At 34.6% G+C, this 144,179-nt stretch overlaps 3 protein-coding genes, 2 long non-coding RNA genes and 1 pseudogene across 10 annotated transcripts; 4 read left to right on the plus strand and 2 right to left on the minus strand.

The window, feature by feature from the left end:
- Positions 1-3,427: 3,427 nt before the first annotated feature.
- Positions 3,428-62,746, plus strand: qsm (Zona pelucida superfamily protein qsm). Of its 6 annotated transcripts, XM_070107795.1 has the most exons (8): positions 3,428-3,826; positions 30,881-30,889; positions 32,624-32,721; positions 60,205-60,431; positions 60,854-61,026; positions 61,102-61,332; positions 61,404-61,702; positions 61,767-62,746. In XM_070107795.1, exons 1-8 carry the CDS (start codon positions 3,648-3,650, stop codon positions 62,021-62,023), a joined length of 1,473 nt encoding a protein of 490 aa, XP_069963896.1. In that variant the 5' UTR covers positions 3,428-3,647; the 3' UTR covers positions 62,024-62,746. The 6 variants fall into 6 exon arrangements, with proteins under 6 accessions (XP_069963896.1, XP_036218137.2, XP_036218135.2 ...); XM_036362244.2 differs by lacking the exons at positions 3,428-3,826; positions 30,881-30,889 and adding an exon at positions 31,757-31,897 and having other exon boundaries at positions 32,611-32,721; XM_036362242.2 differs by lacking the exons at positions 3,428-3,826; positions 30,881-30,889 and adding an exon at positions 31,775-31,903 and having other exon boundaries at positions 32,611-32,721.
- Positions 19,921-21,399, minus strand: LOC138856895 (uncharacterized; annotated as a pseudogene).
- A 22,799-nt stretch (positions 62,747-85,545) lies between the features above and the next one.
- Mgat1 (alpha-1,3-mannosyl-glycoprotein 2-beta-N-acetylglucosaminyltransferase) lies at positions 85,546-89,259 on the plus strand. The gene is made up of 8 exons (XM_014241962.3): positions 85,546-86,194; positions 86,575-87,291; positions 87,359-87,639; positions 87,702-87,851; positions 87,964-88,068; positions 88,156-88,246; positions 88,310-88,480; positions 88,561-89,259. The coding sequence occupies exons 2-8, from the start codon at positions 86,752-86,754 to the stop codon at positions 88,672-88,674; spliced, it is 1,452 nt and encodes a 483-aa protein (XP_014097437.1). The 5' UTR covers positions 85,546-86,194; positions 86,575-86,751; the 3' UTR covers positions 88,675-89,259.
- A 121-nt stretch (positions 89,260-89,380) lies between these two features.
- lms (lateral muscles scarcer) lies at positions 89,381-102,400 on the minus strand. The gene is made up of 3 exons (XM_014241963.3): positions 101,982-102,400; positions 90,566-90,714; positions 89,381-90,504 (listed from the first exon to the last, which is right to left on the minus strand). The coding sequence occupies exons 1-3, from the start codon at positions 102,274-102,276 to the stop codon at positions 89,668-89,670; spliced, it is 1,281 nt and encodes a 426-aa protein (XP_014097438.1). The 5' UTR covers positions 102,277-102,400; the 3' UTR covers positions 89,381-89,667.
- Positions 94,021-95,635, plus strand: LOC118680806 (uncharacterized). Its single transcript, XR_004976398.2, has 2 exons — positions 94,021-95,261; positions 95,343-95,635. It is a non-coding gene; the product is annotated as an uncharacterized lncRNA (long non-coding RNA).
- On the plus strand, positions 101,273-102,257 carry LOC118680807 (uncharacterized). Its single transcript, XR_004976399.2, has 2 exons — positions 101,273-101,825; positions 101,918-102,257. It is a non-coding gene; the product is annotated as an uncharacterized lncRNA (long non-coding RNA).
- Positions 102,401-144,179: the final 41,779 nt, after the last annotated feature.

A 144,179-nucleotide genomic window follows, 5' to 3' on the forward strand; every position in this document is an offset into this window, starting at 1 on the left:
TGGTGAAACACGCTCATCGTATTTTGTTAAGTTTTGACAATTCACACGCTGGTCCGTAGTTGGACCTTCTCTATATTTTTCATTCTCTGCTTATACAATAGTAGAAATAGGCAATGGTAATGGAAATACAAATATAATTAAAATATAATTGCTCATATTTATTATGGTCCAATTTTCTTTTGGTCACCTTACCATTAACTCAGGGTAACCAGAAACAACACAGAGTACTAATAATAAAGACCCTTACGAAAACTGCCCTAGAATTTCAGGGCATAGCTGTCCCGTCAGGCGATGTCGAGCTCGAAATATTTGATATATACATCCCCCCAGTTACATGTTGCCCAACAGGATATCACCCGAACATAGATGCGTTACTTCGTGATGAAAACCATTTGGTGCTAGGCGACTTTAACGCGCATCACGATCTTTGGCATTCCTGCCTGTCAAACGATCGTAGGGGGATGGAGCTGGCGGAACAGATAGACGATTCGACATTCTGCACAATGAATGACGAAGCCCCCACCAGAATTATGGGCACCTGTAATAGCTCGCCAGATATTACCATCGCTAGCGGTGGTCTGATAAATAGCATAACCTGGCGACCTATGCTAACTCTCGCATCAGACCATCTGCCCATAATTATCTCGATCGAGAAACCTCCTGACTTTATTTCTGTGGACAACCGCACTTATGTTAACTTTAACAAAGCTAACTGGTTCGGCTTCACAGAAATTACTGAGAGCACCTTCAAGGCACTACCCATTCCTACGGATGTCATCGTTGGCGAGCGTCAATTCCGCAAGGTGATCGCTGCTGCTACTGCTCGCTTCATACCGGCTGGAAGAATTGCGGAACTCCGCCCTAATTTCCCAGCCGAAGCAGCTGTACTAGCAAACGAGCGCGACACCTTACTCCATGCCGATCCCTGTGATCCCCGAATAAGGGATCTCAATTTGGAGATTCGGCAATTGGTAAATCATCATAAGCGGACAAAATAGATAGAGCACCTGAAGTCCTGCAACCTCTCCACCGGTGAGAGTAAGCTTTGGACTACTGTCAAGGCCCTGTTAAATCCGAGAAGACATGACGATCGGGTTGAAATTCAATTCGATGGCCATGCCTCCTCGGACCCGAAGAAGTGCGCGAGCTATTTCAGCCGACAATTTACACTGCACCCTTCGACTGACAAGGCCAAACGACGTGTTACCCGACGGCTGCGCAAAATGCCAAAAGACTGCGCACCACTTACTTTCACCGATGGGGAGGTTCAGAGTGTCATCAAAAAGGCGAAATCGTCTAAATCCATTGGCCCTGACGGAATAAGCATGCTGATGCTAAAACTCCTAGGCCCAATGGCAGTAAATTATCTCACCAAGGTCCTCAACCTGTCGATATCCACTCTTCAAATACCCGATGTGTGGAAAGTCGGAAGAGTGGTCCCACTACTGAAACCTGGGAAACCCGCCAACAAAGGGGAGTCTTATCGCCCGAAAACTCTCCTTTCCCCAGTAGTGAAGACACTTGAGGCCTTGTTACTCCCGTCATTCACTCACCACCTGAGCCTAGCAGATCATCAGCATGGCTTCTGAAAAGTGCACAGTACCTCCACAGCACTTAGCGTCATAAACACCCAGATAGTTCATGGCCTGAACCAGAAGCCACCTTGCGAGAGGACGATCCTCGTAGCGTTGGATTTGTCAAAAGCTTTTAACACAGTCAATCACAGAACGCTACTTGAGGACCTAGAACAATCAACGCTCCCTCCAGGACTGAAGCGGTGGACTATGAACTACCTGAGCGGTCGGCATTCATCCGTACTGTTTCGAGGTCAAAACTCCAAACTTAGGAAAATTTAACAGGGGGTTCCGCAGGGCGGTGTCCTCTCCCCACTACTGTTTAATTTTTATATTTCGAAACTCCCCCAGCCACCAGCGGGAATCGCTTTCTCGCTTCTTCTCTGCAAGGAACCTAACATTCTCTCCCACTAAATCCACAGCGACTATCTTCACAAATTGGACGAAGGAGTACAAACTGGACCTGAACATTTCAGTCGATGGCACAAAAATTCCGACAGTCAATAACCCTAAGATTTTAGGCGTCACTTTGGACAGTCTGTGCTCTTTCACTCCTCACATGACCGCGATAACTGCCAAAGTACAGAGCCGTAACAAAATCCTCAAGTCGCTTGCCGGCAGCTCTTGGGGAAAAGACAAAGAAACGTTGTTGGCAACATACAAGGCAATCGGCCGGCCGGTCCTAAATTACGCAGCCCCAATATGGTCGCCTGGATGCAGTGACACGCAGAAGAAGAAGCTTCAGACCTGATCATGGGATGCCTCTTGATGTCTCCAATCGAGCACCTACATATTGAGGCCCGTATGCTTCAGGTTAAGGAACACAACGAACTCCTCTCCAAGCAGTTTCTACTGGGGTGTTTTCGTAGAAACCACCCCTGTAGTCGCCTACCTGTAGCGGAGCCGCCTCCTAGGAACATCAAGAGGTCTTTCCTTGATTACGGCGACGACATTAGACAGTACGCCGACCGGACTTCGGACGCAACGAACTTCAGACAGGCTTTGACCGCCATTCACAGTGGAGCCATCAACACCTTCACAGACTCCCTCTCAGTGAATAGCGTAATAGGAGTCAAACCACCACCCATAGCAGACGTAGAGCTCGAGTTGCCTCGCGAAACCAGAGTGACCCTCGCGCAACTTCGTTCTGGATACTGTAGCAGGTTAAACTCCTTCCCGAACTAGACCCCGACATACCAAACTCATGTCCTGTGGCAATGAGTCTCCGCATGACACTAACCACCTCTTTGCATGCCCAACAAACCCCACTCATCTAACACCCTTCTCCCTATGGTCCGACGCCGTCGAAACAGCTCGTTTCCAGGGCCTCCCGTTAGATGACCTCGACGACAACGAATCTGGAATTTATCACCCAAACGGGGACTAGGTAACCGTTACAACAACAACAACAACCCTTACGAAAGGAGAAATTTGGGCATTCGTCGTATCCATTGCATGAAAATCTCTCTTCTCTGCTATCACGGATTTTAATAAAATTAAGTACTTGATTATAGTACCATAACGTTTCTATCACATTTATAAAAAATTAACTTTACGTGCGCTAACCATTTTACAACTGCGGATGGAGATTTTCGCTGTTTACTAGTAAGGTAGTGCTGGAAATAAAGAAATGTAACATGTTTAAAACTTATACGAAGGAAATTATATATTTGGTACAAAATTTTAAATGAATGTTTATTAAAAAATGTCAAATTTAAATGTTCTTAACCTAAAAAGTTTTTTTTTAATCTGCAAAGATTTATATTAGAGGGCTTGTTTTCATCATGTAGACATCTTGTTAAGACAAAACAATTTGAATGAACGCAAACAACAAATCGCATGCTTTGTTGCTGCTTTTGTGGAACCTGTAATTGGTCCACAAAACGAGCGATTGTGAGACATTGCATTTGAATTTGTGTATGAAATTTTAATTTGCAATTTTACAAATATTAATATCTTGATTGTTAAACTATATCTAGTTAAACTTATTGAAAGTGTGGAAATCCCAACTGTGAAAATAGTTATCGATACTATAATAAAATTTACGTAAAAGAAAAGAGTGAATAAATTACGATGGATGATTATAAGATGGTGGAAAACTTCCAGTTGAAAGCCAAACAACAGGATAATGTATCACCACGTGCTACTGAAGATGTTGATTTGGAGGAAAAGCATTCACAGTTGAGGGGATTTGCAGAAAAGTTGAGAGCGGAATACCATGAAGCTTACCGCCAAATGACTGGAGAGTTGAGGTTAGAATCGTTTTTTTTCGAAATTAGTAAACAAACAAATTAGTGTAAAAGCGTTTTTATCAAAATAATCGGAGCCGTTTTTCGGCCGTGGGTTGTCGTAATGTGTTGTTTTGTATATCATATTGCACAATCCCCGGCCTGAAAATAACGCCGTGATTCAGCAACTGTAAATGAGACTTATGTGTAGTTATATAGTTGATTGAATATATCGTTAGGGAGATTTGAAATGACAATTTTATAGTGTTGACAAATTTTCAGGGTTCACATTTTCCCATGTTTTATCAATTTTACACTTATATTATTAAATAATATTTCCACTAACACGTCACTAAATAGTTTTTACACATTTATTTGAACACATATAGTGCACAAATAGTTTTAAATCGTTATACAAGTTTTCTTAAATTTTACTTATTTTAAGAAGGAATTAAGGGGGGTGCTATACTAATGCTAAAACCCAGCCTATTTAGCTATGATTGAAATTATTACCTGGATATTAGTACGGATATAAGTACGTTAAATCCAAACGCGATCTTTGACCCGTACGTAAACCCTTGTAAAATATGATGTTTGCCGATTCACATGAAATATATCATTAATTGGCAATGAACAGGTTTTGAAATTACTGTTGGTTAGAGACCTCGTTTCAGAATTTTGTACTATCTGAAATATTTTAGACACATGGATGTTTAAAGTCAAATATGATATTTTATTAATGACACAAATTCCTTTTTATATAGGCCTTCACACTTAAAAGGGTTCGCTGAAGTGCTAATGAAGCATCAAAAGCATGTGGTACAAAATCAAGATGAATTAATCTGTGAAATGAGAGAACAGTTGATGAAATCCCTGAAAAATTCTTTATATCGATTTTGGAATGAATATGATGTTACGGATCGAGTAGCTGAATTGGAAATGTTAAAAGAGCAATGCCAAAAATTCAAAGGAAGCTCATGGTACACGCACATTATTATTTTTTCGGTTTTTGTACTATTGCCCATTTCAGGAATGTCCGTCTAATGAATCCTTTACAGAGAACTTTGCCGTTACGAATGCGCTTTAAGGAAGCCAGATTACATTACCTAGAAAAACAACTGAATTATCAAAATGAACAATTAAAGGTATTGCTGATAAACAAACCATAATTTGACAATACCGGTAAAAAAAGAGGAAATCATAATCTGAAAAATTGCTTTCCGAGTAAGAATATGGCTTATTAAATAAATTTATAACTTTTGATTTAAGCATAACAAACTAAAAGTCTACTACAAAGCAAAATTTTTTTTAAACTATTTAATAGCTGAGCTATTGAATTTTTTAATAATTAGCTTAAGAATATGAATCCAAAAGGGAAGTTTGACTAAACAGACTACAAAATAATAATTTTTTTACGTTTTTTTTTTTTGCTTAGAATTTGAAGTAAATATAATAACGAAAATTTTATTTTTAAAACATTTTATTGCAATTCCAAAAACAAATTAACGACGAAGATTATTATTTTCCTTGTGTGGATAGACGCCTGGAAAGAAGTTATAGTATTCTATTAGCTGGTATATAATGTTCGGGTGCGTTTGAACTCAAGCTTTCTAATTTTTTTTTTTATTTCCTTTCTGAATTTCAGAGTTTAATGGCGGTGAATTGTAGAGAACGGTCTCGGGTTTGCAACATGGAACAGCAAAGAAAATCGATGTTAGTGACTTTAGTACGATACACTAAAGATATCGAGAAGAGAAAGTTGCTTGGCAAGCAAATAACAACCCATTTAATGTTTAATACTGATTAAGATTTTGTTTTAAAATAAAGATAATAATGAATTATTTTTAGAGTTTCTGTTATTTACAGTTTCTGCAGCCATTTTAATTGCTGAAGCCCAGTGTATTATAGGGCTAGAATTTAGAATAACAACCCCCGAATTCGTAAAATAGGTATGTAAATATAGAGGAGGTTCTCCAGATTAAGATACATTTGGTTGCCGCTGACTTATGGTTTTTGAGATATTTGCATTTAAGATTCAAAAATTCAACTAAGTGCTTTGATTTATAATGGATTTATTACTTATATTTGTAACTTTTATATCCACTAGCACTTCACAAATTAGTCCCGACAAATTTGTTTTATTCAATAGTGAAAAACTAACTTTATTATCATTCAATATTAGACTTTGGTTCAAATCCATAAAATAACATGCATGGGGTTGCATAAAGTCATCTGATACCATCCCAGAGATAAAATTTAATGTCTCTGGCGTATTTAGTACTTGATTTATCGCGCTTTTAATAGTTTTTAATAGTACCGTTATATGGGGAGTAGGCGGAGTTGCCACCCGATTTCAGCCATTTCCACACTGCCGATAGAGATGCAAAAACCATTTGTTCTCAGTTAATTTTATTATTATAGCTAGAGCGGCTTAGGAGATATGCACATTAAACCTATTAGGGGCGGGACCACGCCCACTTAGAAAAAAATTTAACTGCAGATGCCCCTCTCTAATGTGATCCTCTGTACCAAATAACAGGCTTGTATCTTATTGCAGAGCTTGGTTATGGCAATTTATTTGTTTTTGATTAATGTCGTTTTGTGGGCGTGGCAGTGGTCCGATTACGCTCATCATACCAACCGTCTCATGGTACCAACAGACATGTCTACCAAGTTTCATAAAGATATCTCAATTTTTACTCAAGTTAGAGCTTGCACGGACGGACGGATGGACGGACGGACAGACAGTCACCCGGATTTCAACTCGTCTCTTCATCCTGATCATTTATATATACATAACCCTATATCTAACTCGATTAGTTTTAGGTGATACAAATAACCGTTAGGTGAACAAAACTATTATACTCTGTAGCAACAGGTTGCGAGAGTAAAAAAACAAAAAAATAGGATTATACTGTCAATACAAAATTCATAATCGTGTGATGAGAACGCAAACTCGTTTAGAATTTCCTTTTTCTTGGTAAATCCCAGTGTTGGATTTGGCAGGGAATTATTTCAAGCGCCGCCGAAGGCCACCAATGTAAAAAGGAGATTCTATTCTAAAATTTATCTGATTTATAGTTGCCGTTATGCTTGCGTTGAATACTATAACAGAACTTTTCTTTGCGAAAGTCCTCAGAAGGTAGCAACAATATACAATTAGTTATATTAATGCATGACAATGTAACTTCTTAAATAATACATATCTCACAATACAAACCAAAATTAGTAAAAGTATTTTTTTGGAAATCAATTTTTGTAAATCATTCACTTGGAAACGTAAAATTCGGTAACTATAGGCACCTACACTTGACTTCTTTTAATGTACAAAAAATAGCGACAATATTGGTAAATATGTACTTAATGACCCCCACTTCGTAGGGGGTTGGGGTTGTAAGGGGTGACACAATTAAGTGTCCTTTTTATGAATTCGAAGGAATTACCCGTCGGTCACCCCTTAAAAAGAAGTTATGTAGATTACAAATCCGTGAGCGGAAAGTGAATTTTTTCAATAATTTATGTATATTTTTCAATATTTATTTACACACTTTGCACATATCACATATTCAAGTCACTTAGTTGTTGTTGTTGTTGTAGCGGCAAAATTCTGTAGAATTCAGATCTCTTAGCTGTAATTACCAGTTCAGTGTGTTAAACATTTTCTTATGAAAAAAATATACTGAAGAAATGTAATAGTCAAAATTTCTTTTGTGCCGCGTTTTTATGGAATGAATGAATATCGGAGATCGTCGAACTCCTTTCCGCACTGGCGGCCTTCGGCCGCGCTTCAAAAAAATAACCCTGGTCGGTCAAAAACCGGGGTGTTTATAATTCAATCGCGTCAAACTCCTTTCTGCACTGGCGGCCTTCGGCCGCGCTTCAAAAAAATAACCCTGGTCGGTCCAAAACCGGGGTGTTCATAATTCAATTGCGTCAAACTCCTTTCTGCACAAACAGCAGCGAAAAGGTTTTCACGAAATTTTAACCCTTCATATAATTTTTTTGAAGGGTGGCCGACGGCTAAATCCACTGAAATTGTATTTCACAGACTCCCTTCACATACCATCTGCAACCCCAACCCCCTCCGAAGTGGGGGTCATTAAGTACAAAATTACCGAAAATAATGTTGATCGCAATATTAACGATCCTTTGTATATAATTTATTGGTACTAATTATCTGTATAACCAAATTTCCATATTCATTGCGCAGCATAAATTTTAAATTCATGCAACTGAACTGAGAATCTATAAGAAAATATATTTTATTTGTCATTTGATTGAAAAATTTCCTAAAAATGTAAAATAAAGTTGTCCTTTAAATACTTTGTAAAAAGTGGTTTATAAATTTCTCCCGCTTTATAATGTCTACTAATTTATTAACTTGATTCAATAAATATAAATGCGAGAGCTTTTGGCACTTCCAATATTTATTTCAATGTTTTTTGAAAGAGAAAGTAATGTTAAAGAAATTAGCTATTTTATATATTTTGATGACAAAAAATATATACATTTATACTAGAAGATCCGGTCGTGCGTTGCTGTGGCTATGATATACAGAGTACAGGAGAGAGGGGGGAAAATCGGTGTCCGAAAATCTCATGGGAGCCCAGTGCTTTACAACAATTTTTGGCAAATTTTTTCTCCAACAATCCAGTACAATTGTTCCCATTATGAATTACTATATTTTAAATTTTTTGTTAAAACTATGCTTCTCAGCAGTCATCATCAATTGAAACATAAAATTTGTTTGTGTTACTTATGTATGTCTCGAGCACATGTAAACAAAAAATATGCTTATGGTAAAATTAAATTTATTTTTTCTCAAAATAAATAAAATATAATCAAGGGTGTCCAAGATAGATTTGTTGTAATTCCAGATGACGGAACATCGAAAAATATAACTTCGAAAAAGAAAAAAAAACAACATACAATGTGCGAAATACTATAAATAGACACAACGAATATTCCTAAATAAAAAATCGTTGCACATACCTAATTAGATTTATGTTTTCAATTTCTATGATATGACAAATCTAATAATAATGAAAAGCCTTCTGAATTAAAAAGCTGTTCTACCGGTAAAAACCGAAGATTTTATAATAAAATAAACATTTAATAGACTATTTTTCCAACTTATGTATGTGCGTTGCGTACCATTCCTTACCCAAATATAAGATTTTCGACCTTCCAGTTCACTTTATATGGTATATATCGGTCAATATGGTTGATATTTTAATGGCATGACGCAAACGTGTTACCTTAGAGACACCTATGTAATAAATAACTATTGTAATTATTTCCATCATTCTGGTACTTACATTTTCACCCGAGTTAAGCAATCCATCTAAGCTATCGATAATATCGAACCAATGAACTTTGGGATATACTTGTACATGGGAGGTACATACATACACTTATAGGAAGTATAAAAATGTATGTTTACGCATATCTTGGATAAGCTCATAAATGCACACGGTAATATGTTTTAACCGCAAACAGTTAGTAACACCAACCTGTTCAATGAATTGAAATACCTACAATCGTCTGCCCACATTTCCATAACAGACCGCGCCGAACCGTTAACAGTTTTTTTCAGTTTATTATACTTGCATATGTACATATGGTACATATGTATTTACACTGATTATTCACTCGCAGATTCCATAACACATGTAAATATGTATGTACACGGTGTATCAAAAAGCGCAACCGTGGAGATTGCCTAGAAATGTGTGGTAACTATTTAATCTGTTCGTGGATGAGTGAACACCATGTTACGTTTCCAGGCCACTGGTCGAACTGCTCTTGTTGCAGTCTACTTGTGCGTTACCGTGATGATTTTTCTAATGTGCACCGCAAAGTTTAATATACATATGTAGGTATGTGTACGTGCATGTCTATTTGAGTATTTTTAAAAAAAATCTATAAAGAAATGTTCTCTTTCCATGCAATGCCTATTTTTATACTCTCGCAACCTGTTGCTACAGAGTATAATAGTTTTGTTCACCTAACGGTTGTTTGTATCACCTAAAACTAATCGAGTTAGATATAGGGTTATGTATATATAAATGATCAGGATGAAGAGACGAGTTGAAATCCGGGTGACTGTCTGTCCGTCCATCCGTCCGTCCGTCCGTCCGTGCAAGCTCTAACTTGAGTAAAAATTGAGAAATCTTTATGAAACTTGGTAGACATGTTTCTTGGTACCGTGAGACGGTTGGTATTGCAGATGGGCGTAATCGGATCACTGCCACGCCCACAAAACGCCATTAATCAAAACCAAATAACTTTCCATAACTAAGCTCCGCAATAAGATACAAGACTGTTATTTGGTGCACAGGATCACATTAGGGAGGGGCATCTGCAGTTAAAACTTTTTTTTAAAAGTGGGCGTGGTCCCGCCTCTAATAGGTTTAATGTGCATATCTCCTAAACCGCTAATGCTATAATAACAAAATTCACTAGAAGCAAATGTTTTTAGCACTTCTATTGACGGTGTGAAAATAGTTGAAATCGGGTGGCAACTCCGCCCACTCCCCATATAACGGTACTGTTAAAAACTACTAAAAGCGCGATAAATCAAGCACTAAACACGCCAGAGACATTAAATTTTATCTCTGAGATCGTATAAGATGACTTTATAGGAACCGCGTTCAAAATTAGACAGTGGGCGTGGCACAGCCCACTTTTAGGTGAAAACCCATATCTTGAGATCTGCTTAAGCGATTTCAACCAAATTCGGTGCGTAACGTTCTTTTCATGTTTCTATGTCATAGTGCGAAAATGGGCGAAATCGGATTACAACCACGCCTATTTTCCATATGACACCATTTTAAATACCACTTGATTCTTTCACCTTCCACTATGCAAATCAAGCAACAATGATTATATCGACGTAAAACTTTGCGTGAATAATACGTTTAAAGTATGCCACCTTGTGGCCAAAAATTGTCTAAATCGAACCAAAACTGTTTAAGCCCCTAAGTACTAAATATGTGGACCCCAGTGCCTATAGTTAACCTTCTACCGAAAATATCAGTCAATCCACAAAGAAATCTCAAACGAGTATACTATTTGACTTTGCGAGAGTATAAAATGTTCGGTTACATCCGAACTTAGCCCTTCCTTACTTGTTATTTATAATATTATATGCATGTATTTTAAGTAACCCAGCTACTCATAGTTCCACATCCTGTCGTAAAGTCTATGTAAACAAGTAAGGAAGGATTAAATTCGAGTGTAACAGAATTTTATACTCTCGCAATTTGAAAAGATCAAAAGCGGGGAAATACTTTCATGTGTTGAAAAAGTTTATATTAAACAAGTAAGCAAGGGCTAAGTTCGGATGTAACCGAACATTTTATACTCTCGCAAAGTCAAATGGTATACTCGTTTGAGATTTCTTTGTGGATTAGCTGATATTTTCGGTAGAAGGTCAACTATAGGCACTGGGGTCCACATATTTAGTACTTAGGGGCTTGAACAGTTTTGGTTCGATTTAGACAATTTTTGGTCACAAGGTGGATATAATCATTGTTGCTTGATATGCATAGTGGAAAGTGAAAGTATCAGATGGAATTTAAAATGGTGTGATATGGGAAGTAGGCGTGGTTGTAGTCCGATTTTTTTTTTCGCACCATAACATAGAAATATGAGAAGAATGTTACGTACCGAATTTGGTTGAAATCGGTTAAGCAGATTTCAAGATATGGGGTTTCACCTAAAAGTGGGCTGTGCCACGCCCACTGTATAATTTTGAACGCGGTTCCTATAAAGTCATCTCATACCATCCCAGAGATAAAATTTAATGTCTCTGGCGTGTTTAGTGCTTGATTTATCGCGCTTTTAGTAGTTTTTAACAGTACCGTTATATGGGGAGTGGGCGGAGTTGCCACCCGATTTCAACTATTTTCACACTGTGGGTAGAGGTTCTAAAAAAATTTGCTTCCAATGAATTTTGTTATTATAACATTAGCGGTTTAGGAGATATGCACATTAAACCTATTAGAGGCGGGACCACGCCTACTTTTTAAAAAAAATTTTAACTGCAGATGCCTCTCCCTAATATAATCCTGTGTACCAAATAACAGTCTTGTATCTTATTGCGGAGCTTAGTTATGGAAAGTTATTTGGTTTTGATTAATGGCGTTTTGTGGGCGTGGCAGTGATCCGATTACGCCCATCTGCAATACCAACCGTCTCACGGTACCAAGAAACATGTCTACCAAGTTTCATAAAGATATCTCAATTTTTACTCAAGTTAGAGCTTGCACGGACAGACGGACGGACGGACAGACAGTCACCCGGAATTCAAATCGTCTCTTCATCCTGATCATTTATATATATATATAACCCTATATCTAACTCGATTAGTTTTAGGTGATACAAACAACCGTTAGGTGAACAAAACTATTATACTCTGTAGCAACAGGTTGCAAGAGTATAAAAATGTTGCGAAATAACTCAAAATGCATTATTCGAAGAAATAAGAATATTAATATTAATATCAACATTAAATCACTCAAATGAGATATATGTATGTATGGGATATAAACTCAATCAAAAGGGCCAAATGTAATATATGGGGTATATGAGAAAAACGTCAACCAAAGAATGGGAATCGTAATTTATCTCTGGACTAATGACAATCATTATATCATATATTATTAAATTACGAAATATAATAATCAGAAAGAGATGTTCTTTGAATTCAATAAGAAACCTCACAGATTGACCAATGTAAAGTCTAGCGGTATATGAAGACAAGGGAAAGTATTACCTCGATTTCATCCATTTTAGGCAAGTTATTAGAAAGTGATTATTTTCCCAGATTCTAAAAGCAGGTGCTTCATGTCACAGAATGGACAATATGCAGAAAAGGCTATACCCATGTTGAGTAGGTGCTTCTTAAGCCTGGCCTGTATAAGTTGCCATCAGTAGCAGGAATTTATCCCTGTTGAAACCCTATGAGGTTATAACCTCCCAGCAACATATTTGACTGACGCAGGCCTGTACTTAGCTGCCGGTATCTATCTCCCTATCTCTGTCCTCACTCTTCTCCTTTGCAACCGCTTGTTCATGATGTGGGGACTCCCCGCCGAAAAGGGTTCTGGTCCCACCATCTTGGAAACCACTGTGAAACGGGTAAGTTCGTCAGCTAGATTATTCCCGGCTACACATTTGGGGCTGGCACCCAAATAAGTTGATATTTGCTTAGCCCTACTACTTCTGCTGTCATGTGGAATGTATGCAGGCAAGTCTTTGCAGTTTCAAGAGGTGAAAATGCCTACTAAATCTGTTGCAAAACAACCAAATTTTCTTATTGTCAAAAACGTTGGGTTTTATTTCACTTCACATTTGAAAAAATATATACATACATACAAATACCATAAACCTTAGAAGTTACATGAAGGGGTCCGAACAAGGACAAGCCGAAATTCTCTCCTCCTTCAACTCCATTCTTGACAACTTGGATCACTGCGTCGCAGAGGCTACTCGTAACGGCTTTTTCCCTGCTCACATACCGGCTAGGGATATGTGTATAGGGAGGAGTCGCTGGAGAAGAGTCGAAGTGAACGTTTTCACGCATGGGTCAAGGTTAGGAAGGAAAATTGGGTGCCTGGTCATAGCGGAATCGCTGGCAACTGCAAATGCCAATGAGCTAACCAAAGGGGGTACCCTTGACCCACACACATCGGAATGGCACCGCGTTGAATCTCCGTTGGCGTCTACCTTTTGGTCTATGGTAGAACACAGGAGATACTCTGAACTACTTGCCCTTAGCAAAGTTAATCTTTCCGAAATCGCTTTGTTGATTTGTAAATCACAACTTCCATTATATTGGAGTTTTAGGTACCACAACCTATCGGCGTTTCAAGCAGTCCAAGTGAGATCTCTGTTAGGATCGACCCTTCTTTTTCTTTAGGCCAATTTAATATTTTTGACCAGTCCCTACGAAATTTTTCCTTTGAAGGTCAGGCGAGCATTCATCAAAACAAAGCCAAGTTGTTAATTGACATGTCGCAATTGTTTAAGTTGTCATTTACCGGACGTCGATATCATTTTGTTCACTCACTGTGGAACTATACATAAGAAACCAGTTGAAAAGTATAATATTATTTAAAGTAAAATTAAATTGTGTACTCGCCCATGACCCTATTTATATTTCTTTTCATGCATGAAGTTCAAGAAATGCGCGAATATATCTAATTCTTGACGCTTTCCATCTTTATTTGACAGTTTTAACGTATAGAACTAATGGCCAAACCTGGTTAAGAGACACTTCAGGGAACCATGAGGTTTTTCGTTTGGACATTATAAGTTGTTGTAAGAGCTGTACTGTTCGTTGCAAATGATATTTATGAACTGCAGTGAGCATGACAAATAAGTTAAACAATTAAATTTTTTTTTTTTGAATTTACAAGAAAACAACATAGTTCCTGATTTCTGAAAGAATGAGTCATACATAGGAAAATGTCGCTTATAAAGGTAATTACAAAAGATGAGAGTTATAGAGGGGAAAAACCACTGTTACTTATGGAGGTTTTTGTTTCTTACTCATAGAGAGTTTTGAGAAGTCAAAGTTCGGGACCTGAGAATTATTCTCACTTGTAGAGTTTTCTCGCTTACCCAGTTCACTTACTTGCCTATGTATGGTAGTTAGATCTCTCATTTTCTACATAAGTGCTTTCGTGGCTTTAATCAAGGTCACTTCTACATACTTATTCCATCGAAGGGTGGAGTTCAGTGTTAGGCCTATGGTCGTTTTATACCGGTTGATATTTAGTCCAACAATATTGCAAAGTTTCTTTGCCAGACCTAAACTTCAATAATCAATTTAGCCGAGCGTCATTCGCATCACTCATTGTGAACCTCAGCGCCCTCGATCTTATCTCATTGTATTACATATATACAGGTTTTTGCATATCTTTCGGCATAACGAAAGTAAGACTAATCGGCCTAAAAGATTTTGCTAGTAAATAGTCCTTCCTTCCTACTTTAGGTATAAAAAATACGATACTGCTCTTTCTCACTTTGTAGAAATACTGGAGAGATACCGTTCGCTACCGGTCTTATGTTTTCTGAAGGAAGCTGGTGTCTATTTATTAAAGTCTGCAGTGATAAAACGTTATCACAGAATTTCCTAAGGTAATTTTTTTGGCTACCTTGCCTATCGGCCGGGGTTGTGGTCATCGGTCGGGGCTTCTGATTGTTGTTACTGCTCATTGCCACGAAAGCGGTATTCGTGTCTTTCGACTTTTCTGTGACAGAAGATACTAGTTACAGCTAGCGCTGCAAAGCAATCAATGGGATTATCGATAGTATTATTTTCGTCTCACTATCGATAGTTTATTTTGACTATCGATGGTTTATGCCTTAACTAGACTTACGAACAATTTTCAGAAAATTGCAAACTTTCACTTAATATAGCTACATAACGATATAGTCTGGTAATTCCAGATGTGAAGCCTAATTTTGAATAACATGGTAGCCTTAAAATCGTCTTTTCATTCAAATTTGTAAGTAAAGACATTTTTAAAATACCAGGAGTATTCAGACAAGCTTTGATAATTTGTTAGTCGTTATTCGGTAGTTTTATACGAGCATTTTGTTTTTGTAAATTTACGGACTATCGTTCTACCGAGTAACGAAGTTCCAGCCTGGTAAGTTTGATAATTTTTTCGTTACTTGGTAACATTAAATCAGCTGTTTGTTTTGCGTCGTAGCCTAAAAAGTTAATTTGATTTATTGCGAAAAAATACATTTTCTACTCAGTACAATATAATTTTGAAGAATTTTTCAAAAATAAGAATTTAATAAAATTTAATCAGCTGTTTTGGAGCAAAATATACCACACTACTGAGATAGAGCGAAAAGTATGTGCACAGTTAAGTGTTTTAACGAAGTATCAACTATCGAATTACCAGATTAACATGTTCGGTCTGAATACCCCTGTGTTTCGATTCGCTGAACTGCAAACTGCTGCATATTATTTCAGATATGATATTTGTCATTGTTAACGCCTTAATGAACAGACTCTTTCTCGCGAACTCTCCAACAGCCCCACTATCAGATCAAATTTCAAAAATAATTGATATGGCTTGTTAAGGCTATTTACTTGGTCGTTGCGAGGCACCAAAATTAATCTTCCATGGATCCACTGATGGTTGTTGAAATTGACTTTAATTTCATTGAAGATGCTGTTTACAACATCATCAACGATTCCATCAAGTTGCAAAAATTATCTGGGAATGTTAATGAGTAATTGCCTAGCGTATTCATGAACTTTCCTTCTCCAATTTTGAAAATGATGATGATTCGCCAACATTTAGTTAAACGTGCATATTTGTGGGCAGTGTCAATTTTTCAACCCATTTCCATAAATAGTAGTAATAGTGTTGATTTTAGACATGCATTTATTTCATCTGCGGCGGTTCCTCTCTGAATTACAGAGAGAATTTGATGGAAATCTTCCATTATTATCAACAATGCTCCTTCCATTGTTTTTTCTTTTCCTCGAAAATCTTGCTACTAAAGCTTTTTTGTTGACCATCGTATATTCGTCCCAGATAATAATTTTTCATGTTTTAAAATTTTGTCTTTGACCCGAGTATGTTATATAGTTATCGAATGTTGCAAATTGGAGCATCATGTTCAAACAATTCAATGGTAATTTAAGCGCTGAGTACGAATTTCTCCTTATTTTTGAAAGAGTGGTTGTAATTCCAGATGACGCAACAGCAAGTGCAACATTGTTTTTTTCCTTATTATATTTTCAAGTATAAGGTTGAGAAGAAAATTTTTACCAGTTCTTTCTGGTGCATCAAGGAAGAAAATACCGTCTTTATGATGTGTAATTCGATTTGCTATGCATTCGAATACTCCTTTTTGTTTTTCTGTTATAAGTGTTTTTTTTTCTCATTCTCGTCTCGCGTACAAAATCAGTATATACAATATAATGTGTATCAAAGCCTTGTTATGAATAATATCAGACACTTGCATGATGATTGTTAGCATCTTTCCCGACTGTTGCAGAGAACTTTCACTCATGGAATCACGATATTTCTCTCCACAAAGTGCCAGAATCAGATTAATTACGGGTCGTTAAAATAATAGCAAATAGAAAACGAATAGATGAATTTGGTAGGGCATTGATGTTGTTAAAGTTTCTGACAAAGCTCTATCCCATTGTTGATAATCTGACATACTTGCCAAAGCTCTGGTTCGACAGTCAAAAGTTTCGAATAATATAGGTCTTTTCACAACCTGCAAAAGCATCCTTAAGAAAACACTCGGTGTTGATGGGATGCACTGTGTCTAATCGGCCAAGCACATCACTTTTCTTTGCAGTTGTGCCATACACTTCAGCACTGCTTTCTTCGGAGAACTCCACGTATGTATAATATTGGAGATCATCTGCATATACAAATTACCTTGCGAATGCGTCTTCTGTGCATATTTAATAAAAAAGCCGTAAGGGTGGTATTCGGAGGATTAGATGCTAAAAGGCTGAAAAAATTTTTCGAGTTTCATCATAAAACATGCCTATGACACACTAATGAACGTTTAGAATGAGTATACACAATTTCAAGACTTTTCATTAAGTATTTTAAGCGAGATGATCGGACGACGTAACAGAGGTATGTCTGTATATATTTATAGTTATGTTGATCAGCGTGACAAGCTGAGTCGATTTCATGTCCAAAATTTAGTTCTTCAGTTTTGAGATAGCAATCTCAAATTTTGAAGACGTCATTTTCTACCTAAGAAGATGCTCATTTGCCGGAAACACCGATATCGAACACTATATAGCTGCCATACACACTGATCAATCAAAATCAAGAAAAAGATCTTTTTTATTTATTAAATGACTTTATTCGACTTGAAGGTTCACACCCCATTGCAAGAACTAGCAAAACTTTTTTCCGTTTTCAGATATATGGTAGTTGTTATACAAAAATTACATTGTAAATAACACCAAATATTTCAAAAGAAACAAAGAAAAGCGTTGATTTACGTCGTTGAAATTCATCGCTTTCTTATAGAATATTAGGTCTGTTTCTGAAGTACTAGTAGGTGCTAGCTATCAGGAAGATAAATAATGCTAAAATTGACAAGAAAGTTAGGAACATTAAATAAGCAGAAATTAGCAAGGAAATTTCTAAAGATCGTTTTTCATCTTAACCACATCAATATCTATTAAAAATTATTAAAATTAACAAAATCAAGGCAAATGCGCTAAATATCGTTTATCTATACATACATAGGTACATGTACATATTTAACAAGTGTTTCTTCATACATATAGTATAGCAGCTAATTTCTAACAGCTCGCTCAGCTTCTTACGCGATCACCTTGTGCTCCCATCTGCTAGTTTTTTGGGTTAAAGAACGTTTTTCCAGCAGAAACTTGCGTGCCCATTGTAGCTTGGCGTTCGAAAATAAACCTATAAAATCACAATCAGGTGGACTTGATTAAAAATTTTAAACAACCGTGTAATTTATTTAATGATTATTAACAAAAGTTTCCATTTTTATACTCTCGCAACATGTTGTTCCAGCGTAGCAATAGGTTTGTTCATCTAACGGTTGTTTTGTAGAATAAATTATCAGGATGACGAGACCGGTTGAAATCCGTGTGATTGTCTATTCGTCCGCCCGGTTGTGCATGCTGTAACTTTAAAATAAGGTAAGATATCTTGATGAAACTTGGTAGACATTTTTCTTGGCACCATAGGAAGTTCGGTACTGTAGATGAGCGGAATCGGATCACTGCCAAGCCGACCAAACGCTATTAATCGAAAACTTATAAAGTGCCATAACTAAATCGCAAATAATGATACAAAACTGTAACTTTCTACATGTAAATTGTATTATAGAGGACACCTGTGATTTGAAATTTTTTAAAAAGTGGGCATGGTTACCCCAAACAGGTTTAATGCACATATCTTCCAAACCACTGAAGCTATGGGTGTGGTGAAATCAAGTCCCAAAGACAATATTGGAACAAAACTTTGTACAAAGAGTGTCTTTGGAGCATGGCATCTTACTTCAAAACTTGTCGAAATCGTACCATAACTTTTCGAAGTAAATTTCTGAGGTACATAACTGAAATTCAGAGTAACTTTTCCTAGCCGCCATCTATCTCTCGTATATACCTGTCAATATTTGGGTTGTCTTAATGAAGATCAAAGAGCGCTTCTTTCTAGTAACATAAATTTAATACTTCCCTTCGCCCCCATATACGTATTATAAAGGCATTTCGGGTATATCGCAATGCCAAAAATTGATAAAATCGGGTAAATAATAAACCAGTCAATATGTAAGATACTTAAGCAATATTATGTGAACGTATAATGCCATGTTCCGATCGACGCTTAATCACGAGATACGCTATACAAAAATTACACTTTTTGATCTCGTTACCGACAAACAAACAAAAAAAATTTAAACAAACAAATAAATTTAAAACAATGCATCTGAATTCATCTGCCAATCGACTTCCTAACTGAAAAAAATTCATCTAAATATTATTCCATTAAATGGATAATATTTAAAACCAGACGACTTTTATAACAAAGTTTGACATTAAAATTTTTTCTTTTAATAAATATTAAACGATGTTAATTCTTTAATGTCTAAAACAGCTCTTTTATAAATCTCCAATGGCAGTGAAACGGTTTAGATTAGTGAATAGGTTCTGCGGTCTTACTTGTGAGAGACTTGTGTACCATTTATCGAAGGAAGCTACCATGGAGGGATTTTGTATTTCCTTGTGAATACAAGGAGATTCTCTTTCGCCGGATTTTCCGTTATTAAGACGGCAATGTCCTCTGCATATGACACTATCTTTGAGGCTTTGTCGTCGAAGTTCCTTAACTGTTTATTTCCAACTAATGTCCATAGAAGTGGAGATAGCACTCCATTCTGCGGAGTTACGCTCTTTTCAAACTCTTCATGTGAGTTATAGATGCAAGGTCTAAGTCCCTTGATCAATAGTATCGGCTTGTAGAGATCCCAGTTTGTGTTTCTGGTATTTGTCCAAACCTCGTATTTGATCCTTGCTTCCGATCTAATGGAGAAGTAGATGTACCTATGGTCAGAGAGTGACGGTGGTCTTAGCACTTTCCAGCTGTGTCCCATTGCATATCTACAAGTATGTCTAGAACGTTTCTGGAGGTGAGTCCTATAAAGGAAGGTTCCTCATCTCGATTAGCTACCTTTACTACTAACCACTTTATAAAAAAAGAAATGAATAGTGACTCACCTCTCTGATTAATGCCGGAGCTGCTCCAAATCATATGATCGGAGTTAGCGTCAGCGCCCACCACTATTGCCTGCTTCCTTCTGCTGGATATAGCAGCAGGCCTTTGGAGCTCTGCCGTTTGTGCCTTGCAATCTTGTGACATATAGCAGGATGCAAGGAGTAAAGGCTCACCTTGACACCCTTTACTGCGTAATATGAAATATAGATTTTTCTTCTGAGATCTACCTCCAATTTTTGTTTTTGTTGCTGTCGGCGAGGTGGCGCTTCTTAAGGCGAAGGAACACGTTTCCAACGCTGTACACCATCTTCCCGAAACTCGCGTACATAATATCCTCTGTCGCCTTATTGATCTGGAGGATGTAGCCTCCATCTTAATTTACTGATTTCGCTACGCTTGACATTTTCCATTCGCTAGTCGGCTCGTCCGGATTCTGTCGTTGTAGTAGACGCAGCGCATGCTCCGGGTCCACCACGCGAGGTATGATAACTTTTGCCTTGGGCACCGATGCCTTCGGCTGCGGTCCACCACCAGTTTTGCATCTTTGCATAGGTTTGGAAGCGTTTTGCCCACTTCACTTATCCATGTCAGCGTCAGGTCGTCGTTACACTTCAGCATTTTGCCTCCGCTAAGCCATCCTGCTCCATCAAATGACGAAAATGTTTCACAATCTCATTGTCTGCCGCCGCTGCCTTGGACGTTGTCGGTTTGGCGTCCGCGTGCTTGACGTCTAGCTTCTCGGCTACGTCCCTTCCTCTTTTTCAAAGGTGCTTTAGGTTCGCCCTCCGTCGAATGCTGCCTCTTTTCAGCGATATGCTTTTCAATGTTATTCGCAAACAATGAATCCGAGGCATTACACCAGTTATGAGTAGCGAAGTCTGCCCGGTAATTTTTCACCTCCTCTCTGGCCGAGCCAACCGTTTCACTTCTTCTTCTTTCAAGTTAGACTCGCCTTCGAGTCAGTAATATATCCCGCACCTTGTACAGCGCTTTTGCTTTCAACCCTTCCTTGCTTGGCTTCTTCCGGGGCCCTCTCTTGTTGCCAGAGTTGAAACTCTCGGTCACCTGCTCAGGACAACGTCGAAGTTTTTCTTCCTTTGCCGTGTTTATGCTCACAACTATTTCTTGCTCCCAGTCTTCATGGACTGGGGCACCCGTGCGCATTAGAGCTGGGTAGGCAGTGGTACTGTAACCTGCTCCCGTTGTAGTGGAGGTGTGGCCGCTGGCGACACAGCTTAAAGGATCGTTGTGCCCACCAGTGGTAAAAACCTCGTCTCCCACCGACACTTAAACTGATATCTCAGTCCGCGTCTTACCGTTGTTGACATTCATGTTGAGTTTTTAAATTCTTTGGTTTCTACCCCTACCGTTAAATACCTACCACCAGGTACCTCATCAGCAATGGCCGTTATATTCACCCGCTCCTGAGGTTGCATATAAAGCAGTGCACCATAAGGAGATGATACATCAGACTTCGCTAGGTGCCGCCTGCCTGCAATATCGTGACTCAGCTGGACCAGAGCAAGCTTAAAACCATGACATTGAAAGCAGCAACACCATGACATTGTAAGAGCTCTTAGCTATAAAAGGAATTTTTGCCTACTATATACATATATACTATAGTTTGATGCAGAAAATGTGTAAAATCGGATTACAAATTATACCAGCTCCCACACATATAATAATTTTATAATCTAGCAAAATGTTGCAAGTATAATAGTTTTGTTTAGCGAACTGTTGTTTGTATCACATAAGAATAATGAAGCAAGATATAGGGTTATGTATATGTACATATATAAATGATCAAGATGACGAGACGAGTAGAAATCCGGGGTGTGTCTGTTCGTCCGTCCGCTTGTCAGTGTAAGGTGTAACTTGGGTAAAAATTAAGATACTGTAACGAAACTTTGTACACGTGTTCCATGGACGTAATCGGACTACTGCCATGCCCACAACACGCCATTAATAGAAAACTTATAAAATGCCATAACTAAGCACTAAATTAAGATATAAAATGTAATTTGGAACAGGGTATTGCAGTAGCAAGGGGCACCTGTGGGCTAAAATTTTTGAAAAAATGGGTGTGACCCCGGCCTCTAATAGGTTTAATGTGAATATCTTCTAAGCCACTAAAGTTGCAAAACATAAGTTCTTTTAGACAAATTTTTTAAGAACCCCTACCAACAGTGTGAAAATGGATGAAATCGGATTATGGCCCTGCCTCGGTTTTGTTAAAAACGACTAAAAGGGCGATTAATCAATAACTAAATGCTTTATAGCCGAGCCTTTATAAGAGCTAGGGTCAAAATAAGACGATGCGCGTGGCACCGCCCACATTTAAGTGAAATACATGAATATATCTCGGGACCTACTTAACCGATTTTAACAAAGTTTGGCATGTAATATTATGCTGACATTGCTACAATACAGTGTCAAAATAGCCAAAATCAGACAAAAACCATGCCTACTTCCCATATAACACAATTTTAAGTTCCATCTGTATTTTTTACTTTCCAGTATATAAACTAAGAACGATCTATGTATCCGGGTAAAACTTTGCACAAAAAGTACCCTCAAGATATTTCATCTTACGCCCAAATAGTCGAAATCAGACTATAACTTTTAAAGAACCCTGACAACAAATATGTGTTTCCCAGTACGTTTGGCTGACTTTTTGCCAAACATATAAACATATTGGTCAATCTGTGAGAGACATATATTATTGCAATTCGGAGAGAGTCTCTTTCTGATAAAAGTATGGCTATGTCAAAAATGGATTGAATCGGGTCAATACTCCCCTTAGCTCACATAAAGATTTTCGAACTTCCAGTTGACTTTATACCACATATATCGGCCAAAGTAGAAGTTATTTCAATGAAATTGAGAGAGCATGTTTTTCTAATAACAGTGTATCTTTCTACCTAAAATGGTATAAAATCGGGCTAAAACTTGCCTCAGCCCCATAAAACTGATTTTCAGGATTTTGAAACGTCCAGCTGATTTTACTCCATATATGTATGTTCAAATTTATATATTTATAAAATTACTTGAAAATAAGTTCTCAAGTCTACCTGTGCAATGTCAAAAATTAATGCAATTCATCCATCCATCTTCCATTTCTCTGCCCCAATAATGATTTCCGACTTTCCACCTGACTTTAAACCGTTTATATTGGTCAAAATGTGTGATATGTTAATGAAATTAAGTGAACACGTTTTCTTAAAAGTTATCAAATTATATTAATGATTTGGCGCTCTATATGAATATAATGAATTCCGATTCTTTGGTTGACGTTTTTCACATTAAATTTAGCCTCTTCTATTAAGTTTATGTTAGATATAAGTAAGTAAATGTAGTACTAAAACTACGGGAGTCTATAATTTAAGATTCTGCGAGTGGCATAAACCATTTTCCATAATTCATTATTGTAATTTTTTGTTTTTTAATGAGTGTCAGATTCCTATTTTCAAAATTCTTAAATTAATAAATGAATTTAAAACTCAAAAGCGGGGTTTATGTATTCAGATTTGGTTAAAGAGTCACGCCCTTGTTTTGAGATTCACTATATAAAATACGATTTATCTGCTAACTAATGATGAATAATTTAAAAACATTATCATTACAACAACCGTACCATTACATGGACCATCCGAACAAGTTGCTTAGAGTATATTTGTTTAGTAAATCTAATGATAGAATTAAGTTATAATAATGAAGATATGTGCATATACGTTTGTTTATGTAAAATATGTAGTTCAAAAATATTTTAGAAAGTAACTTCTCTATTTTCTCGACGTACATTTGTTAGATTGCATATAAAAGAAAAATTAATTACTATATAAATACGAGTTCATAATACATATATCTCAATATCACTTGAATATAAAAGTAATTAGTGACCAAATATGAGTATGAACGAGTAAATTCGGTAATTATTTTATAATGGCTAATTTGAAGATAAAAACAAGAATACACGTTAAATTCGGTAGCACCGGAGCTAAATACCCTTCGCTAATAAAATAGTTTTCCGTACGATAACTTGATTTTGATTGGTACGAAACTTATGAGTCCAATTTGAATAATTTATTTAGCGTTACCTTGGAAAATATTCTGTGCCAAATTTCGTAAAGCTTTCTTGCCAATAGTTGACTTTTTGACTGAAACTCTATTTTTAATATATATTTATATTATATATAATTTTGCGCTAATTATTTTCGGAAGGGTGGAAACAAACACTTTCAAACTTTACAGAAACAATCTGAAAATTTTGTACAAAATCGGTTTTGGGAGCTTCTATAATAGGAAGCATGTATAATACATGTTGCTTCAGAGTATAATGGTTTTGTTCACCCCACGGTTGTTTGTAATACCTATGTAAACTAATCAAGATAGTTCTAGAGTTATATTTATATAAATGATTAGGATGGGGAGTTGAGTTGAATTTCGGATGACTATCTGTCCTATCAGGTTTAATGTACATATTTCACAAATTATATGGGTTATATCGACCAAACTTGCTAAGGAGGAGTTCTTTTGACCTCTCATTATACAGTTTGAAAATGGTTGAAATCGGAAGATAACCCACTGTTTAACATTACTTATGTCACTGTGTAAACATGGACGAAATTGGGCAACAACAACGCGTACTTCCGTCTATCCTATATATAAAAATTTTAAATTCCATGTGATTCTTCTACTTTACAGTATATAAATTGAGAGTCAATGGTATTATAGAAATAAAACTTTGCTCACAAATTGTATTTAAAGTGTGTGATTTCACGTCTGAAAATAGTCGAAATAAGACCATAACTTATTAAGTCTCCAAGTATAAGTGTGGACCTCAATATTATTGTCGAACGAAAGTTGTCAAAGTTATATAGAGGAAGGTAAGGTGGAAACATTTAGGCATTTTCTCCTCCATTATCCAGCCTTAGCAAGACTGAGGTTGAAACATTAAGACTTCCTTCGGCAAAGCAAGAGACATAAACGAAACTCGTTTTTTTTTTATCGAAAATATCGATCAATATGTAAGGCATCTAATAAAAGCCAGAGAGTATATTTTCCTGAAAATAATATATCGTAAGGCCGAAAATCAATAGCATTGGTTCAATACTTCACTTAGCCTCCGTACACCGACAGAAAGATTTTCGAACTATCTTAAAGAAATTTAGGAAGCGTCGGCCTCTAATAACAGAGTATTCTTGTGCCTAAAATAGATAAATTTAGGCCAATAATAACCACTGTCCCTATATACCTAATATACGAATTTCAAACTACCGGTGGAATTAATAGCATACGAACATAGGTATATCTGTCAATAAGTAAAATGTCTTAACAAAATTACTGGATAAAGTAGAACTTCATTCTGAAAATATGTGTGTCGTCTTATAATGAAATTAAGTAGATTTCTGAAATAAAATGTGATTTAGTGTTGAATACGAATTAAATTGGTCTGGACCTTGATCTAAACCTCATATCTTTCTAGTTGGAACCAAAGGTCACGAAAAAGTCATTAATCGTGGCTCTATATCGTTCTCCATTTACTGTAAAATTATGGCCGGCTTCATTTTTGAAAAAGTATGGAATCACTGGTCCACTCTGCCCAAACAGTGACTTTTTGAGAAAGTAACGGCATGTCAACAATGGGTTGTGGATTGTCATCACTCCATTTGCGAAAAATTTGTTTATTAACGTACCCATTCAACCAAAAGTGAGCTTCGTCGCTGAGCAAAATTTTTTTGTGAAATGGGGATCGGTAGCTGTCTCGCTTTGGCCCATTCACCGAACGTGCGACGCGCTTAATGGTCGCTCGGCTTCAATTCTTGCACGAGTTGAATTTTATAAGCCCGCAAAGCAAGATCCTTCCGCAAAATCTTCCATAAAGTGGTTGGGCACAGCTCCAACTCATTCGGATCTTCTTCGACATCGAAATAACATTGACAGCCGCAGACTAATTCTGAAAATAGCATTGCCGCATTGAAAACCACACGTCTAAATAAACACTCTTTATATATATACACTGTATGTATTGACATACTTGTATGTATCGACTTATAACACACATATTTATAGTGATAAAGCGTTAATCATTGAATGACGCATTATATTATGGTCAAAGTGAATCGTCGATTCAACCGCCTGAAAAGAAGAATTTGTGCTTTGCCATTTTGTCATATTAGCACAACGGAATCTTTTTGCCCCTTCACTTAAATGAATTTATCATTATTTAACATTTACAATGGATGACGTGATTTGCATATCTGAAACGTATGAAATTGTTTGTGGTTTAATACTCGCATGCATACATTCACACATACGTTTGCATGTCAGTGCTTGAAACTTTGGCCCGGCGGAGATTTGGTGCCAAGTTGACGGCGTTATGCCCCTTTGCGGTGGACTGTAAAAATCGGGAAGGTTTAAACAAATAAAATATAATTCCCTAAATCAGAATTTGCATTTCAACAAAACAAAGTAAATACTCGTATATGTGTATATGAGGTACACATGTGCAAATACATATAAATTACATCAGCAGACATTGATATCAAAATAAAACAGTATATAAAATCTCCCTGGTCAGCGGCAACTATCTTCCAATACTTGAAAATCGGTCATATATATCTTTAGATTTCATAAACTTATATTTCCTTAAATGGCCAATTTGTGAGATATTTCAAAAAATCAGGTAAATATATTATGTGAGTATGTGAGTTATCTTATATTAATTTCCCTAAAAATAGATAATACCAGGTCATATCGTCCTCTAGATCACATTTCAAAAACAATTGAACGAACTATTTGGCAGCCTTGTCAGGTATATATCGGTCAGTCCACGTCCTAGCTAATATTAACAGGCCGACTTTAAGTATATATCTCGAACAATAAGTATTGCAATCACAGATTTCACAAATGTCTAAACATATCGAAATATTTCATAGGGTGTAAAAATTTGGCTACGTCAGAAAGTCGCTCTTCCCTACATATTACATTTTATACTCTTGCAACATGTTGCTACAAAGTATAATAGTTTTGTGCATCTAACGGTTGCTTGTATCACTAATATAACTAATTAATTAATAGATATATATAAAGGGTTATATATATAAACCTGATCAGGATGACGAGACAAGCTGAGGACTGTTAACTCGGCAGAATTCTACCGCTACAACAATAACAACAACGAGACGAAAACCTATAAAAGGACCTAACTAAAACTAAATTAAGATATAAACCTGTAATTGGGTACAGGGAATTGCATTGGCGAGGCGCACCTTTGGTTGAAAAAAAGAGTGGGCGTGTCATCGCCTCGTAATAAGTTTAATGTATATATTTCCTAAACCTTTCGAGCAATGATCCACGTTTGCACAGAATAAATATTTTTGAATCTTCCTTCGATAGTCTGAAAATTGAGGAAATCTGATAATAACCCCGCCCACTCTCCATATAATGGTTTTGTTAAAAACTACTAAAAGTGCAATAAATCAAAAAATAAATGCGTCAGAGACTTTAAATTTTACAACTGGGATGGTACTTTGCGGTTTTATAGGAGTCGATATCAAAATTGGTCGGTGGGAGCGGCACCGCGCACATTTAGGTGAAATTACATATAGCACAATTTTAAATTCCATATGATTGTTTCACTTTCCAGTAGACAAGTTAAAAACTAATCAATGTATCCGGATAAAACTTTGCACAAATAGTGACTTTGAGGTCTACCATCTCATCAATTGTCAAAATCGGACCATAACTGTTCAAGCTCTCAGTTACCGAAACTGGTTGCCTGGTGCAAACTTTTTACTGGTCTGTTTCTGATAACAGTACTTTAACTGAACGTATAATATTGGTTATATAATAGTTTAATGCCGAAAATATGTGAATTTATAAAATTGTTTCAAAATATGATCTAAAGTATACCCAGCAATGTCAAAATTAATTCAATCAGCCCATCCCTTTCACTGTCCCCAATATAGCTTATATAAAATTTTCTACCTGACAAAATGTGTGATACTTTAATAAAATTAAATGAACACAATTTCTTAAAAATTGTTTGAGAATATGAATGAAATTGGTCTAGACCTAGACCTTATATCCCTAAAATATTGATTTGCGATCCTCTGGTTCACGTTTTAAGATCAACGTATTATATTAAATTTAGCTTCTTCAGTTGAGTTTATATTCCACATATCTCATTTAAAGATGAGTTTAATACAATTTTCGTTGACGCGAAATAAAATATAGTAATAAAACTAAGTGAGTCTGTGACCTATAGTATAATTTAATAAAATACCAAATCGTATTGTAATCTATTTACGATTTCGTCGAATAATAAATGTTGAATTGTTTCGCTACATTTTTTTTTATACAAAGTTTTCCTAACACCTTAAGGTATTTTCCCTGCTTTGATCCTTTCAAGTTGCAAGAGCATAAAATGTTCGGTTACAGCCGAACTTAGCCCTACGTTAATTTATGTATTTGTTTTTGTAAATATTTACCCATAAGGTGTTGTTGCGTTCCATTTTATCACACATATGTTTGCATGTTTGTGAATGAATAGACCTTATGACATTACTTGACTAACTGACCATACCACTGTCGATCCATTAACCCTTAGTTGAACACTACGGCAGCTGTTTCACTGGCCTCGGTGGAGATACTGTTGGCTGTGAATAGCCAACTGGAAAAGAACTGAAGTAGTGAGATGAAATTCCAATTGAAAACTACCGTTGTATCTAGAAGAGATAAAAAGAACAATAAACACAATGCGCTGATTCGTCTTTTGTTGTAATCATCCACGTAATATATTCAACCTGTGATCGCTAAATGTCAAATTTGCATGCAACTTCATAATACTACACACATACTAAAATATGTATATTAAAATTATAAAATGAAAGATAATATGTGTCGATTTTCTTTTTCTGCCTTTTCCAAAAGTGTTAAATTTAATTTTTTTTAAACATCGGTGTGATAAAAAGCGTGACTGTTTACAAACTTATTTATATAAAAACAGGTAACATGGCTATCTTGTAATCTGCGATTATATTGAAAATGGCTGTCATTCAGAGAAAAATTGTTTAATGGTTATTAGGCGAAGTTATGGAAGCTTTCTGACCATTCTTTGTATCAAATTACCATATATGATTGTTACTTACCCAGTTTAATACACACGTCTTACATAAGCCCGATATCAATGATAAAGTTATAAGCGAATATGAGAACGTAGCAGCATATAAGGCTGACAGATCTAATTAGTTGTCATTTAATCTAGCTATACTAAGGGAAAAATTTAATTCTGATGCATAATTTGATATATCCGATAAATGGCAACTAGAAAAGATATGGACCGTTGTTTACATTTTTTAAGTTATTAAGATTAGTATTTCCATTAATATATATGAAACATTTATGACGTTTAAGTTCTTATTGGTAAAAAAATTTACCGTTCAATGTTTATGTAACATTTTGTCAAAAGTTTAATTTTGCCTTCCGAGATAACAGTCTTGTGGATAATATTTGTGTATTAGTGTAATTTGTAATAAAAATGTTACAGTCCAAATGAAATAACAAATTTTAGAATTTCCAATTTTAATAGCAGTTATTAGGCGCATTCAATGCAAGTACATCCGTGCCAAGTATATATAATAAATATAATATATGTATATATAAAGGTCCGATAGAACTCAGTCGAAAGTCAAAGTCAAAACGAACTGTCTAACCTAGTTTTTAAGCGTTTCATATAGCGTCTGTGGTAAACAAAAAATTGGCTACCGTATCGGGTGCTTTTAACGGTTTTTAAACTGCAATTCATTATGCAATTTGTTGGTGCGACTGTCATCGCAGAAACTGGAGCACGCGACATTTAGGTACATATTTATTTATGCATGTATATACATATGTACTGTTTGTACACGTCCCATCAGAAAAGACTTTTTATCTTTTAATCGACATTATATTTTCGAAAATTTTGATAAATTTAGTCGATATGAATCAGTATTTTTTTTATCACGTAAAAATTAAGTTATCATTTACATTTGATTTTGTTCGTATGTGGAACCTTAACTAAATGAAAATGAAAACATACATACATCTATTAGAAACCATATAGAAAATATATAATGTAAAGTCTAATGATTTTTTAAAGTAGATGCCTTTATGTTTAACATGTTCAAAATAGTTCGGCTGCTATGTACTATTTGGATCTATATGTAATTAATTAATTATAATTGTGTTGCCTCGGGGGGTATATGAATATTTGTATATGAGAACGTCCAAGCGATCGTGAGAAATTTACATTTTCATCAAAACGCGTTGCACGTGATGTACCGTTGGGTGTGCGCGCGCAAAATGTGCTGCATGGATGACAAGGTGGTGAATCGTCGTTGTTCAGTAATAGGAGATTTGTGCTGCAACTTACCGGTGGACAATGTCTCATTACACAGTGATATGTATGTGCATACGTACGTACTTACTACTTATATGGGCGATCCGAGCGCATCGAAAGCGGCGCGCTGTAATTGGCGATGCATTTTTTTACAGCTGATGTTAACAGTTCTGCGCAAATTAGCTAGAATACATATATACTCTCGATTCAACACCGTGCTAAGTCTGCATAGGTATTCATATTCCCGTTGTTAACCGCTTTTCTGTTGCCAGTTTGTTGTATGCTTCATCTCATAATATCAAACACTTAACACACGGCCAAACATTAAATGTAATGATCGCACATTAGTGTCATAATTAATCAGTTATATTTAGCCTTTATTGTCTAAAAATATTATGACATAAAATTGCAGATGGCTTTATTTAAATGTAGCATTTATTTATTTCGTATTTGTAGCGCGTAAATGTTTTGTATGTCCGAGGAGTGCCTACAAATGAACTAGATGTATAAAGTTATTATACACTTGTATTTAGGGGTGCCTCTCTAGAGATGAATAAGCCTAGACTAGTGAATTGCCATACTATTCCACTTTCCCAGTGATTTCCGTGGACTAAATTAGGGCTAATGTGATTGCGAATTAAGAAGCTATTTCCATAATTTATTGGAAAAATTTGGAAATATCATCTGATCTATACTTATGTTATTGTTTTTAAATTACAATAAAACCGTCCTACCGATTTAGACGATTACTTCCTAACTTGCTAATAGTCATAGACAATAGCCTCATTTACTCTCCCTACTTCGCGGAAGTTCTTATTATTTTTCTCAACGAGCTACGACAAAGCATATCTAACCTCAGAGAATCCAATATAAGAAATATATTTAAATATTTATTTTGATTGCTAGAAGATAATCATCATAATCGATGATGGTCTTTTATGAATTAAGTGGTCTTAAAAAATGCAATTATATTTTATTTAAAGGAATCGTCTAAGGCTCAAACTTTTATAACGATTGGGTAAACAATAGGCAATGATTGAAGTTATTTTATGACATTTGATATTTGTAAGCTAAGAAAAATTAGATGAAAAAATTTACTTAAAATCTGATACACACATACAGTTATTATTCCACTAAAGTTAAGCAAACTTGTTAATAACAGAGCGAGTTTTCTCACGGGGTATTTTCGAATGGTTACACCAAAAGTAAATGTATGTGATCTGTGATGCATGTGTGTGTCTATTGTTTGTATGCCAACTTGTTTGCGATCTATAGACCAGACCTGATAGCGTTGGTAGCTAGACCTGGCAGATTGTGTGCGGCTAGGACGGCGGTTTCGGTTAGTGAGTGCCGGTTCCGCAACTGAGTATCTTGTGGCGCGAAACATTCAGTTTGCATTAAGCCAGAGAGCCGGTTGGACGCGTTTGTTAGTTTCTACGAGCCTTCAGTGTACGTGTACGTTAGCATTACTTTTGTTTTTATTTGGCTTTTATGTATATTCGGCTGTCTATTTAAGTGTTCGCATGTTTGTTAGCTCATGAACGTCGTAGTTTTAGGTGTGTGTGATCTCCAGCTGTCTACTGGTGCAATCCGCCTTGTATGCCCGAGCGTGTTCCTTGTATTTCTTATTCGGATACAATTTAGTGAAAACTAAAACATTGAATACAATACTCAATTCGCCTAGTATTTTGTAATATCCGCAAAGTCTTAGTTTGAATTTATAATAACCACGCACAACTCATCTATTATACGGGTCTCTATATTATACTGTTTGAATATTGAATTGCATATTTATAGAAATATGTATGTGTGTGTATGTGCTTATTAAATATTGACGTAATTCGGTAGAGGCTTGCGAGTAGTTTCGGTAGTTTCAATGAATGTCCAGTGAAGCTAAAAGTGATGAATTCAAAGTGTAATTACAGTTTATTTCTAAAATTTGTGATAATTTCGAGGTTGCACCACTGCGGTACACAAAATGATAAAAGCCCTGTGAACAGTTAACGGCTGCGTGCGCTGTGAAAATATACACATACGCTCGCGAATATGCGGTTTAGTTTAGCAAAGCTCTCGTTCACATATTTGTAAAATACATTTCCATATTTTCTTCTTTAAAATTAGTAATTTCTCAATGATTTTTAAAAAGGGATTTCTGGTTGCAGCGTTTATAATTTCCAACTATAAAATGATCGGCAATAGAGTTTGGAGAGCTTTAAGTCGTGCCTGCTTCATTGGAATCGTGATATCATCATGTGGACTGGCTCAAGCAAAAGGTGAGCAATCAAATAGACTCGAAGTAGCTTTAGATGCGTTTATGGTGGAACTTGTTTTCGGTTTTTACTGCTTTCTTCATTTAAGTGTGGCGCGGTTATCATTATTTGCTCGATTTTGGAGCGCACGTAAAAAAATTTGTATCGGTGAAGGAGTTTCGCTGGCAAATAGTTTGGGTATATTCTTAATCGCCGAACAAATAGTGCATTTAATTTTTAAAAATTTCGTGATGTCTTTAGATAAAATATACATACACGAAAAAAATTCCAATACATGTGTATATTACTGAAATACTATATTAGAAATAATATTTAAGCTTTAAAAAAGAAATGTGAGGCATGGTTATAGATAACGCGACTGCTATGGATATCAATTTTATCCACCTAATTTATAATTGAAAAAATTAAAAAAGTGCAACACCAGTAGTTGTAATCCTTATTAAAAGAATGAACAATATATTTGGACTGTTTTTTTAGATATGCTTTTTTGGAGGTATTATATAGATAAGGTAGAAAGATACATAACCAAACATATATGTTTTTTATATAAATTTCCAAATCTTAATAAGAATATAACCTTTTTACAGAAGTAAATTATGCAATTATAATTAATACAGTTTAACGATTCCGTACGACATTGATATTAATGTTTTTTTTGCTCAATTTCATAGTAATTTAATTTTTTAACATTTTATATGTGTCCAAATGCCCAGAAACCAAAATTTCAAATAATTAAAAAGGATGGAGCGGTAACAATTTTCAAAACCCCATACAACCACTCCCTTGCACTACACCAATTTTAATTTCGTATTTCATTTTCAAATAAATCTAGAATTTGCTCGTGAGAGCATGAGAAATGTGCGACATTGTCCGAATTGCAATGCCACTTCAACAACTGCATATATTCACACAAAACTTAGGGTGGAGTTGGCAGACGTAAAACTTGTTTCGCAGTCTACACACTACGCAAAGTCTTGTTACTTGAAAATTACTCGCTGGAAACTCGTAGATCTACTAATACGCTTACCGCACATTCAAATCCTTATATGGAAACTCTTATTAATAATGTTCATGTGCACACCATATACTCACACACCCTTCTATACACATATATATGCATGGTGTGTGCGCTATACTCACATAAAATATATACATATATGTGCATATCTGCGATATCTGTATGCATTTGTACATTTGTGTTATTGTTGTTACACACTCCAACGCCACATGATGTCATAACTCAAAACGCAAAAACAGAAGAAGTGAAAAAGCATTAAAGTTGTCTGAAAAACTTGACCTCGTTATTTTCCTGACTCTCTGTCGCTGGCTTAATTTGTTTAGTGGAATCGATATTCCGCATTCAGGCACCATACAGATAATTTACAAGCAACGCAATTTGGGTTGACAACGACGACCGTAAGAACATTGACGAGCTGAAAATTTCCTTGTGGGCGCAGCGAATCGGTAACATTACACTCCATTCAATTACACAAATTATTTATATATACATACATACACATGTAAACATATCGTATGTATATATTCATGTGTCTGTCATTCAAGTTGCCAGCGAGCAATGCAAACTAAACAAATGATTTACGCGACGAACCTGACTGAAAAAGAACACCGACTAAACATCAACATACAGCGTAACAAGGCCTTGAGAGTGCTATATTTATACATATTCACTTAAATGCGCTGAGTAGTTCTGTACGCCGTAATTTTTATATCCATAAATAATCATTACCTTTGTGATGTTTACAAGTATATTATGGCTCCAACATCTTTAGCTTAGAATTATTCAGCGTTGAGCATCATAAACGAAAATAAAACGCTACAAAACGTAAATAAAAAATTATCAATGTAAAATCAAGTTATTTATTGATACATACCTACGCGAATTCATGAAGGTATATGTGTAAAAGTGTACTTAAAATAAGCACGGCCGCGCAAAGAACGAAGAGTAGAAGAGATCTCACGAATTAATTAAAATCGCAAATTTTTGTTTTTGCTTGCGTGAGTGGTTGAGAAAGCCACAGCAACGGACTATTTTGCCAAAAGCACCTAAGAAATTACTTGCACAAGCATACTTAAGCTACAACTGCCTACTTAAGTAGACTACTCATCGACAGGCTGTGTGGGCGAACTTGTGCTGGCAAAGGTTGTTGTCTAAAGATAAATGCGGATAAAGCGAATTGAATTGCTTGAAAGTTATAATGACAACCGTGCCGAATGTGTGTTGGCGAAACCAGTCACAGCCGTGTCTGGAGCCAATGACTATGATGATGACTTTGGGAAATCGCAATGGTTGGGGAATTGTGTGTGATTGCTAGAGTAAATAGCCAGTATATGCACATGGGCAAGTTGCGGAAAGAAACTAAGTTAGCTATTATGTTGGGATGGTTTGGAATATATCCATATTATATACATATAAGAAAAGTACCAAGTGATTACTGTGTACTTTTGCCAACAAGTAGGATGCTTCTTTTACCAGTGACCTAGTCTCTCGAATAAAAAATATATATTGTTCTTTCAGGAATAGGCTTAAGAGTAATTTTCTTAGGTTTACTTAGTTCCATGGAATTAGTTTTTGAACAAATTGGCCAGGAATTGCGTTATACTCAAGGTCATGTGAAGAATGTGTGTACGAAATTCGGTGGATTTAAAAAATCAAAATTTTATGAAATCTTACCAGTTATGTAACCGTATTTTGCTAAGAAACAAATATTTTTAATCGACTTATAGTATTCGCTGACGTCTCATCACTTTGAATATCACTCTATAAATTAACTGTACTTTTTTGTGGTCTATAATATTTTATAAGGATGTAATGTGACAAAACTTATGGAAAGGTTACTGAGGTAATAAATGTTAACGAAGAGTGTATTTGACTTAAATCAAAGCGGTGATCAGCTGAACTATTGGGAATGAGCTCTGAAAAAGTTGACCAAAAGTAAGGAAAATTTAAGAGTATTTAAGAGAATAGTAGCTTTTCGTTTACGCTCGGCGAGATTCGCTTTAATTGACGACTAATTGGGTCGCAACTTAATTTTTTTGTCTTCTACCAAACTAGTCTTTATAATTACGAAAGAGTACTGAGAATTTTTGTTATAAAATGCTAGTCAAGCTGAACAGCCTTTGGTTTAAAAATTTTGAGCTTCATATATCATTATCGAAGTAGCCAATGGTAATAATTATATGCGAATCCCAAAAAATACTGGTTAAACAATCTGTCCGATTTTTGTGTTTCGGCTCTTGAGAAATGTCTTCGAACTTTCATCGGGCAACAACCATTATGGTGTATATATGTTTTATCCATTATCACAAATCAGCACGGGTAGTCAAATTCAGCAAACCAATTGACTATATTTAAGAAATATTAGATGACATGCCATGAAAAAAGAGTATTTGAGTTAAGGAGAGTACTCGTAGCTAAGTACAGTACAAAGTATTTCCGAGCAGCTGAGATCGCCTGATCGTAATGCTCACTATAATGAATAAAACAAAGCAAGCCTTTTCGAAATTATTTCTTTAATGAAATCTTTAATTATTAATTATCTTTTATCCGTCATTTTTTTGCGTGCAGTTGATTCCTTAGGGAACTTATTTTTTACAATTAAAAATCTGTTAAATTTTAAAACTCGAGTTGTATTAGATTATTGAAAAAATGTAAGGAAGGAATAAGTTCCGAACATTTTATGTTCTTGCAACAGGCAAAGATAAAAGCTGGAGAAATACCTTCAAGTGTTTCCAAAACAGTAACTGGATTACAATAAAATTTCTTTCTTATTAACTTATATCATTGGTCATAGACTCACATAGCTTCATTATAACATTTTGCATGTCCAATTCCATTCTGGGCTAATGAAAATCATTATATATCTTGTAGTATATGAAAGCTAGAGTAATTCGAGGATCGATATCGCACACTTTAGGCATTAAAGTATAGTATATTTAATATTATAACTTCAATTAATTTTGCTAAGATATCTTACATATTGACCGATATATACGGTATAAAGCCAACCGGAAGTTTAAAAGTCTTATATTATTTTAGTCAATTCTCTTATATAATATATGGTAAGGTATATGGAGGCTAGGGAGTATTTTGACCCGATTTTATTCAGTTGTGGTATTACGACATATCATTACCAGAAAGAGATACTCTGTGAATTTCATTTCATGACCAATATATAAGGTATACATTTAAGCGGATGTTTGAAAATTCGTATGTTGGGTATATGGGGACCCCTGATATCCTGTCACTAAGATTGCTTACATATTGGCCGATATATGCGATATAAACTGATAACTTTATTGAAGTGCACTGTACTGTACTGATTTGTATACTGTAAAGTAAAGAATTTAATGGAATTTTAAAGATTGTTATATAGGAAGTGGCGTGGTTGTCATCCGATATCGTCCATTTACACAGTGTAAGAAAGAATGGTTTTATAAAGCCCTTTCCTGACATCTTGGCTGTGAAATTTAATGCTCATAGCGTATTTATGCAGTGAGTTATCGCCGATCGCTCAATACCGACCTCCCTTGGGTGCTAACATATGTAGCAAGTTTTATCTAAATATGTTAATTTTTACTCAAGTTAGAGCTTGCACGTACAGACGGACAGACAGTCACCCGGATTAAAACTTGTTTCATCATCCTGATCATTTACGAGTATATAAACTCTTCATACATTGTATCTATCTCGATCTGTTTTAGATGATACGAACAACCGTTAGATGAACAAAACTATTATACTCTGTAGCAACATGTTGAGAGGGTATAAAAATGAAAGCAAGTTAAACTCTCTTTAATTTTAGATACTATTGTAAAGATTCAATAATGTTTTTCATATATCAAAACATTATTGAATCTGCCCACAACTATTGTTGTTGTGAACTTTTAACTAAATAAATAAATTGAATTGCAAGTACTCTGTACAGTTGCAATACTTTCTAATGCTAAACATCCTGTAAACAAACTTCAAAGCAACTAAAACTAAACCTTATGATCAGAAATCAAATTTGTATTGGCATATTTTTCGAGCAACAATTCGTGCATACAAATCGATCGAAGTTCATGCCGAAAAAAGGATGAATGTGTTACCTCTTTGCAAGTTGTAGAAAAAAATCTTCAAATCAACTTGTGGCATTTACTGGTACTAATATGATAATACCCAGTTGGTCCGAAACGTGCTCAGTCACCTAAAGCTTTCAATAGAAATAGAGTAACTACGCCGTTATCGTGCTCCTTACAGCTGGACATTGGACAGATTTTCAACCCATCGCTGACACTGCGCAAGTGGTTTTGAGTTGCGGCGGCCAATGTTCTTATGTTCTGACGCTTCGCTTAGTTTTATTTTAGTTGCCAGAAGTCAATTGCAATTAAGAGGCGGTGATGTGATTGCCTCCAAGAACTTAACGTGTACAAATCTATTTGTGTACTTATGTGAGTATGTATGTAAGTACTTGGCTTGAGGAGTGCTTGGATCGTGATACTCAAATTTAAAAAAGGCAACAAGAACGAAAAACTACACCGAAAAAATTTTTGAATCCGCACTTTCTACAGAGCAATCAACGTACCTAACCGTGTCTAGCCGCAGGCAAGGCATCTCACATTTTTCCTACTTTCTTCACACCGAACGAGTAAAGCTATCAAAATAAGTGCACATACATGGGAGTATGTTGAAGTATTTGTGACTTTAACTTAACCGAGCCATTCGGCACAGCACATGCGATTAGAGTTTAGCTTATCATTTTAAATATTTCTATTTTTTCCGAAACAAAAAAGGTACATGCGTACAGTATATTTCTGTGCCTAGCGTGGTGCTGTTTGCTTGGCGGGCTGCACGCCGATACTACACATTGGACATGCGAAATCTTTTGTGGCTCGATCTATGCTAGTAAAAGCTCTTTATCTTAGAAAAATATACGATATTAAGAGATCGGCTCTTTTTGACTTTAGAAATGAAATTATAAAAACAAATTTCGCATTTTAATTCGGGAAATAGGCCTAGCGCTTCCTTCACTAAATTATAAGATAAGTCATGAAATATGTACTCTTTGCGTTAACGCCCAAAATATAATATATAAGTTTAATAAAGTCAGTTTAAGCGTATACTGAAATCGCCACAATGAATACATTTTAATATGTACAAAGCAATATTTTTTTTAGCCATGGCTCTTTCCGTTTTAAATCATTGCTCAAGATTTCTCTGAAAATACTGCACGAAGCGCAACTTTGGTTAATGGTGAGCACTACAGAAATATAATGAACGATTTTTCGTATTCGGAAAAAACGGCATGAATTGCGATTGCCTTGACAATTCTCAGATATATTTATTGGATAAGTAAAAAATGGGCGGCGTCATATCCACAATTCACTGCTATTATGTTCGTCCTACTTTTCCAATTAAACTTGTACTTTTAGTGGCATTGAAGCATAACGGTATATGGCTATTAAATATTTGGTAAGAAAAAAGGATTGAACCGATTTTATAAAATATTTATTGGTAAGATAAGTGCGATATTTTGATAAAATAAAGAAACAAGATGATTCGGTATCAAAAGATTATTTAATTACTGTACCAATTCACCTAGACAATACTTAATCAAATAAACGAAGTAACTTAATTAGGAGCTTACACAGAATGGAAATGAGAATACTGGGCGTGTTTCACGCTCTACGTCTATGATTTTTTATACCCTGAACAGTGTCACGAAGTTTGTAACACCAAGAAGGAAACGTCTGAGACCCTATAACATATATACATCATTGATGAACATGATGAACTTAGTTTATTTAGCCATGTTTGACAGTCTGTCCGTCCGTCCGTCTGTATATATGCAACCTAGTCCCTCAGTTTTTAAGCTATCGATCTGAAATTTTGCACCTGTCGTTTTCTTACTAAGAAGCTGCTCATTTGTCGGAACGGACCACTATAGCACATAGCTGCCATACAAACTGAACTGAAGCAAATACTTGTATTGGAAACTTTTTTATTTGACGGAATATCTTCACGAAATTTGGCACGAGTTCGAGTAATTTCCGAAGAAATTGTTCCGATCGGATCACTATAGTATATAGCTGTCATACAAACTCAACGATCGGGATTAAGTGCTTGTATGGAAAACTCTTTTATTTGACGAGATATCTTATCTTATTTTATTTAAGAAAATAATGCAATCTCCAAAAAAATTGTACAAATCGGATGACTATAACATATAGCTACCATATTAACTGAACGATCGGAGTAAAGTGCTTGCATGGAAAACTTTTTTATTTGACGAGGCATCTTCACGAAATTAGATCGGAATCAAGTAATTGTAAGGAACTTTGTATCTGTGAAGAGTATTATTGCTTCGAAGTTAACGTTTTTTCTTGTTTTAACGATTACTTACTTTGAAATAATATAGGTAAATTGGATGTGCGCCTAAAATTTCGAATTATCTAACCAAACATTATTTAGTTTGCTCATTTCTAATCGATTTTTTTTTCTTTCCTATCAACACGCAGAGGTTTAACAAAAGGTCGCTAAGATTCTCTCAACATGTACAGTCTTCTCCCAAAATTCTGTGTGTCCTATTTGATACCGAATGTCTGACAGATGTAGGGCACTACAGTTTTCGCTGTTACAGTGGAACTTAAATATTGATTTCTTTAAGTCAGACTCATATTAAAAATATTTATTTATATATTTTTTATATTTATTTATTTTATATATATTTATATATTTTAGTGCTCAGCATTCAAAGCTTTATGAAATAGAAATAGAGAATGACAAATTTAAGTACAAAAAGAACCTATAACCTACAGGCGAATATACACTTATGCATAAAGCAATATACTCGTAGAATACATAATTGGCGCATAATTTAATTTAATTGGTAAGACACAAGTTGCTGCTTGCTCTTCTGTTCGTCGCTGCCGTTTGTGGTGTAGTTCGATATGAAAATAATGCTCTCCTCTGAATTTAAAAAACAATTGCATAAAATTTAAAAGACACACACACATACCTAGATGAAAGGTTACCGCAAGACTTCATTTGAAAACAGAATTAGTAGTAGATTAGTAGTCCTTTTGCCATTATACAATATTTCAACCACCTATTATTGTAATTCAGGTGGATTCCCTATTTTTAGAGGGCATGGCAAAAAGAACATTAAAAGAAGAGAAAACGTCGCAGCCGAAGTTATAATACCCTTTACAGGTGGATTTTTTTAATAACTACTATATGTATGACTACATTTGAAAACGTAACTTGGCAACGGTTTGCATCCAACGGAAAGCATTTTGCCAGTTCTTTTTAGCCAGGTTGTTTGCTATAAACAATCTTCTATTCTAATAAAGGTTAGTTATTGAGGTAAATAGGTATTTTAGACATTTACATAAATTTTAATTTTTTAAGCCGATTGATTATAATAAATATATAAAAATAACTAGCAAACCTGGCGAACTCCGTTTCGCCACCAGATGGCTTCGTTTTATGTAATATTTTGTTTGGTGATTAAAAGATGAAGAACATTTTTTTTTGTTTTATATATGGAAAGGAAAAATTTTATTTCATTTCACAACAGTAATGAATTCATTTCGATTACAAAAATGAAGTGTTATTTAGTTGAACTTCTCTAAGTAAATTAAAGTGGATCCAAAGTAAATACTGAATCGAAGCGTTATACGTGTCCGCAAATTATCCGTTTCATTGAAGTGCTCTTTGGAAAACCACATTTTTTGTTTTTTGGTCTGACGTTAACACAAACAAAGCGGATGGTTTCCCAACTCGTGAACACGCAACGTATAACTGCCCATGTGAAAAACAATGATTTTCTAAATTTATCCCGCAAACACTAAGCGATTGGCCATGCGACTTGTTAATTGTCATTGCGAACGCAAGGCGAACTGGAAATTGCAATCGTTTCAAGTCAAACGGAAGATCAGTCGGAATCATTGGTATCCGAGGAATATATACATTTTCACCTGCGTAATTTCCGTTAATAATGGTTGCCTTAATCAAATTCGGCATAAGTCTTATTACCGAAAATCGAGTACCGTTGCAAAGTCGCGTTGGACGCGTTACGCAATATCATAATAACTGTACCAACTTTGAGTTGCAACTTATGTGGTGGAAATCCTGGTAACTCCAGAGAGTTCAAAAACTCCGTTGGATAATTTACTACATCAACGGGATTTGTTATGGAATCAATGGAATTGTATGTCACCAAATCGCCAGCAATTTTTGATTGAATGGTGAAACTCAGTGCCTGTACATCATTATTCTTTGCGGCAAGAATTGCTCGTTGACTTAACCAAGCATAATTCTGATAATTCGCACTAATGGTTGGGAAAACATTTTCAAAAATAGCTAATTGAGAGTCTACAAATCGGCAAAAGTCGTTGGTAAGAGTAATTAATCCAGATGTCGCATCAACTGGGACTTTTCCATTTCCAACAGCTAACAATTGTTTGGTAAATTGTGCAGCAATTTGATCATTTTGAAGTTGAACTCTCATATTAATGGTCCATAAAGGTGATGCCTTCAGGCAAGCAGTCAATTTATCTGCAGCCGTCCACGGGAAATTACTGGCAACGTCTGCCTGAAATTGCCTGCCAACAATAATTGCAGCAACATCATTAACGGTGGGTGCATTGAATCTTCGCACATGTTTACCTGTTGGGGTACAATCCGCTCTTATGACAAATTTGTGCGTATCCGATGGCATTCGTTCCAATGCTGTTTTGAACATATTAACCACAGAATTATTAGCGTGAAAAAATGCTTGCAACTGTTCAATAATTCGTCTCTTTAACTGTTGTGTTCCCTGTATATTGCACCGCTCATTCAGCTGATCCACCATCGACGAAATGAAATATATTTGCAGAAATTCATGCGGTTCATCTGGTGTTGGCACCATTGAACCATGCAAATGATATATTTGTCCTTGTATCTGTAATTGCAAACAATCATTTGTTGAAGAATACGGTGTAACTTATGATCGTGTGATGGTGTTTTTTTTTATTTTGTTTTTTGTTTTTTATAGTAGGGGGAAGCATCGAAAGCCGAAGTGCGAAACTTTAATCCGCTAAACCTAACCTACTTTCAACCCAAATCTCTCCCACGGAACCACTGGACAAAGTATTACTTCATGGGAGAGAAGAAGACATTTAAGTCTCCTCTACGATACGGACTAACTGACTCCTAATCTGTTGCAAGTGTCTCAATCTTTTCATTATCAAAGCTGACGCTTCGCTGACTGTTTTCCATTTAATAGAGGACTCACACATAAGTGCTGTCAAATTTTCCACCGAGAAACTACCGCCAAGTGTGGTTTTCAGATTTTCTCTTATACTTGAGAACCGAGGGCAATGGTAAAAAACATGTTCAGAGTCTTCAATACACTCTGTACACGTCGGATAGTACGGACTGTAGTCATGACGAAATTTGTAAAGGTAGCTTCTAAAGCACCCATGTCCACTTAGCATTTGGGTCAGGTGGAAATCCAGGTCCCCATGCTGTCTATCTATCCACGGTCTGATGTCTGGTATCAGTCTGTGAGTCCACCGTCCTTTGGATGAGGTTTGCCACCGTTGCTGCCACAGCGTAATGCTCTTGGTCCTTTCCTCTCTTTTTGATGTGATGGTATAGTATGTGGTGTATATGTAGTTGTTATGTGTTGCAATTCATTGTGTTGGTGTGAGTGATTGGTTATGTGTGTCTTCTCGAATGATATTAGCTCCAAAGGAAGTCATGCGAAAGCAGTTATTGTATTCAAGGATGTGTTGAAGAAAATGGCTGGAATCGGGATCACTTCCATCGAACAATGATTTCAGTGGCTGTGGTGGTGTAAGTAATGGATCCAGTTTGTCTTTTCCACTTGCGCAGCACAATCCAGCCGTTTCTCTTTTGAACTTTAACGCATTGCAATATCGGCATGTAGTCATCATTGGTCCAATATCTAAGTTTGCATCATCACTGTAGTTCGCAGTGGGATCAGATTGGAATACCAAGCGATTGTATGATGCCAATGATCTTCGTGTGCTCACGCGTTGTCTCAATCGGGCATTTTCACTTATTATATAATATTTTGTCTTTCTTTGCTTAAGTTCTGTGAATACACTTGTTGCTGGCTTGCATGCTTGTGCGGCGGCCGATGTTGGCACGTCGTCCTCTAGGCATTTTGGACTATGGACAGAGTGGTGAATTTAACCTCAAATGCACGCTCCACATAATTTATACAGTTCAACTTACCACCTTAAAGACAAATGCTTGTTGTTGAAATTGAATAAAAATTTGCACAATACACGTGATTGATTTGATGGTTTCCAATTGAAATGTTAGGGAACGAATAACTTATTTTTCACAATTTCAGAGTGAACACAATACCGGTTTGTCACATGAAATTAATGTATCACAATGTATCACGCACCGGCGCCATCTACTTAAAATATTGGTTTGTAGTACATGCTATGTATCAGAGATGGCGCTATATGTGAAAAAAGATTTTCCCGCTTTTCTGTTGAAATATTTCCTGAATTTTCTTTGCTATAAACCTCACGGAGCCCGAGACCTTTCCAACGAATACAAAACCGTGGAAATCGGTTCGTGCGTTCTGGAGTTATAGCGTCAGGAAGGAAAACCCGACTTATATTTATATAATAGATTATTCACATGAAATTAATGGAAAACGAAGCAAATTATAATTTTTATAGAAATTAGAATATATATTTATTTTTATTATTCTATAATACTTTTTTATATGATATATAAATTACAATAATTACATCTATGACTTACACTTTATATTATAATACCAACTTATATTTAATAATATTGAATCTAACATCTATCATCATATCTACTTGTATACATAAAATATATATTTTTTCTTAAGCTTAAAAATATTTCGTCGTGATCACTATATGGTGTTTCATGAGGTCATTGCAGGTTCTATGTTTGTCCATACCCAATTTATTGCTGCTTCCTGTTTTATTGTGGCGACCTTGGCCAATGAAGATTGAAATCCCAACTGTGGGAATCGAGCCTCCAAATCGTCAGTTTTTGTTAGGCGACATATGTTACAGTCGCCAAGGATTAGTCAGCGTTAATCTGTCGGTTAATTTCCAAATTTTGATAATATTGTTATCGGCTTCGATTCAGAACATTGCGACGTCTTTGTTCCTGCGATTGCCTAGATACTCTTGGCATTTTTATAAATTAAAAAAATCTTTATACAAATAAACAGTGAAAAAATAATAATATAATTAAAATAATGCTTATTATTTAAAAAGGATATTTTTCGTAGTTGAGAATTTGAAATTTGTTCGCCTTGTTGAAAGTTTAAGCTGCTCGCGTAAACTGAAGTGATCCGATGTGTTGCGCCATATTTATTTATTGTTTTAGAGCTCGACTTCACACCTGTAAACTCGTTTGCCCTTTTGGTATCATCAAGCAATTTTCGAAGGAATATTAAGGCGTTAATTACAATACCCAGCAGTTAATTAGAGTTTTAAAACTGGATGATTATGTTTACATAGTTAGTTCTCTATTATTATTTATAAATAAGAATATATCTTGAAAACTTAAGGGATTTATTTATTTTATGGGTAATTAAATAATATTTTTGTTCCTTACTCTTATGTATATATTCTTAACATAATTTTCTACTTACCTCCATATAAAAATTTATTTAGATCGGTCAGTTTGTATATACCATAGTGTCCGATCTGAGCAATTTTTTACGAAATTGCATTATTACCTTAGACCCATGCCAAATTTCGTAGACATATCTCGTCAAATGAAAAAGTTTTCATACTAGCACTTGATTCCGATTGTTCAGTTTGTATGGCAGCTATAAGCTATAGTGGATATCGGTCGTTCCGACAAATGCGTAGCTTCTTAGTGAGAAAAGGACAGGTGCCAAATTTTATATCGATAGCTAAAAAACTGAGGGACTAGTTTGTATATATACACAGACAGACGGACATGGCTAAATCACCTCAGCTGAACATGCTGATCATTTATGTATATATAATATAATAATATATACCCTGTTCAGGGTATAATTATATAGAGTAAGCTGTTAAGTTTAATAAAATGTTATTATCAAAATTAATTTCGGCATTTTTGCTGTCTATATAGCTCGATTATCGAGCCAGTTATGATTTAAGTAATTATTTAGGAAGCGTTTCTCATATGTTCATAAGACCTCATAAGAATTGATAAATCGAAAAGGTGTTGTATTCCATCATGACAATGCAAGGCCACACACATCTTTGGTCACTGGGAAAAAATTATTGGAGCTTGGTTGGGATGTTTTGCCACATCCACCATATAGTCCTGACCTTGCTCCATCGGATTACTATATGTTTGTATAACACTGGAAATCAAACAAAAAAGATTGAGATGAGCTTATTTTTAAACTAAATTGTATTTCGTAGAAAGATACCGTTATAAGATGTTTTCTCGGACAAGACGAACCCATTTGTAGCAGAAGTTAATATCTATATTTCATAAAAATATTACAGATACTTCCATTTACTATTTTAACGTAATATTATATAATATTTATGTTCACCTCACGTTTTTCTGTAATACCCAAAATAATTCGACATACCTATATAAGTGTAGAGTTATAGTTATATATAAAAATTAGCTTTATGGTCGACAGTGTCTAGATTGATTTTCAAAAGAGTGTCCGTCAATGCGTGTTTGAAAAGGTTGTTTATATTCGATGAATGGAATCGCACGATACTTGGAATTTGAAAGAACATGACGGTCTATAACTATTTGCTATAGTGGGTTACAGTGAGAAAAGGATTTCTTCTTTTACTTGAGAAAGCAACTTAAGCATCAATAAAGGTTAGTCATTTGACTTAGCATTAATATTTATCTAGAAATGGTCTTAGTCACCCTACATAAGGAGATACCAAATATGATGAACTCTGCGACTCGCATGAAGCAAGTTTTTGATGACTTCACGACCTTCACTGAATGCTTTGCGTCACTTAAATACTTGCAGACTCCCCAAAACACTTTGACAATATTATCAACGATTTCGTAGCCATGATTAAGTTGGAAACACAAAATTGACCATATTGGTTATTCAGTTTATTATTTATTTTTCGCCAGACAAACTTTTCGCGTAGAGTACTCAAGAATTAAAATTGAAAATCTAACAGAAATCCCTAATAAACGAAGTATACTCGGGTTAGTAAAGTAATTCCTAAATTACTAATATTTTTTACTTATATTAAAATAGTTTAATTGCAACAAACATATATAATAGGGTGGAGCGAAATTTTGTTTTTTTTTGCTTAGCCTGAAAGTAAAAACTGTAGATTATAAAAAAATAAACATTTTGGACAAAAAAAAATTTTTTTAACATCTAGAGGCGGCGCACTTAGTTTTAAAGTAAATATCGAGAAAATTATTTTTGGTTTAAACTCTTTACATTTATGTAAAAATTACCGAATGTGACGGGTTTTGACTCAAAATTTATTTTAACGCTTAAGGAAAAGTGGTGTCGTTAAGACTAAAACTCCAATAATGACCACAAAATTTTTTTTTAGTCGATAACTTTTAATTGGCTAGAAAGAGGACTCTCCACAGTTTCTAGAACACTTATCAAAAATTTTTCACGAAATAAAAATTTTAACTCGAAAATTTACTTTAAAACTGAGTCCAAAAAATTTTTTTTTATAATCTACAGAGTTTACCCTCAGGCTAAGCAAAAAAAAAAAATTTCGCTTCACCCTAATATATAATCGCATACAACAACGTAGCAAACATTACAAACTTCTAAAATAAGAAATACAATTTTAAAATTACCGTCGATTGCTATTTATACAAGCCGTAGGAATCTACAGACAATTTTTTTTTAACATATTTGTAATATTGATGTTACTTCGTAAATTCTTCTTCCGCCTTCTGATTTTATGATATCTATTAACTACAAGTACTTCGCACATGCAAGTTTTGACATAAATTTTCGTCAACCTTTTATAACTACCGAACTATCATTCGCCAATTTTTTGAGGGGTTTTAAGACCAAAACATCTCCCTCCGTTAATCCGCCACTGCCTAGGAAAAAGAACGCAAAAAAACTGGGGGTATAAGTAGATTACGTACTAACGAAAAAGGATTTACACCAGGCGGAAATTTAAATACCAGTTGCAGTAGACACAGAAACTACATTTTTGCTTTGGAAAAGGTGCTGACACAAGCAAAGAGGAAGTGTGAGTAGAATACTGGGTGCCCATTATCCAAAGCGTTGTTGGATTGTGTTAAAGAACAAACAACCGCTAATTAAATAAATATGTACATATGTACACACCATACATACATACGGGTGTACGTAGTATGTTTCTTCATAGCGGTACATATTTCCAACATGCGGTAGTAATTTTACATTACATAATTCCGCGGAATGTCAAGAAAATGCAAAGTGTAATAAGCGATTTGCGGAAAACAGACTGAACGCGTGCGCACTTACGCCGCCAGATTTCCCGAGTAAAGATACGAGTTATCTCATTTATTTGTTTGTATAAAATTTCCATTCTAAGCTTGTACGAGCCCCAGCAACATGATACTGTTCCAAATGTTTGTATGTATGTATGTATTTACACAAGTGCATGGGAAAACGCCATTAATACTACATATATGCAATTAATGGAGAAGTGAGTAATTCTAGTTACTTTATAAAAACGAGTAATCAAAAGATGGGAAACTGAAGTTTCGCAATAAGCCACTAAATGCTAACAGATGTTCATATACATACCATATATGTACGTATGTATATTAAAGAAATTATAATAAAATAATTAACCAAAAATAGTGCTCGTACATATGTATGTCAAGATTGTACCAGGCAGGCTAAAAAATTCGTATAATTTTAAAGAAAATCGTGTTTCGTCAAAATTTGGAATGTACCATAGGTATATGATTTGTATTTGGCCTCAAACACCGCAGTCTCGGCGATTTCCTTCCATTGAAAGGAAACCTCCATTGAGGTCTGGAAAAATCGATGCGGTTATATTTAAGGTAGCCGATAAAAAGTATCCCAAAACATAGACGTTATAACTTTGTAAATTGATTTATTACAACGCTGACTAGATTTAAGATTAAAATATTAATGCGAATGCAAACTACATATATACGAGTATGTATGTATGTATAGTTTTATATTAATATTTATACTCTTGCAACATGTTGCTACAAAGTATAATGGTTCTGTTCACCTAATGGTTGTGTGTATCACTTAAAACTAATCGAGATAGGTATGGAGTTACATATATTATATATTAATAACAGGGTGACAAGACGAGTTGATTTCCGAGTGACTGTCTCTCCGTCCGTTCGTCTGACAAGCGATAACTTCAGTAAAAATAAGTTATCTTAATGTTCAAGGTGCAATTCAAAAGTTTCAGGACTTTTATTAAAAAACGAATATTATTATTTTTTTTTTTAATTTATTGGTCGCCTTCAAAATAGTCTCCTTCCGCCTGAATACAACGTTTTTCACGTTCAAGAAGGTTATCGAATGACTTTTGTGGTCATTTGTCGGTATAGCGTTAAGCATGGCGGTCGTCGCCTTTTGGATGGCATCAACGTCAGCATAGCGGTTTCCTTTCATGGCCAAATGTAATTTCCCAAAAGGGTAGAAGTCGCACGGTGCCATATCAGGTGAATACGGGGAGTGGTTGATTGTTAAAATTTGATTTTTGGTCAAATAATCGGCCACATGCGTCGATCGATGAGACGGCGTATTATCGTGCAATAAACGCCAACGAATACGTGCTACCAAACGCTTAAAAACTACAAGGTAGAATACCGCATTAACGTTTTGGCCGGGTGGAACAAATTCTTTGTGGACAATACCCTTTGGAATCATAAAAACAAATCAGCATTGTCTTCACTTTTGACTTCTCCAGGCGCGATTTTTGGGTTTCGACTCATTTCTCATTTATGTCCTCACGACCACTTTGAAAACGTTTAAACCACTCGTGAATACGGCTACGGGATAGACAATCATCGCCATAAACTTGGTAAAAGTCTTACCAAGTTTAAAACAAAACTTAATGCTGGCTGTTTGTTCGATGCTCATTTTCCGACCGACACTACAAATGTAATGTCACATGTAGCGCGATATCTCAGCTGTTATACAAGTCAGCTGTTATATAAATTTTATACGACAACACTGAAGAATACACAATTGAAGGATAACAATTCCAGACAGATGCCGCCACTAGAAGCCGCGTTGTTTAAAAAGTCCTGGAACTTTTTAATTGTGCCTTGTATTCCTTAGGACAAAAGAGGGTTGGTTTTACAGATGGGCGGAATCGGTCCATTGCCACACCCACAAAACGTCATTAATCGAAAGCTTATAAAATGCCATAACTCAACCGCAAATTACAAGTAAGATACATTATCGAAAGATTCCTATGTTACAGGGCGAAATTGGACAACAATTTCCCCTACTTCCATCTGAATATATCGCGATGAAAATTTGCACAATTAATGCCTTAAAGGTATTCCATCTAGAGTCTTAAAATTGTCACAATTGGGCTATAACTGTTGAAGTGCCCATATATCGAAGATGTGGACCTAAGTGCCTGTGGCTGATTTTTCACTAAAAATATGGGTCAATGTGCATGTATCCTGATATTAGTATGTCCGTATGTGAAAAATGGACGGAATCGGGTCAAAACTCCCCTTAGCACCCTAGCGTGTTTTTAAGTAATGGTTTATCTTTGTGCCTTAAATTAATAAAATCGGGTGAAAACTTTCCCTTGCCGCCATATAACTAATATGACAATTTTGAAACATCCGGTTGATTTTACTCCTCATATATTGGTGATGGTATCTAAGGTAAATTTAACCTCATTGCTTGAGTTTGTATTGCATACCTATATCACATTTGAAGATTATTTGAATATAATTTGGCTTACGCGAAGTAAAATATAGGAATAAAACTAAGTGTGTCTATTACCTATAATAGAACTTAATAAAATACCAAACTTTATTATAATCCATCACGATTTCGTCTAATCGTCTTTATTTCTCTCAAAATATTTTTTCTAAGTAAAGTTTTGCCCCTCACCTAAAGGTCATTCAAGAGTAGGAAATGTTTGATTATACCCGAACTTAGCTCGTCCTTACTTGTTAACAAATATTTTACACATACATTTACATTATGTTTACAAAAAGCTCTTGGGTTGATTAATTTGACGGTCGTATTCATCTCGAAAAGTATCAAAATTGTACTTTCTTTCTAAGCAAGCAGACACTGCAAAAAATTCTACAAATTCGGGACGGGTTCGCGATGAGTCGGAAAGGAGCACGTGACTAATGGCATTTTTGATATTTTTATATGGAACAAACCCATATACCCCCTTTGCTTTGAGCAGGTCCAATGAAGAGACTAATTGGAAACTTTTGTACTCGAAAGAGTATTTTTTTCTTCTTTTACTATGATAGCATTGTAGAGAAATGTAAACAAAGATTCATTTAACATAATATATCTAATCTAATTAATTAAATAATTATTAGGTAATTTTATCGTAAAAATTTATGAAATACTCGCACAATTTTTAGAAGAGTGTGAACAGTAAAACTAAATTGAATTTGATAAGATTATTATTCTGTTCTGAGTCGCCATTGATTTCGATCACTAGCATGTAACCTATGTGTTGTTTTTAAGTTTGTCGAAATTTTTGTAAAACGCAACATAAAATATTCCACTATATATTTTTGGTCACATTCGAAGTTTGTATATTGCTTCTATGACTCAATGCAAACTTCTTTAAAATAATATTTTTAATTTTTTAAAAATATTTATGTGAAATGTTTAAGTGCATAAGCACATGTTAAGTAAGATTGAGTAAAATTGCACTTTCTCATACACAGCAAAAACTCCAAGTATCAAGTCTAGTCATATGTATATATATATTCACATAGATAATAATAATAATAATAACCCAACGATTACCCTCCTCCCGCCCAAACGACGAGAGGGGCGCAATCCGCATACGTGCTGAATTAGCCGAGTCAGAAAAGGCAAGAGAGTTTTTTAAGTGTTGAGATATAAAACTGCTCAGCTACAGAAACAAAAACTTTAACAGCTAAGATTTATAGTTACAATATAATAAATTGTTACATTTTCATTCATTAAGAGAAAACAATAAAGTCTTTTTAATTTTGAAAAGTGAGTCATATAAGTCAAATGTGTTGGAATGAGAATTAAAATCATGACATATACGGCGGAATGGCTCGTTTAGTTCAAAACTTGATCTACAAGATTTTAACAGTAAAGGTCTAAACTGCCTCGAAAAGCGAATCGGGATATTAAATTTAATTTCAGACAGGAGAAAAGAACTGCAAGCTGTTCCATTCAAGATTTTCACTAAGAATATTATGCCACACATTTCCTTACGACTAGAAAGTGTAGATAGATTAATTAGTTGTAAACGATTAGTGTATGGAGGTAGAACCCTAGAATAGTAAAAATTGTTTTTGAACAGACTCTAACTTGTCAGAATGGATTTGGTAGTTAGGGTTCCATACAACAGAGCCATATTCCAATATAGGTCCAACCAAAGTTGTATAAAGTGTTTTATTAATATACGGATCTCTAAATTCTTTATAGCAACGTTTATCAAAACTGAGGACAGCTTTTGCTTTCAAGACCATGGTGTCAATTTGAAGACAAAAATTAAGCTTAGGGTCCATATTAACTTCCAAATCAACATAGTTAAGAACTTGCTTCAGAATATGGTGTTTTATTACATAAGAAGAGGGGTGGACAGATCTACGGGAAAAGCACATCGTCTTACATTTATTCAAATATAATGCAAATCATTTCTATCACACCATGCAACCATATTGTTTAAGACTGTTTGCAACAGACACCTTTCCTCAGTTGAAGTGTATGATTTAAAAAGCTTTACGTCGTCAGCGTATGATAAAATTTTTGAGAATTCAATTACTGAAGAGATATCGTTAATAAACAACAAGAACAGAATCGGGCCAAGATGACTACCTTGCGGAACACCTGAAGAAACATGAATTGTATCTGAAGGTGTATCTCAAATATCACTCGTTGTGTTCTATTATAAAGATAGGAAGATACCCATTGAAGGAATCTTGGCTGAAAGCCAGATCAAGTTTATGTATGAGAATCGAGATATTTACATTATCGAAAGCTTTGCTAAAGTCTGTGTATATAACATCCGTATGCTTATGTTCCCTAAAACCCAATGATACATGGTTTACAAATTCAAGCAGGTTTGTTAGGCAAATCCATGCTGAGATGAGGATATTATCGGAGAAATCGAAAAGGAAATATGGTCAGTGATGATAGCTTCAAGAAGTTTAGGTATAACTGATAGTTTTGCGATACCTCTATAGTTTTCAATGTTGGATCTAAATCCACTTTTATGCAAAGGAATTATAAATGACTGTTTCCATATTGAAGGAAATATACCGTGTTTAAGAGAGGAATTAAATATCCTTGTCAAAGGCAAGTAAATATATTTGGCACTATTTTTTAGGAAGCATGAGAGTATCATGTCTGTCCCGTAACTAAAACATGGTTTTAACTTATTTAATTTAAGTAGGACATCTTCTTCAGATATAATTGGAGCGTTAATTAAAGTATTCGAACACGTATTATTACAGTAGTTTGACTTGAAAAATTCTGCAAACATATTGGATATAATAACATTGTCAGTTGAAATGATAGATTTGTATTTCATTGGAAATTTGAAAATCCTGCGTTTGGAGTTGACGAAATCATAAAACGATTTTGGATTACTTACAACATTCTTTTTTACTTTATTTAAGTAATTATTATAATATTTTTTGTTTAGGTCAAAATATTGTCGACGCAATACAGAATATTTAGAATAGTCGACAAGTGAACCGGTTTTTTTTAAATGTTTAAAGGCTCGAGTTTTTCTGTTTTTCAATTTATGTAACTCTTCCGACGACCACGGACTTCTACTTTTACTTTTATTAACAATTACTATTGGAACATACTTTTCAAATAATTTCGTAATAATGTTATTAAAATGAGAGACACTCAATTCAATATCACCATTATAATTAGGCCATGATATTGTAGAAAGTTCTGTATTTAACTTTTTAAAATTAGCTTTTGCAAAGTTGTACCGAGTACAGAAGCACGAAGTTTAATGATTATTATCCCGTACATTGCCTATGATTTCGACAGATATTTCCAAAGCAGGATGATACGAGTCCTCTGGTAGAACGGTGAATAACGGAACACTTTGAAGAGGTATCAACGTATACTAAATCTAAGCATTTACCAAATTGATTCGGAATCAAATTAATTTGGTTCAGACCCAACTCATATAGTCATCGAAAGCTTTCCACGAAGTGTAACGATTATTGAATCTGAATTATTTGCCATCGAAGTAGCACTATTTATTAAAGAAGCATGCTGCATGTATACAGATAAGTCCGAATGGGGTGGCATATAAGACAGGGTTAAATAAATAAAGCAACTATTAACGTAGACTCTAATACATTTAAATTCAAATGAGTCGGTTCCTGGAACAAGAACATCTTCAGATGGGATAGAGGAATGTACGGCAAATAGAACACCTCCACCGATTCTGTTCAGTCGATCACATCTAAATATTTGAAATTCGCTATTTAAAATCTCATTATCAACAAGTAAGGAAGGGCTAAGTTCGGATGTAACCGAACATTTTATACTCTCGCAAAGTCAAATGGTATACTCGTTTGAGATTTCTTTGTGGATTGACTGATATTTTCGGTAGAAGGTCAACTATAGGCACTGGGGTCCACATATTTAGTACTTAGGGGCTTGAACAGTTTTGGTTCGATTTAGACAATTTTTGGTCACAAGGTGGCATACTTTAAACGTATTATTCACGCAAAGTTTTACCCCGATATAATCATTGTTGCTTGATATGCATAGTGGAAAGTGAAAGAATCAGATGGAATTGAAAATGGTGTTTCATGGGAAGTAGGCGTGGTTGTAGTCTGATTTCGCCCATTTTCGCACTATGACATAGAAACATGAAAAGAACGTTACGCACCGAATTTGGTTGAAATCGGTTAAGCAGATCTCAAGATATGGGTTTTCACCTAAAAGTAGGCTGTGCCACGCCCACTGTCTAATTTTGAACGCGGTTCCTATAAAGTCATCTTATACCATCTTAGAGATAAAATTTAATGTCTCTGGCGTGTTTAGTGCTTGATTTATCGCGCTTTTAGTAGTTTTTAACAGTACCGTTATATGGGGAGTGGGCGGAGTTGCCACCCGATTTCAACTATTTTCACACCGTCAATAGAAGTGCTAAAAACATTTGCTTCCAGTGAATTTTGTTATTATAGCATTAGCGGTTTAGGAGATATGCACATTAAACCTATTAGAGGCGGGACCACGCCCACTTTTTAAAAAAAGTTTTAACTGCAGATGCCCCTCCCTAATGTGATCCTGTGTACCAAATAACAGTCTTGTATCTTATTGCGGAGCTTAGTTATGGCAAGTTATTTGTTTTTGATAACATTTTGATGATAAATGCTTAGCGAATTTTTACCAATCAGTTTTTTATATCGGTGGTTGCTTTTGGTAATTTAGCAATGTTTTCCTCAGTTTGACTTCTAAGTTTAGGCTTAAATTCGTGTACAAAAGTCCCAGGTGGCCAGAATGAACTATCTAAAATCTTTTTGAACGTCTATTTTAAACGATGATATACTTCTACCATAATTAAAGTTAAATTTACGGATATTGATATCATCAATTTTTAAACGTGACGAAATCTAAGACGTAATGTCCTCCACCAAGGTATCTTTGGCAAGTCTAGAAAGAAATATAGATTTTTTAGGTGGAAAATACCAAATTTTTAATAGAGGTTACTAAGTTATTAGGGGGAGCCTCTGGAATTGTGAGACACTTGTTACTATTAGATAGAGCTTTTGGGGAATTGAGCTCTTTTGACGGCTTATCACCTTGAGGGCAAGGAGAAGAGAGATTTATTAGGTCATTGGGCGGAGATGTTCTTTTCTGTACAGAAGAACTAAGTGTTACTTCATCGGAAGGACGTTTACTCTTAGGAGCAGGTTTGGAGGATTCATGAGAATCATTCAGGCACTTAAAAGATTTGAACAATTTTTCGTAGTGCCTAAATTTTTCAGTGAGAATTACAAGATCTCGACCGATTTCGTTAAAGCCATTGCGTGTCTCCCTATAAACTTTAAATAGATCGATTCTAAAATTTAAACAGGACCAACGCAATCCCTTACAGTCGAGAATATAATCTAAGATTCTACCTGTCAGTCTAGCACATTTAATATGGGCAAGCCCATCACAAAGCCAGCATGAAACATAGCGATCTGACTCGCCTTTAATGTTACAATTGGGGAAGTTCCAAGACATAATAAACAACAAGAATGAAGATCAAATAAAAGAGTAAGTAAAACATAATTTAATGGATGTAGAATAAATTAGTGTGTTAATAAAATATTAATAATAATAAATTCAATTAAGAACAAACGCAAAAATAATAGCAAGTTTTTTTTATCAAAGTTCAAAACCAAGACAGTTTGAAAAAGCAATATAGCGAGCAGGTTTAGATGCACTGGTTACATCTATTATATGCATGCAACACTAGACGAACAAAATCTGTAATAAGCCAAGAATATAATGTAACAGTAAAAACTTTGTTAGCCGGGAAACTGGCATATGGTGTATTTCTGCTTCCGAATTTTATGCGGAGATATAAAGGGTATTTTTTTTTCGAGGTATAGAACTTAAGTTGGCATTACTGTTCAAGATGGCGACCGTTTTAACAGCTGTCAAGTGATTTATTCTCAGTTTGGCAGGGATAATGGGATGCCCAACTCTTTCCAGTGTGAGAGCGCCTCAAAATTAGCGTTTTTTATAACATTTTCCATTGTAGCCAGATGGTACAAAATAATAATTTTTGAGAATTTAAATTAAAATACCCATCATTTATTAAGATTAAATATTATTATACATGTATCCGTTAAACATATGCAGAAACTTTTTATACTCTTTTTTTTGTGATTTTGTGATTTATTAAACAATTGATCTTTGAACTTTCAATACGTAATCAAATGAATAAATGTATTAGCTCTCAATTAATAAATGTTTTTAAAAATTTTCAATTGAAAATCAATACCACTTAGCATGACATCACAAAAGATATCATCACATACATTTCAATTTCGCGTTTTCTTTCATTTTCATTGTTTTCTAATTTTTGTTAGTGATCTTCAACAGCAGCACAAATCTCTCCGTTTACATATTTTTCTGTAGGATTTTAATCTGGCCGTCCCTCTTTTTCCAATTGCTAAACGTCAGACCTACTGAACTTTGACAGTTGCTTGAGTTCAGTAGGTTTTGACGTTTATCAATTGCGCTCTCATTTCCAGTGAGAGACGAGTTGGGCATCTCCTTATCTCTGCAGTTTGGTCAAGGATGAAATGATGCGAGACTCTTTGAATCGAGAGACAGCTGTCAAAACCCACATTTTTTATAACATTTTCCAATCATGCCACTGTCGAAAGGAAACAGATTGGGTATTATAAAAAAAGCTTTTGGGTATTTTGCATATCGATATTATTTTTAGGTGCTCCGTCCCTATATACGTGTATTTATATTATAAAATTTTTAAAAACTCATATAACATAAAAAAATAGCATATAAATAAAAAAAATTATAACAAAGAAACAATACAAGTCATAATAAAAGATCATGGTTTTATGATGAACGTTTTAAATTAAATTAACAAATAAAATTTAGTTGCATTCCTTGAAATTTCGTTTCGCACTGCTTTTGTTAGCTATTTTTAGCGGGTTTATTTCTGGCATCCCGCCTTTTTTGACATCAGCTGTTCGAAATTCCCTGATTTTAATAATCAGGGAAAGAGAATAACAGAAAAATCAGCGAAAATGAGAGAGTCTCGCATCATGTCATCCTTGGTTTGGTATGGCAATTCATCATGAATGGACTCACGCCTGAACAACGCTTGCAAATAGTGCAATTTTATTTCGAAAATAATGGTTCTGTGCGGAATACGTATCGCGCACTACGTTCATTTTATCGTCCACAATTTTTTTTAACCATGAAGCGCACTTCTGATTGAATGGCTAAGTCAACAAACAAAACTGCCGCATTTGGAGTGAAGGTAATCCTCAAGTGTATGTCGATACACCGTTACATCCAGAAAAACTGACTGTTTGGTGCGCTTTATGGGCTGGTGGAATCATTGGTCCGTACTTCTTAGAAAATGATGATGGCCAGAACGTTACAGTCAATGGTGATCGGTACAGAGCCATGATTACTAACTTTTTCATTCCTGAATTGAACAACCATGATGTCCAGGAGCTGTGGTTCCAAGAAGACGGCGCAACATGTCACACAGCTCGTGCCATAATCGATTTATTGAAAGACACGTTTGGTGACCGCCTAATTTCACGTTTTGGACCTGTAAATTGGCCTCCAAGATCTTGTGATTTAGTACCGCTAGACTACTTTCTGTGGGGTTATGTAAAGTCATTGGTCTATGCGCATAAGCCACAAGCTTAACCATTTGAAAGACAACATTCGCCGTGTTATTGCCGATATACGGCCACAAATGTTGGAAAAAGTCATCGAAAATTGGATGTCCAGATTGGACTACATCCGAGCCAGCCGTGGCGGTCATATGCCAGAAATCATATTTAAAATGTAATGTCACAAGATTATCTTTCGGATACATATAATTTATGTCAATCTAATAATCCATCGTAGTTTTATTGCAATTTAAAGTTCTATACCTCTAAAAAAAACACCCGTTAGTATGATTTGTGTTTGTTTCGCATTACGACTTTAAATACGATTTGTATTGCTTGAGCGTGTGTGTGTGCAACTCACTTCAAGTCGGTGATTAATGATGCAATGTGTGATTTATGACAATCGAGTAAATATGAACACAAACATTGATGTTTGAATATGTGTAAGTATATAGATTTCTCGCAATGCGTAACGGCACATGCACAAAACTTCACACCATGTTTTTCAAAACTGACCGAACAGTAGCTCGATAAAACGTTCGGAAATAATGATACGCCCGTCATACATACTGAACTATGTAAAGAATAACAGACCAACCAAGGAAAACTAAATAATTAATTATCACAAAACTTTCAGTCAGCGTGAAGACATATTTTATTAGGCAGTATGCTTTTATTATTGTTTACAACAACCAATTTATTTCAACATTTTAAATTTGAAATAAGTGGAAAAAGTAACAATTAAGAAAGGGCTAAGTAAGAGTATAACCGAATATTTTATAACCTTGAAACTTACAAGGATTAAAATCGGGGAAATGACTTCAGGTGTTGGCAAAACTTTACATGAAAAAATTTTGCGAAAAATTTCAACATTCATTGCTCGACAAAATCGTGAATGGATAACAATTAAATTTGTTTTCTTATTAACTTATTTTAAAAGTCATAGACTCCTTTGGTTTTATTACTATATTATACTTCCCGTCAGCAATTATTATATATTATATAATATTAAAATCATCCGCAAATGAAATATATGTGATTTAAACTTAACCGAAGAGTCTAAATTTAATATATTGAGTTAATGTGAAAACGTCAACCAAAAGCTAGGAAAAGGCGGGATTATTATCTGATTTCAGTCTGGTTACTCTTATGATCTTACTTCAATTTCATTACAGATTATTTATAAAAATTGTTTAGTCGAGAATGCTCAAAGCGTTCAGGACATGCTAAAATTTTTATTGATCGATGGGCGAAGCCTTGCTGTAATAGCATACAGTCCTACTTTTTTATGGAATCTATATTTTGTAGCGATCTAGTTGTGTGATTCACTTTTACCATCTATTCTTATCAAAGCCAAAAGCTTATCTACAATACTTATTAACTTATTCTTGACTTTCGACAGGGTTGTGGTGCAAAATTACATTGGCGCGTTTATTATTCTGGCTTATATATGTGTGCTAAATGTATTTTTTTTAAATAATTATAGGATGATAGAAATTCAATTGTAAGGAATTTAGGGTCAAACGAGGAATAATCCTTGTTATGAAGCAAAAATAAGGTCCTTTTAGGTCATTAAGTTGGATAAACCGAAAACAATCGAAGTTGTAACCAAGCCTGAGTCTTGTTAAATATTTGATGGATATACCTCTTCTTTCTTTTTTCTAATATAAACACTGTGGGAAATTATAACAAAGGGGCCTTTCTGAATAATTTTTCAAGATAGTCATTCTAAAGTAAACTAGTCTGGTCTTATTCTGATTGCTTATTTGTCTGCATTAAAATATTTTAAGATCGAAAATCTTTGTAGTTACGTCACACATCAATTTGAAAGTCCAAGCACGAAAAAATGCTATTAAACTTTGATCTAAAATTTATGACATAAGGTTAAAAATACTTTTTTTTTGCATTTTTATTTTTAGTTGCTCACAAAATACACTGCACAGAGAACCAGATGCAAGTGGAAATACAAATACCTGAAGCAAACAAAGAGGATTCAGGCAAGCACCCGCAAATATACTTGGAAGGCCTGAAAGATTACCCAAACGAACGTTGTCAGCCCCAAATTAGTGAGTTGCAGGCTGTGTTTCGGCTTTCCCTTACTGACTTTTACGAATGCGGAGTCACACGGATGGTTAATCAGTTGACGGTAATAAAAATTCATATTATATATGAAGTTAAAGGTAAGGGTAGGCGAAGTACGAGCGCAGCTGACTGTCCCAAGCGCTTCGAATTCATGGGTTTGTACATATGTATTTCGCTATTTGGTTAGTCGAAATCCTCATTACTAAAGTGGTCAATCTTGATTAACTATTTTAATTGATAAGTTCAAACAACTTCCGAAATCCTGTGGACTTTCGGCCAACATAAAATTAGAACATATGTATGTAAATAAGTGACAACCAGTTTTTCTCATTTTGCTTTGATTGGCTGACCTTTCTAGAAAAATTAGTTCTATCTTGTTACATAGAGAAAAATTCGGCTGGCATTAATATATTAATATTATAATTATTATGTTATGTTATTTATAATGCATGGACTTATTTAAATGACATCTAATATATTTCATAGGGCAAAAAAGTATACTATCACAAGATACTGATAGAATCCGCAGAGGGCAAAGAAGTAGTAAGTGTGAAATGCATCACAACAGAGCCATTTTACAATGTGCTTATGCTGAATGCTACCAAACATCATGGAGTTATGAGACGCGACGTTCTACCGGCTGGGTTCCAAGAGCCAGAGTAAGTTTTAAACTTGTACGAATGGTGCATATGTAACTTAATTTCGTTTCTATTTCTATTTCTGTCAACCAAAAGGGACTTGGAGATTACAACATCTCTTACCGAGCGCGCACCCGAACCGCGACTATCGATAGGTGTTAATCAGAATGGCAAAAAGGTTTCTGGCGATCTAACCGTTACACCTGGCACCCCATTGACGATGGAAATAAATTTGGACCGCGATTCAGCGCAGGTTTATGGCTTGGGTGTGAATTATCTAGAGGTGACCGATACTCGCCAACTCTCTGAAACAATTGTATTTAAAGGGTAATATATTTTTTACGGCTATATTTAAGTCCTGAATTGAATTAATAAGGAAATATAAATTAAACTTGCAGTTGCACGGTGGATCCATATCTATTCGAAAACTTTAATACCATCAACGGTGACACCTTGTCAGCCAAATTCAAAGCGTTTAAGTTCCCTGACTCATCATACGTTCAGTTCCGTGCCACAGTCAATGTATGCCTTGACAAATGTCTTGGAACTCAGTGCTCGAACGGACAAATCGGTTATGGACGCAGAAGGCGCGATACAACTGAGGTTTTAGCTCAAGGCTTGATGGATATAAACAAGGTCTATGAAATATCACTGGCTATGTTCATAAAAATCAACGACATTGAAGGTGTCAATCATAGTGAGTGCATAGCAGTTAGATAGAAGCGCGTAATCTTCGACTAATCAATGCTTTCTGTTTTCAGATGAAGTACTGCAATTAGAGGAGAAGCTGAGGGAATTAAAATTGGCCAATCAGCGATTAGCGCGTAATAGCCGCGTTAACTTCGGTGAGTCGCTAAAGGGCTTCGATCAACCCCTAATGTCCGTGCCTGCCTTTGTGGTCGATGAGAGGGAACTTAGTCAAGCCCAACGCAGCGTCAGTAATGCTGCTTCGTGCAGATCATTGGTATGGGCACCTCTGGTCTTTGGAATTTGGGTACTTGTTTCTAAATGTATGTAAAAAACGATTACGCCACCCAACCCAAACACAATTACTTGTTTATTAAAAACTCGATAAGCTTTGAAAACTCTATCCATAATAAAATATATAAGTAGTACATACATATGTATGTGCTTAATATAAATAGAAAAGAAAGTCGGGCGGAAACAAAGTGGGATATCTGATGTAAATATGCAACAGGAATAAAAAAAGAAATCAGGTACATCAGAACAGAGGGGTGTACATACATATGTATGTACGCAGGTGTGTCTAATATCATATGGCGTACATACATACTCATGTATGCAGTCGTGTGTAATTATTACAGTTAGAAATAACATATAAACTGCCATCATTAACAGTTATTTACCACGAATATTCCGAAAGAATATTATAAAAGCAATAAATTATAATAAAAAGATACTAAATGTAATCAAATAGTTTCTGGCAGCTGAAAACTACAACTTATTTCAAACATACATACATATAAGTATATGTATATCGGTTAAAATTTTGGAATTCTAATTCTAAGGTCCAAGTAAAATTTAGTCGCACTTCTTTTAAAAATCATGCTCTTATCGATAAAGAAGTGGCAGCAGTTTTGTACTGCTCAAATATTATCTTCTAACGAGTAAGTCACTACTAGTCTACTAAGATAAAAGTTGTATGTAAGTTAATTGAATATTAATATGTAATAATAAAGAAATATAATATAAATACTAACTAGCAGTTAGTCAGCATTTATTATCTGTGCATCCTGATTTTTTCATTATAAATCGTTTTTCACTTTAAGTCTATGATACAAGTATAGTATGTATAGATGTATATTAGATTGTCGGCATTCATCCCGAATTTTCACATTACAAACGCAAATTACTTTATTTACTACAAACTACCTCATTTATTTAAGTGCTTCTAAGGAGAAAATATGTATGTAAATATGTTTCAATTAGTTGGCAGTGTTTGAAATTGCATTGGCTGGCATTAGCTGTTCGGATCTATTTCAGAACGCCATTCAAAAAACATTAAAAATAAATCTTTGTTTTTCCAATTTGGGGTTTTTCCTGCCAACTACTAGATAGCATTTTATTATTGACTAAATTGTGTTTGAATTCAAAAGGAATTAGGAGTACCCTTATGTTGATCTCGCTATTATTATACCAAGACGCAGTCATCCACTGATACTCAAAGCGAACGGTTGTGATTTCCCAACCCTTCCTCCAACAACAAAATACAATCCGAAATATTTAGTGCAAAGTGCAACGAATCATCAAAAGCTCCATATTTGTGTTTTGCAGTGCACAAACCATTAAAAAACATAAGCAGTGAAATAATTAATATATCTGAATGTAGAGGCAGAAAACTATTATTACTGGTAAAAAACCCCAACATATTTTAAAAATTCATGACAACAAAATAATTACATTGCATATGGGATGTAGAAATAAAACTCCACCATAACCTTAACTATACAAAGGGAACAATTTGCGCACCATGTCATAATGAAATACCAAATGATGCAATCATTGAACCTTTAAAAGAACAGGGTGTAGTATCAATTTTCAAATTCCCTAAATACGTAAACCAAAAGCCAGTACCTAGTGAAGTTGTTCTCCTTACCTTTGATAAATATCAGCTACCTGAAAAAATTGAAGTGTTTGGTACACAAATAAGGTAAGGCTATACGATCCTAACCCCATGAGGTGCAAAGGCTGCCAACTTTTGGGTCATACAACAAAACGATGTAATAAAGCCCCTATTTGCGACATGTGCGCCCTCTCCCTTCACCAACACACTCCTTGCACTCGTTCCTTTTGCATTAACTATTCTGGTAATATTCTGACAAAACATGTACCAAATTTATACAAAGTGGTATTAATTGCAAAACGATCACCGTTCTTGAGACCCAGCATACATTATTGAATAATAGACATTGAATAGCGACCGTAACTGAGAGTGTTCACCAAGACTGTGGAGCAGCTCGGACTGACCTATGGAAAGCTTCGCTCTATGGGCTCTTGAAAGAAGATGCGACGTTTTCGAGCTAAATTTTGTTCAGCGAAAAATTGCCACATTTCGGACGAACAGCAACCTGAAAAGATTCACGAGCTGCCATTTCATCCAGAAATAAACAACGGTTTTGTGTGATTTGAGGGCCGGTCATCGGTCCACATTTGTTCAAAAATGATGCCGGTGAGAACGTAACAGTTAATGGCGACCGTTAATGCGCCATGATAACCGACTATTTGATGCCTGAAATTGGAGCTCGGGATCTCGTTGACATTTGGTTTCAACAAGACGGGGCCAATGTGAATGAAATGAATAAATTTATTGAGAGAACACTTCGCTGAGCAGATAATTTCACGATTTGGACAGAGCGAGATAATCTTCAAAAATATGTTAATGTGTATTTTACAATGGAATATAAATGACCTACTCAATAACTACCCTGATTAAAATATCCTTATTAATGAATTTCGTCCAGAAATTATATCACTCCAAGGGACCTATATCCCTTTCAATAAAAAGGCTTATCCTCCTGAAAATATCACAGTTATTTCCACAATACTACACAAAACGTATATTTAAATCATAAGCAAATTCCTATCGTCAGCAAGAGATATTTTTACTTAGTTATCGAAAAAGAAATTGGATTTAATTTCACAATTGTTAATTGCTACGGAGAGGAAGACTTTAATGCATGGAGTCCACTGTGGGGATCACCGACAATTATCGCAGATATAGTCCTTTCAAATCATCGTTTCGTACTAAACGATGTTAAATCACCTCACTTCTCTACACATAGTACTTTTACACATCCCAACAGTATCCTTGCCGCATTCACAATAGCACCCAAACTCCCATCTCATACAATCGATGACCTTTCCTATAACCACATCCTTCTCCATCCTTAAAACATACAAAGTTACGTCAAGGTCCAAATTTCTAACCGAAAAGGCAGACTGGGAAAAATTCAGTAATATATCCGCAAGTTTATCCAATACTAGGCGCTCTAGACAAAACGTAAATGCTAAAGCATCTGCTATTGAGGCTATTATTCGCTCTGCAGCTTATTTTACTATTCCGGAAAATAACACCAAAAGGTTTTCAGCAAAACTACCGTATTGGTCTAATCTACTAATTATTCTTACTATATTGAGAATTACAGATCCCTCTTATCCTGTATGTCCAAGACATTAGAGAAAATGATTTCTTCCACACTAATGTGGTATGCGAAAGTAAATGGATTCATAAACCCGTACCAATTCGGTTTTCATAAAGGGTTAGGAGTAATAGACACCAATTAGAATATTTCGCTCCCACTAACTTGGCAACTCGTAAATGTTTCAGTACCACGCCAGGATTTAAAAAAATCCTTCGTTAGAGTTGGAACTCACATGGTACACAGTGAACTTAGACGCTAAGAAATTGGAAACAAATGTTTAACACTGTAAAATCCTTCTTGTACAATCAAAAATTCAACGTATGTGCCAATAAATGGCAAGCACAGATATTCCCTTTCCTTTTTAAATCTCCAAATACCCATACTCATACAATAGTTTAAAAATACTAGGCATAATATTTGAAAAAACTCTTTCTTATAAAGAACATTGTAAATATATTCGATTAAATTTATTTCTAAGACTAAATATTATAAAGTACTTATCATTAAAAATTGTTTGTGTCACCCCAACACTCTCATTAATGTCACAAGAGCCTTATTGTTATCAAAAATTGACTATGGGCTTGCAATATATGGACACTGTGACAAAATCCATATCAAACTCTTAAACACACCATACCATGCGGCAGCTAGGATAACACACTGTTTCTTATCCCGAAATTGCTCCTATGAAGGAATGAGTTAACACTTAATAACGTAAACAGTACCCTCCAATGTTCCCGCAGATACAATAAACCTTCAAACATTATACGTTGTGTCACTATTTCCAAACAACTCAGAATAATTACAAACCCTACCCCCACTAACTCCACCTTCCACAACATTATCGTCATGTTGTACCTTCTGCTCAACGCAAAACGAGACTTAATCCATAACCCGACAAGGACATGACATATGGCCATACTTTTTTTTGCTTAGGTTGGCAGGACTGTTATATGTTTACATGTCAATCTGTCACATAGTTTTTTTTTAAGGCACTATAAACAAGTCAAACCTCGAGTGTGTTTTTCGAATTTTACTATGGAAATTAACGTTGAGCAAAAAGTGATTGTTTGAAATTTTGTTATTCCAATGGAATAAGTGCGACGGACGCAATGAAAATGTTGCAGAAGGCATATGGGGAGTCTTGCCTATCACGTGCACGTATTTTTGATTGGTATAAGTCGTTCAAGGACGGCCGTACATCGCTGGAGAACTTGCCCCATGATCGTCGTCCAGCAACGTCAATAAATGAAGAAAACGTCGAAAAAGTAAAGAAAATTGTGTTGGAAAATCGTCGTGTGACTGAAAGAGAGATAGCTAGTGAGCTCAATATATCAAATGGATCCGCTCATAGCATTATTCACGATGTTTTGGGCATGAAACGTGTGTCTGCTCGACTTATTCCAAAATCCAGCTCATGGCACCGTGTGACTTTTTTCTTTTCCCTAAACTCAAATTGCCGCTTCGTGGAAAGCATTTTCAGTCGATTCAAGTCATAAAAGAGAATTCGAAGAAGGAACTGAAAGCCATACCTAAAGCGGCCTACCAGAAGTGTTAGGAAGATTGGAAAAAAAGGTGGCATATGTGTATCGCCTCTAATGGTGACTATTTTGAAGGGGATAAAATAAGTATTGAAGAATAATTAACCGTTTTTGTTGTTTGAGCCAGTCTCGTTTATATTTGAGCAGAAGGTATTAACGTTACACAACAACATCGCAAGCAATCTACGAGCAACATTGAATATGTCCAGTTATACAAAGAAACTATACAACCATATAGAGATGATTGTGAGTTTATATTTGCAGACGGATCTAAAAGTGACATCTCCACCACAGTTGCTCTGACAAACAAAATCGGTGTGACCATAGTTGTCTTTGTTTTGCCATCATACTGCTCGCTATATACAGCTGAAACAGTTGCCATATTGGAAGCGGTACTTTTTCCCTCTAACAATGAAAAGAAAACCATTATTTTCAGCGACAGCAAATCCGTCATAGATGCCATTTTTAACCAATCAAACTATTCCTCCTGATTACAAAAATAATACCTTATTTCTAAATACCACAACATAATCAAAACTATGTGGATACCAGGGCACGTAGGAATCCAAGGCAACGAAATGGCCGACAAACGAGCGAAAGAAGCAAACAAAGAACCTCTGCATGTTGATGTGTGTAAAACAAGACATCAGCGACCGGGAGTCACGGAAACCAATTTTATCGGTTTTGTTATCAGAAACTAATTTAACTATTTTAAAAAAATTAATTTATATTATTGCTACGATTTAATTTATCTTTATTTCTATAGAGGAAAACATAAGAATAAAACACAAAATGTCATAATTATTGAGTTTATGCAAAAATCTAGATATTTTAAGAGGATTTACAAAACGTATTTTAACACTCAGATGCGTCTTTGTTCAGTCGATAATGTGATATAAATCTGTAAAGTAAGCATGTATTCAAGCATACAAGTGAATGCAAGCTAAATTCCACAAGCGATTCCACTGGTGCATCAAGTGCATTAATGTGTTCTCCTAATATCTTCCTCTTAATTTTATCGTTACTTTTTTCTTACAATAAAATAAAAGCTCAAATAGCGAAACTCATTGTAAATTTATTCAGTATTTAAAATTTTCCAAACGCCTCCAAATTTATTCATTTGCACCAGAGATCTGCATTGGTGCACCGCAACTACAAGTATGCCGCACACACACACAATGTGTTTTGTAAACTTGTGTGTCAAAGCTCCGCATCAAAAAATATTTTTTTTTGCTTAGCCTGATAGTCAAATTGTTGAAAAAAATTAAAATAAGAAAATTTTTGGAATCATTTTTTTTTTTAACATCTCACTTTTAAAGTAAAGTTTCGAGTACAGTTCCTTTCTGCACTTTCCATCTTGTATGTGAATAGCCGGTGGATACAAAAAAAAAAATCCCACTGTTTAGCACGAATTTTTTAAGGAAATCATGAGCTTGTGTTGTAAGTTTGATTTTTTAAAGTATTTTATCACTTTTTTGCAACCAACTTATACGTCAGCCAGTTCATCGGTATCGTCTTATTTTTACGCGTAGATTACAAATCCGTGAGCGGAAAGTGAATTTTTTCAATATTTCTATTTTTTTTTTTAATTTTTCAAAAATCACATATTGTTCAAGTTTTTTGGTGTATCTCTCCTCTTCTTCATAAACGTTTCTGAAAATTTATATTAATATATTAATGTTAGTGCACTTTTATTGTGATATCAATAATTACACATACTCTGCATCGTGATGAAGATTATCATCGAGGTTGAGAGCAGCGAAAAGGAGGACGTGATTGAATTATGAACACCCCGGTTTTGGACCGACCAGGTTTATTTTTTTGAAAGGCGGCCGAAAGCCGCCAGTGCAGAAAGGAGTTTAACGCGATTGAATTATGAACACCATGAAAGGAGTTCGACGATTTCCGATATTCGTCCATACCATCCGATCGCGGCGCAAAAGAAATTGTGACTGTTACATTTCTTCAGTATATTTTTTTCATAAGAAAATGTTTAACACGCTGAACTGGAAATTACAGCTAAGTGATCTGAATTCTATAGAATTTTGCCGCTACAACAACTAAGTGACTTGAATATGTGATATGTGCAAAGTGTGTTAAATAAATTTTGAAAAATATGCATAACTTACGGAAAAAATTCACTTTCCACTCACGAATTTGTAATCTACGCGTAAAAATAAGACGATTTAAAAAAAAAAATGTAATTTCAGGCCTCCTTAGTTGGGGGACCTAAACTATACATTTACCGCTTTGTCAAGTATGTACATTAGCAAGCAAATGGTTGCTACGAGTTGTGCTGGGTTACTTTCTAAGGCGTTAATTATATTTGTATCCCTGTCAGTTACATATTTAATGTTCTCCATACTTTTGATGTCGAACTCGTTCAAAAACGGACTTCAATTTCGTACGAACGTTTGCTGCAGTTGATCGTTGAAAGTCCATTGGTTTAAGACCTAAGATTAGGCTCTTCATCTAATATTCATTTGGCAAAACTTTAGTTTAGCATCCCACGATTTCAGGGTTAAGAGGGGTATGGTTGGATAGAGGAGATTCTCCTGATCACGAATATATATAATTATTGCCGCCGGAAACTTATAGTTTTCGAGATATTTGGATCCCCTCTTAATCCTGAAATCGTGGGATGTTAAACTAAAGCCATTCATTTTCATAGTGACCCCAAAGAAAGTACGTTTGACATAATTGTCGGTCCACAAATCTATAGTATGGTAAGTGACGCTTCCCCTCGACTCATAACTTCTTTCAACTCAGTGCTGAGAGTTGCCTTTTTATCTTCAGCCTCTTTTTGGCACTTTTGAGCAATACTTGTGAGATCTGGGAGTAGGTCATCGATGTCCACAACCTCCCATAGGTAGCTTCAATTTTTATAAAAAAGTAGAGTAGACACAGTTTTTTTTGCAATTGGATGCTTGTATGCTTGACAGCACTTATGCCTGCTCAAATTAGAGGTTTGATTGCCAATATATTTTAATTTAACGTATATTATATATGTTCTCTGATTATGGTCTTGCATAATTACATTCTTCTATGTGACATTTGCCTTGGCTTGCGTATTCTGTTCCGCGTTAAGAAGAAGAGAGCTAGACAAAGCACCAAAACGGAATGCCGCGCATAAAAGACAGAGATTAAATTTTTGAGCGTGTGTCTCTTTATACCGCATGTTGTATTATCTGCCCACTCACACTCAATAGGGTTTAAGTCGGGCGTGTTTCTAGGCCATTCAAAGAGTTGTATCCCTAGATCGTTTAATGTATTGGCCAACTAAAAATAAAATTTCGAGCTGAATAGGATCAAACACACCAATATTGTATAAATGTTTTATAAAAGATTTGTTTCCAATCAATTATCTTGGAACCTCTCACCATCTGAACGGCGCATGTGAAGCAAATTTTGTGATCTTAGCAAATTAAGTTTGCTTTTTGTCAGCCCACATAATCTGTTGCCAATCATTTTTATTCCAATTTTGTTGTTTTTAGCCCAAGAAGGAGTTCCAGCATTCATTTGTTGTGTTAATAGTGGCTTTTTGACAGGTCGTCTTCCATTTAAACCCACATCTCTAAGCCGTTGGCACGTTGAAGTACCACGCCAGGATTTAAAAAAATCCTTCGTTAGAGTTGGAACTCACATGGTACACAGTGAACTTAGACGCTAAGAAATTGGAAACAAATGTTTAACACTGTAAAATCCTTCTTGTACAATCAAAAATTCAACGTATGTGCCAATAAATGGCAAGCACAGATATTCCCTTTCCTTTTTAAATCTCCAAATACCCATACTCATACAATAGTTTAAAAATACTAGGCATAATATTTGAAAAAACTCTTTCTTATAAAGAACATTGTAAATATATTCGATTAAATTTATTTCTAAGACTAAATATTATAAAGTACTTATCATTAAAAATTGTTTGTGTCACCCCAACACTCTCATTAATGTCACAAGAGCCTTATTGTTATCAAAAATTGACTATGGGCTTGCAATATATGGACACTGTGACAAAATCCATATCAAACTCTTAAACACACCATACCATGCGGCAGCTAGGATAACACACTGTTTCTTATCCCGAAATTGCTCCTATGAAGGAATGAGTTAACACTTAATAACGTAAACAGTACCCTCCAATGTTCCCGCAGATACAATAAACCTTCAAACATTATACGTTGTGTCACTATTTCCAAACAACTCAGAATAATTACAAACCCTACCCCCACTAACTCCACCTTCCACAACATTATCGTCATGTTGTACCTTCTGCTCAACGCAAAACGAGACTTAATCCATAACCCGACAAGGACATGACATATGGCCATACTTTTTTTTGCTTAGGTTGGCAGGACTGTTATATGTTTACATGTCAATCTGTCACATAGTTTTTTTTTAAGGCACTATAAACAAGTCAAACCTCGAGTGTGTTTTTCGAATTTTACTATGGAAATTAACGTTGAGCAAAGAGTGATTGTTTGAAATTTTGTTATTCCAATGGAATAAGTGCGACGGACGCAATGAAAATGTTGCAGAAGGCATATGGGGAGTCTTGCCTATCACGTGCACGTATTTTTGATTGGTATAAGTCGTTCAAGGACGGCCGTACATCGCTGGAGAACTTGCCCCATGATCGTCGTCCAGCAACGTCAATAAATGAAGAAAACGTCGAAAAAGTAAAGAAAATTGTGTTGGAAAATCGTCGTGTGACTGAAAGAGAGATAGCTAGTGAGCTCAATATATCAAATGGATCCGCTCATAGCATTATTCACGATGTTTTGGGCATGAAACGTGTGTCTGCTCGACTTATTCCAAAATCCAGCTCATGGCACCGTGTGACTTTTTTCTTTTCCCTAAACTCAAATTGCCGCTTCGTGGAAAGCATTTTCAGTCGATTCAAGTCATAAAAGAGAATTCGAAGAAGGAACTGAAAGCCATACCTAAAGCGGCCTACCAGAAGTGTTAGGAAGATTGGAAAAAAAGGTGGCATATGTGTATCGCCTCTAATGGTGACTATTTTGAAGGGGATAAAATAAGTATTGAAGAATAATTAACCGTTTTTGTTGTTTGAGCCAGTCTCGTTTATATTTGAGCAGAAGGTATTAACGTTACACAACAACATCGCAAGCAATCTACGAGCAACATTGAATATGTCCAGTTATACAAAGAAACTATACAACCATATAGAGATGATTGTGAGTTTATATTTGCAGACAGATCTAAAAGTGACATCTCCACCACAGTTGCTCTGACAAACAAAATCGGTGTGACCATAGTTGTCTTTGTTTTGCCATCATACTGCTCGCTATATACAGCTGAAACAGTTGCCATATTGGAAGCGGTACTTTTTCCCTCTAACAATGAAAAGAAAACCATTATTTTCAGCGACAGCAAATCCGTCATAGATGCCATTTTTAACCAATCAAACTATTCCTCCTGATTACAAAAATAATACCTTATTTCTAAATACCACAACATAATCAAAACTATGTGGATACCAGGGCACGTAGGAATCCAAGGCAACGAAATGGCCGACAAACGAGCGAAAGAAGCAAACAAAGAACCTCTGCATGTTGATGTGTGTAAAACAAGACATCAGCGACCGGGAGTCACGGAAACCAATTTTATCGGTTTTGTTATCAGAAACTAATTTAACTATTTTAAAAAAATTAATTTATATTATTGCTACGATTTAATTTATCTTTATTTCTATAGAGGAAAACATAAGAATAAAACACAAAATGTCATAATTATTGAGTTTATGCAAAAATCTAGATATTTTAAGAGGATTTACAAAACGTATTTTAACACTCAGATGCGTCTTTGTTCAGTCGATAATGTGATATAAATCTGTAAAGTAAGCATGTATTCAAGCATACAAGTGAATGCAAGCTAAATTCCACAAGCGATTCCACTGGTGCATCAAGTGCATTAATGTGTTCTCCTAATATCTTCCTCTTAATTTTATCGTTACTTTTTTCTTACAATAAAATAAAAGCTCAAATAGCGAAACTCATTGTAAATTTATTCAGTATTTAAAATTTTCCAAACGCCTCCAAATTTATTCATTTGCACCAGAGATCTGCATTGGTGCACCGCAACTACAAGTATGCCGCACACACACACAATGTGTTTTGTAAACTTGTGTGTCAAAGCTCCGCATCAAAAAATATTTTTTTTTGCTTAGCCTGATAGTCAAATTGTTGAAAAAAATTAAAATAAGAAAATTTTTGGAATCATTTTTTTTTTTAACATCTCACTTTTAAAGTAAAGTTTCGAGTGCAGTTCCTTTCTGCACTTTCCATCTTGTATGTGAATAGCCGGTGGATACAAAAAAAAAAATCCCACTGTTTAGCACGAATTTTTTAAGGAAATCATGAGCTTGTGTTGTAAGTTTGATTTTTTAAAGTATTTTATCACTTTGTTGCAACCAACTTATACGTCAGCCAGTTCATCGGTATCGTCTTATTTTTACGCGTAGATTACAAATCCGTGAGCGGAAAGTGAATTTTTTCAATATTTCTATTTTTTTTTTTAATTTTTCAAAAATCACATATTGTTCAAGTTTTTTGGTGTATCTCTCCTCTTCTTCATAAACGTTTCTGAAAATTTATATTAATATATTAATGTTAGTGCACTTTTATTGTGATATCAATAATTACACATACTCTGCATCGTGATGAAGATTATCATCGAGGTTGAGAGCAGCGAAAAGGAGGACGTGATTGAATTATGAACACCCCGGTTTTGGACCGACCAGGTTTATTTTTTTGAAAGGCGACCGAAAGCCGCCAGTGCAGAAAGGAGTTTAACGCGATTGAATTATGAACACCATGAAAGGAGTTCGACGATTTCCGATATTCGTCCATACCATCCGATCGCGGCGCAAAAGAAATTGTGACTGTTACATTTCTTCAGTATATTTTTTTCATAAGAAAATGTTTAACACGCTGAACTGGAAATTACAGCTAAGTGATCTGAATTCTATAGAATTTTGCCGCTACAACAACTAAGTGACTTGAATATGTGATATGTGCAAAGTGTGTTAAATAAATTTTGAAAAATATGCATAACTTACGGAAAAAATTCACTTTCCACTCACGAATTTGTAATCTACGCGTAAAAATAAGACGATTTAAAAAAAAAAATGTAATTTCAGGCCTCCTTAGTTGGGGGACCTAAACTATACATTTACCGCTTTGTCAAGTATGTACATTAGCAAGCAATTGGTTGCTACGAGTTGTGCTGGGTTACTTTCTAAGGCGTTAATTATATTTGTATCCCTGTCAGTTACATATTTAATGTTCTCCATACTTTTGATGTCGAACTCGTTCAAAAACGGACTTCAATTTCGTACGAACGTTTGCTGCAGTTGATCGTTGAAAGTCCATTGGTTTAAGACCTAAGATTAGGCTCTTCATCTAATATTCATTTGGCAAAACTTTAGTTTAGCATCCCACGATTTCAGGGTTAAGAGGGGTATGGTTGGATAGAGGAGATTCTCCTGATCACGAATATATATAATTATTGCCGCCGGAAACTTATAGTTTTCGAGATATTTGGATCCCCTCTTAATCCTGAAATCGTGGGATGTTAAACTAAAGCCATTCATTTTCATAGTGACCCCAAAGAAAGTACGTTTGACATAATTGTCGGTCCACAAATCTATAGTATGGTAAGTGACGCTTCCCCTCGACTCATAACTTCTTTCAACTCAGTGCTGAGAGTTGCCTTTTTATCTTCAGCCTCTTTTTGGCACTTTTGAGCAATACTTGTGAGATCTGGGAGTAGGTCATCAATGTCCACAACCTCCCATAGGTAGCTTCAATTTTTATAAAAAAGTAGAGTAGACACAGTTTTTTTTGCAATTGGATGCTTGTATGCTTGACAGCACTTATGCCTGCTCAAATTAGAGGTTTGATTGCCAATATATTTTAATTTAACGTATATTATATATGTTCTCTGATTATGGTCTTGCATAATTACATTCTTCTATGTGACATTTGCCTTGGCTTGCGTATTCTGTTCCGCGTTAAGAAGAAGAGAGCTAGACAAAGCACCAAAACGGAATGCCGCGCATAAAAGACAGAGATTAAATTTTTGAGCGTGTGTCTCTTTATACCGCATGTTGTATTATCTGCCCACTCACACTCAATAGGGTTTAAGTCGGGCGTGTTTCTAGGCCATTCAAAGAGTTGTATCCCTAGATCGTTTAATGTATTGGCCAACTAAAAATAAAATTTCGAGCTGAATAGGATCAAACACACCAATATTGTATAAATGTTTTATAAAAGATTTGTTTCCAATCAATTATCTTGGAACCTCTCACCATCTGAACGGCGCATGTGAAGCAAATTTTGTGATCTTAGCAAATTAAGTTTGCTTTTTGTCAGCCCACATAATCTGTTGCCAATCATTTTTATTCCAATTTTGTTGTTTTTAGCCCAAGAAGGAGTTCCAGCATTCATTTGTTGTGTTAATAGTGGCTTTTTGACAGGTCGTCTTCCATTTAAACCCACATCTCTAAGCCGTTGGCACGTTGAAGTACCACGCCAGGATTTAAAAAAATCCTTCGTTAGAGTTGGAACTCACATGGTACACAGTGAACTTAGACGCTAAGAAATTGGAAACAAATGTTTAACACTGTAAAATCCTTCTTGTACAATCAAAAATTCAACGTATGTGCCAATAAATGGCAAGCACAGATATTCCCTTTCCTTTTTAAATCTCCAAATACCCATACTCATACAATAGTTTAAAAATACTAGGCATAATATTTGAAAAAACTCTTTCTTATAAAGAACATTGTAAATATATTCGATTAAATTTATTTCTAAGACTAAATATTATAAAGTACTTATCATTAAAAATTGTTTGTGTCACCCCAACACTCTCATTAATGTCACAAGAGCCTTATTGTTATCAAAAATTGACTATGGGCTTGCAATATATGGACACTGTGACAAAATCCATATCAAACTCTTAAACACACCATACCATGCGGCAGCTAGGATAACACACTGTTTCTTATCCCGAAATTGCTCCTATGAAGGAATGAGTTAACACTTAATAACGTAAACAGTACCCTCCAATGTTCCCGCAGATACAATAAACCTTCAAACATTATACGTTGTGTCACTATTTCCAAACAACTCAGAATAATTACAAACCCTACCCCCACTAACTCCACCTTCCACAACATTATCGTCATGTTGTACCTTCTGCTCAACGCAAAACGAGACTTAATCCATAACCCGACAAGGACATGACATATGGCCATACTTTTTTTTGCTTAGGTTGGCAGGACTGTTATATGTTTACATGTCAATCTGTCACATAGTTTTTTTTTAAGGCACTATAAACAAGTCAAACCTCGAGTGTGTTTTTCGAATTTTACTATGGAAATTAACGTTGAGCAAAAAGTGATTGTTTGAAATTTTGTTATTCCAATGGAATAAGTGCGACGGACGCAATGAAAATGTTGCAGAAGGCATATGGGGAGTCTTGCCTATCACGTGCACGTATTTTTGATTGGTATAAGTCGTTCAAGGACGGCCGTACATCGCTGGAGAACTTGCCCCATGATCGTCGTCCAGCAACGTCAATAAATGAAGAAAACGTCGAAAAAGTAAAGAAAATTGTGTTGGAAAATCGTCGTGTGACTGAAAGAGAGATAGCTAGTGAGCTCAATATATCAAATGGATCCGCTCATAGCATTATTCACGATGTTTTGGGCATGAAACGTGTGTCTGCTCGACTTATTCCAAAATCCAGCTCATGGCACCGTGTGACTTTTTTCTTTTCCCTAAACTCAAATTGCCGCTTCGTGGAAAGCATTTTCAGTCGATTCAAGTCATAAAAGAGAATTCGAAGAAGGAACTGAAAGCCATACCTAAAGCGGCCTACCAGAAGTGTTAGGAAGATTGGAAAAAAAGGTGGCATATGTGTATCGCCTCTAATGGTGACTATTTTGAAGGGGATAAAATAAGTATTGAAGAATAATTAACCGTTTTTGTTGTTTGAGCCAGTCTCGTTTATATTTGAGCAGAAGGTATTAACGTTACACAACAACATCGCAAGCAATCTACGAGCAACATTGAATATGTCCAGTTATACAAAGAAACTATACAACCATATAGAGATGATTGTGAGTTTATATTTGCAGACGGATCTAAAAGTGACATCTCCACCACAGTTGCTCTGACAAACAAAATCGGTGTGACCATAGTTGTCTTTGTTTTTCCATCATACTGCTCGCTATATACAGCTGAAACAGTTGCCATATTGGAAGCGGTACTTTTTCCCTCTAACAATGAAAAGAAAACCATTATTTTCAGCGACAGCAAATCCGTCATAGATGCCATTTTTAACCAATCAAACTATTCCTCCTGATTACAAAAATAATACCTTATTTCTAAATACCACAACATAATCAAAACTATGTGGATACCAGGGCACGTAGGAATCCAAGGCAACGAAATGGCCGACAAACGAGCGAAAGAAGCAAACAAAGAACCTCTGCATGTTGATGTGTGTAAAACAAGACATCAGCGACCGGGAGTCACGGAAACCAATTTTATCGGTTTTGTTATCAGAAACTAATTTAACTATTTTAAAAAAATTAATTTATATTATTGCTACGATTTAATTTATCTTTATTTCTATAGAGGAAAACATAAGAATAAAACACAAAATGTCATAATTATTGAGTTTATGCAAAAATCTAGATATTTTAAGAGGATTTACAAAACGTATTTTAACACTCAGATGCGTCTTTGTTCAGTCGATAATGTGATATAAATCTGTAAAGTAAGCATGTATTCAAGCATACAAGTGAATGCAAGCTAAATTCCACAAGCGATTCCACTGGTGCATCAAGTGCATTAATGTGTTCTCCTAATATCTTCCTCTTAATTTTATCGTTACTTTTTTCTTACAATAAAATAAAAGCTCAAATAGCGAAACTCATTGTAAATTTATTCAGTATTTAAAATTTTCCAAACGCCTCCAAATTTATTCATTTGCACCAGAGATCTGCATTGGTGCACCGCAACTACAAGTATGCCGCACACACACACAATGTGTTTTGTAAACTTGTGTGTCAAAGCTCCGCATCAAAAAATATTTTTTTTTGCTTACCCTGATAGTCAAATTGTTGAAAAAAATTAAAATAAGAAAATTTTTGGAATCATTTTTTTTTTTAACATCTCACTTTTAAAGTAAAGTTTCGAGTGCAGTTCCTTTCTGCACTTTCCATCTTGTATGTGAATAGCCGGTGGATACAAAAAAAAAAATCCCACTGTTTAGCACGAATTTTTTAAGGAAATCATGAGCTTGTGTTGTAAGTTTGATTTTTTTAAGTATTTTATCACTTTTTTGCAACCAACTTATACGTCAGCCAGTTCATCGGTATCGTCTTATTTTTACGCGTAGATTACAAATCCGTGAGCGGAAAGTGAATTTTTTCAATATTTCTATTTTTTTTTTTAATTTTTCAAAAATCACATATTGTTCAAGTTTTTTGGTGTATCTCTCCTCTTCTTCATAAACGTTTCTGAAAATTTATATTAATATATTAATGTTAGTGCACTTTTATTGTGATATCAATAATTACACATACTCTGCATCGTGATGAAGATTATCATCGAGGTTGAGAGCAGCGAAAAGGAGGACGTGATTGAATTATGAACACCCCGGTTTTGGACCGACCAGGTTTATTTTTTTGAAAGGCGGCCGAAAGCCGCCAGTGCAGAAAGGAGTTTAACGCGATTGAATTATGAACACCATGAAAGGAGTTCGACGATTTCCGATATTCGTCCATACCATCCGATCGCGGCGCAAAAGAAATTGTGACTGTTACATTTCTTCAGTATATTTTTTTCATAAGAAAATGTTTAACACGCTGAACTGGAAATTACAGCTAAGTGATCTGAATTCTATAGAATTTTGCCGCTACAACAACTAAGTGACTTGAATATGTGATATGTGCAAAGTGTGTTAAATAAATTTTGAAAAATATGCATAACTTACGGAAAAAATTCACTTTCCACTCACGAATTTGTAATCTACGCGTAAAAATAAGACGATTTAAAAAAAAAAATGTAATTTCAGGCCTCCTTAGTTGGGGGACCTAAACTATACATTTACCGCTTTGTCAAGTATGTACATTAGCAAGCAAAAGGTTGCTACGAGTTGTGCTGGGTTACTTTCTAAGGCGTTAATTATATTTGTATCCCTGTCAGTTACATATTTAATGTTCTCCATACTTTTGATGTCGAACTCGTTCAAAAACGGACTTCAATTTCGTACGAACGTTTGCTGCAGTTGATCGTTGAAAGTCCATTGGTTTAAGACCTAAGATTAGGCTCTTCATCTAATATTCATTTGGCAAAACTTTAGTTTAGCATCCCACGATTTCAGGGTTAAGAGGGGTATGGTTGGATAGAGGAGATTCTCCTGATCACGAATATATATAATTATTGCCGCCGGAAACTTATAGTTTTCGAGATATTTGGATCCCCTCTTAATCCTGAAATCGTGGGATGTTAAACTAAAGCCATTCATTTTCATAGTGACCCCAAAGAAAGTACGTTTGACATAATTGTCGGTCCACAAATCTATAGTATGGTAAGTGACGCTTCCCCTCGACTCATAACTTCTTTCAACTCAGTGCTGAGAGTTGCCTTTTTATCTTCAGCCTCTTTTTGGCACTTTTGAGCAATACTTGTGAGATCTGGGAGTAGGTCATCGATGTCCACAACCTCCCATAGGTAGCTTCAATTTTTATAAAAAAGTAGAGTAGACACAGTTTTTTTTGCAATTGGATGCTTGTATGCTTGACAGCACTTATGCCTGCTCAAATTAGAGGTTTGATTGCCAATATATTTTAATTTAACGTATATTATATATGTTCTCTGATTATGGTCTTGCATAATTACATTCTTCTATGTGACATTTGCCTTGGCTTGCGTATTCTGTTCCGCGTTAAGAAGAAGAGAGCTAGACAAAGCACCAAAACGGAATGCCGCGCATAAAAGACAGAGATTAAATTTTTGAGCGTGTGTCTCTTTATACCGCATGTTGTATTATCTGCCCACTCACACTCAATAGGGTTTAAGTCGGGCGTGTTTCTAGGCCATTCAAAGAGTTGTATCCCTAGATCGTTTAATGTATTGGCCAACTAAAAATAAAATTTCGAGCTGAATAGGATCAAACACACCAATATTGTATAAATGTTTTATAAAAGATTTGTTTCCAATCAATTATCTTGGAACCTCTCACCATCTGAACGGCGCATGTGAAGCAAATTTTGTGATCTTAGCAAATTAAGTTTGCTTTTTGTCAGCCCACATAATCTGTTGCCAATCATTTTTATTCCAATTTTGTTGTTTTTAGCCCAAGAAGGAGTTCCAGCATTCATTTGTTGTGTTAATAGTGGCTTTTTGACAGGTCGTCTTCCATTTAAACCCACATCTCTAAGCCGTTGGCGTATGGTTTCGACACCTAATGAACTTGGTGAAAATTTTGCATCCCCGCCCTTAGAGGAAGTGCAATTTTGAAGCGGTCGCTGACCTGTTCTCTCAGTTGATTTTTGAGGACGACCTAATACGTTTTTACGCTCCAACACATCACTATTCTCTTTGTTTTGTAAAAGACGAACAATAGTTGAATGGCTAAGATGGCCAAGACTAGCTGCTTTTTGTCGAGAAAATAACTTTTCTTTGTCTAATTACCAATTTTTTGGTAATGAGTTTATTTATTCTGATTACTTGGCATTTTGCACAACTTTTTAAATACACAACCAAAAATTTTTGTTTACATACATAGGAATATAGATTATATTATAACTGATTAACACTTAGTTGTAACTAAAAAGGCGGTTTTTTCTTGGACACCCCATGTGAAACCGGCTAGGCATTTATGATATCACAACATAAAACCGCAGTTGCAACCCCAGGCATTGCGGCTACTTTGCTAGATGATGGGCGAACGACGCAATTTAAGGTGAGTGCATAATGGCTCACAAATATTCTCGATGCATGGCACAGAACAATGCAAGATTTGAACGGCAACGATGAAATTACTACTGTCTGGCGGTTTCCGAGAGATGGGTCATTCTTTGCTCTTCTTAAGCCAATGAGATTAACGAATGTTTAAACAATCGTTCTTATGGTGAAGTGTGAAATGATTTGATTGACCAAAAATATGCGCGTACAATTGCAAATTGATTCACCAGCACAAATATACACCGAAGAAATGATAGATATTGGGAATAGTTGTTGCCAAAGAAAACGTAAATTTTCAAATTGTATTTTAAAATTCTCTAGATATACTCGAAATCTCTTTACATATTGTTTGGTTGAAATGGGTTCACCTATTATTCTTTAGCGTAATTTGAACCCACTTCTATTATGTAACGGTACACGTTTGGTAATCAAAAAGTTCACCGGCAATATTATTGAAGTAACCACTTTGACCGGAAAATTTAACGGAAAAATGGTCCTGTTGTCACGTATTTCTATAGTTCCCCGTTGCAGTATAAAAAAACCATCAAATAAACCGCAAATTTTTTACCGCCGTTTTAACGTTTTCATTTTTATTCACAAGCACAATTTTACTGTATTTATTAGTTTATAATAATATATTTTTATGTATAACTTCGCAACTGCAACGCGTGGCCGGGGTCCTCTTAATATACATATTTAAATATATATTTATATAGTATATATGTTTGTATGTATAACGAAATTTAATGTTCATGTGGTATTGCAAATTCAATAATTAGGACACATTTGAACAATTTTCGAATGTCGCTGGCAATTTGTGTTTTTACTTCTTAAATGCGGGATGATAAGAAGCTTTTACTAATATACATACATATGTACATAACTGTTTTCTCGCATGGAAAATGACAATTGCCTGTCTTGCTGGTATTAGTATGTCGCTTTTATCATTAAACTAAAAAGCATTAAAACTTAAATTGATGCATATTTAAAAAACAAGCGCATCCAATTTTCCACATCCTTGTGGTTAAGGAAAAAAAATCTGACTTAACTTAATTGCCAATTCTAACCAAAGCTTTCTTACGCAAAGGCCGTATCAGTTGCAGTGTTTACGTGTTAGTTAGTTTCTGCGCTAATTCATTGAATAGATCGGTAGGCGTAAGTTGCTTACTAAATATACGTCAGAAGCATGAAATTTCAGAAACAAAATTCAACAAACGGACTATGGTATGGAGAAAACCTATATCTCAGAAATGACTCTACCTATTCCAACCAAATTCGGCACATTACATAACCCTGACTGTTTAAGTTGCAGTGTAAGAATCGGCGAAATCGGGCTACAATCACGCTTACTTCCCATATAACACAAGTTTAAAAAGATGCAATGATTCTTTTCCCTTGCAGAATATATAAATATATATGAATTAAACCTTGCACAAAGAGTCCAAGTAAAATATGCATTGTATTAATTATTAAAATTCAGAGGAATTATTTTCCTGATTATAATGTATCCTTGTACCGAAAATGAATCAAATTGGGTCAATATTTCCCCTAGCCGCCATTTACCTGATATACAAGGTGCAATTCAAAAGTTTCAGGACTTTTATTAACAAACGAATATTATTTGTTTTTTTTTTTTTGAAAAATGTTTTGGTCGTCTTCAAAATAGTCTACTTCCGCTTGAATACAACGTTTTGCACGGTTAAGAAGGTTATCGAATTTAGGTCATTTGTCGGTATAGCGTTGAGGATGGCGGTCGTCGCCTTTTGGATGGCATCAAAATCAGCATAGCGGTTTTCTTTCATGGCCAAATGTGGTTTTCCGAAAGGGTAGAAGTCGTACGGTGCCATATCAGGTGAATACGGGGAGTGGTTGATTGTTAAAATTTGATTTTGGTCAAATAATCGGCCACATGCGTCGATCGATGAGACGGCGCATTATCGTGCAACAAACGCCAACTTGAATCTTCGCGATATTCGGGCCTAATGCGACGAATACGTGCTAACGCTTCAAAACTACAAGGTAGAATACCGCATTAACGTTTTGGCCGGGTGGAACAAATTCTTTGTGGACAATACCCTTGGAATCATAAAAACAAATCAGCATTGTCTTCACTTTTGACTTCTCCAGGCGCGATTTTTTGGGTTTCGACTCATTTCTCATTTATGTTCTCACGACCACTTTGAAAACGTTTAAACCACTCGTGAATACGGCTACGGGATAGACAATCATCGCCATAAACTTGGTAAAAGTTTTACCGATATCTCAGCTGTTATACAAGTCAGCTGTTATATAAATTTTATACGACAACACTGAAGAATACACAATTGAGGGATAACAATTTCAGACAGATGGCGCTACTAGAAGCCGCGTTGTTTAAAAAGTCCTGGAACTTTTGAATTGTACCTTGTATATAATAATTTCAAACTTCCGGTTGTCTTTATATAAATATGGTCAATATGTAAAATATCTTATTAATATTAAGTGAACTTATAATATTGGGTATATTTTAGATTAATGCTAAATATGTAAATATAATGATTTTCGTTATTTTAATAGACTTCCCATGAAAACCTCTTAGTTTTCCTTATTCCGGACTTGTATATTGCCAGTTCCACATAATTTAACGCTTCATCGTCAGTGAGCCCATTCCAGCGTGTCTTGTTGAATAACCGGCTGCAAGGTGCTCTGATTTCCGAGAGTTCTATGATCCACTAGAGGCGTTTCTCTGTGCTCTTCGTTGTTTTCAGTGGGCAAGATCAGTCTAGGGTCTAATCATGAAGTGGCGCAAAAACCAATAATAACGCTGGTTTTTCTTCGCTAAACCTTAGCGAAGTTCTTTTTCAACAATATCGGGGGTGGTTCCACATCATCATCTTGTGGCATATAGGCTCATATACAGAGATCAGCCAGAGTTTTTCGGCGTCGTACATACATGTAAGTATGTATATTAGAAAATAATTTTAGAGAAGTTAGTCTTCTTTCATGATTCAATTATATAAGGTTGTGTCGACAGCCCAAAAACAACAACTTGTCAAAAGAACCAAAGAAACCACAATGTCAAAATAAGCCGTTTTGCTTTGTATTGTTTTGAATTTATGATTCAAAAATATATTTTTCAAACATTTCATCCAATGAAAATACGTTTTTAAAGTGATAACTGAATCACATAAAAATTTTAAAATGTTAACGGAAAAATTATGAGAAAAAGATAAAACAGTTTTTTTTGACATTATTGATGCAAACACTTCTTTCGTAAGAGGAAGCACGCTCCGTATTGACACAACCTTACACAATTAAATAATGGAATGAACTTATTAAAAAAGCTATTTATGAAAAAGACTAATATTCAGTGAACTATTTTTTGCTGGTACGAGAATTCGGTTTCGCTGGTAGACAAGTAAGAAATCCTTATTCTTATGATTCCTATTTTGGGACGTCAAAATAAAACTATAGCGAATGTCAAAATAATATCGTTCATGTAACTAGCTTTCGGAATTTTTGGTTCAAAAATTAATAAACTAATACAATGTGGTAAATTTCATGTTATGTATCGAAAAATAAATTTATTTTATTGGCTTACGAGTTATTAAACAGGTAAAAGCTGCTAGCTCTATAGTTCGAACATAATCTAATGGAAAATACTAATAAATAGTCAAAAAATTATTTGGATAAAAGTTTTAAAAATTTAAAATAACCACAATTGTGAATTTTCGACTGATCTGATTTCTAAGCAGTGTTGCCGCATAAAAGTTGTTTTTAAGAAAACTTAAATAATATGAAAACCTTAATAAGTGCCGTTTCAGACAGGGATGCAAAAGAGTCTGATCTTTTTCAAATTTTCTTTTGGTGTCGCTCTGGGCATTCACACGGTCAAAAAGAGTCCAGCAACTCGAGTCTAGTTTTTCTGCATTCCTTTTCACAAAATGTTCGTAAATATTTGTGCGGTTCGACTGCGCAACACCGCGCAACACTGCATGCTGCGTATTTCATTTGTATGTTGAGATGATGGTCACACATTTTGCTTGCAATGAATTACCATGAATATGGTAGAACAATATGCATAATACAAGTACCTACCCGCTAAATAGTTTCAAAAAAATACTAAAAACGGGAATTCCCTAATCCACAAGAATGTATTGAATATCCGCTATTAATATTTTCAAGGCCAAATTTATAATAGGAATTTCCTAATCTTTAAGTATTAAAAACTCATAATTTCTTTACTCCGTATTAAAAATTCATAATTTCTTTACTCCATAATCTATATCTTAATTTTCTCCTTATTTACAATTTGTCATAATATTTCTATTATTCTATGCATACGTATTTGCATATTACATACAAAAATAGATAACAGAACTCAAATTTGCGATCGAATTCATTTGAAACCGAGCGCTCTTGCAACCATTCAAAGAATTTGAAAGTGAAAAGGAATGCTGAAAAGGGTAGCAGCGAGCTGTTACGAACAAGAACACAAAGCGTGCCACCCGAACACGAGTGGCACGGTCCCTTCGTCTTTCCTCGTCGTCCCCTCGCCCAAAATAAACTGGTATGAGACTCTTTTGCGTCCCTGTCTGAAACGGCACTAACAATACAATATTTTTCTATGTGCTTAATATTTTTTTTCCCTTTACCAACATTCAGTTATAAATTGGATAATAATTGTATTAATGTTGAAATCTGCTGCTAGTTTTGAAACTTGCACTCTTTGGTGTTCTCAATGGTATACAAGTATATTTCTATTTGTAATACCCAATTCACAATAGCTTTGTTGACACAATTGTCAACGGTATACTGGGGCAAAACAGCTGTTGATGAATACACAGTTCTGACATTTATTTTGCCAATTTACAAGCAAACGCAAGAGTAAAATTTAAGTTTTTAGCTAGATGATAAATATTTAATAGGAGTATAACATCAAAAACTATGTAAAACAATTGCTGCATTAGGTGTACATTGCACTTTGCTAGGTTTTAGATAAACATTAATGCATCAATCTATCTGGCAAAAAATTAATCTAATTATTAGCGGTCGGCGCATATGTGGCAAAAACTGTAAAATCATAAGTTGTATTCTGCTGCTAGGTATACCATCACACAATTAGATTTAATTTATGAAGCATTGGCTTTTTTCGAAGTGGAAGTATCGTTGACATCTTCAACAACAACAACAATTATTAGACAATTTTACTGATTAATATTATTGAAAACGAATTGTACTAGTGATGTATTATAGCCAAATGGCGGTGTGTTATCCGCTCGCATTGCATGTACATAAACTAATCAGTGAAGCACATAATTTTGAACTGTGTTACCGAAGTATATAGCCAATTTAATGGGAGTTTCGTCATTATACACAACGACGGGAGAAGTTGAAGGAGATTTTGGAGCACAGACCACAAAATTATGCTGCTGACTTAGAGAAGATTATAATATAACATAATTCAACAGAACGTACCGGACTAGATGCGGTACAGGTAAGTATTAAAAAAATACTTATGGCATTATGCTACTACTGTCAGAATTAAAACAAAGACGCTTATTTGCGTTAGTATTACAAAGCCTTAAAAAACAAAAAATATTTAGTACGCAGATTACCAAATATGCAGTTTTTTAATTGAACAGGTTGCTCTTAGTCGTAAAATATTGTCAATAATTAAATTAAAGAACAATTTACTAACTATACAAAAATAACTTAATAGATAATGAATGCGAAGTGTTACATTTATTGTAATTTAGTTTTTTTTCATCAGCTCTTAGTAGTTAAGTGACTGTATTAATGTATCGTGATAACTGAAACAATATATAATTATCTATATCTACATATGATTTATTACATACTTATTTTTCATTTCAGCAAAATGGTAACCATCTAATCACACAGCCTAAATATTATTTATCAAATTATCTTCGCTTATTGTTGGAGTATTTAAGCTTTAACGAAGAAATGTGGAAATACTAAACCAAGTTAAAATTTGAATTTTTTGCATTGCCAACAGACTCAGAAAAAAATTCCCACCTATTTCGAATAAAAATGCGTTCACGCAAGATCCTGATAATAGCTGGTTTTCTAACAACCTGGACTTTTATAACATATTATTTTTTAATACGAAATAGTACCATATACCCCTTAAAGGAACATTTGCTCATCCAAAAATTAAGTAAATTAGAACGTGAATCTCGAATAGAAAACATAGAAAACAGTAAACTTGTAGGGCAGCTAATAGAAATTTTAAAGAAAACAATGACTATAGATGAAGTAGAAGAACCACAGGCATACAAAGAGAAAACGGAACGTCCTATAGGCATATTTCCTTTACGACCGGATCATGCCTTGAGTCTAGAAGAAACGCAGCGAGTAAAAAGCGATACCGAAAAAATATCTGAAGATAATGTTGGAGTTAGCGGAAAAGGTTCTCTAATAGCAATACCCACAATGACCAATATGCCCAATGGCGAACCAGTTATACCAATATTGGTAATAGCATGTAATCGTGTTTCCATACGAAAATGTCTTGACAATTTAATACAATATCGACCAACTGCTGATCAGTTTCCGATTATAGTATCTCAGGTAATTTTACTGGATATAAAAAATATGCAATCATAGTAAAATGTACGATCCTGAAATATATTTCCAGGATTGTGGCGATCAGCAAACGAAGAAAGCAATTCTAAGTTATGGTTCTCAGGTCACACTGATTGAACAACCTGACCAATCCGATATATTAACGCCCCCACGAGAAAAAAAATTCAAAGGATATTACAAAATAGCACGTCATTACGGTTGGGCACTGAACACTACATTCCAAAGAGGTTACGAATACGTCGTTATTGTAGAGGATGATTTAAATGTCGCTCCTGATTTTTATGAATACTTTTTGGGTACACATGTTTTACTTAAGCAAGATCCCTCACTGTGGTACATGAACTATTTCTCTAGAGATTAACATTTCAGTAAACTTTCCTTATTAATATTGACAGGTGTGTATCAGCATGGAACGACAATGGTAAAGATAAATTTGTAGACAACACCAAGTCTGAATTGTTATATAGAACCGATTTTTTCCCGGGACTTGGGTGGATGCTTACTAAAAATCTATGGCAAGAATTATCTGTTAAATGGCCAAAATCGTAAGTTTGTTTCCTTAGGACTTATTGTTCTATTATGTTTTATTAGAATTCACTGATTGAATTTAATTCAATTCGATCTAATTTTATTATAATTATCGTTTTATTTCCATAGCTTTTGGGACGATTGGATTAGACATCCGGAGCAGCGAAAAGAAAGAGCTTGCATCAGACCGGAAATATCGCGGACAAGAACCTTCGGAAAAATCGGGGTTTCGAAGTAAGCACTTATATTCATTAAATTTTAAAGCAATAATTCAAAGTATAAGGAACTAAAACTGAAATATAAAAAATCTTTTTCTTGTAGTGGGTTATTTTTCGACAAATATCTTAAGTACATTAAACTTAGTGAACATTATGTAAACTTTTCTAAAATGAATCTCACCTACTTATTAAGAGTAAGTATTACTTTTAATTCGTTAATCCACTCTATTCTAATAGAGACATTGCATATATTTTAGGAAAACTACGATCGTGACTTTCTGAATGACGTTTATTCTTACCCTATTGTTACATATGACGAATTACGCAGAAATCTCATTAAAACTGATGGACCAGTTCGAATACAATATACAACTAGAGAGCAATATAAACATATAACATCAATTTTAGGACTCATGGGCGACTTCAAGGTGAGTCGTATTTCTCTATGTATTTAATTTATATGTGGTCTAATTTGTTCCAACTTTATGTATGTGCGCTTTCTGCGTAGAGTGGTGTGCCAAGGACGGCTTATCACGGTATTGTTTCATTCTTTTACCAAAAACGTCGTGTATACTTGGCACCAAGCGCTAATTGGAAGGGCTACGATCTCTCATGGAGCTAACAGAATATTGTACATATTTTGAACTTGGACTAAGTAGCAACATTTGAACATTTGAGAGCTAATATTTTTAGTATATACTACCATAATTGGCGAAAAGAAGTACCACACAATATATTTAAGGAAAATATGTCTGCGAACATGTTTTTTATAGGCTATAATGTGTTTACTTAAGAAGTAACATTGAAGGTTTATTATAAAATTATAACTAATAGCCGCAACCAAAAACTAAATTAAGGTAGATGTGAGTGTAAATTTTGACTTTGTTGTATTTATTTATATATTAATGAAGCTAGAACTATATACATAAAGATATTGAAGATACATATGTAATATAAAAAAAAAACTATTTACACACTATTACTTTTGTAAGCGTTAGCAAAACGCTGTAAATTCCTTAGAGAAATATTTTCTCTCATTTGGTTACGTACATTAGTTCTATTTAATGTGTTCTCCATCAAATAGCTAATGTAAACATTGCTTTTTGTTCAATTTTTGTGTGATTGACCTTTAAGTTATACATATATATACATGTGTACATAGATAAAAAGTTTGCCAATATAAAAAAAAATAAGATTTTCTGTTAAATATGTGCGCATTTGTATTGTTTCCTATTTACCAAGTAAGGAACTGTTGTGATTTGTATACGAATGATTTGCATTTAGTTGATAGTAGACATAATTTTTATACAAACGTCGTGATGCTTCAATTTACCCAAACTCGTAACTTCAAGTAACGAGTCCACTAAACATTCTAATATAGATAAATATTTTCCAATTTAAATCTATGGAGAGTTCAATATTTATATAAATGGTGCATATTGGTTAACATTGTTCTTCTCTTATTTGAGTAAAAGTAAATTAATTAATTTATTGTGCCCAGTATGAAATTTTTTTGATAGAGCTAACTGTAGTATTCCATATGATATTTAATAAAACAATTGTCCTCTATTATTAGGTATAAACCTCTATAAATATTTACATTTTGTAAGAAAATTTAAACGTCGTCAGGTTCATCGATTTGTTCACAATCTATATCGCTGCAGTCGGAGTCCGAAAAGAATGGCATCAAGTGGTTTCTTGGATTGCGTGATGAGCCCAATTTTTCACTTCCATTCAAATTGGCGTCGTTGATTCTCTTTTGCAAGAAGTTGGCGTTAGTATCGCCAAAGACTCGTTCAAGCTCGGCCAAGCCGTTCGAGGTCGTTGGATCATCTTCTAGTGGTATCGCACCATATTTTAACGCTAAGTAAGTGTCATGTGTAGAGTTATTTGTTAATAAATTTTCGTTGTGGCAGTATGAGTTAACATTGACTAGAGTCATTGGAAGAGTGTTATACTCCAAGAAGCGATCCACAAACTCACCCGACGCTCTGTAGTGCTTGGCTGGGGACCCCAACTGCGGTGGTCCGTTAACGTTATTATCTGTGCTTTTAGCACCTGTAGTGGCTGCGGTTGCCAAACTGTAGGGTAGGGCGAAATTCAGCGGTTGCCCTCGCGCTAATATAGCGTTTCGCGCACTCTCAATCACTGGCAATGGCGGCATTAGAGCCGGAGTCGCAGAACCACTGGATGTGGATGGTAAATTTGTGCTGTAAGGACGCATCTTAGCTGCCATCGAAGTCGATGTTACACCGCCGTTTAACATGATCGACTGAAATGGTGTGGGACCAGACGGTGTTTGGCTAAAGAGCCAGAGGCGGTCACCGACCACCATTGGGCGGGCTAGACCACCAATGCCTAATTGTGCATAGTAATGGGAGGCGAGCGATTCAACATCAGCCGTGTATTTCCGTTTCCATTTAGTGCGTCGATTTTGAAACCAAATTTTGATCTACAATAAAACAAGAAGGTGTAAAAGGGTTGAGAACAAAATATGGAATATACGAATATACCTGCGTTTCGGTTAAATGTAACTGTTTAGCTAATGATGTTCTCTTGGCGACAGAGAGATATTTGCCTCGCTCGAATTCCGTTTCTAAGGTTTTAATCTGAGATGCTGAGAAAGCGGTTCGTGGTCGCTTTTTACGATCGTCATTAATGTCTTAAACAATAAAATAATCACAAAAAATTATATTATATATGTAGTAACGTAATGCTACAGCTAAGCAATGTTCTTAAAGAAATTAGAAATATTAAAAAAATAATAGAAAACTATTTTCTTTGAAGATATAAAAACCCTTTAGACTCCAAATGCCGTAAAATAAAGAGTACTGTAGTAATAATAGAGATACAGAATCTTGTAAACTAAACTCGGTAGTCAATATTCAGTAACCAGCTGCCAGTAAGCGAAACTTTCACTTATTTAAACACATAATTATAACGGGGCTATCCATCATCTTTCACACTGACCTAGGGATTTTAGTTGTAGATCCAGGGTAAAGTGCAATTATTTTATTTGCAAATCAGAATAACCAGTAAACGAAGTAACGATGTAAGAAAAATTTTGGACTTTTGGGATTAGATTTGCCTTATCTCAGTGGGCTTAATTCTACTTGGTTTTTTTTTAACTTCGTTAATGTTGAATGCATATATTTATTTTATGGTAAAACGGATCTGATGGATTTTAAACTTGTGCCTAGTGGAATATAGACGTGGTTGTAGTTCAATTACTTACCATATCTGTATGCCCGATATCCGATTCCGACAAATGAGCAAGGGAGAAAACGACCTTAATGAGGTTAGTAAGGCTTTTTGTTGTTAATATTGTACCGATTTTAAATAGTCTTATTAAATTTATAAAATACTGATAAACAGTAACTAAAAATACGCATTTAAGCTGGTTTCTCGTAATTGAGAATCTACGGATAATTTCACAAATGAAGTGTTCCAGTCTCAAATCCATCATCTTCATGTTCTAACAACGATCTCAACGTGCATAGTTTATAAATATAATTAAGCACATTTGTAGTATCCTTCAGCCGTTTCTTATAATTTCGGTTAGATACCAATCTTATCCGTCAGAAAATCAAAAAAGAAGGTTAAGATGTGGACCTCGCTCATTCTTTTTTGCTAAACATATTCCAGACCTTTTAATTTTTGCTGGCAATAATAGCAAATCACGTACTTTTGAAGCAGAAGATATTTAAAGAACTTGCTAATAAGGAATTTTTTGAAATAACAAAGAAATATATATTTCACAATATCCTTTGTCTAAATTTTTTAAATGTTACGAAAACCGAGAAGTATGCCGGTTCTTTGATTATAGACTGAACCGGGTATATTCAGGGGTGTTTTGGAATCCAAGACAGATTTTAGTTGCCAGAATTGAAAACCAATTCTGATTTTCAATGGTGTCACAGAATCTGATTGTATTTTCGTCTCTTCGAACATATGCAAAACCAATATTCGAATCAGCTGTTTACTATTGTCACAAAACTTACAATGAATAAATTTGGAGGTGTTTGATAAATTTAAAATACCGAATAAAGTCTACTAAAGTTTACTATGAGTTCCGCTATTTTAGCTTTTATTTTATTGGAAGAAAAAAATAACGAAAAAATGAAAAGGAAGATTTTAAAAGATCAAAGTAATCCTCTTGATGCACTAGGGGAGTCGCATGTGAAATTTGGCTTGCATTTACTTGTATGTTTGTATACATGCTTACTTTACAGATTTATATCACATTATCGATGGAATAAAGACGCATTTGGGTGTTAAATTACGTTTTGTAAATCTTCTTAAAATATCTGGATTTTGTCCCATAAACTCATTAATTATGACTTTATTCTTATGTTTTTCTTATAGAAATAACGATAAATTAAATCGTAACAATAATATAAATTATTTTCTTAACTTATATTTCAATTCTGTCAACGAATATCCTCTTGCTTTGTTTCTGATAACAAAACCGATAAAATTGGTTTCCGTGACACCCAAAACCGATAAATTTCTGTTTCTAACGTCAAACCAATAATATCTGAATTCATGACACTTACTACATTTTCTTATCGGTTTCAATTTTGATTCCGACAACTATCAGATTCTGCAACACCCCTGATTAAGTTTGCCATGAAATATGTAACACTGAGAATGAAACGGTGCAAACCCTATAAAATATATACAGACATTTTATTAAAAGGCTTCCAGCTATTTGACCATATATTAAATTATTCTGCAATTAACGTGTTATCATTTCAGCTTCTTGGATTAAATATACATGATCAACAATTAGCCCCATTCCTTTTTTGTTTATTTATAAAACAAAATGAGATTTAAATAAGTAAGTATTTATATATAATATGCTTATGATATTTTTGTAATTTTTTTTATAAAGGAAACTATATTGATGTCATTATTTATACTAATTACACATGGACGAAAGCCATTTTCACAATTATTTGTGTCACGACAGTTGATTAGCAGCGGGTAAATTAGTACTAATATACACACATACCTACGTACTTATGTATGTACCCTTGGTGACACTTTGTAGATCTTCCCGTTGACAAAAGAATAAGTTTAATTGACTATTGCAACGTGTCCAACACTTCTGCCACAACAAATGTTTTTACAAATTTCGTTAAATATCTTCTTAAGAGCCAAAATGGCTTAGCGTTGACATTTTATTCATTAAAAACAAGCACAATTTTAAATATATTTGTACATATATACATGTACATACATACATGAAATTCAATTCAAACAATTAGCAGTACTTTCTTGGAATTCGGAAAAACATAAATATACCATTTTGCTGATAATAAAAGGCAAGAAAGATGTGAAAACTAATAAACTGCTGTCTAAGATTATATGACAAAGTTATTCATGCTATCACGTATGAGTCATAATACATACATATTCATAATGAATATTTGAACTCAGAACTTGGGCATAGTCACAACACTCTAACCCCCCTATTACACAAATATACTTGTAATTGTTCGAGTACAGAATACCAAATTGTACTTTACGAGAGAGTATCGTCTAGCAACCGCATACAGTTGTGTATATTATAGTAGGTAGAACTGTTAAACGCTTGCAACTGTCAAGCGCAGTTGTCTACATAGTTTTGCGATTTTTAGAGTTTGTATACATTCCATACCTTAAAGAAAATATGTCCATTTTATTTTTCATTCCTCGAAAAACGTTTCTATGTTTACTTAATAGCTTACCAAAATTAATCTTCAAAGAAATCCTCCTCCTCCTCTTTGAACACTTTATGAAATTTTGAAGTAGTTTATAGTGTCTGTTCATATATTAATATAATTTAATATTTAGATTGTAATAATTGATAGTTAGTAAATATGATTCAAAATTCTTTAAAATTGTCAACATTAACCAACTTGAAAAGACTGAATCAACTATAGAAATTTACAAATTAATTTAATTCTACTAAACATAACTATTTTAAATTCCTTTAAACGGAATTGTTTTCCATGTTTTTATGTTTCTTCGCGAAAATGTTAACTCAAGGTTGTAATCTGGGTTTTCAAGTAGACAGAATTCTGCAGCCTTCCAAAAATATCAATCCTGTTTTAGTATGCAACACAAGCATAAAGCCAAATATAATCCACTAGACTTCCTCCATAGGGTTAAATTTGAGATTATAGATTCCAAGCAATTTTTATGACATGAGACGGTTTTGCAATTCAGAAAGTGTATGAATGCAATAGTAACAAGGAAAGTCGATGTTCGGGTGTAATCGAACATTTTATACCCTTCACAATTTACAAAGATTAAAGCCGGAAAAATTCCTTCAGGTGTTGGCAAAACTTTATATTACAAATGTTGCGAAAGAATTCAACATTCCTTTTTCCAAGAAACCGAATATATTACAATCAAATTTGGTATCTTATCAACTTATGTTTATTAGATATATGTACATAGGTCATAGACTCATTCAGTTTCATTCGTATCCGAAATACTTGTATGTATAAAATCAACTTAATCAACTCAAATGAGATAGATGTGATATAAACTTAACCAAAGGAGCTGAATTTAATATAATGGAGACTTTAAAAGTTATAGTCCGATTCCGCCTATTTTTACACGTAAGATTGCATACCTAAAATACATTTTGCGTGCAAGGTTTTATTTCGATAACATCATTGGCTCTCGAATTATATTCCGTAAAGTGAAAGAATAATATGGATTTTAAAACTTAGATAAAATTTATTTATAAATGTTCAAGAAATTTTTACATCGACTTTCTTTTGTACCATCTCGGGTGTAAAATTTAATGATTGTGACGAATTTACTTTTTTAATTATCACTTTTTAGTACTTTTCTATATTTGGTTGATATAGCTTTAGAGTTTTGTGAGATATGTACATTAATGCTATTAGGGTGTGGGGCTACGCCCACTTTTTAAAAATTTGATGTCCTCAGTTGCCTCTTACCACTGCAATTATCTGTATCAAATTAATTAGGACCTTAGTTATAGTACTTTATAGGTTTTTGCATAATGGCGTTTAGTGTGCGGGGCAATTTTAATCAATATATATAAATTTTTATTAAAGTTTTCACTTACACGGACGGTTGGACAAATGATGATCCTGATCATTTATATACATATATATAACTCTTTATCTACATCGATGAGTTTTAGCTGGGAGTATAAAAATTAATGTTATTTTCTTCGTTACAAAGGTAAATTAATATTCTGTGTTTCTCAAGGGTAACATACTTTGTCTGTTCATGGTTATCTATCAGACTAATTCTACACCCTAGTACTAATATTAACGCTGGTGCTCTAATGGATGTACACTTGTGTCCAGCGCTTTTTGGGTCCGATCGGATCAAAATGGATAGTTTCATTTGCCTTTCGCAGTTTGGTTGGTAAGCAGTGATGGATTACCGCCTAGGCCTGTGAGGCCCGGGCCTAGGGCGGCGCAATTTGGGGGGCTGCAAATTTTTCAGAATATCAAAATTTTAAACCTGATATAATGTAACGACAATACATTTTAAGTATTTATTCTGATTTATTTTATATAAATTTACGGATAAATTTCTATGAAATAAAATGTAATTCATTTTCTGATTAACTTTTCTATTCGTAAGTGCAATACTGATACATAATATTTTATAACAGAAATAATTGAATATTGATAAGCTTTTTTTGAAGAATTTTCAAAGCTCTGTTGACTTTTTGTATTTTTAGTAAAGTGAATCTTTTGTGTAAAACGCTGTAAAAATTGCACAATTTTTCTAATTTTCTTTTCGATGATTCCGGTGTTTTATAAATCATGGAGAATTAACATATATAAATTGATATTGAGTATTCATTTAAAATTTATCTTTTTGTTTGTATATAAAAATATTTTTTTCTTCCAAATGTTTCCTATAGAATAAAATAAAAGAATATATTCATTCCATACCCAATTTTTGGAAAAATAAAAATAATTCAAAGAAAATAAAAATTAATTAAAAATTTATGTTTTATTTTCGCAATATTGTTGAATTATATTGCTGCGAGCAAGCAAATTAACCAAATTCCAGGCGTAAAAAGAGAGGAAAGGGAGAACAAATAATAGATTTCATCAAACAACATCCTACAGTACCAATACAACATATCTTGGATACATCAATATGGCTGTATTCACCTTTTAAATTCTGGGATACAAATAGTATTTTAAATAAAAATTGTATTAAAATAATAAAAAACTTTATTAATAATTTATCATTTCAAGAAATATTTTTATATCTTAAGTCAATTGAACCACAAAATTTAATTTTTAATGCTCCTATTAATAATTTATATGATTACTATTTTAGTATAAATGAATCAATATAAAACATTTGATGAATTATTGAAATTTCAATTTTCTAATAATGAAGTAGAACTAAAATTATTTTTAAAAAATGTATAACAGTCAATTTTTATGAAATAAATATTTTATCTAAATAATATGAATGGACTCAAAGAAATAAAATTTCTTACTTTGAAAAGGGCGGCTAATCAGACAGGGCCTAGGGCGGCAAAAAGCTTAATCCGCCACTGTTGGTAAGCATAAGGTTTTGGTAAGTAATATTTTTATACTCTCGAAATATGTTGCTACAGAGTATAATAGTTTTGTTCAACTAACGGTTGTTTGTATCAACTAAAACTAATCGAGTTAGATATAGGGTTATATATATATAAATGATCAGGATTAAGAGACGAGTTGAAATCCGGGTGACTGTATGTTCGTCCGTCCGTCCGTCTGTGCATGTTGTAACTTGAGTAAAAATTGAGATATCTTTATGAAACGTGGTACACATGTTTCCTGGTACCGTAAGACGGTTGGTATTGCAGATGGGCGTGATTGGACCACTACCACGCCCACAAAACGCCATTAATCAAAAACAAATAAATTGCCATAACTAAGCTCCACAATAAGATACAAGACTGTTATTTGGTATACAGGATCACATTAGGTAGAGGCATCTGCAGTTTAAATTTTTTTAAAAAGTGGGCGTGGTCCCGCCCTAATAGGTTTAATGTAGATATCTCCTAAACCGCTAAAGCTACAATAACTTACACTGAGAGTATATGTTTTGATACGAACTCTATCGACAGTGTGGAAATGAGTGAATCCAGATGACAACCCCGCCTCCATATAACGGTACTGTTAAAGACTACTAAAAGCGCGATAAATCAAGCACTAAACACGTCAGAGACATTAAGTTTTATCTCTGGAATCGGATGAGATGACTTTATAGGAACCGCGTTCAAAATTAGACAGTGGGCGTGGTACCGCCCACTTTTAGGTAAAAACCTATATCTTGGGATCTGTTTAACCGATTTCAACCAAATTCGGTACATAAAATTCTTCGCATATTTCTATGTTATAGCAACAATGATTGTATCGGGATAAAACTTTGCATGAATAATGTGTTTAAAGTATGCCACCCTGTGACCAAAAATTGTCAAAATCGAACCAAAACAGTGCCTATAGTTGACTTTTTACCAGAAATATCGGTCAATGTGTAAGATATATAATTGAAATTCATATAATGAAATAAATAAATGAAACTCTCGATAATAGTATGTTTTTGTGTCAAAAATGGGTTGAATCGGATCAATACTTCCTATATCCCTCATATACCTAACCTTTCGAGTGACTTTATACCGCATATATCGGCCAATATGTGAGTTATCTCAATGAAAATGAAAGAGCGTGGAGATTCATTGATTTGATTACTGGAAAGTGAAAGAATCCGATGGAATTTAAAATTGTGTTATATGCGAAATAGGTGTGGTTGTAACCTGATTTCGCCCATTTTCGCACTATAACATAGAAATATGAGAAGAATGTCACGTACCGAGTTTGGTTGGAATCGGTTAAGTTAAAATAAAAACTCACCTGAAGAGGATTAATTTAATATATTGAATTGATGTGGAAAGCGTGTGGGCGATCGGAATTCTTCACATTACGGATATGAGGTTAAGACCAATTCCAATCATATTTAGCGGTAAAACAAATAATATTCGAGGAAACTTGTCCACTTAATTAAATTAAAATTTTACAAATTTTGACCAACCTGTCGGTTTAAAGTCAAGTAGGAAAGTCGGAAATCATTGTAAATGCTATATATTGGGGGCAGAGAAAGGGACGGGCTGATTACATTAAAAAATCGAAAATGGTAGTGGTCGTAATTCGTACATATTTTGAAAGGCCAACTGGAAGTTTGAATATTGTATATTAGGTATTTAAGTATACGGGGTCTAAGGGATCTAAGGAATGTATTGGCGTTTTAGGCAAAAAGATACATTGTTATTAGTAAAACACGCTATCTCTTTTCGCTAAGACAGCTCACATATTGGCCGATATATGTGTTATAAAGTCAACCGGAAGTTCGAAAATCTTTCTCGGTATATGGCTAAACGCCTTCATCCGATTCAACCCATTTTCGGCAGACAAGCATACAGTTATCAGGAAAGAACTTGTTCCGAATTTCATTAACATATCTCATATATTGACCGATATTTTCGATAAAAAGTTCGCAATAGGAACTGAGGCTCACATATTCGGTATCTGGGGGCTTAAATAGTTGTAGTTCCATTTTGATAATTTTTGGTTATTAGGTGGTCTACTTTAAGCGCACTATACGGGCATAGTTTTATCCTGATACATTTATTGATGTCTGATTTGCATACTGGAACGTGAAAGAATCAAATGAAATTTGAAATTGTCATATCGGGTGTAAAATTTTATGTGTCTGGCGTTTTTCGTTATTGATTTATCGAACTTTTAGTAGTTTTTAACAGAACCGTTATATGGGGAGTTTGCGAGATTATCAACGGATATCATCCAATTTTACAGCGTTGGTAGGGGTGATACGCCCATTTTTTCCGAATTTTTTGTCTACAGTTACCCCTTTTTACTGCGTTTCCCTGTGCCAAATTAAACTTAAATGCTAAGTTATAGCACTTTATAAATTTTCGTTTAATGGCGTTTTGTAGGCGTGGCAGTGGTTCGATCACGCCCATCTACGAACTCGTCCTCCCTTTTTTGCCAAGGAATATATGTAGTTAGTAGTAACTGTGCAAATTTGGACATATAGCTGATATAGATATACACATTAAACCTATTAGTGACAAGTGACCCTCCTTAATGTGGTTCGTTGTACCAAATTTGGGTTTTGTATTTTAATTTGCTGCTTAGTTATGTCATTTTATAGGTTTTCAAGTAATGGTGTTTTGTAGGCGTAGCAGTGGTCCGATTACGTACATCTACAAATGCCAAGGAACATGTGTACCAAGTTTCGTCAAGATATCTTAATTTTTAGTTAAGTGAAGTTCTTACGGAAGTTACGGATTTTAACTTGTCTCGTCATCCTGATTATTTTAGTATAGAAATCTATATTCATATATTTATCTCGATTAGTTTTAGGTGATACATACCACCGTTAGGTTAACAAAATTATTATACTTTGTTGCAACATGTTGCAAGTCATGAATGGGAAACATTTGCTCAATGTGTGGAAAATGAGAGATTTAACCACTTGTATAATTGGAATTGTGAAGTAAAGATGGAAAGTGTCAAGAATTTTATATATTTGCATTTCTTCATGAATCAAATTATAAAAAAGAGGCTCATGAGCAAGTAAATGCTGTAGTTTTACTTTAAATAATTGTTAATGTTATAATTTTTACTGGCTTTTCAAGTATAACCATAAAGTAGCTAAAATCTGCACAGTAAGCAACACAGTTATATCAGAGAATGTTAATGAATTCATTAATTCACTAATTCTCTGGTTACGTCACAATAAGTGCTCTTTTATTAAAAAAAAACTCGACTCCGTAGAAGCTTTTTATTTGTATTATATCTTATATCTTAGTATTATTCCCTATAAAATTAATTACTGCATATTCAAGGCTTATAAAACTTTTTGAGTCATTCGTTTCGAACATTCTATTCGATATCGCAAATTTAAAAATGTAAGTATTAGAAAAAAGTCGAGAGCTGAGCGGCTAGTTAGCTTCCTACGAAGCGGTCGTATACGGAATTGAATATAAATAATATTAAAAGTTCGATGTTCACATCTCATCGTATAAGCCTTACACTATAAGGTCCTGTTCTGTCAAGTAGGAAGGCAAATAAAGTGATTTGAAAGAATTTAATAAAAGAATATGAAACATCTGGTTTTTAATATATATATTATATATGTCAATATGACGATGGAATCAAGTTCTTGTAATGAGCCTTTGTATTTGTGAAGGGTATTGTAGCTTCGGTGTAACCAAAGCTAACATTTTTTCTTGTTTTCGATGAAATTACTGGATCTCTGATATAAATCAATTCAATTATTCAATTTAAAATATTCATATACATCTACATACTTAAGACTTTTCTATTTGAATAGAGACATACATACATATGTGTATATAATAACCATATGGAAATATTCAGTCAGCTACTAATTCTAGATCTATTATAATTTTTTAACCTATTAACGCCCAATTTTATCATTTATGAAAATATGGATGAGGAAACGGTGTCTGACCGCATTCTAACAGAGAAAAAGTGCGTTAATTAATATTTATCATACTGTTCTAAGCAAACATTTAGGATGTATCATTATTGACCAGAAAAATTGATCGAGCCACTAATGCTGCTACCCAATCTATATAAAGAAGGATGTGTATATTATGAAATCGATCGACTTAGAAACTATTTGACCGATCATTATGAACATTGGTATGTATATGTATTTTTTCATGGAGAAGACGATTATGCCCATTGATATTTATGCCATTTAATTAAACATATTGGAGTATAATGAAGTATAAAGAGTGATATTGAAGTATAAACAATATAACCAAGTAATTTAACTAAAATTATGGCGAAGAGTGAGCCATTACTAACAGAAGAACAAAATACTATTTACAATCGGATTAGGTTAATTGCCAGATAATTTCAGCACTATTGTACAAAACTGGCTCTGTAATCGGGTTATATTGACAGCAAAAGACGCCGAAATTAACTTCGATAATAATATTTTTACTATAGGTAGCTTACTCAAATATAATTTAATTATACCATAGCCACAGCACGGCGGGGCTGGGGTCTTCTGGTAATTGATAAAACATAATTAAGCAAATTTGGTCCATTCAGTATCAGCCATGTCAATGAGAATATATATATGTAGATAATAAAAACTTTTTGTATTGTCAATCTATACTAATATTATAAATGCGAAAGTCCGTTTGTTTGTTAAGCTTTCACGCAAAAACTACTTAACAGATCATCATGAAATTTTGAACATATACTCTTAGAGGTGTCAGAATGAACATAGGATACTTTTTATTACAAAATTTATAAATTTTTTACGGATTATTAAAAAAATTATTTTGGAAGTTTATATATGTTTGGAAAATAAATTTGAAAATTTTGAAATTGAAAAAAAAAAGTTTGGCAGAAATGATTGTTTGTCGAAAAAATTAAAAATGAAAGAAAACATAAATGTATAAAACACGTAAATCAGAGAAATAACACAAATATGGATTCGATGCGAGCGAAGCCGCGGGAAAAAGCTAGTATAACATAAATTTGAAATTTTAAAGTTCAGTTTCCCTAGAAAACTTCTGATCGGGCAATCTGTTGTAACGAATCTATGCAAAACTGGCCATCTTTGAAAGGTCCATTGGCAATTAAAAGTATAAGTCATCTAATTACCGCTCGCCGATTATTTATTTTACTACATTTCTTGGAGCAACCATTAAAATCGGTATATAATATATCAGAAAGAGTATAAAGGACAGAGATAGATATACGAATTTGAATTTTCCGCCACTTTCTTTAATCTTTGGATCATTTCAGATCCCGTTTAAATATCAATATACATAATTACTTGAAAATCGGATAACGCTGTCGAATCACTTACTACTGCCATCTTCAGATGCAACATCACTTTTCGAATCTTCTATGCCGTCTCCTGTGCAGCTCGACACCGGGCTTGATGTTAATAATTCTACTCGTGATTGCACTTCAATATTGATCTCACTTTCAACTTCTAAATGTTCAACATTTTTACATTGTGTCACAGGTTCTGGGGCATTTTTATTCGAATCACTTAACGCCGAAAAATATTCACTACATTTGCCTGTATTTGGTTTCGATAATATATTATCAATTGAAAAATTATTCTGAAAACAACGAACGGCCGAACGCGTATCCATTTTCTTATAAGTACTGGAACGTTCCAAATATTATTATTATTATTGAGTAAATAAAGTGTGAATTAAACACCGAAATACGTACAAGCGATCAAGCGAAAAGCGCTATACACATCCTTCATGGATTGACGCTGCACGTTTAATATTGTAGATCACTTAGTCAACCGGCGCAAGTGATCTTCAATGAATAGATATCACACCATCCAAGCAAAAGAGCAGGACGGCAAATAGTTAGATGCCCCCACAAATAATAAATCTCAAGTGGCCTAGGTGTTAGTTTGTGTCAACGTGTGAGAGTGAACAAATAATCAAACTGAACTGCCTCCATGCGACATTTCCTTTTCACAGGCGGTGGTGGGCGTGACGAAGACTTTTCATTTGTGCACGCACACTTCAATGTCTGGAAGACAAATACCTATTAAGTACTTCTATACTTAGCGATAATTAGCCATATATTTAAGCAAATGAGCTACAAAAGCGCAATTAAGCAATCCTCATGAGTTGCAAATATGTATATATTTATACTTTACTTATTTGTGTTTTTAATATCGGTAATTAACAACTTGGATCCTAAAAGATCAGTGATATAAGGGAAGAATGATTGATTAATATCTTTTAAACCAATCATATTTTTGTATTCGGGTCAAATGGGTGTTCTTAAGGATTTAAATTGTCAAAACTAAATAATAAGGAATAAGGACAGAAGAACCCATGCATATGATAAAGGTCTTATTGAAGTAATAATAGTAAGTAATAAAATAAAAAATAACACATAGTATTTTTACACTAGGAGCAAAACAAATAGTTCATGAGAAAAATCAAAAAGCAACACTTGAAAATTAGATAATTAAGTAATGAGAAACCGACTTATCATTATAAAATGACATATTATCAGATGACTAAATTAAACTTAAAAGAAATTATAGAACTTTGAATGAAACTTTAAAATTAAAAACTTCTTTCTTTATATAAGGTACTTTTTTCATGGCATCAATACATGAATTAAATATATTGTATTTATTCCTCGAAGTTCTGTACAGAGAAACAGGGTGCATACACTTACCCACTGCGCACGCTTACCCTCAATGATATACCCCTAAATATATATTTTATATCCAGGACCGTAGACCCTTCCTGCTTCACTGGCTATATCATATGCAATAAATTTTTTAATACTTTTTTGCAGACTTTGCGAGATACTTCTTTTAATTCTTCTAGAATGTGAGAACGTCGGTACTTTTTAGATTTTATTTCTAAATATTTGATGATATAATTTTTTTATCTACCCTTCTCGCAAAAATGAAATCTCATTTTTAACGAGTCCCGTCTACCAGTTCAACTTTATTGGTATGTGTCTCCAAAAAGTGAGTAAAAATGGCGATACTTCATGCTAATTGGTGCAACAAAAGTTCTTCTTCAAACATACAACGAATCAACCCTACATGTACTCGTTTTGCAAGTTTACAACAAAAATATGAAAAATTAAGTTTGTATGCATGTATGCACAATCGATTGTACGGAGCACCTAGCCCATTGCGCCATAAAATTTATAATCATATTTAAGGCGAAAATGTTAAATATGTCGGGCCATACACAGAGATTCATTATTTGCAATTACGAAAATTAAGATGTCATTTTCGTTTGCGAAACATTTTGTCAGTGCGGCAAATTTAATCGTAAAACTAAATCAACTTGACATATTCAGGGATGGACGCGAATTCTGATGAGTGGCGGGCGAGTGCTCAGTCGCACGGTGGTCAAAAGTTCACTTTTAGCGTTCAAAGTAAAAAAATACTTTTTTTTAATGGTAATGTGTTGACTCAAAACCGAAATTAATTGCAATTAGAAACCGAGAAATTAGCGTGTCGAGTCAGAAGACATAAATACATATACCACGTTAGCATATTGTCAAACAAATTTTATCTTCTTCTCTTGATGGAGCTTTTGATTTGTTTGCCAATTGTCGATAAATGATAATTAAAAGTGTAAAAATCATTTTATATTTGCTCTTGAAAATATTAAAAAAAGTTTTAGCCAATAATCTGAAATTTTTTAAATTGCGTGTTAAAATATAATACTGTACGGCAAAAATTTAGAAATCATATACCATTATTTTACTTTTATAATAAAAAAAAGTCGGTCATTTTATCAATCATCAATTGAACAAATAAAATAATATTTCACCATGGTTGTTAGATTTTGAATCCCTTTAAAGGGTCCTGAACAGGCAAAAACCGTTCATCCTCTTCTTTACGACAACAGAATGCAGAGAAATAACAATAAAATCAAACTAAAAAGCTTGACTATATTATTGAACAAAAGTTATCTCAAAATTTTAAGTAGGTTAGTACTTGAAAGATTCAACATTCTCTTTAAATTAAATAATTTATATTTGTGTTATGTTTGCGCGAACGTCTACACTGTTGGACACTCTCATTTTCAATCTTGAGAGTGCAACCAGACGTCTAATTAACGAATTTTCACGTCGTTTGTAAAATAGTTTATTAATAATTAAGACATTTTAAATGTGCAGTTATGGGATAAGCATGTAAAAACAAACTACTGGCCGCGATCCAAATGCAAAATTTATACTAGTTTCATTTGAAATGAATGCCAATTTATATCGCGTCCCCACTTATGGTTTTGAATCTCGAGAGTTTCCTCCACACAATCTGCACAAATCCTAAGCGACAACGATTTGTGCAGATTAAGTGGAGGAAACTCTCGAGATTCAAAACCATAAGTGGGGACGCGATATAAATGTAAATGTATGCCCAGTAGGGTGGAGCGAAAAAAAATATTTTTTTTTGCTTAGCCTGGGGGTAAAATCTGTAGATTATAAAAAAATTAAATTTTTGGACAAAAAAAAAATTTTTTAACACCTAGAGGTGGCGCGCTTAGTTTTAAAGTAAATTTCGAGTTAAAATTTTTTTTGGACAAAAAATAATAATTTTTGGTTTAAACTCTTCACGTTTATTTAAAATATACCGAATTTGACGGTTTTGAACTCAAAATTTATTTTAACGCTTAAGGCAAGCATGTGGTCATTTAAGACTTTTTTTAAAACTCCAATAATGACCACAAAAAAGTTTTTTTTTAAGTTCATAAATTTAATTGGCCAGAAATAGGACTCTCCACAGCTTCTAAAACACTTATCAAAATTTTTTTCAGAAATAAAATTTTTTTCGCTCCACCCTAATGCCCAGTGAATTTTACTTTTTTAATGTTAGTAAAGTATCTAAGAAAAATCACATTGATTTTTACTCCCCAATGAGTTGAAAGTCTTTGAAATAATACGCTTTAAGGACATGTCAATGGGTGAGAATCTACTTCTTCTTAAACATATTAAATTTATTAAAAGAAGCTTTATTGTCATACTTACTAGTTTTCTAGCCCAGTGGCAATGTCCCAATACAAAAAGGAGTCTCTTCATCGTAAGCACGATAAATATATAAAGTTTCTATCTACATGCATATACATTGTGTTATTCTTTGAGGTTTTTAAAAATTCTATCCACGAAGTTTGTAACACCTAGTTATGTAAATGTTCAGCGTGTCGAGCTGAGACGATTTAGTCAAGTCCATCTGTATATCTATATACAGTTTTTGAGATATCGATTTGAAATTTTGCGCATGTCCATTTCCGTTTATCGGAATACTATAGCATATATTCCTGTTATAAAAACTGACCAGACAAAACCAAGTCCATGTATGGAAAAGTTTTTTATTTGACAAGATATTTTCACGAAATTTAGTATAGATAATAATCGAAGACTATGCGACAACCTTCGAACAAAGATGAAATAAGATAAAGATAAAAATCAAGATAAAGAAGTTTTTATGCCTATTTATACTATAATAATAGTTTTGTTCACCAAACGATTGTTTGTTTCACCTAAAACTAATCGAGTTAGATATATGGTTATATATATATAAATGATCAGGATGAAGAGACGAGTTGAAATCCGGGTGACTGTCCGTCCGTCCGTCCGTCCGTCCGTGCAAGCTCTAACTTGAGTAAAAATTGAGATATCTTTATGAAACTTGGTACACATGTTTCTTGGTACCGTAAGACGGTTAGTTATGCAGATGGGCGTAATTAGACCACTGCCACACCCACAAAACTCCATTAATCAAAAAGAAATAAATTGCCATAACTAAGCTCCACAACAAGATACAATACTCTTATTTGGTACATAGGATCACATTGGGAAGAGGCATCTACAGTTAGAATTTTTTTTAAAGTGGCCGTGGTCCCGCTCCCAAAAAGTTTAATGTGCATATCTCCCATACCACTGAAGCTATAATAACAAAATTCACTAAGAACAAATGTTTTTAGCATCTCTATCGACGGTGTGAAAATGGGTATGGGAATAACGGTACTGTTAAAAACTACTAAAAGCGCGATAAATCAAGCACTAAACACGCCAAAGACATTAAATTTTATCTCTGGGATGGTATGAGATGACTTTATAGAAACCGCGTTTAAAATTAGGGCGTGGCACCGCCCATTTTTAGGTGAAACCCCAAATCTTGGGATCTGCTTAACCGATTTCAATAAAATTCAGTGCATAACGTTCTTTTCATATTTCTATGGTATTGTGCGAAAATGGGCGAAATTGGACTACAACCACGCCTATTTCCTATATAACACCATTTTCAATTCTATCTGATTCATCCACTTTCCACTATGCATATCAAGCAACAATGATTATATCGGTGTAAAACTTTGCATGAATAATACCTTTAAAGTATGCCACCTTGTGACCAAAAATTGTCTAAATCGAACCAAAAATGTTCAAGCCCCTTAGTACTAAATATGTGGACCCCAGTGCCTATAGTTGACCTTCTACCGAAAATATCAGTCAATCCTAAAAGAAATCTCAAACGAGTTTGACTTTGCGAGAGTATAAAATGTTCGGTTATATCCGAACTTAGCCCTTCCTTACTTGTTTTTTATTCATTTTAAGTTCTTTTACGTATAATGACCAAAAAAAAAAACTTACTTTGTTAAACATTCGAGACGCCAGAGATATTAAATTTTATCTCTGGGATGGTATGAGATGATTTTATAGGCACCGCGTTCAGAATTAGACAGTGGGCGTGGCACCGCCCAATTTTAGGGAAGAACCCATATCTTGGGATCTGCTTAACCGATTTCAACCGACTTTGGTACGTGACTTTTTCTCATATTTGTATGTTAAAGTGGCGAAATCGGACTACAACCACGCCTACTTCCCATGTAACGCAATTTTAAATTCCATCTGATTCTTTCACTTTCCAGTAAGCAAAACAAGTAATGTAGTTATCGGGATAAAACTTTGCATGAATAGTGCCTTTCATTGGGCGACCTTATTACCAAAAATTGTCTACATCGGAATAAAACTATTCCACCCCCTTTGGATTGAATATGTGGACCACAGTTCCTACAGCGAACATTTTATCGAAAATATCGGTCAATCTGTGAGATATGTAATAGAAATTCGAAGAGAATCCTTTTCTCATAATAGTACGCCTGTATGTCAAAAATGGTTTGTATCGAGTCAATAATTCCTTTAGCCCCCATATACCTAATAGAATGATTTTCGAACTACTGGATGACTTTATATCGCATATTTCAGCAAATAAGTAAGATACCTTAGAAAACTTTACTGGAAGTATAATATTGGATATACTATAGTTTATAGCCGAAAATATGTGAAATTGGTTCACAAATTACCCAAACTATCATATGCTGCATATATTGATTTTCTTTGTTCTAACAAACCGTATACACCTGAAGGTATTTCCTTGGTTTTGATCCTTGCAAGTTGCAAGAGTATGAAATATTCGCTTACACCCGAACTTAGCCCTTCCTTACATATACTTTTAATATTTTATTTATTATTATTTTTTTGTCATTGATGTTTGACGATGGATATCTTGTAAACACTTAACTCAATCGAAAAATTATAAAGACAATTTTCGTAAAGCAGTAAATTTCCTATAAAACTATGCGTTTTGCAATTTAATATGATTGAGTTACATAATTCATAAGAAAAAAAATTTTGCCTTAAAATAATCAAAATTCAACCGGTAATATCCTTTAAACGGTTAGATTTACGTAAAAATCGTGAGATACCATTTTGTAGAGCATTCAAATTCCTTCAAAATCTATGAGTTTTTTTAAGTAGTTGAAAGCGAGATATGAATTTTTCTATCTGATAATAAGAAAAAATAGAAAAATGTAAGGCTGAGAGCCTTGCCGTTACAATTAAGAGCTCTTTCTTGGAGAGATTTTCTTAGAGGTGTTTAAGAACTTTTTTGTCAGAGAATCAAGCGAAAAATATATTAGTGTTTTTGACCCACCCTAACATACATATGTTTATATCATTGCATGTACATACATATATAAAGGATACGCCGACTACCATATTTACTAGAGATGTGCTTATTAATCTCGAAACTTCGGTATAGCGACAGGATATAAGAGCGTTGTTCTACTCCTTGCAAAATTGTCAAGAAAATTAATGTTAAACTTAAAATGTTTGTGAAAAAAATCCCTTTAAAGACACGAAATATCATAATTTCCATGTGGTTAATACCCATTTTGACAGCAAATTACCAAGCCACGATTAAATAGAAATTGTATTCATAATGCAATAATTTATAAAGATAAATATTTTTTGCATTTCACTGTGTTGTCTCGTTGTCCGCAGTATTTAAAGTCAATGGCTTTTTAGACAGTTGTTTTGTAATAAATGTAATCACTTTACCAATGGTCACTGCCAAAATTATTTAAAAGTCCAGGGGTCTACGATTAATCGAACATTCTACAATTAGTAATAGTCGGAATTGTGGGATAATTCTCTTACAGAGATTACTCAAATCAGATATCTGTCGACTGATTGATTATTCGGGTACTACATGAATATTTAGGGACATTAAGCACACGCATGTATTATTAACCGAAATGGGTATAATTAGTGCCATGCTTGGTTCAGCTAAAATTAGTGTCGTTGTTTCTTTACTTAACCCGGAACCAGATGTTAGTGTTTCTTACGTTGAAATTTTTGCAAAAGAATTTATTCACACACAAAAAACCATCAAAAAAGTAATTTCAGCAATTCCACTGCCATTTGGCTTTAAATCGAGCGCGTCCGTGTCAAAATTTAATTAATACTAATACATGCATCTTCATTATAAATCATCACATTTCAAGTGTTTGTCACCGCAAAGGCATTAATCACTGGAACAACTCGAGCACATTTGGATTCGTTTACTGGTGCCATGAACTCAGGAAACTGAGAAACTGGAGTGAGGACACTAATTAATCGTTCATTCTTGAAGTACCATTGGGAATAAATACGCCTTTTCACTTGTATGTATGTAAGTATAAGTCTCTGTGTCCAATGTATACCATATATATACATACATACGTATGTATGAATGTATGCTTGTCAATATTTGGAGCATTTTGGCCGGCGGAATTCGGTGTACATTTTTCTCTTTGAGAGCTCTAAAACCATATGACAAACTTTTCGTCTTAATATACATAACACGAACGCACCCGAAGAAATGAGATAGGTTTTGTTTATATTGCAATAAAATCCATTCAATGTGTGTAAATTTAGATGTTTTATGATCTTGAGCAAATCAGCACAATGAATTGGTGACTAATTTTTTATGTAATATTTATCAATCATATATACTTTGTTCCTATTTTAAAAAATTAAAAAACCCTTTACTGAGGGTTGAGGGACAAAAAGTGTAAAACGACCACGAGTTTGGTAATATTCAAACATACATATATAGGTTAAATGCTTTAAAGTATATACATATATAAATTACACTGGTTAACAAGTTTGTAACTTTTTTATCACATTAAAACTCATATAAAATTTTGAATGTACTAGGGCCACTATTATGGGAATGAAAAAAAAATTGACACGTCAGGTTTTCTTGTGACATCAAACCATATATTTTCTTAAAAAGTACATACATTAGCTACATTTAGAGAAATGATTGCTTAAAATAGAATAAAAATAGCAAAAAACTTATGGTTTTCGTGAATATTTGGCTTTTGGAAGGTATTCTTTAAGCCTCCAATAATAATCTGCTGGCGTTCCTGCGCTCCATTCCCCTTGATAGTGCATCTCCATTAAGGAAATGTAATGATGGAACCACAACACCCAAATTTGTCGGAAAGAGATCCAAATAAGAGGCCAGCATTTGTATTTTTAAGGACATATTACATCCCAAAGTTCTATATGACATTATAGGTTCATTTATTAAGTCTTTGTAATTTTTATATACTCCAACATGTTGCACAAAGTATAATAGTTTTGTTTACCTAACGGTTGTTTGTATCACCCAAAACTAGTCGAGATAGATATAGAGGTAAATATATAATATATAAATGATCAGGATAACGAGACGAGTTAAAATGCAGTTAACTGTCTGTCCGTGCAAGCGATAACTTGAGTAAAAATTGAGATATCTTGATAAAACGTGTATACGTGTTCCCTAGGTTAAGATAAAAAACTGTGATTTGGTCAAGAGATCGTAGTGGTAAGGGGCACTTGTGGGCTAAACATTTTTAAAAAGTGGACGTGGATCCGCCTTCTAAATGATTAAATGTACATATCTCCCAAACCACTGAACTATCTGAACTCAAGAAGTCTTTTTAGCATTTATACCCTGCGAAAATGGGTCCCCATCAACGATTATCCAATAGTTTTTATCATACATTTTGAAAATGGGCGAAATAGATTGACAACCACGCCTACTTCAAATATCAAAAACCTTTAAAATCTGTCTGATTCTTTCACTTTGCAGTATACAAATCAAATATTAATGTTATTAGGGTAAAACTTTTCACAAATAGTGCCCTCAAAGTATTTAATCTAACGCCCAAAACTTGTCGAAATCGGATAACTTTTGAAGGACCCAGACACCAGTGCATATGGCTGATTTTTATCGATCATATCGTCTATGAGTTCTAGTATTGAAATTCGGGGAGAATATTTTTGTGCCCTTGTGCCAAAAATGGCTAAAATCGGGTCAATACTTCCATGCACAAATACCTAATATAAATATTTTTGAACGTCCGGTAGTATTTATACCGCATCTATCGGTCTATATATTAGAAATCTTAGTGCAATTCCGAAAGAATCTCTTTCTAATAATAGTGTATCTTCACGCCAGGGATGCCAAATAATGGATGCAATACTTCCTACTTTAATTTAAATATATACGAAAACCCAGTATATCACTTTACCTTGCGAGAGTATAAAATATTCGATTACACCCGAACTTACTTGTTCGATCTATGGCTTTCTAAGAAATTTTGGGCAACGTTTACAAAACATTTCCAGGCGAGTTTTTCCTGATCATTTAGTTTTTCTTCAAAGCTTCTTCTCTTTATCAATTGTCGTATTTGTCTGAGTTAGGGGGTTACATACAGTTAGAATTTTCAAAAAATCTATTTTTTTTCCTTAATGTACATATATTTAAGAATACACAAAGAAAACTTCATATCGTTCCGGTAAATATTTTCGAAGTTATACGCAAATTTGAAAAGGCGTTTCAGAGTGCTTGGAAGTACAAGGCGTGAGTGGCAGCGACTACCTGAACACTGTCCCTTAATGCACCTGTCTATTGTAAATACTCCCTTCTAATGTATTTAGAAGTGTGAATCAACAGTGTGATTGTTTTTTTTTTATACCTGAAGTGTAAATTTTTATTTTTCGAACCCTAAAGTGGAAAATATTTAAGAGTGGTAGTCAGTATACGCAACTAAGCCAAGCAGTAAACTTGTGAGTTAGTTTATAGTTTTTTGTGTAATTTTCGTGAAAATGAAGTCTTCTAGAGAAATGAGAAAATCTCTTAACATACATAAGTCGAGAACAAAGCGTAAACATGTTTTTAATCCAAAAACAGCTGAAACCGATGAAAGTTGTTTCAGTGCCTCGGCGAAAAAATTTAAATAACAACAGGAAATCTCAGTTACTTGTGATCCGTCTGTTGAGTATCGCATTTTAAATCTGATAACAGTATTTTCCGCAATTTCTGAATATGTGAAATCTGTGACGGAAATGTCAAGTTTCAAAGTACTTCTGTACCAGGACTTGGTTTTAAAATTGTTTTTCTTTATGTTAAGTGTGTAGATCGTAACATAAATTCTAATCCTTTTGTCGCGCACTCTTATTAAATAAATCGACGATTTTTATTTGTCATGAGAGTCCTCGGATTAAGATTAAAAGGTGCAATAAAATTTTGTGGATTAATGGACATGCGAGCTTTTATATTACAGCCCACTTACGGTTTGATAATAAATAATATTCACTCCTGTGTAAAAACAGCCACCAAAAAACGGAAATCGGGAATTTTAAAGGCTGCACTTTATGGTGATCAAGAAGTTGTAAAGAAAGAATGTATTGGACACGTACTGACACGATTGGGCACGCGACTCCGAGATTGTGCCAAACAAAATGTTGAAACAGTTGAAAACAAAAAAAAAACTTTCGGTGGAAAAGGCAAACTTACTGGAAAGATGATCGATAAGTTGGCAGTTTATTATGGCTTAGCAAAAAGGAGAAATTGTGATTCCATTAAAAAAATGTATAATGCTATCTGGGCCACATATTACCATTATTGCTCAACTGACGAAAAACCTCAGCTGGCAGAGTGACTGCAGTTGACAATCAATTATCCGCTTTCGAACATGATTATGGGTCATTATCAGAAGATTTTGCAGAGGCTATACCTCCGATTTTTACATATCTTAGTAGTGAGAATTTATTAGAAAGATGTGTAGGAGGTTTTAACCAAAACAACAACGAGAGCTACAATCAACTGATTTGGAAAATCTCTCCCAAAATTGTTCCGGCCGGTTCGAACACTGTGGAAATCGCTGCATACATAGCTGCCGGTATATTTAATGAAGGAATGGCATCACTATTGTGATGGAATTACACTTGGGTCTAATCTGTTAAAAGATACCATAATATGTGTATAAATTTTTGGATCAATAAATTTAAAAGTTTTCTCAGAAAAACTTCTGGAAAGTTCACTTTTTTTCGGCCTTCTAACTGTATATAACTCCTTAGAACAAGTTCCGGAGTAGAATCCTGATTTTCTGATTGATTAAAATTAGTACGCTGAGATTTAAAAGTTAATTCTCCACGCACATAAAAAAAACTGTCGGTGTCGTTAGAATACTTTGGGGCATGTTTACGATGTAAGAAACATACATACATATGTATATATGATGTAAGTAAGTCGAATGCAATAGTTATAGGTACAGTCGTATAAATAAAGATATTTAAGAGAAGACATGTATATGAGGTCAAAAATGAATATGTAACTTTCACAAAAAACTGGACGTGATTTAAAAAAAAATTATTAAATATTGTTAATGAGGGTATACCAATTTGTGTAATAAAAACAGTATTTACTAGTGAGATAAGACGAATCGATTTAGCTACATATATCCGCCTGTTCATCCGTCTATATATGTGCGAACTAGTCCCTCAGTTTCTGATACATCGATTGGAAATTTTGCCCTAATGTTATGATAATGATGCCAAGATCTTTGTGTATGTTAACGTTACGAACATACCACGGTGCGCCTGTTATTAATCTTAGGATTTTGGACTGGAACTTCTGTATTTTCTCAATATTAGCTGCATCGGTCCATACATCTAGTTTATACTTTGTAATCTAGTTTTAACCCAAAGGTTTTATGTAAAATCCAATTGAAGCTAGCTGCTTTTAATTTAATTTGTAGTAGTTTGGCATCTATGTATATGTCTTTTCCAGGTGAGCCTTATGTTACATTTTTTGCTTGGGGAATATCTATAGTATTTAATCTAATTTGCCGGACATTTTTGTGAGCTTAATGTAAATGTAACGTGTTTACCCTTTTGCTCATTGACTCCAGTTTGCCAACATTTTTTGATGAGTACTAAATGGCCCCTAATCGATTTTGATGCTTTTCTAGGACATTTATTACGACATAATATGGCTGTGTCGTCCGCGAAAGTATATGTTTACACATTTCGATTTGGGATATCTGCAGTGTACAGGTTGGTTAAAAAGTTTCTGCGCTCGAAATGAAAAATTACTGTTTTGGTACGAAATATATTTTTAAATTCCATATAACTCCCTTAACTTCAATACACTTACTCCAATGATCCTCCAATAATTTTATGCTCTCCCTATAATGACTTTCCGGAAGCTCTGCAAAATACCCGTCAACGGCTGTATTAGCGTCTTCATTCGACGAAAAACGGTTTCCACGAAAAAATTGTTTCAGGTTTTTGAAGAGGTAGTAGTCGCTGGGAGCCAAATCTGGTGAATACGGTGGATGCTCAAGCAATTCAGACCTTAATTCGTTGAATTTTGTCATTAGTGCATTGTCTTGATAAATAATTATTTTTTTGTGCTGTCAACCAGGTCTTTTCTCACGGATTCTTTCAACCAGGTGATCCAAAAGGCTGCAATAATATTCAGAGTTGATTGTTTTACTTTTCTGCTGATAATCAATCAACAAAATTCCTTTTGCATCTCAAAAAACTGATGCCATAACCTTCTTTGCTGATCGTTATGACTTCACCTGATTTGGAGCTGAAAACCCAGGTTCACTAAACTAAACCCAGGTTGTAAACGTTCTTGTTTCAATTTAGAATCATGGTGGTAGATCCAAGTCTCATCCATAGTTACAAAACGACACAAGAAATCGGTTTTATTCTGCTTAAAATGCTTCAAATTATGCTAAGAAATTTGTTTTCGATCCAGTTTTTGTTGAATTGTTAACATGTGTGGCACTAACTTTCCAAATTTTGCGTACTAGGCCTTTATGCAAAACATTCTCGACGTCAAGAAATATTGCACAGCAATACTTCTTGAACTCAAATGCCTTCCTTATTTCATTAATAACTCGGTTGACTAGTTCTACAGTACCATGTTTTTCACAAAAACCGAATTGGTGTTCTGGTATCACTTTGTTACGATAAAGAAAAGGAGATATCTTTGATAGCAAAATTGTTTCGAATAATTTTGAAAGACAGGGCAGTAGGCTTATTGGTCTGTTAGAAGACACCTCTGTGTGATCTTTCCCCGGTTTAGCTATCATTAGTACGACTTTTTCCACGCGTTTGGAAAGTAACTTAGTTTCAGAATGACATTGAAGAATTCAGAGAGCAGTGCTAGTGCAACAATTGGTAGCTCTTTTAGTATTTTCGGTGTAAGATCATTTCCTGGTTATTTCTTTGGGTTCAATTGCTGAGTCGCATTTACAACTTCCAGACTTGATGTTTTAACCGTCTCTTGAGTTTCTCTGTTCGCAGTTGTTTGATTCTCGATTAATTCAGGCAACATAAAACTATTAGTTGCGTAATTTGGCCGGAACACCTTACTTAAATGTTACTACGCGTCCAATTACCATTTGTGTCCTTGATTGGCATACTAATTTAAGGGGTTACAACCACTTGCAAACCGAAAAAAATCGTATTTTTGTGAATTTCTTTTGGAGCGGCATTTTATTTTACGACTTAAAACAAAAACATAAAGAGTATTTAATGTACTTTTAGAATCAGCGATTAATTTTTAAAAATATTGGATCCTCTTGTTCTTATAGCCGATCTCCAGAAGTACCTCCGGAAGAAGGTGTCTGGCGGTGAGGAAGATATTTCGGCGTCAAATTATCTGCAAACAAAATCCAATGAAATTTAGTATTATGATAGATGAATACAGGTAATGATCGAAGGAATAGTAAAAATTTTGATTCGAAAAATGCAAAAAAAAAATCGATTTTTTGAAAACTACAAGTGGATAAAAACCCTTAAAGTTCTTATGTGCTTTCCAAGGGGAATACTTTTTGGAAGAATTTGGCTTCAGTTTTTCTGTGTATGATTTGACATAATAGTCTTCTTTAATCATAACTTTGACACAGGAGAGCGATGCGCTTTCCATTCTATCCGCAAGCGACGCTTTTCTATTACTAACTCTTCTATCTCAGTATTTGTTATTGTTTTTGGGCTCGTAATAATACTTTTTCTCTTCGGAGTTGCTAAGGTTGATATAAATACCATAGTACATATCTATCTATATCTATTTCGATTAGTTTTATATGATACAAAAAACAATTATGTGTAGAGGAAGAAAACTATTATACTCTAAGCAACATGTAGCGTGAGTATAAAACTAAATGTGTGTGGACGATGTCTCTGCTATTTTTGTTTGAAATGGAAAAAGGTAAATTTCGTCTTTTGATAAAACATTATTTACTCTGACACTTAGTTTTTGAGATATCGTCCTGAAATTTTGCATACGGCCTCTTTTTAGCAAGAAGTTGTTCATTTGTAGGAACCGCCAATATCGGACAATTATAACATACTACGGTCGCCAGTGGTCGAAATTTGACTGGCTAAATGAGTTAGGCTTCACGCCCTGATGCACTCAACAACACCGCACAACACAATCGGAAAATAAAAACCTGCGTGAAGTGCAAAAACGAAAGCAGTGCATTTACAAGAGTACAAAAAATAAAAAATATTTATTATATATACATATGTATATGTGAAAACATACATATATGCTCCTTTAAAAGGAAAAAGTGCAGTTATAGAGTAAAACTAATTATATATATGCATATGTTTCGTGCTTTTTTTTCGTTTTTTTTGGTCATTTTACAGAATCTCTTCCAAATCTTATGATTGCACTGAAATTGGTCATGACGGCTTCATTTGAGAGGAGTTTCAGTAAATTAAAATTAATAAAAAACTATTTGCGGGCAACAATGACCCAATCGCGGCTTAGAAATCTTATTATATTATATTAGTCATCGAACACTAGGCAGTACCAAATATAAACTTCGATGAAGTTATGGCTGAGTTTGCAGCTGCCAAAGCTAGAAAGAAGAAATTTTAATTTATGTACATCCCAAAATCCCTAGAGGAAACCAAAATGAGTTGTATCGTTTCCATATATGACTCATTATATTGTACAATATATACATATGTAGTATGTTGAAATACGATTTTATATAGATCATATAAAACCAAACTGTTAAAATTACGGTTATTTTACGGGAAAACCGGTATCCCGCAAAACAGTTTGGTACAATATGTGTAATGTATATTAATATATACATATGTATATATAAAATCAACTATATTATAAATCAATGCCTATAAGCTTACCATTGTATTCTAAAAACACACTATTTTTGTATTTTCCAAATACAAAAAAAAAAATAAAAATTTAAAGCATTTACTTACGAAAAATTTCCGGCAGACCCCTTAGGCCTAATAAAGCAATAAGCAGGACTGCTTAAAAAAAAAGTAGGCAAAGGCAAAATAACAATATAAATATAATAAAAGAAAGTATAAGGAGGAAAATAAACAAATAGGAGTAAACATACATACATACCTTTATACATATATCCATTAAACGTATATTAATATTCATTATATGCATACATACTTAATTCCTAAGGGCAAAATAGCAAAAGCGAAAGCAAAAGTTAAAGGAGCTGTTCATTTGCATACGCACAAATTTAGATACATAAGTGCAGACGGTAAAATACCTGTATTTTATCAATTCTCTGCTCTTTTAATTCGTACCGCGGAAATAATACGCATATACATATATATGTACATACCTACATACAGTATACAATGTGCTTATGCCTGTATGCCCTAAATACATAGGGTACAATTGTGCGAAAAAGTACACAAATTTTAATATGGTCAAAAACACAAAATATAGAACGGGTTAATAATAAATACAAAAAATTATATATATATATATATATATATACATATGTATGAATATTGGTTGAGCAACAACTAAATGTTATTCAAAGTCCACTGCGGCATCTATTCGGCAACAACCCTTGCAGCAAGCAAGCAGGATTGCATACACAACTTCAAAGCACAAACAAATCGTGCATATATTTGTATAAAGTGATCTATTCACGAGCTTTTGTACATAAATACAAATACATATAAACCGATCCGAATATAGGTATACCCTATAGAACTTGCGGACAAAAAAAAACACAAACATTAATAACAATAAATAGTTGCGGTTATCAATAAAAAATTTAATATAAACATTTGTAATCAATACAAATAATAAAATATAATAATATTAATAAAAAACAAACAAAAAACCTTAAAAACGCGCACCTTTATTCATTGTATCCGAATTAAAAACTCTGATTTACGTAAAAGAGTTTCGGTTGCAGTTGTAATTTACAATGTATCGCTTATTTTATTAAATATACACTGAGAAAATTTATTTTTATTAATTTTCCATTTTTCTAAATGAACATAGATTCAAAAGAATCTAAAGCTTCAAAATATTTACAAGTACCAAAGATGACTTCTGACGATAAAAGTCCATGTACACCAGCAGAAGCTACACGCTCTAAGCAAGTTGCTACAAAACCGAACCGGGGTTAAGACATTTCATACACTAAATTTATTTTGGAAAGTGACAGTTTAATAAGTTAGTGCACTAAATGTTCATCTTCGTCGATTCAGGATAATTCTGAATCGGTATTAGAATCAAAAAAGACAATCTTGACAACTTCTGGACACGTCTCCAAGCTGTAAATGATGCAATAGTAGAATCTGACGGCTGAGATCTACCGGAAATTTTCAAATCCTCGGTTTAGGTCAAATACGAACGAGGCCAGTTTGAAGAAATAAAAGCAATGATTTCTGATTAACTAAAGCTAAATAAAGCAATTGCACCTACTCCACATCAGCGAGTAGAGCTGCCACAAGTACAAAGTCAAGAAGCAAGTTCAGGCATGCATCATCACAATATCGACAAAAACTATTCCCACAGTCAGCTGGGACCCAATACTTGTAAATTTATGCACCGCCGCTTTAAGAGATAAATCGTTACTTTTGTTAGAGCAATCGCTCTCATCTCGAAAGAAATGCCCAACATGCTAACAAATGAAAGACTTTCTTACCCAAGACGAAATCGCAGAAAGGGTAGATAAAAAATGGTCGGAACGAAAACCGTCGAAGTTTCAATAGACCTTAAGCCAGCAGCAACCACAACTTAAATATGAGCTTCTTCAAAACGCAATCTTTCGCATCCGAACAGTATAAAAATACGTCATGCGAACTATGTACAGAAGAGCATAAGCTCAAATCTTGCGAAAGATTCAAAAAATGTAATATTATCGACGGAAAAAACTTTTTCACATGTTTACTATCATAAACGACATAATTCTATGCTTCATTATAGCAAATTTTCCAGCTCACCCCCAAACAGCGCAAATATAAAAAGAACGACGGGTGTAGTTGTAACAGCAAATCCCGAAGTGCGAAATCCCGAAAATTGCTAAGAAGCACCATGCTGCTCAAAGGCACATAAAACTCAAACTCTACACAGCGAAAAACAAAGTAGAGTACTATGTACTACCCACAGTCGTCTCCATGGAGCATCGAGGAGCACTGTTTAAGCTTAATAGACCAAGGATCACAACGACCCTTCAGGGCAATTTCGAAATTACGGGAACGGGCAGAAGAGTAGCCCAAAACTCTAACAAAATCTGTCCCATTACCCTAATTTCCCCCCCAAGCGGATATGCGCATTCAAGCAGAAGCTATTGTCTTACCGCAACTTACAAACATGCTTCCAAGCTATCATATAAATAGCAAGCATTAGAAAAAGGTTTCACACCCTAAGTTAGGAGATCCCAACTGCTACATCACCGCTCAAATATACATTTTATTAGGCAGCGATCTCATATCACAAACAATTCTTGAAGGTGTTGAGAAAATTTCAACCACCCTTATAGCCCAAAATACTTGATTCGGTTGGATTATAAGTGGCCTAGTTACAGAACCAGTTACCACCATGACTACTCAAGTGAAGGAAACCTCAAACCAATACCTCAATTCACAATTGAGAAAATTCAGACTTTCACAAAGCCACAACTACAAGATCAAATAATGGTACGACTACCACAAAAACAACAATTTCTCATCACACTCGCCTTAGGTCACTCTCGCACCTCCGCAATACAGCAGTTTCGAAGTATGGAGAAAACCCTACTTAAAAAAGGTGAGCTTAAAACAGAATATGATGGGGTGTTGGAAGAATACCTTCATTTAGATGGTGGAAAAAAACCCAGACACATTATGCAGTAGTAAAGCCAGACAAAAAAACAACAGTAAGAGTTGTCTTCAATGAATCAAGATCGACTAACTCGGGGAACCGAAATGATATTCTATTTACGCGACCCACGCTCCAACCAAATTTAATGCTGCTTATTTTAAATTTTCGTATATTCAAATACGTATTCAATGGAGACGTTGAAAAAATGTATCGATAAATAGTCGTATATGAAGACGAGCAAGATTTTTAACGTATTATTGTCCGAAAATTCTCCAATAGTCCACTACGTGACTGTAAATTAAAAACAATTGCCTTTGGCGTTAACTGTGTTCCATACTTAACCATTCGAACACTTTACAAATTGGCAGAAAACACAAAATCAGAACTTCCGCTGGCAAACCCGGTGTTAAAAACACAAACGTATGTAGATAACGGCGAATCACCCTATTATTTTAAAGGACAGACACATTAAATAAACACTGCGACCACAAGCCACTTCCTAGTAGCAAAAACAAAAGTGGCTCCTTTAAAAGCAATAAGTCTACCACGACTTGAACTATGTGACGCGCTACTACTTTCCAAATTAGTATCAATGGTGCAAATGTATATCGAATATATATGGACTTAATCGCCTATGCGCAATATAATTTCCCCAGAAAGTCGAAAAATCGACTCCTTTCACACAACATTGCAGGATAATGACATTCTTAAGCGATTTTCCTCGTACCCCCGAGCCCTCAGGGTAATCGCTTACATGCTCAAGTTTATAGAACAACTCAAAATTAAAGTATACTTCCAATGCGATACAGTGATACACCTTCTCAAGCGCGTTACTTCAACCGAGAAATATCATTACTAAGAGATTCGAATCCGATTGATAAAAGGAGCTCGCTCTTCATTCATAGACAACGGTCGTCTTGCCAATTCAAGCCTTACGTATAACGAACGTCATCCAATAGTTATACCAGAGAAATCGGAATTTGCCGCCTTATATCTTAACTATGTTCACGTGCTATTGCTACACGCAGAACATCGCTTCATGCAACAAATAGTCCGTCAAGAGTTCTATATTCCAAGCCCAAAATAAAGAAATGCATTTTCATGTGCAAGATCTGCACTATACATAAGCAGAAGATGCAAACACAGATTATGGCAGCACTTCCACTGGTACGCTGTAACATCACTCTGCCTTTCACTATTACAGGTGTCGACTTTGCTGGTCTTCATCTTTTCAAACTCATGAGCGACAATGGCAAAACATTTAAAGGAGCTCATGGGCCACAGAAAAAGAGTTTGTGAATTTTGTTAAACAAGTCTCACCTGAGATTGTACAAAAGTACGCTCCCCAAGGTATTAACTGGCAGTTTATCCCTCCTCGCGCTCCTCATATGGGTGGTTTATGGGAATCAGCTGTAAAAAGCTTCAAATCTCACTTTAAAAAAGTAGCTGGAAACGAGAAATTTCATTATGAAAAATTAACAACGTTATTAATCCGCACTGAAGCCGTTCTTAATTCACGGTCACTAACGACACTCTCGTAAGATCCCTCAGATCTCACAGCACTAACTCGTCGCTATCTTTACAAAATAGATGGGAAAGAATTAAAATTCTCCATCATGATTTCAGCCGCCGATGGAAGGAGGAGTATATAAAGGACCTTCATAAAAGGTACCGCTGGAAAACTCTCGAAAAGGCGCCAAAGCTTGGAGATTTGTTCTAATCCATGACGATTGCCTCTCCTCTACAGAATGGCAGCTTAGTTGCATAGGGAAGCTACATCATGGTCCCGTCGGTCATATACGAGTAGTTGACCTCCGTACTCGAAACTGAACGCTAACCAGACCGCTCGTTAAACTATGCTTCCTACCAATAATAGCGAAAACGCAAGTAATAAACCATCCGTACAATAATACTTACACGCAGAAATCGAAATGTATGTCTAATGACCTAAAACCGAATGTACGAATATGTACAATATATACCATGTGCCCAACGCCGATGCCCGCTCTGTTGCCGTTCACACCATGGATAAAATGATCCGAAACTCTTTGATTCGAGAGAGCGCTGTACACATTTTTTATAACATTTGACAGTGGTACCACTAAAGAAAGAAATAAGTTTTGAGATTTTTAAATGTATTTCTTGGGTATTTTTCGGTTTCCATTTTACAGAAAATTATACATAAAAAATTAGTTTAACAAGCTAGATATCCTATATGACTTCTAAATATAAGTACATGTATATTTTAATCACTAGATTTTCAAAATTAACGTTTAAAACTAAATTTAACAAAATATTTTAATATATCAAAACACACAAGTTTTAAATAACCTTTTTATATACTCAATAAACAAATATCATTTGATAATTTATTCGGAAGTCAAAGTTTACATAACATTTGCTGGGAATTCTAACCAAAATCAGTATATACGTTGGCAATTGGTACTGCTAAGCAAAACAATACTCTGCGACAAAATACCGCTCTTTGTTAAAAAAATCACTATATTAAATCTCTTTAAATAAAGATTAGAAATATACGTAAAAGTCACCAAAAAATCTGATCTCACAAATTACCCACTGATTTCGCAATTTATTTCTGCGGGATTCTTAGTGGTAGTTCATTGTTTTGCTTGTCATCTGTTCAGTAGCTCATGAACTCTGTTTTTTTCTTGGCAGCACTGAAAGTTCATGAGCTCTCTCAGAAGGCAAAGAGAGGAGTTTCGGATCATTTTATCTATGACAGCACTGCCCCCTTTTTAAGAGCATGTCTCCGACACAACGCCAGCAGGTTTTCCAGGCGCATTGACGTAATTGTTTGGCACATACGCATATGACGCAGGAATGCGATTTCGGGGCTTTGTGCCAAATATGTGGCAGGCAGTACCAGACGCTGTTTCACCGCACCCCGAGACGAAAGGTCAGTCGGCAGCCTACCCCACGCATCCGTGGCACAAACAGACCGCAGCAAACCAATCGTGTGGCACGACATCGAACCATACTTGTATAACACCATTTTAAATTCCATCTGATTCTTGCACTTTCCACTATGCAAATCAAGCAAAAATGAATGTATCGGAGTAAAATCTTGCACCAATAATGCCTTTAAAGTCACCTTGTGACCAAAAATTGTCTTAGTCGAACCAATACTGTTCAAGCCCCTATAATCCAACGAGAGTTAATAACATTTAAAATTCTGTCTTTTCTGTTTTTTAAGGGGTTTCTTGGGTTTCGTCGAGCAAAAAAGGGCCTATTTTCAATTTTTTTCGATATAAAAAATGAAATATTTTATTCAAACTCTTATTATTCCAAAGATAGATATTTTACAAAGATTTTGTGAAATTTTCAAAGGAAAATATTCAAAACTCGGTCTTGACGACGTCATTTCCGGTAGTCCCTTGGAAAAAAGGTGAATCTGCGTGACAGCAGAACCTCTTACAGGATCATCAGAAGTAAAAAGAACAACCAAGGAAAGGCTAAGTTCGGATGCAACCGAATATTTTATACTCTCGCATAGTCAAATGGCATACTCGTTTAAGATTTCTTTATATATTTTAATAATTAGAAGTAGGAACTGTTGCCTCAGCTATTTACATTTACAGTAAAATTAATTAGATTAATTTGTAAATTGTTCTTGTGTTTTGTCGTATACGCTTATAATTTATTTTATATAGAATGAATTGAGGAGTATGAAAAGAAATCGTTTTTTGACAATGAATAACATTTTTTTTTTTATTTTATCGATATTATCATACATGTTTAGCTTAAAAATAATAAATATTAACAACTATATAATAATATTAATTTGTATATAATACTTACAATATTAAACATATATTTTTATAGAGATTCTTATACATATATCTAAATTATTGTTCTTTTCTCCTTATACTATTTAATTTCTATCATTTATTTATACAATAATTAATTAAATATTTTATATATAATAACAAATTAAACATATAATTTAAATTTTCTCAATTAGATTATTCACATATTTTTCTTAAAATTGTCTTAAAAACTATTGTCAAAATTGCTTTACTATTCTAATTCGATTATACAATATTTAAAAAAAAATGAAGAGCTATTGCAATAAGTCTGAAAACTTTAGTTCGAAATAGAGACACAAATACTGTAAAGATTGCTGTGCACTGTGTCAATAGTAATTGCATTAACATGGGAAGGATCCATGTTTGAAAATGCCCAATCAGTAGTTGAATATTCTACACCAAGCAGGGAACTACATTTTTTTTTGGAGCAGATTTCCTATTGTACTTAGATCTACCTGTAGACATTAAAAAAATGTTAAAATCTCCATAACTCTGAAGTAATGACTTTCAGAAGTTCTACAATTAAATGTCTGACAGAGTAAGCTGAATTTCTGTATAGAACCAGAATATTAATATTGAAATATTTAAACAAAACCGCTTCCAAAACTTTGCAACCTGAATAAATTTTTCCTTACAGCCTTTGGTTCTATAGAGCTAGCAATGCTATGCTTTGCATATATTATAATGCCCCGTTTATTTCTGTTGCTTGCTTCCGTGCTATCTATCCTCAGCTCTTTAATTGGACTAAATCCTGGTATATCAAACATTTCGCAAGGAAAACTTCAAATTTCTACAAAACATAAAATATCTGAAGATAGCATCAAAAAGTCGCTTTTTATATCATTAATGTGAGCATGAAGACTCTGAATATTATGAAATAAAATTTGATGGAGGAATGTAGGTTAGGAGGAATAAAATTTCCTATGATGAATAGACTTTCTGCAGTTGTAGCTCGACTCCAAGCGACATATATTGAATCTCTAGGCATTCTGGGTCGAGTATGACTTAAACTTTATTATATGTGGCACTCTGCCTTTCACTGTAATTATATATTATATTTGCCGGAGGTTTTTAGTGTCAATTTATAGGGCAGTCCCTGCGTTTCAGATTTGGAAAAGTTTAACTTTTTCAAAAATATTCTCATTTTCACTTATACCAATTCCTTTAACTAAGTAAGGGCATTGAAATTATTTGTCTCTTCATTGAACCAAGATAAATGTATGGCATCATCGGGAACTTGCTGGAAATTAACTACTCGAGTTTCAATGAGTGATATGTCCTCATTTGTCATAGTACCAGATGTCATATGGTTTAATGCAATTGCATTATTTCTGTGAATTCAATGTATTTAAATAACTCCCACAAAGGGGAATCAACTAAAGTGCTGTATGCATCAAGAATATCCACCTATCTCCAACAGGTGAGAGTTGCTTCAAATCACCAAACACTATGATCGGTATACCACCGAAAGGGCTGTCTGTTTTGAAAATTTGTTTTACTCTCGCATCAACACAGCTAAACATACGAGCACCTATGTATGTACCATCGATAATTCATCAATTAGGATTAATTTTAAATCGATAAGTCTGATTAACAGGTAAAGAGAATATTGAATGAAGGGTCATTCCACCTATTCCAAATGCTGCTTTACCGTACGCAAAGAAGAACTTTTAAGGAATTTGGATTGGATCCAGGTTGTGGAATTTTAAGGATGGTTAAGATATTGATATATTGCAGCAAAAGTATTTAGACTTTGAACTAAAGAAAATAATTCCTCAACTAGAATTAAAGAGGGTTTTAATAAGTATAATATTGCAATCAGATTCAGTGCCATTATCTGTTGAATCATCAACATGCAACTCCAGCAAATTTATATTTGGGTTTATATGGTAGGTAGTTCATTTTGAGCACCTTCCTCTAAGTCTATTTCATTATAAAGACTTTCTAGAACATTTTCAAGTTCTCTTTGCTCAAAAACATTATATTTTCTTTGATTTTCCTCAATTAGAATACGATGTGTTATGCAAGTATGCTCATTATCATTTTCAATGAGATCTTACTGTTCATTCCGCCATGGATAGTAAAGCATTACCATTTCGCGGAAATACTCAACTCTGCCCAAATCTGGGTTAAACCTTCTATATCGAATTATACAAGGTTTGGTACGTTTCTTAACAAAACCGCTACTGTCTTTAAGAGGCATAACAACCCCGCTTTCCGGTAAATTATCGTCTTCCCTCTCTTCTTCTTCATTATCACTGTCTTCTGCTCTTCTACTAGATTTAAAATATTTATACCTAGATGCAAAATCAGCTAAACAAAGAGTTTCTAACTGATCAGATCTTTGAACATAACGGTCTAAAATACCGGCTACGAATATTTCAGTCAAACCTGAAGGAAGGCTCTGAAGTTCCGCCCTAGGTTTCACCATTCGAACACATTCCTCAGGTCGAAAGGTATTTATAAATATTTCTGCATTACGTGCTTCCGAAAGATGGAGCCCAATCGCAGCAATATTCTGCTTCTTGAGACAGATATTTCTGTGCCTGATATAAATTTGTGACATATAAGTATGTTTAAGTTTTTGCTTAACAGTATAATTTCCAGCATTTACCTTTGATATAGCTTCATTTAAGAGCCTAGAGCCCCTGTTAGACTTGTTAATATAATTAATTATATATGAACAGAAAGCATATGTATCTAGTATGATATTGTTTATTGCTTTATAACAGAACATTACTCCCTCATAGCAAGAGGTTAGGTAAAATTTACATAAATTATCTGTTCAATACAATGCATATAAATACAAATTATAAAATATTCAAAATATAGAATAAGAATAGTTTAATATAATTTAACTTAATATAATTTATTAAACTAGTTGTAGATTCTCATTAGATTAGCTTTATTTTGGATATTCAGCATCGCAAAGATAATAGTAGGTCCGTTAAACTCTACCATTAGGTCCTGAAAGTACTTTATTCTAGTTTGCTCATATCTCTGACACTCAATTAATAAGTGTAGTATTGTTTCTGTGCTTTGTTGCCCACACGCTTCACATGGACTATTAGTATTGAGTTTATAGCTTATACCATTGTACGTTATGAAGCAATAATATTTATTCGCCAGTTTGAGTTGTAAAATTAGTCTGGTTAGTTCCAGAGGAACTCTCAATCTTAGATATTTGGGAGTAGATAAAATGAGAGATCTGATAGATTGGACTTGTAGTGAGGTCGATCTGGATATTGGGAGTAGTCAGCTTCTCTTCGAGATTTTTCATAGTTGGCTAAGAATACGTCTTTATTTTTCTCCCAATATTTGGGATTCAGGTCCTTGAATATGTCCCGAGTCCTTCATCTGCAAAAATCTTGGTAAGAGTAGCAATCCAATTTTTCTTATTTTCCTGGTTCAGGGTTATTGATATTAATTTCTTTATACATATTTTAGGCCAGGAAGATTCTCTCATATTTAGCACCTTAATTATCCAAGTCCATATTAGGCTTAGTGCACGAGTAGATAGTCTTGTTAGTCCCAATTCCAGTCTAATGATGTATCCAGGCGTATTCTTAGGCAGGTTGAAGATTTGCTTAAAATAATCTGTTTGTACTTTCAATTTCCTGGAAATCTCCAGGACTCCAGGTTTGAATACCGTATAGCAGGGTGGAGGCAACCAAGCTGTCAAAAAGCCTGGCTGTAGCAAACCAGGAGTATACTTTCGCTTTGTATAGCACAGATTTAGCACCGAGAGCTTGTCTGGCATTGTTGACTGCGTTGGCTGTGGCAAGGTCTGTCGAAGCGTTGTTCCTGATTATTGTTCCGAGATATTTAAAGGCATTTTTTTCAATATTCTTGATTCTTCCTGATGCTATGCGTACCAGAATAGCTGATTTCTCCACATTGACTTTTAATCCGTTACTTTTAAAGTATACCTCCAGTGAAAGTAGTAGCCGTTGAGTTTCTATTAAAGTACGTTCAAATATGATAGTACCATCTGCAAAGAGTAATGCTAGTAGGTCCTTATCATTGATACTAATGCCTTAGAAACCTCTAGTGTAGGTTATTATATCATGGATGTATGCAATGAATGCTACTGGACTGAACTTATCTCCCTGCAACACTCATTCTGAGACATTGAATTCTTTTGTGAATTCCTCACCTGCTTTTATTTTAACTGTCGCTTTATCATACATGTCTCTAGCGATCCTGAGGAATTTACTGCTCACTCCCAGTTGAAAGAATTTGTTCCACATTTTCTTGTAAGTACTGTGTCAAAGGCACGTTTAAGATCAATTGAGATAACTTATATCGCGTTGCCAGGTAGATTGTTCTTGATCTGGATCGTTGACAGCAAGATGAAGATATGTTCGGTTGTGCTACGTCCACTCCGGAAGCCTGCTTGTTCCTCTCGAAGTAACTGGCATCGTTCCAGCCAAGATGTAAATCGTTTATGCATAATGCTTGTCAAGATTTTGTTGATGTTGTTAATGAGTGCAATCTCCCTATAATTTTCCGGATTGTCCCTTGTACCTATTTTATACAGCGTCGTTATAAAGGCTTTTGGCCAATCCGAGGGAACTTTTTCTTCTTCCCACACTTTGTTTAAGAGTGCAGCCAAGTACAGAAACCAATTCGATGGAAGATTTTTAATAAATTCTTTGCTGATCTGGTCCTGGAGCTTTCTTCAGCTTTGCTTGTGCTTTGGCTGATTCGATTTTTGCCAGTGATATTTCTCGGTCTAGGTATGGATGTCTTGCAAGGGTATATTGAGTGTGTTTGGAATTACCTGTTTTGTACATGTTCTGGTAGAACGATTCCAAGCTGTCCTATTGAAGTGCTATTTTGTTGTAGCTGTATCTAAATATTTTAACCGCTTGCAGAATTCCTTTGGATCTTTATGATTTGCAAACTTGTCTCTTATTTCCAGTTGATACGACTTTGCTTTCGTTTTTTTCAGTTTGTTGTAATTTCTTTTTGCTTCAAAGTATTTAGTCATATAATTTCTTGCAGTTTTTGAGGTTTCGAATCTCTGTGCGTTTTAGGTCTGCTAGTTCCTGGTCAACCCATGGTCTACGTGGTTTTCTGTGTGACATTTTTGTGTTAGGTACCATCTTTGTCTAAGGCGCTTTGAGCCAAATCGCCTCTTTGAAGTTGTCATACAACTGATCAGAGTTTAGGTTATGGAATTGGCAGCTTATTTTCGGAGAGAATCTCATTTCTTCTATGCATGAACCTGCTTTTCTTGATAACCATTTTATTTTTGTAGTACCGTTCGTCATGTTAGGAATTACTGTACGACTTTTTACCCATAGATTACAGGGGAAGTGGTCTGAATCATACGTTTCTTCATCAACAACCAGGGACTGAACTTTGGTAGCAGCCTAATAGTTGACCCAGGTGCGATCCACTATACTTGCACCGTTTGCGTTGAAGAAAATGTAATCTCCCTTTGCATCGCCTGAAGATCTTCCGTTCACTAATATAAATCCATTTTATTGCTTGAACTGTACGAGAAGATGCCCATTTTTTGTTGTTATCCTGTCCTTGAAGTTTCTTTGCAAGTATAGCTTGGTGCCACTTAGGTAATCGCTTGGGACTCGATCATCCAAACTGCCTATTCTAGAGTTAGTCTCCGCCTATTATTATTGGCATTCGAATTTGTATGAATTGTTCTAATGCTAATTGTAGCTCATCCAATAGTTCTTTAGAACTGGTTCTCTTTTGTGCTTATCCAGTTTGAATGTTTACAGATTGTCTCAGTTTTTATACTATTTTTTGTTAGACACACTATTTTTCCACTTCCTCTTCCTTTAGTTACATTATTATTCTTGAGTGCTGGTGCCCACGTACAGTTATACCCATACGACCATCGTGGAGGTTGCTGTGGACCTTGGACTAGCCAGGTTTCGCTGATGCCTAGGAAAATAATGTCTTCTTTTATCTGTTTCTGTATGTTCTGGTGACCGGGACAGTTCTAGAACACGATCCGCAGATTATCATTCTTGTCGTTGTTTAGTTTTTTGAAGAATCCATGGAGTGTTGGATATCCATGGGTATTTCTTTTACTTTCTGTAAGTTCCAAGGTAGTATAGCTTTTTCCTTGTATTCTTCTGTGTATGGATCCCAGCATATATATTTATCGTAACAGACTAGTTTTTGGGTAAACTTTAGTTTTCTTTCTTTTTTTGGCTTCTTCCTTGGCCTTATCTCTGAGCTCGAACGCGATGAGCCGTTCATTGTCGATATATACTGATGAACCTTTTAACCTTATTCTTCTCATCTTCATTATCTGCATTTTGGTTTCCATGTTACCCAGCTAAACTACGAATATGTTTTTTTCTTTTCCTGTTGTTCTGACGTGTGACACAGGTACCGACGTTTTAAAGGTGTCTTCAAGGAAAGATTTTACCTCTTCGTGCACCCTTACATTGCTGGTACTAAGTCCTTTTATCACTATATTTTTTTGCTTCACTAGGCTCTCATGGCCTTCCACCATCGCCGTAATTTTAATTAATTTGTCTTCTATCTTTTTGTTGCTACCTGGAGTTTCTGTACTGGACTGCGAGTTTATGTCATTAGTTTCTTTTCCTTTCTTTCTGCTCTTCTTCCAGTATTTGTAATCTTCCCTCCATCGTCAACACGGAGCTCTCGAGTGATGTAAGTCAATTCCCTGTCTTTTCCAGGGATACAGAGACTTTGTTGTCCAACCCTTTTAACTGGATCTGGTACTCTTTTCTCATTCCCACTATCTGAATAGCCAACCATTTTAGTGCGTCTTGGATAGGAATGTTATCAAAGTCCGGAAAGCCGGAGGTGGCTATCTGTTCCTCGAACTCTGGATTTCCTGTAACAGATATGGCAGCAGTATCCTGGTTCGCCATTATTAGTAAATTAGAAGACGACTTACGTTTTTTGGACTTCTCAGGTGATGTTATAGTTTGATCAGAGGGTGAATGTTCTGGACCTCTTCTTCTCTTTTTCTGATTTTTTAGTAGTGCATCAATATCGCCAATGGAGCGCTCGTTCACGCATACGCAGTCTCTCCTTGGATGGTCTACCCGGTTTATATTTATTTTCCTCAACAACAACTTCTAGTTTTTCCTTAATAGAGATTTTCGTTCCTTTGTTGTTATACCCAGAGATTGCTTTAGTTTTTTCTGATGTTTTATTGAGCGTTGGCTTATTTAGCATACTCCTAACCCCATTCTTATGCCGTGCAAATAAATCAATTTTTAATTATTTTGATATACCCTCTTTATTATTATTCTATTATTTTTACTGGTTTAAACTGTCTCTGATTCAAATGTGTTAAACTCTTTACTAATCGCTTCTTTTATTATTGTTCTAATTCTGCCAAATTTATTATAGATCGCAGTATTCTTATTCGTTGCTCTGACATATTATGTTGTATAAAGAGTGCAGTGTTATATTTTTAGGACACATTTAACCTTTACATATTTTACACAATGTTTTTCTGTATCATAGCATGCATTTTTTTTTTGCTTTACCATCATTTTTATTTCACTTTGTTGTGGCATTCGTTGTGGTTATTGTTTTTTTAATTGAATTTTTCTTTTATATTTTGTTGATTTGCCTTTTTTGTTTTTCTTTTCCATCCAGACGATTTCCCCATTCACTTCATTTCTCGTTTTTGCTCTCTTGCTCACACACTTGCCGCATACGGTTCTCATCTGTTTACGGTAGTATTTCGCAACTCTTTTTTCGTCTGAACGTTTTTTCTCGTCTACTACTGCAAGGCGACCTTATTTTCACTATATTTTGCCACATTTTCCATTCATTAAACTTAACACATTTTATACTATGATTTCTTCAATATTTTGGAGTTTATAACATATTTTTAACCAAAGAATTAAAGATTATTCCGTACCGTCTTGCATAGGCATGTGCGCCTGCCAATGCACTATGTGTGTGCATCTAGTATATATTGGAAATTCATATTTGCTCTATGGAGTTCCAAAATCAGAGCATTATAATCGTTTATATAACGATCCTGCAATTTTCTTTTTAGAAAAATTTTGGGTTTTGATACAATTGATCTAAGCGCTAACAAATATTCATCAAAAGACATATTTATTCTACTATCAGACAGGAAATGTTCAAAACCTCTTAAATTAGAAATGTCTTCTGTAGTCATATTTGAATTTAAAACGTTTTGAATTTTGAAAAAGTTTTCCTTGTGTCTTTCTGAATTTTGACTTGTTTCTGTAAGAGGTAACAGTATTTGCGTTGAAGGCATTGGTAGATATGGTATACCAAAACGACAAAACTGTTGTCCTCTTATTTCCCTAGTACATGACCGACTGTGGTTATGCTTTTGATAACCAAAATAATTTTCTAAGTGGCTGACCGACCCATCTATGGAAATATAATTGTCAATAAAACTAATGACAGCAGAGAATGTCTGAGGATCTTGAAGGTTGATCCTGCCATGTACATGCGGGGAACTCCACTCTCCAGTAGAAATTTGTGACAAAACGCTCTCCAACAAGTAAGGAACTGCTAAGTTCGGATGTAACCGAACATTTTATACTCTCGCAAAGTCAAATGGTATACTCGTTTGAGATTTCTTTGTGGATTGGCTGATATTTTCGGTAGAAGGTCAACTATAGGCACTGGGGTCCACATATTTAGTACTTGGGGCTTGAACAGTTTTGGTTCGATTTAGACAATTTTTGGTCACAAGGTGGCATACTTTAAACGTATTATTCACGCAAAGTTTTACCCCGATATAATCATTGCTACTTGATATGCATAGTGGAAAGTGAAAGAATCAGATGGAATTGAAAATGGTGTTATATGGGAAATAGGCGTGGTTGTAGACCATTTTCGCACTATAACATAGAAATATGAAAATAACGTTATGTACCGAATTTTGTTGAAATTGGTTAAGCGAATCTCAAGATATGGGTTTTCACCTAAAAGTGGGCTGTGCCACGCCCACTGTCTAATTTTGAACGCGGTTCCTATAAATTCATCTCATACCATCCCAGAGATAAAATTTAATGTCTCTGGCGTGTTTAGTGCTTGATTTATCGCGCTTTTAGTAGTTTTTAACAGTACCGTTATATGGGGAGTGGGCGGAGTTGCCACCCGATTTCAACTATTTTCACACCGTCAGTAGAAGTGCTAAAAACATTTGCTTACAGTGAGTTTTGTTATTATAGCACTAGCGGTTTAGGAGATATGCACATTAAACCTATTAGAGGCGGGACCACGCCCACTTAAAAAAAAATTTTAACTGCAGATGCTCCTCCCTAATGTGATCCTGTGTACCAAATAACAGTCTTGTATCTTATTGCGAAGCTAAGTTATGGCAATTTATTTGTTTTTTATTAATAGCGTTTTGTGGGCGTGGCAGTGGTCCGATTACGCCCATCTGCAATACCAACCGTCTCCCGGTACCAAGAAACATGCCTACCAAGTTTTATAAAGATATCTCAATTTTTACTCAAGTTAGAGCTTGCACGGACGGACAGACAGTCACCCGGATTTCAACTCGTCTCTTCATCCTGATCATTTATATATATATAACCCTATATCTACCTCGATTAGTTTTAGGTGATACAAACAACCGTTAGGTGAACAAAACTATTATACTCTGTAGCAACAGGTTGCGAGAGTATAAAAATGAAGACCATTCAATTTCCTACAAAATCTATGAAACGAGATATATTTTCAAGTAATTGGAAGCGAGAATTGAATGTTTCTATCTGATAATAAGAAAACTGTAAGGCGGAGGACCTTTACGTTACAATTATGAGCTCATTCTTGGAGAGCCTTTCTTAGAGGTGTCTAAAGACCTATTTTTCTGAGTACCAAACGAAAAAAAAAATATTCGTTTTTTTATTGGCCCACCTAATGTACATACGAGAAACGTTGATAAATATTATATTATATCTGGGATCTTATACCTCCTGGTAAATAAAACCATCTCAGTTTTACTTGGGTTGACAACTAAACCGCTTCTATCCGTCCAGTTGAATTGATGATATTTCGAAATGTTCTTTTAACATTAGGACAACGTCGTGCTTTCACTCGACAGCCACGCTCCTCGAGTTCTTTAAGTAGGTCGTTAACTACCAAGATCCAAAGCAGTTGGGGAAATTACTCCACCCTGCGGGGTACTTCTGTTAACTTTTCGGGATGTCTTTGCCCTACAACAATCCACCACGATCGCTCTGTCGCAGTTAAGACTAAATGTAATGTGCTTAGTTTCGATTCCACCTCAAACTTTTCGAGGGCTGCAACCACCGCCTCTGGTTACACATTATTGAAGACCCTCTCGATCTCTTGAAAGGTGCCTACAGCAAATTCCTTGTACATAAAGGCTGCTGCCATGCCATTACGTAGTTGAAAACAGTGTTGCCGACCTGCCTTTGATGTAGCCATGCTGAGCCATTAACAGTTTACCTCTCGGTATTCTGCTCCTAATGTACAGATCCATGAGTCTTTTCAACGTTTTCAACAAAAACGAGGATAAGCTAATGGATCTGTAATCCTTGGCACGAACATGAGAACTCTTTCCGGTCTTCGGCATAAACGCCACCTTAACCAGTATCCAGGCCTTCGAAACATGGTCACACAGTTCGTGTATATGGGGGCTAGCCAGCTGCATGGAACCTTGACCGTTCGCTGCAGTTGCGCCGTTACAATGCCATTAGGGTCCGGTGGCTTAAAAGGTTTAAATGACTTTAGCGTTCAGGTAAGGTGACATTCATCCAAAAGGGCCAAGTAGTCTGTACAGCCCTCTCAAAGCTCCCCAGTGGCACTTCTTTAGCCGAATAGTTCAACGGAAAGTGAGCATCCAGAAGTAGTTTCAACGACTTCTCACATAGGAGTAGGATGTCCAGCCCTCGAGACTCTCTTGACTTTCTTCGACACTAGAGCCACTTTTACGGGCTTTGTTGAAGAGCCTTCTGCTCGGAGACCTGATGTCTATTTACTCCGATGTCCACCCAAGGAGTTTCTCTTTAACTTTTTGAGGACAGTAGTAGTTTTAAGAGTAGTCATATACACAGAGCTGAAAACCTCGACGAGGTCATCAATCGCACCAGCAGATAGGATCGAGTCCATGTCGGGTGCGTTTGCAAGAGCTGATCAAAGCTTCCTACAATAAAGGGTCCAATTGGCATTTCTGTAATTTCTATAGTTTCTGCAGAAAAGGAATGGTCGTCTAGAACCCCCTATTCCGAGATCAAGGGAGCAATTTCTAGAAACCAGTGTAACGTCAAGGACTTTCGCCCTGCGAGCAGTCACAAAAGTATGAAAGTTTTCCCAATTACAAATGAAAAGGTTTACTCTAGAAATAAAACCAAAATATGAACTTCCCCAGACGATGTGCCTCAAATTGGCACCACTATTTTTTACTCCGGCTCTTCTTTGCTTGGCCCCTGCCAAAGCTCTTCTCAACAGGTTCGGAGGTTCATCATACTGCTACGATTGTACACGCCAAGATCCACTGAGCAAGTTTAGCAATTTCGCTAAACAACGGTGCCGTGCCTCCCGCTGCTTCATGTCAAGGGAGGATTCCCCTTTTCCGACCTCTTCCGATTGATGAAAGATTGAGGTTCGTTTGTCCTCGCTTTTCCAATGTACACGCGGCTCACTACTCCTAGTGGCGCTAAGCCATTTTCCCCGGTTCTGCCATCATCCTTTGAGGAGGACAGCTTCGTCACTCTGTGTGATGGCATCGCAACCCAGAGACCGTACTTAGAGGTCGGTTATTATCTACCCTCTCTCGTCCTTTTTTACTTTTCAATCGTCTTTATTATCATATAATAAGGGTCCCCACTCAGAACCGCTATCCACCTCCCGGAAAGGTAGTTGCCTTATGCGTTCCCAAGGTTATCTCAGAGATAGCGTTCAGAGGATGCACCACGCGGAAGCAAACCTTTCTACATCCCTCCCATCGTACTAAAACATTTAAATTTCCCATATTTATTAAATGAATATATATGATATAAAAAATTTACTTTTGTTTACCTAATGATTGGTTGTTACACCTGAAACTAATCAAGTTAGATATAGGGTAATATGTATACATATATAAATGATCAGGATGAAGGGACGAGCTTAAATTGAGATATCTTGATGAAACTTGGAATGCATATTTCGTGGCACCATAAGAAGGTTGGTACGAGCTTAAATCCGAGTGACTATCTGTCCTTTTATCCATCCGTCTATGCAAGCTGTTACTTAAGCAAAAATTGAGATATCTTGATGAAACTTGGAATGCATATTTCGTGGCACCATAAGAAGGTTGGTATTATAGATTGGCGTAATCGGACCACTGCCACGCCAATAATCGAATGCCATAGCTCGCATTAGGGAAGAGCATCTGCAGTTTAAAAGTGTAAGTGGCCCCGCCGTCTTATAGGTTTAATAGGTAAACTGCGATAACTCATTTAATAATAAAGTGAGAGACTTTGTTTGACCGAAAAATTAATTCCATCTAATTCTTTCCCTTTCCAGTACACAAATCAAGCATCTATGAATGTATTCAGATAAAACTTTAAAACTTGCGGCTGTTTGCCAAAAAAATCGGTCAATCTGTGAGATATACAATTATTATATTATATTAATAGTATACCCTTGTGTCAAAAATGGATTGAATCGGATCAATACAAATACCACACACCTAGTATAAAATTTCGAACTTCCAGTTGACTTTATAACCCACATGACGGCCAATGTAGGAGTTATTTTAATAAAATTGAAAGAACGTATTTTACAGTGCATCTTTGTGGCTAAAATCGGGCGAAAACTTGCTTTACTCCATATATATTTATAAAATTGCTTGAAAATAAGTTCTCAATGTCAAAAATTAATGCAATCGGCCCTTCCATTTCTCTGCCCCCAATATAACATATATAGCCATTTCTGACTTTCCACCTGACTTTAAATCGTTTAGGTTGGTCAAAATGTGTGATATTTGTAATTTGTATGTGTTAAAGTATGCCACCTTGTCACCAAAAATTGTCTAAATCGAACCAAAACTGTTCAAGCTAACTGTTTACCGAAAATATCGGTCAGATATATAATTGAAATTCATATAATAAAATAAATGAAAGAAATGCAATCGGCCCTTCCATTTCTCTGCCCCCAATATAACATATATAGCCATTTCTGACTTTCCACCTGACTTTAAACCGTTTAGGTTGGTCAAAATGTGTGATATTTGTAATTTGTATGTGTTAAAGTATGCCACCTTGTCACCAAAAATTGTCTAAATCGAACCAAAACTGTTCAAGCTAACTGTTTACCGAAAATATCGGTCAGATATATAATTGAAATTCATATAATAAAATAAATAAATGAAACTCTCGATAATAGCATGTTTTTGTGTCAAAAATGGGTTGAATCGGATTAATACATCCTTTAATATACAATTTTGCCAACACCTGACGTAATTTCCCTTGCAAGTTGCGAGCGTATAAAATATTCGGTTACACCCGAACTTAGAATTTTCTTACTTATTTTAAATATATTTGTGTACGTACGTATTTATGTATATGTATGTACAAGTATGTACATAAGGTCAAACTTGAAATTACGTTTTACGATCTGCAATTTAATTCGCTTTAAAGAGATGAAATAAAGTGTAAGTTTGCTTGGGTTTGGGTAATTTGGGTTACTAAGAACACGATTAAGAAAATTAATTCCCCTGAAATATTTAACTACCCTGATTCATACAGGTTTTGAATACTTAAATACACAAAATTTCCCCGATATTCATGCTTTTGGGGCACACAGTATTTGTCTTATAGAAAGAAAAGTTTTACCTTCTGTAAAGAATTTCTTTCAAGCCGTAAATTGATTTCGTATCAAGAAGTAATGCATTACAACAAATATGGCGTTTCAGTACTTTAAATTAAATACAGTACATCGCGCTTTAAATTCTTTCGTCGTAAAATAAGGCAATCATTATGGTACCATTTCATTACTAATTTATAACAAGTAAGGAAAGACTAAGTTTGGGTGTAACCGAACATTTCATACTCTTGCAACTTTCCAGGATCAAAGCCGAGGAAATACTTTTAGGAGTTTATTTTAAAATTGTTGTCCAAAAATTCAAAATTAATTGTTCGAAGAAATCGTGAATAGATTACAATCAAATTGTATCTTATGTATTGTATTATGTGTCATAGACTAAATTAGATTTATAATTATATTTCACTTCCCGTTAGCGAAAATTATATAGAAATCATCCTCATACAAGTATAAGACATACATATCTGACATGAACTCAATCGCAGATGCTGAATTTAATATGATATGAGAATTGGACCAAGGTCTAAATCAATTTCATTCAAATTTAGTAAATCACATAATTTTTAAGAAATCCTAATTTCACTAAAATAGGAGCTTCCGCCAGTTGAGTACCCATCAAACTCATTGACTGGTGACAATTGTCGCTTAAACTTCAAATGTATTTTCATTAGAAGGAATCTCATTCAAAGTCTATAATATCAGTTAAAGCTGAGTATTATAGCACTATTTCTGACATAACAATGCTGATATTTCGTGGCAAAGCTTAAAAACAGACATAGCGCATATGAATTTTAGTCGCCTCTTACGACACTCATACCTTACCACGGGCAAATTCTACCCCCGCCCGCTGGGGGAGACAGTTGTGAAGGTGAAAATCACTATATAAGGTATATTGGGAGCAGAAAATCAAACAATCTTTTAACATTACCAGGACCGGACCTCTCATGTAGGCAAATTAGGCAATTGCCTCACCTCAGATACCATCGCCAATATAAGTATAAGGAGTAAAGTCAACCGTATGGTTGAAAATCCTGATATTAGTTATATAGCGACAACGTAGTTAGAACAAGTAAGGAGGGCTAAGTTCGGGTGTAACCGAATATTTTATACTCTTGCAACATGCAATGATCAAAGCCGGCTAAATACATTCAGCTGTTGGGAAAACTAAGTATAACATAATTTGAGGAAAAATCAATAAAAAATCGGAAATCAATATAATTAAATGTTCAGAGGTAAGCCGTAGTATAGTTAAGAAATCTACTTAATTTCATTAAAATGTCAGACATATTGACCAACAAAAATGGTTTAAAGTCAGGTGAAAAAAGTTGGAAATCACTATATAGGGTATAGAGTCATTAGGGTAACCGTACGTCTAGCTTATGAGTACGCTGAATCTAATAAGATTGAAAACCACTTTGATTTAGGCTGCAAAATGGCAGGAAGCTTTTTGAAGTGCTATCTGGAAGTGACTGTGAGTAATTGTATTTAATAAAGTTCAAGTTGATCGCTTCTAAAAGAACTTGAATGAAATATATCCACAATGTTGATGAAGCGGGAAATATTCAAATATTTATTCATTCGTCTACATTAATGTTGTCGCCTTCAAAATAGTCCCCATTCGATAGCCAGTGCTTTTTACAATCGTCGAAACACTTCTCGAATTCGAGCCCTTAGCTCTTTCAGAGATTGTCATCCATCTTGTGAAACGACGGCGCTTTAAGTTTATATTTGGAAATAGGAAGAAGTCATACGGAGCCATGTCTGACGAATATTGAGGCTGGGGCATCGTGACATTATTGTTTTTGACCAAGAACTTACGAACAAATATTTTGATCTATTACTTTTAACAAACGAAAATCGCCCAGCTCATAAAATCACAAAGTAAACAATGAATATAACTGAAACTGCAGGGGCATGTACATACTTATGCACATATATCAACATAATAAAAAAAATTGGACAATTGGATTCTCCAAACCCGCAAAATATTAAATTTTAATATTATATATTTTTAATATCATGCATCAAATTTGGTTGAAATTGGTTGAGTGGTTCCTGAAATATAGGATTTCACTTAAAGGTGGGCGGTGCCATACCCATTGTCCGATTTTGCCACCGGCCTCTATTAAGCTCTTCAGTTTCATCTCGGGTATACAATTTATGTATGTGCGTGACAGGTATTTAGTGAGTTATTGCACTTTTAGTACTTTTCAATAAAACCATTATATGGGGAGTGGGGTGGGTTATCATATCTATTTCATCTATTTTCACACTGTCTAAGCAGACGCCGAAATGATTTGTCCTGATAATTGCAATAGTTTTAGTCGATTGTATACATTAAATATTTTAGGGGCAAGGTGTTCTTTGAAAAAATTCCAACAACAAATGTCCCTTACTACTGCGATTCACTGTACCAAATTACAGTTGTGTATGTCAATTTACGGCTTAGTTAAACCCTTTATGTGAGACATTTTTCATAATTTTTTGACACAACCCACTTTACTTTACACTTTACCAAAATTAAGTGTTGTAGTTAATTTTTTGACTTAGTTATAGCATCTTTAAAAGTTTTATCTTGATACATTCATTGGTGCTTGATTTGTATACTGGAAAGCGAAAGAGTCATATGGAATTTAAAATTTTGTTATATGGAAAGTAGGCGTGGTTGTTATCCGACTTCGCCCATTTTTGCACTGTGACAGAAATGTCAGATAATGTTATGTTCTAAACTTAGTGTCTGCAATGCTTTTATTTACAAAGTTATCGCAATTTTAGCAGCTTTCATCATAACCGTTATATGGGGAATGGGGCTTCAACCATTTTTACACTATCGAAGAATATGCTAAAGATTTTCAGTAAGTTTCGCTGATTTAGCTTAAGTGGTTTGCGAGATGCATACATTAAACCTATTAAAGGAAGGGGCCCCGCCTTCTTTTAAAACATTTTCAAACCACAGCTGTCACCACCACTATAATTTTCTTCACCAAATTGAAGTTTTGTTATAGCACTTTATATGTTTCAGCGTTGCGTTTTGTGGACGTGGCAATGGTCCGATTCCTCCCATATGCAATACCAACCCTCGTTGGGCGTCAAGGAACATATGCACCAAGTTTCATCAAAATATCTCAATTTTTACTCAAGTTATCGCTTACACGGATGGACAGACGGTCACTCGGATTTTAACTCGTCTCGTTACCCTGATCATTTATATATTTATATATATGTGTACATATATACCTATCTCGATTAATTTCAGGTGATACAAATAACTTTTAGTTGAACAACGCTATTACACTCTGTAGCAACATGTTGCTACATTATTATAAAAATTCCAGTTAACTCGGCGAATAGACGTTACTCTATAATGACGCCGAAATCCAGAAAGAAGAAGGCACATGATGTATCTGACCTTGATTTTGATGAAGTATCAGCTCTAAAAATGGAAAATGAACTACTAAGACAGTTAAATTCAGAGCTACAGGAACGAAATAAATTACTGAACAACCTGGTGGAAAAAGGGAATTTATTAAGTGATGTAAGAATTTAATATGCTGACATTGCTAAAGGACATACTAATATTAATGAAAGAGTACCTAAAATACTAATTAAAGCTAAAAATAATGATAATACTCTGAAAAAAGTAAAAATGAAATTAACAAGTGATCTAACAATACCAATCAACAACGTTCGTAAAAATAATGATGGGCTTGTTTCTGTTAAATGTAAAATCACAAATGATATACAAAGAGTTAAATCGGTCTTAAGTGAAAAACTAGGTGGTGATTATTGTGTTGACTTGGAGCATCTTAATTTTTCTTAAAAAAAAAGGTTACTAATGTGAAAAATGAATTAAACAAAGAAGAATTATGCGAGGATATATGTAATAGGAATTTCCAAGATATTGATGGCGCTTTCAACATCATCGCGGACTACAGGAACAAAGCTGGAATCCGGTCATTGATACTCGAGCTAACCTCTGAGTCATACCTACATCTAAAAAATTGCGGATTTAAATTATACATTGGTTATCAATGCTGCCAAGTATATGATTTTTTTAATTTAAATTTATGCTATAAATGCGGAAGATCAAACCACAAACACAAAAATTGTAAGAATGAGGTTAAATGTCTTAGGTGTGCGGGTGATCATTTAACTAACACCTGTAAAAGTACTAACATAAACTGTCTCAACTGCGTGTACTATAATGAAAAATATCGGAAAAACCGCCCAACTAATCATTGTGCTATGGATACATGTTGTGAATATATCTCTAATAGTCTAAATAAAATAATAAACAATACTGATTATCCGGTGAAACCATCGATACCAAAGTCACTAGGTAAAATTGGAAATTGGTCTTTACAAACAACCGATGATTGATAAAGAAGAAATGCAGATTGAAGAAATTTTTACTGATTTATATAATTTAAATAATACGTTACCTAATAACAATTTCTTTATGGTTCACCTAAATGTTAGAAGTCTAAATACAAATTTCAACAAATTAGAGTTATTTATTGAACATCTTGTAATAAAACCAGATATTATTGTCTGTACGGAGACTTGGCTCCTTTCTTGTTATACTTTTTTTGAAATGAATGATTATAATATTTTCTATAGTAGTAGCAATAATAATAGAGCTGATGGCGTTGTATTGTATATTAAAAAATCTTTAAAACATGATGTTGAGATAGATGTAATTGATAACGTGAAAATTATCTCAACGATAATAAAATTGAAGGGTGATAAAAATCTTAAAATATCGGGTATATATAGATGTCAAGACATTCCTAAAGAAAACTTTATAGATGCAATAACTAAATTTTTAGACGTAAACAAGCATGGGAACAATCATTTTCTAGTTGGGGATTTTAACATCAATTTATTAAATTCTGATATTGCTACAAATGAATATTTAAATAATCTATTAGATCGTGGCTATATACCATATTTCAATGGTGTAACCAGACCTAATGACTTAGGGGGTACTTGTATCGATAACATTTTTGTTAAATCAAATATTGAGAAAATCAGATCCTTTATTTATGCCAATGTTTTTACATATCATTATCCTATTTTTGTTGCTCTTGATTTGTTCCCTATAAAGTCTATGCTTAAAAAAACCTATTTCATTAACCACAATCTTATAAAAGTAAATAGTAGTTTACATGATTGGTCTCATATGCTCGATATAAAAGATCCAGAAGTTTTTTTTAAGCTTCTGATTGAAAATATAAAGAATATTATTGATGTTTCAAGATCCAAAGTAAATAAAACTAAAAACAATAACAAACCGAGGAGTAAATGGATAACTAAAGGTATTATAAAATCATGTAAAACAAAAGAAACTTTATACAGACTATGGAACTTGGATAGAAATAATGTAAAATTAAAATCTGAATATTACGCGTACTGTAAAATACTAAAAAGAGTTATAACACTTGCCAAAAATAACTACGAAAGTAAATATGTAAAAAATATCCAAAGATAGTAAAAAAATGTGGCAATACGTTAACACGAAAATAGGTAAAAAAACTAAAGCAACGTCTGTAGAGGATTATCTAGTATGTAATGATGAAATCATATCCGATAACCAGGTTATTGCTGATGAGTTTATAACTTTCTTTAGTAATATTGGAGTTGAATTAGCTAATAAAATTGATAAACTATCGATTGACATATATAAAAATGTTAAGCATAACCCTAATAGTATGTTTCTTACTCCAACTAGTTATACTGAAATTGAAAAAATCATAAAAGAAATGAAAGATAAATCGGGTGGTGTAGACGGCATTAGCAGTAAGATTTTAAAAATTATAGCCAAAGATATTAGTATACCTTTAGAGCATATTTTCAATATATGTATAAATAAAGCTATTTGGCCCTCTGTACTTAAAAAAGTTGATATTATACCTATACATAAATCCGGGGACAAACACTTAGCAAATAACTATCGGCCTATTTCTCTAATCTCAAACCTTGCTAAAATATTCGAGAAAATAATATATATCCGATTTTATGATTTCTGTAGGAAAAATAGTTTAATTTCTCCGAACCAATTTGGATTTATGAAAAGTAGAGGTACCAGTGATGCTTTAACTCTTACATCAGATTTTATTTATAAAAATATTGATAAAAATTTACCATCTGTCCTAGTCTTTCT

Source organism: Bactrocera oleae, chromosome 4 (genome assembly GCF_042242935.1).
Source record: "Bactrocera oleae isolate idBacOlea1 chromosome 4, idBacOlea1, whole genome shotgun sequence".
NCBI classification, from domain to species: Eukaryota; Metazoa; Arthropoda; class Insecta; order Diptera; family Tephritidae; genus Bactrocera; species Bactrocera oleae.

What these genes read in the sequence shown, in the direction of transcription:
- Mgat1 (XM_014241962.3), top strand. Translation starts at nt 86,752, where the DNA reads ATGCGTTCACGCAAGATCCTGATAATAGCTGGTTTTCTAACAACCTGG. An exon ending in TCTGTTAAATGGCCAAAATC is followed by an intron (nt 87,852 to 87,963) that starts GTAAGTTTGTTT and finishes TTATTTCCATAG; the next exon opens with CTTTTGGGACGATTGGATTA. An exon ending in GGAAAAATCGGGGTTTCGAA is followed by an intron (nt 88,069 to 88,155) that starts GTAAGCACTTAT and finishes TTTTTCTTGTAG; the next exon opens with TGGGTTATTTTTCGACAAAT.
- lms (XM_014241963.3), bottom strand. Translation starts at nt 102,276, where the DNA reads ATGGATACGCGTTCGGCCGTTCGTTGTTTTCAGAATAATTTTTCAATT. An exon ending in TGCATCTGAAGATGGCAGTA is followed by an intron (nt 90,715 to 101,981) that starts GTAAGTGATTCG and finishes TTATTGTTTAAG; the next exon opens with ACATTAATGACGATCGTAAA. An exon ending in TACATTTAACCGAAACGCAG is followed by an intron (nt 90,505 to 90,565) that starts GTATATTCGTAT and finishes GTTTTATTGTAG; the next exon opens with ATCAAAATTTGGTTTCAAAA.
- qsm (XM_070107795.1), top strand. Translation starts at nt 3,648, where the DNA reads ATGGATGATTATAAGATGGTGGAAAACTTCCAGTTGAAAGCCAAACAA. An exon ending in GCTGGGTTCCAAGAGCCAGA is followed by an intron (nt 61,027 to 61,101) that starts GTAAGTTTTAAA and finishes GTCAACCAAAAG; the next exon opens with GGACTTGGAGATTACAACAT. An exon ending in GAAACAATTGTATTTAAAGG is followed by an intron (nt 61,333 to 61,403) that starts GTAATATATTTT and finishes TTAAACTTGCAG; the next exon opens with TTGCACGGTGGATCCATATC.